The sequence below is a fragment of the Cupressus sempervirens genome, chromosome 5 (assembly GCF_028749045.1).
Source record: "Cupressus sempervirens isolate cs-2001-9-10 chromosome 5, ASM2874904v1, whole genome shotgun sequence".
Lineage (NCBI taxonomy): Eukaryota > Viridiplantae > Streptophyta > Pinopsida > Cupressales > Cupressaceae > Cupressus > Cupressus sempervirens.
Genome location: NC_143122.1, coordinates 202,588,765 through 202,732,943, shown reverse-complemented (window position 1 = coordinate 202,732,943; position 144,179 = coordinate 202,588,765). Strand labels below are relative to the sequence as shown.

The 144,179-nt window shown below is 36.0% G+C and overlaps 1 protein-coding gene and 1 long non-coding RNA gene across 2 annotated transcripts; both read right to left on the bottom strand.

Moving 5' to 3' along the window:
• Nucleotides 1–58,939: 58,939 nt before the first annotated feature.
• LOC149555119 (uncharacterized) lies at nucleotides 58,940–59,398 on the bottom strand. Its single transcript, XR_016364457.1, has 2 exons — nucleotides 59,258–59,398; nucleotides 58,940–59,136 (listed from the first exon to the last, which is right to left on the bottom strand). It is a non-coding gene; the product is annotated as an uncharacterized LOC149555119 (long non-coding RNA).
• A 6-nt stretch (nucleotides 59,399–59,404) lies between these two features.
• LOC149555118 (Mediator complex, subunit Med10) lies at nucleotides 59,405–120,601 on the bottom strand. The gene is made up of 5 exons (XM_089829138.1): nucleotides 120,387–120,601; nucleotides 74,076–74,156; nucleotides 73,857–73,959; nucleotides 59,797–59,886; nucleotides 59,405–59,688 (listed from the first exon to the last, which is right to left on the bottom strand). The coding sequence occupies exons 1-5, from the start codon at nucleotides 120,560–120,562 to the stop codon at nucleotides 59,617–59,619; spliced, it is 522 nt and encodes a 173-aa protein (XP_089685264.1). The 5' UTR covers nucleotides 120,563–120,601; the 3' UTR covers nucleotides 59,405–59,616.
• Between the last annotated feature and the right edge of the window lie 23,578 nt (nucleotides 120,602–144,179).

The window sequence follows — 144,179 nt, the reverse complement described above, 5'->3', positions numbered from 1 at the left end:
CACTATAGGATAACTATATAGGGAGTGTCATTACTTGTCTCAAGTAGCACAAGTAGCTTCGAGTCTTCATTCTGACTTCGTTAGGAGGCCAAAATCCAAATGTATCTTCATTCCAACTCCCTCAGGAGGTCAGAGATTGTGTCTTCATTTTAACTCCCTTGGGAGGCCAGACACCACACCTTCACTCCAACTCCCTTGGGAAGCCAAGTGTTTAACAAAATCTTATCTTTTCATTAAGTTTTATCACCCAAGTGTTTATTTGTTTATTAATTATTAACCCCCTCCACGTTACCTTATTGAGCACTTTCAAGCTAGTTTACCATGAGAATTGACTCCACACCTCTACCCTACATACCCTTCTCATCGTACAACGAGTTCCATAGGAAACACAAACTCCCAGCCCAACCCTCCAAATGAACAATCACTCAATTGGCCTATATCCAAGAGTTTGGGTCTTGCAAGATCTTGCCATATGTATGTGCATGTATTTATGGGTGGGCACAACCAAATCCACATAAAACCATGACAAAACTAATGCAAGGGTTAGATTCAAGAAACGTATGCAAAAGAATTAAGTATAAAAGTTCGTTCAACTGAGCATCTTGTTGGGACTACAGATTCACCAACGAATTCAAAATACACAATTCAAAACCATTGGATTAATGGAAACATGGAGGAAAATCCATTTCCACTATCTACACATACACGACAAAATCCCAAGAAACTATGTTTGACACACAAAATGAGGCAAAGATAATAGTGCCCAAAATTCTCACTTCTCATATTTTAAAGAAAATTAATACCCACTTTTAAAATATGGTCAAACTACCAAAAATCCAATAGAATAATATTCAATTTGAGTTCACATACAAAATCCTATAGCATAACATTACCAAGACTAACAAATTAAATCCCTAAAATACTCAAAACACTCATACCCATCCAACTAGGCTTTGTTTCTACTATGCGAGGATCTTTTGTGCCCTTTGTGTTAGTGACACCCTTCTCTATTAATGCCTTTACTGGGGTTGACGCTTCCTCAATTGTGTTGAGGTCTTCAGGGGTGAGGTATTTGGTTCCTAGCCTTAGTTTGGCATTGACTGTCCTTGCATGCCCTCCCTTGGGTCTTGTTTCCCAGGGAGGTCTATTAGATGTTATTGCCTTAGTTATTGTTTATGTTGGTGATGCAATGAAAGTTGCTATTTTTCAACTAAATGGGAGACTCTAGAGATGTTGCTATGGATTTGGTGGAAACCTCTTCTAGGTCTATTAAAGTGAACAAGGAATGTCCTTGTCCCAAAGGAAGTTATGTTGAGAAGGTCATGGTTGGAAGTGGCAGGGTGAAGGTTGTTCCTTTTCCAATTTTTTGGTCCATTTCTATTACATTGGAAGAGGGTATTGTGACTAACATTAATTAGATGGTCTCTGATTTGTCAACTCAAGTGATTATATGCAAATTTAGAGGTTTTTGACCCTCTCTCCCTAGTCTTCAGTAGTGGATTACTAAACACTGGAAGCCCCTGATTATGGACATCGTTTACATTTTTCCTTTAGTTAGGGTTTTTTTTGTTGTTGCCAAGTATCAAGAATATTTAGATAGACTAACCATTCTTTGTAGACAAATTTACACATTGAAAATTGTTTCCCTTCGATGATGAAGTGTTGGCATGAGGATTTCAACCCTGCTTTGGAATTCTTCTACAATATGCCTATTTGGGTTAGGCTTCCTTATCTTCTCCTTCATCTTTTGGTTGACTCTCCCCTCGAAGAAGTGGGTTATGATCTTAATTATTTTCTTATGGTAGATGAGGAGTCGTATAATATTCTCCATTCTACCTTTGCTTGCATTTTGTACATATTGATGCTTTTAAGGGGTTGTCAGTTGAAACCCAATGCAAGTCATCTAAATGTTCTTGAATTCAGTCTTTCAAATGTGACATAAATCCTTTCAAATATAGAAAATATTTCATGATAGGACATTTTGCTACAAAATTTGCGGTTGAGAAAATCAAACAGAAAAAGTCTTCTTTATGGTGGAAGAGGCCCTTTACTTATCATTATATAGTTTATAAGAGATCTCTAAATGACCAAGTTCGAAACCTATTATGGGTTCCTCTTCTTTAATCAATCTTGCTGGTTCCACTATTGCTAATGTTACATCTGGGAAGGTTGTCCCTATCCAAGTTCATTCAAATATTGTGATTGTTTCATTACGACCTATTTCACATATTGCTATTGGTGCTAAAGCTAAAAACAATGATGTTTCATATGTTGCTATTGTATCATAGGTTCCCATTGTCTGTGTTGGCGGAGGAAGTATTCCTTCACCTGGGGCAAGCCTTTCTACTATCCCTACTCCTTCAAAGCTCGTTGCCCCTGTCTTGGTGGGGTCTAGTTTTTTAGTAGACTTAGAAGCTTGGAAAAATGAGGTTGCCAAGATTGAAGAAGGATGGATTGAGGTCAAAGGAAAACACTCAAATAAGTCCTCTCCTTTTGACATGAACTTGAGATACCATAAGAAGGGATCAAAAGAGAAATAATTGGTTTTGCTGCTTCCTTGCTTTGGGCAGTCGATAGACCTTTTTGTTTCCTCTTTTTGAGACCGTTAGTTTTGTTTTGTTGAAGCAAGTATGTCTCATGTTCCCTTTTTATTGGCTTTGTCTTATCCTTTTTGTTTCTCGTTTCTTTTTGCAAAGTTTATTGCATATCTTTTGTAGTTGGGTTTCAGGTCCACTTGTCTAAAACTCGCTTTGTTTTGGGTTTTAGGATCCCTTCAAAACCTGTTGTCTCTTAATAAAAAATATTTCAATTAATAATTTTTGTGACAACTATGGAACCCTAAATAGACATACATGCTCACAGGTCTAATCACACAATGCATTATGAATATTTATTTATCAAAAATTGAAGGGTTAACAATAATAAATATACATATATGTCACCCATACATGGACAACATTGGCTTAACATAAATGGTCAAGGTCACTATCTCTTACTGCCAGTGCCTGGCATATAGGTACACACTAAGATCTTGAATTTAAGGTGAATGTACCTAGTACCTGTTCAATAAACAAAAAAAATCAAGTACAGGTGCTCAATATATAAATAGTTGAATCACATAAAGATAGAGTCACATGAAGGAGAATGATACACCTTATAGATCTCACAAGCAAGTGGCTATGACTATGTTACCACTTCGTACTAGCACCAAAAAGAAATCCATGCATAACAGTGGTGTAGTATATAATAAAACCAAATAATCACATGATGAAAAATTTAAATTAAATTATTTAAATAATCATTTTTCATAATTTGAGCATATATCTATCCAAGAATAAAATACATATATCCACAACATAGAATCATAGTACAATGAATCCAACAATATCCATCTGATAACATATAAATCAGAGTTCAATTCCAAATACAAAATAAATTAGGTATCATCATTCATGTCATGTCACTGGCATCATCATATAGATATGAGAAAACTGAATAGCAACATCATCTAACATCTATCAACTATGATATTGGTAATTAAAATAATTTATAGTATGAAAGCATCTCAATATGCAAATAAACATGTAAAATCCGTCAAATTATCTCTCAAGTAAAAATACCATTGAACATAATGAAAACACATAAGACACTATAGAAGCAATATAAGAATTGCGCAAACATGTACACGTTTAGTAAATATGTTTCTATCGCCGATAATTATAGGCTAGCTTGTATCAATTTTATGTTTGTAAATAAATATAGCCTAACTTCAAAAATGCTAGTGGCATCCCTTCTTCTTCACATGCATATGCAAGTACTCTCAACCATCCTAGGAGAGCAACATATGTAGAGTTTCTCTCAAAGAAAATATGTATAATTGAGGTAATAAAAAATTAAACTTTAGACTGACCAGAAAAAAATCATCCTTAGATTTCAATTATAATTCAATGTATATTGTTATTGATATTAATTTTCCAATTGTAAATTAGATAATATAACTAATCTCAATTATGGTTTGATTTTTTCTTGTGCAAGAACCTTATGAGCCAAAGAATGCTTTTAGGAGGCTTGATTTTGATGACCCACCAATAGTTTAAGATGTGCTTGTGACATAATTATCACTTGTGAAAAGCTTAGGATTCTTACATGACTAGATTTGATATTCACATTTTTTGAGATGGCATACATCACTTTTTGTAAATCTTTGTTTGAGTTGGCATTTATGCTATTTTTGTATACATACTTACAAAATTATTTGAGAATTTGATATATAGAAGTTGAGATTTGATATAATTTGTTCCTAATGTGTATGTCTTCATACACAATCCATGTTAAAGAGATAACATGAAAAGATTGGGAGGACATATAAAAGAAATAATAGTTCAAAATTTGAAAGCTTCATTGAACTCTATTGATAACACAAGTCAAGGAGTTGATTTAAGAGTTTCCTATTAAGCATTGATTACTATGATTTCTAATACATGCTTGTCATAGAGAAAACAAGTTCGATCAATTTTTGAATTACTCAATGTATCTAGAAAAATTGTTCAAAGATATATCAAGAGAAGAAATTTGGTAGATGATAACGTTAAAAAGAATTGGGGTTAATATTTGTAGGATTCCTCGATTTTTTTTTTTTTTGAAGATATAATGATGTAGGAGCATCTTGGGTTGCATTTCTATCTTACATGTTTGCCGAGTTTCTTAGTTGTTGCCAAGTTGCAATGTCTTGCATTGCCGAGTTCGCAGTTGCTGGCAAGTTATCATTTGGTTGTTGAGCACTGCCGAGTTCCTTTGGTTGTTGAGTGTTGTTGAGTTCCGTTGGTTTTTGAGTGTTGCCAAGTTTTTTCGAGTTCCTTTGGTTGACGAGCATTGTTGAGTTTGCCAAGTTGCAACATTTGTTTGGTCCTTCGTGTGCCGAGTTGTCTGTGTGTGGTTTCTTGTTGGAGCTAACCTTTACATTTAATTTTGTGATAGGTATTTTTTGAGAGCTGACTTGTGGCTTGATTTAACATTTAATATGATGATTTATATTGTTGTATTTGTAACAGGTCGACTTGTGGCTGTGCATGTATTTAAAGGAGTCTTGAGTAGAGTTTTAGGACAAAGAGAGATGGAAGTAGTGTAGGAAGAGTAGAAGCAAGCGAATGCAAAGTTTATCATTGTAGATTGATTTCGAGTTGTAATGTTGGTCGTAACCCAGAAGACCTCACAACTGGGCATGTATTTGTTACTTTGATGAATCTATAAAAGCATTTGTTCTTCTATCTCCTATGTCTGCTATCATTTGTGTTTGGTTTCCGCTGTGTTTACTCTCGCAAGTGGTTTGGAATAGCTAGGTGTGCCCTTGGCCTTAGTTATTTCATCTCTCCCTGCGTCATATAAGAATGAAGGTTGTTGAATATTGGATCGACCACTCTCATATTTCTTCCAATAGAAGGGATACTATACAAATGAAAAATGAAGTGACCAGTATGAAAATTGCACATCCTAAACAATTTGTAGATATAAGAAAAAGTGAACTATTTCAAGCTTTCAAGGAAGAAATTCCAAATGTGAAAATTTGTTAGAGAATGTTTGAGAGGTTGCACATGTATTTTATACATATGCATAAGGTACACAAAACTTTGTGTTGTCAAAATAATGTTGAATTCATCTATACACGAAATCATATAAAAAATAAATAACAACACTTAAGTTAGATATGGGCATCCTTGGAAGTATGACATAATTTGTAAAGTCTATTTTATGCGATAAATTAGAAGATTTAGATGAACTCAATGGAAAATGCATAAAAAGTGCATGCATTTATTGTAGAGATTTGCAAAAAAAATCAATATTAAATGGAGAATATTGATATTTTAATTTCAATTTTGTGAAAATATTTGAGTATGAGTCATATAGAACTAAGACACGAGATGAATCTGAAAAAATTGCATTGAAGGATAGGGAATTGGCATACCTTAAATATATAACCAAATTGTGTGCTATGATTTATCCATATATCCAACATTGTCATTGTGCAAAAGAGGACAACCTAAATAGTTTAGTGATTCAAAAACTTATTTTCCACCTGGATATATTCTATCAATTGTATATTTCTCTGAGAACTATACATTTTCTCACAACGCTATGCTTGGGAAGTAAAAGGTAAAATATTTTACACGATCGATTAAAAAAAAATCATCACGTGCATTCCACTTTTATCATATAACTATTGATCTAAAAATGTATAAATTTTATGTGTCACATTTGTAATAGATATTGATAGATTTAATCCTTACAATTGTCAATCAAATGTTGGTATTATAAGTTCGCATCAAGTAATGACTACATGACACCACAAGCCTCCATTGATTCAAGTGAAAGAGAAATGACGCTCTTGTGTTGACTATGTTCAGAACAATGTAATGAGTCAATGGGAGAATATTGCAAATGGATATGCTTCATAATGGGATATGAAAGAGTTAATCAAAATGTTTCATTATGAAGATGATGTAAGTGAAATAGATATTGATGATCTTATATATTCAATTGATTATGAACATGTTTCTGACTCAGTTGTTACAAGTGCATTCGTGTACATGTTGAACATTATTTAATTATTTAATTCAAATCACAAGTGATGCTAAAATTTAATTATTTATTTGTGAGATTCATTTGTATCTAGGTGATATTTATGTTGTGGTTGCAGACCCTAACAATGTGAAAGGTGTAGATTATTATATAATAAGATGCATGAAAGTGACATAAAAGTTTCCAGAAGGAACTATAGATGTTGGTTCAGTTGTTATTAAAGGTATCTCATTCCTTTAATTACTATTTGTTGTATTATTAATCATTAATTCTTGTCTAGATTATTACCATATTAATGACCCTAATATTATTGTCCACATACCTATTATTAACAAATGAAGATTAACCAAAATGGTGTTTAATTTATTGAATACTTAGGTGGCCAAAGACATCTACATTACAATCACTTGATTGTATCCACAAATATATAATTTGAGACATTACTAAAAAAGTGTTAATTTTTAGAGGATCGCTACAAATGTAATTGTAATGTATGTAAGTTATGTTCTTTTCTAAATGGCAGCCATCTCTCTTATATTAGATGAAATATGGTGTCATGCCCAGATTTTGAACAAGACACACAAAATACATACTATCAATTTGCTTAAATATTTAAAGGATTCATACAGATTCATTTTAAGATTTTTACTAGATCACAACTACATATTAAACACATTTTCAATTATTATCTGAATACAAGGAGAAAAAATCTTTAATAACTTTTGAAGAATTTTTCAAGAAATTATTCAGAGGAAAAATGCATATACAAGATTAGATTTTACTTCTAATATTACAATTACAACCATTAGGGTCAAAATATGATCTTTTACAATACAAAAGCTTTATAGGGACTCATCATATTTCATTTGGAAACATCGACATAGTAAGCAATCTACCAAACTTTCTCTTCAACACAAATCCATCATGAAACCTGTAGAAATAATAAAGGAACCATGGACAGCTCACCTCCCAACCTAAGCCTCTATGAGACCACCCACTAAGCTTGGAGAACTAAGACCAACTGGGTAACAATCAAACACAAACACATAATACAAAAATTATAGGATACAATATTTAACTCCCATTTTGAGCTTACACAACATGTTACCATAACAACCAATAGAATGGATGAAGGTGTGCCTAAACTGCAAGGAGAAACCAAATACATAAATTAGATTTGTCTTCACAAGACATACAAACAAATACCATATCTCACAAAAGTTCTCCCCTTATCTCCCCCAAAATGGAAAACATTGTAATGGCACATGAAGCCCATACTTTCACGCTTCTTCCTCTTCCTTCTAGGGATGAGACTCTCTATTCAAGGAAGGGCCCAACTAACCCCTTCACTAGAAGACCACGACTTCCCTTCCCAGAGTGAGTGATGTCTTTCCACACCCATGAACATCAAGTTTGCAAAAATCAAAATAGAAAAAAAAAAACAAAGCAAATCAAGCATACCCAATACCATATGACATGAATAGATTTTAAAATACATGTATGCATTCACATAGATCTCTTGTTACAATCACAAAATGAAAAAAACCAAATGCATGAGATTTCTTCCATGGAAAAATTCACCAACCTTGATCCAAAGCTATGGCAATGAACAACTTGAGAATAGCTATCCCTTTTCTTTGCTTGACAATCTCTCAATTCCACAAGATCTCTAAAACTAGAGAGTGGGTGAACAAACACTCTGATTTCAAATTCCACTCTAATAGGCATTTAAACTCCTATGTTTACTCTGCATTATATGACTCCTTAGAAATAAATTCCAACTAAGAGTAGAGAAGGTGGAAAGTTGGTTGAGATAACTCCAATTTTCACAGCACTTGGTAAATGGAATTTTAGAAGGGTCGTAAAAGTGAATTTTACATCAATATGGTCAAAATTAGAGCCCTAACTTATAGTACTAACATGTAGGTCACTCAATTTCACTAAAAGAACACCCTAGGACTCTAATAAAGCCCTCTAAAGTATTGTAAACTTGAAGTCCTAATTTAATCTAATTAAAACCTTCATATGACAACAATATGCAACATGATATAACTTAAACATTTCTAATTGGTTAAAATTAAGGTTGGGCATCTTTTGCCAATATCTCAATTTGATTTTCCAGTTATACACATAACATCAAAAGTGTCAAGTGACACTATAAAATATACACTTTACATTACATTCAGTGTTGTCCTTCTTCCCTTTGAGGAAGGATCCCTAAACCCTAATCTTGTTTGGGGTGACTCTTGCTCTCTTCTTCACCTTCTATTTTAGGTTTGTGCTTGATCTTTTGTCGGCATTGTTTGGTGTTCCATTTGGTGCTATCTTCTTGGTTGTAAGCTCCTAGTCCCATAGACTCGTGTTGTGGTCTCTTGTTGGACATTAATCTTATCTTATTATTCGTGACTAATCAATTTTCACAAAATGAGTCTAATCTAAAACACTCATTTACATTAAGTTCCCAAAGTAAAATACTCAACAACAAGGTTAAGGTCTCTTCATTTGATCTGACCTTGGCATTCTCAGTTAATACAAAGGTATAGTATTGGTTCTCCATTTTACAATGGTTATTTCCTGCGCACTCAAAACACATATCAATAGTCCAAGATAGATAAATCACACACATATATATACATCCTAAATCAATTCTGCATCCATAACTGAATTAACACATAACCTTTTCCAATAAATTTCAATAACATTTTCCATTTCTAAACCAATGTGGATCTTCACTAAACACGATATATTTCATCTAACATTTATAGTAAAACATGATTACATATCCATCAATAAAATAAGAAACCAGAAGCATGAATATAATTTAATCATCAAACATCACAAAAGGTCCTAATCAACATAAATAAGCATCATACAATAATCATCACATGGTATCCAATAATCTAAATAAATGTCCCAAATAAGTCTAAAGTATAGCAAGATCTCAAAAATATAAAGTATCTGAAATGCAACTAAACTTCTATGTTATGCTATGATGGGTGAGGGTGAGGTCTCACATCCTCATAGATTTCATCAATGAGGTATGGGTACTATGATCTCATTTGTGTTGCATCCTCCCATGAAGTCATGACCTCACCATAATAGTCCCACTGGACTCTTACTTGGTCTAGCTCTTTGCCTCAAAGAGAAAGGCTCTGTTGGCCCAAAAAGTGAATGAGCTTTAATGCTAGTTGTTCGTCCAACTCCACTTGTGCCCTCAAAGACCGTTGTTTGGTGTTGTGCTTGGTGGCCATCAACCACTGCAAAAATGCTGTGAGATCTATCCATGTCACCTACATTGAGCTCTGAAGCAGCCCATGTCTGAAAACCTTATGTTGGACCATGTGGGCAAATTCTAGCAATGCTCTAGTTTGAATCTGAACACCTTGTGACCTAGTTTATTGAGTACCTCTAGTCTTACTAGATCCATTAAAACCACCCATATTGGATTGTTGAGTCCTACTTGACTTTGAATAAGGGGTCTATGTCTTTTGATCCCATCTGGGACCCTTAAACTTCCATTGATTGGGATTAGAGTCTTTATCTCCCTGTGGTAATCTCTATCTAAATTATGTTGTTGAGGTTGTGGAACCTCAAAGGAACTAATTCTTATTCCCTTTCCAAAGGGGGCCTTTGATGTCCTGAAGGATGACCTAAGGAATTCTAGTTTTGAAAATGATTTTGTCCTCTCTTATGGATATCCTTTGCAACTAGGGTTGTCTCAACTGCCTCTCTAAAAGTAGTAGGAAAGGCTAGTCGAGCTAAATCTTGAAGTGGTACATTAAGACGCTTAATAAAATGATGAATACATAGTTTATCATCCTTCATGTACTCAACATAGGGAAGGATCTTGAGAAACCTACGCTCATATTGTGCTATTGTAAGATCTCTCTACTGAAGATCATAGCTGCCTTTGCCTAAAGTGCTATGAAAGGTACCTACTAAGAAAAGTGTCCCATGTGAGGGTGTCCAGATGAACCTTACACAAAGCCTCCTCTTCCTGCCACCATATAGAGGTTGAATCTCAAAGGAGATGTACTGTGGAGATGTACTGCAAGTCATGCCTTTAGATTGCTTCCATAAGGATGTAATCCAAAGCATTGTTGTAAAATTTGTAACCAAGCCTTTGTACCAACACCATTGGTATTCCCCTTGAATATGGACAAATAGAGTTGAATCAACTCTCTAATCTCATCTCATGTATCTCTAGGAGATCTCTCCACTATGTGTGCCACTGGGTCAATATGTGGCACAATCCGCTAAACTAGCTCAACCTCATGATCATCATGGTCCTCAATACAATTGGGTGGACGACTACTAGTCCTCTCCCTGAAAACTATATTATGGCTACCTGAAATCCTCTGCTATGACTGTGGAGGTATAGGTGATAAATGTTGTTGAACAGCTCCAATCAAGTTATGAAGTGCATCCAAAATGTCCTGATTAGGGTTCGAAGGTGGTTCATGTGGGTGTACATGATGCCCTCCCAAAACCTCACCCTCCTACTCTATCTCAACATTGGTTGAACAAGAAGCTCTAAGAGCTCTGCCTTGTTGACCACCTCGACCACCTCATCTAGCTCCATCAATTTGAGTAACAACTGGCATCCTACACAAAGGTTTTTAAGTTTAACGAAAATTGGAAAGTAGTAGGTTTAAGGCTCAAACACACCCAAAACACACCAACACTAAGGCTAGTTTGAAATATCCCCGACAGGATATTTGCCTCTTAAACACCAAAATACTTAAAACTTCAAAGGTTTGGCAGACATTTCGTCAAACAATTAACAATCGAGCTCTAATACCACTGAAATCCGTGAAAACAGTTATTTGGAAACTGAAACCGCACTATAAGACAATGCTCTACAAATTTACCAAACTTCAATGATTAAAAGATTAAGGAAATAATGACTCAATCGATTTGCCAAATGTAATGGTAATACAACCTGAAATTTCTTGACTCCGTGACCAAGAGCAATGATAATCCAACGGGTGCCTGAAATGACCGACCAGTAGTACTCGTAAAGTGGCAAGTTACTTATCCTTATTCAATGTAGTGTCTTGCAGGAAATTGAGCAATATGACTCTGCCAGACAAATAGAGCAATATGACTCTGCCAGACAGGAGAGTTTGCCAATCCTTTGGCTGATCTGGACGGGGGTCACTGGTTCTAGCATACCACCTTGCGTTCTTAAGCCTGCACTTGGGAACTTCTTAACTGAACTCTAATCTCTGCACGTATATTATGTAAAGCCTTTCCAGCTTTCAGACCTGCTCACGATATTTCCACATCGCATTCATTGCAAGTATGTTTCGACCCTGTCCTACTCTGCGCCGCGAGTCTTGGATGGATCAACCGCAAATCCTCCACTCTTTTGCATCGTTCGCTGCATGTCGCCTAGGGCATTTTCTCCTCCTAAGATCAAACTAAACAATCCCCAAGAAGTTTAAGAATACGACTGCTCACATAGCTGACGTCCCCCGTGCTCAGATCAATGATACTGGATGGAGATCGGATGCGTTCTTATTTGATAGAAAACGCCAATCTCTCGACCGAAATCCAAGTTCGAGTTTATAACTCTTTGCGTCTCCTGCAACTATTTACAATGATTTAACGCGGGTGACAGTAAGTCTACGGTTGCTGAAGGGAGTCATCCAATTTATAAATAATGAAGACACTTTCCTAGCTCGATCACTTTCCCCCAAATCTCCATTACGAGGGTTTTGCGGAAATGGACAGATCTGAAAACCCTCAATATGTTCCCTCTCCCGCGATCTGCCCTTCAATTCTTCGATGTAATCCTAAGCGGCGTCTTGTATGGAATCCGGCAGCCTAAAACGATCCAACACCTGAGTTTCCTTTGTCCGTCATGCAGCTAACGATTGTGAATGGTCCTGCCTTGCCCTCTCTGATGCTCCGTTCTCTTGGGACCAGATCGATACTACTTATCCTGTTGATGATTGAGCCGTCTGGGTTTAGGTAAGACCCGGTAACAATTTTGCATGTAATTTGACTAGGTATAGAAAGTTTCTGATTACAAATGTGCTTGCGTTTTCCCTTCGAACTCCTCCAATTCTGCAATAGTTAATTCCTGCTAACTGATCCTCCCATGGTCCATGAATCACAAAATTGGCCTTAAGCCACAGGTTAACGCCTTGATGAAATGACTGAATGTCACCTCCAATCTGCAATAATTCGGATGATATTTCACACCCTCAAAATTGCGAACCAATTGAGAGTTATCGTTCTCAATGGCCAACTGTGACGATTGTCGAAACCCTAGGTTCCACAATGCACCTGTGATTGAATCACAATCTGAAAATCAAAGAGAGATAACACAACCGCTTGATTCGAATGGAGCCCCGGGGTGCCTATTTATTCTTTTCCCTCCATCCTCTCCAGAGACTTCTAGAACTTTTTTGATCTTATCCCTCAAGTGACTTTATTAAATATTTCCAAGTCACTTTATTAAATACAAGGTCATCTTTTAATATTTATTTATTTAATTAAAATAACTAATTAGTCGTCCTTGGACAACCATTAATTAAATTAATTAAATCGAACTGTCACCAGAAAATTGGGGACATGACATAGTTTAAGATAGGTTAAGTGGTTACTTTTATTCATTTAAGTTTACTTATCATTCCCTAGTTCACGTTTGATTAAATTCATGCCTATATTGTAATTTACTAATGATCTAGGTGGATCCAGAGAACCTAAAAAATTCACAATCTTAGAAACTCACAGAATCAATATTAGTGACTAGAGCTTGCTGATATGATCGTTACGCATTTTGAATCATGTTGAAAGGAGGCAATAGTAAAAAATTATGCTTGGTCAAAGTTCAGGGCAAGCTGGCAAACCAGGGGTTGATGTAATTAAAAAAGGGTCAAATTTGACCATCTCAAAAATGGTCAAAAATTGATTTCAAATTGAAGAGCTCATCGAGATATTTCCAACGCATTTTGAATGAACAAAATCTGAGTTTTTATGCAAAAATTATGACTAAACAAATTTCTTGGATACAAAATAAAAAACAAAACAAAATAAATTAATGATGTCATCATGATATGGCAAAGAGGAAGTTGTCATAAATGTGACTGGTAGATCGGTCAAATAAAATGTGGTGTGAGATTTGAACTCCTCACCTCCTCGTCATTAGCTACTCCCTTCATCACGAACATGCACGTTTTCGTATTTAATGTGTAAAACGAGGTTTCGAGGGCAGCATGAAGGACAACCTAGCACAATGCATTTAAATTTGCCTTGATTTTCAGGATTTTCTTTGTCATTTGAATTTCCAGATTTTAAATCTCTCGTTAATTTTGGAATTTGTTTATAATGGAGGATTTGTTATTATTTATAAATTTGTGGCATCACAGACTCGACCCCAAGACATGAAGTTTGTTAAAAAAAAATCATCACTGAACCATACGGAAAATATTTGAAGGAGTTTTAAATTTTAAGCGAACCATACATCATAAGGTCGAAGTTGTATGATTATTCTCGGTGGAGACAATTTTTTAAAACTTGTGGCTTCCTTCAATTTTTTTATGTGCCATAAAATTCAAGACTAGAGTTGTCGTTGAGAAGGATACATATTGCAAGCCGTCTATAGTCTTGGTGATAAATTAAAAATGAATGTTGTTGAAGAGGAAATTGTTGTCATCTATTATGCTTATGTTCAAATTGATTTTTGTTTGTTTCTATTATCTTATTGGGCAGAATATAAATGTTAGAAAAACTTAAGTGTTGTGCGCTTCTTTAATTGACAATAGAAATATCTCATTGAGAAGTGTAATGTTGGGAGCAAACAGACTATATGCACCCAAAAAAATATTAAACTTTTTTGTAATGGCCAATTTTTATAGTCACAAAAATTGAAGGTTAATTTTACTGATCAAATCTTTGAGTATTGTGGTGAACGACCCTATCAATTGCCTTGGGCTAAAGAGATTAAGTGATTTCAAATTTCTAGTTGATACTCATTCGAGTCAGTATCAAAACAAACTACCCACCGTCAGTTATCTCCAACACTTGCATCATTTTCATTTGTTACTAGTTACAACCTTTAATTGAATAGATATTGTTAGTTTGTGACTGCAAACTGAATTGCATATTCTAACAGTTTTGAAAGAAATGTCACTAGTTCCCTTCGCTTTTGTTTGTGACATGGCAACAACATCAATTTTATATGCATATTATAAAAATGTTTTAGTACCATTCGAACCATTTACATATTCTTTTAACCAAATAATTCCATTAAATGGACTCCTTCAGACATGGTAAATGTTTGAACATTGGCTTGGAATATAAAAATCGACTCAATCATTAATTTGTACGTTTTCTTTCAAGGTTCGATAAAACTCGTGTCTTTATTATGCTTCGTCCCTGAAATCAATTAGGCGGCACTCTATAAATGGTAGGTATGCCAACTGTGCTCCAACCTGTCCTTATTCACAAGTGCAGATTGTATAATACTAGGGTTGGTAGGTATATTAATATGGATTGTGACTGGTTTTTCTTCTGTTTGTTTGCTTCGTGTTTTCCAGTTTGATTTGAATTGGTGATGTTTTGGTAAATAGATTTGTCACTTAGAAAATATGCGATTTAGTCTAATGGAGTGTGTGGCAAATCAATTTCTCCAACAGTTGGATAGACCTTTGATATCCCACCTTCCTTTGTGTTTAGAGGGGCAACTCCCTCGTAAGATAAAATTTTTGATTTTTCAATAAAGATGATTAGAACTTAGAATATAAAAAGGAAACCATTGATAGCGAATGCATTACACGACTTCAATGTTTCCATAAAATCAATGTAAACTATTAATGAAAACAATCAAGAGCTATGCTTGAGAGCTATCATTGACACAATGTTGATTTGATAATTCATGAGCATTTGCACAATACCATGAAAACACCCATTACAAAGAAAGAATCAACATTTCAACGTTACATATATGTAGAAAGAGAGGATGCAAAGTGTACTTTCTTTGTTTTTTAACACCAAGAACATATGAAATGATTAATTACAAGAACAACAATTCTATGCACTTTCCAAAAATTGCCTTGTTATCAAAACATAAGTGTTCTCTATCTTCAAGTCCAAAAAGTCCCTTATTACATTGAGGTTCATAAATTTATAGCTATTCTAGAATAACTAACTTTTCGGGTTTGTAACTACTCAAAAAGTTAGAGTTTGGACTACTCCAAAGATAGTTCGTAACCAACTCTAACTTTCAATGCTTAACAACAGTTAGAAAAAGTTAAGACATTGACCAAAACCAAAATTGATTCTAAAGTTGACCTCTTAACAAAATGTATAAACAAAAAACTGAGACAACTTTAGACATTTCCACTTCTAACTTTCAACGATGATCATTGATATTTACTGAGCTTGCTCTTTGATCTATAGGTGTTGTGAGTAGCTGAGTCAGGTCTGCCTTGTATACTCTAAATGATTTGATGACTTGTGCCAAAGCTTTTTTTGTAATAATGATTAAACTCTGCATTTTCAGCTTGCATAGATCATGTCTCTTTCTAACTTCATCCAACTCTAGGACGTAACTTGGTAAGGTTTGAATATAGGAGTCCAATGCCGCTGAGAGACTGCTCAAAATCGTCATAATGCTAGCATCTGAACTTTGTTTACTGCTAAGTTTAGTGCTGATTTTTACCTCTATGCATTCCAAAATGGAAGATATGTCTAGATCTTGAGTGTGTTCACTAATAGGGATACCTTCTACAATCATCGATATATTCCCCAAGGCCCTTCTTTTTCAGTAGCTTGCAGGAGTTTAAGAATTGTTCTCCTTCATCCAATTGTTGATTCATGCTATCATTCTTCCATTTGATGTTTTCCAACCATATGTCAATTTGCTCTTCTTCTCCACTGGTGATTAACCTCAGTGATTTGACTATATCACTGTCCATTCCTTTAATCTCTACTAAATTAGCATCAATTTATCTGCAGAATGTTTGTTGTTCCTTGACAGTTGTTAACTCTTTTTGAATGTTTTGTTGTATATGATCCACTTTAGCATATGTAACCTTAACCTCCTGAAATAGGCTTGATGCTCGTTCTTTCAAGCATTTTATCTATGCTTTCACCATCTTACCATAAGTTTGGCATTCTCCTATGTCTTGAATGGCTTCTTCATCAAAAATTTTCTTGGGATCTCCTGTGATTTTCATAGATGGGCTAGGATTCGGAAAGGTTTCACTGACCATCAATCGAATGCATGAAGAAAGAGCTCGAACTTGACACTTGAGTTGATTCTTAGCTTGTTTATCTCTCCTTGACTATTCCATCAGGACAGCAACCGACACTTGAAAATTGTGTTTTCTTACCTCACGGGTGGTCTAGCCTAGATCCACTTTAGTTATGCTAAAATCAACTTCGTTTGCCTCATTTATGTCTTTCTCTGCGATTGGCTCTGCAATTTCAACAAATAACTTTCCTAAGGTAGGATTCACTGCCAGTCTAGAATCTATTCAAGTCTTCTTTATCTTTGCACCTATATGCACTAAATCAACTACGACATCCAAATTTAGTGCTTCCAATTGGATCATCCTTTTCTTCTTCCTCTCCAAACTTTGTTTGTAACCAAGATGTTGAGGTATTGGCAGATGGGCTAATTACTAAAGGAACTTGTAGGACTGTAGATTATAAATCCAAGTTATGTACATTTTTTACAACTGGCACCTCTTGAGTTGCTTCCACACTTTCAGGAGACAATGAACATGTAGGGGATGTTATGGATTGAATAATCTCATCTACAAATGATGATGGTAAAGCGTTAATCTCGTGAGCTTCATCTATCATCCTTTGAATTGGTTTCAAAGTTTTTTCCTTGGGTTTTGATCTCCTCTTCCTGGTGACTGCGTTGAGTTCACATGCTAAAAATACATCAAATCCTTTATCCGGATCTTCACCATCATCTCCACCTTGTGTGCTATGTAAAGAACTAGAAGTAGGGATAGGAGATGGAATGGCTGAAACTGATGTACCTTCCTAGGAATTATTATTTTTCTTTGAGCTGCCTCTTCCTGTTGATTTAGTAGTCGTGGCTTCTTTAACTTTATTCTTTAACCAATTTTCAGTTCGTCAAATCACAAAGAAGGTTCTTTTCTTGAGGTCTTTCAATTTCAACAGAAACCAATTAATATACGACAATTCTGACAACTATATCCACTCGAAGAAGAAAGGATCAATTAAGGTTGATCCATCCTCTTTTATGCCTATCATGTCCCATCCCATGTTGTAATCAATAATTTGTTGTACTGTGAATCTCATCCAATCCCTTCTCCTCACTTCGAAGTCATTTTCATAGTTCGCCCAATAATCTTCCATTGTAGTGAAATGGAGATAGTCAAGTCCAAGTGCTAAGTTATTTTTAACATACCCACTGCCATCAAATGGGAAGCAACTCCAAAAAGAGTGCAAAGTTATGTTCACCATGGATCTCTCGATATTTTGAGCATTTGAAGAAGAAAGACAACTGTAGTGCCCAATATTGATTGGGAAAGGAATTGATCTTTTTACCTGACCAATTTGCCTGCAAACTTCTGAAAGCACCAATTTGTTGTCTACGAAGCGAGGCAACATGAGAGGACAATCTTGAAAACCTCCAATGCAAATGTAAGTGAATTGGGGGTACTGTATGAAGAAGCTACTAGAAGTACTAATGAGATTGGTTGCTTCAGGAGAAATTTGGAGTCCTATATCTCCCTGTAGGTCCCTGGCTATGAGCATAGAAAAAATATTGTTCACCCTGTGGAAGTGTGCATTGTTTTGTTTTAATTGCAACTGGGGCTATTAATTATAAATTTGCGTGGTTAAGTTATACTCCCTGTAAGGATTAAGACCAGGCCATGACTTCATACTAGCAATTGCGTACATTAGGTACGAGGACATGTAAAACCCTTGACTCATGGTTAATCCGGTTAGTTGGTGATGAAGGGCATCACTAATCATTTCTCTCCAATCTATAAATTGTTTTCCAGTGGTGATGGTACTAATGTACAAAAACATCCAATCTTGAAAATTTTCAATAGTTTGATTTCCCACTACCCTGTTGAGAAGAATTATCGTATCAGAAATGTCTTCATTAAAGATATTTCTACATAGCACTCTTGGTAATTGTGACCGTCCTCTTCTAGGTTGATCCAACCAACTCCTAGCAATGACATTCAGAAATGTTTTCTTATTCTGATGAAAGTATCCTTGAGCACCTTCTTTAGAGATTTATGTGAATTCTTCTCTTACTAGCAATTTGAATGTGATGTAGATAGACACTGGATCTAACCTCGCCACAATATTACCTCCTGAGGTCTTGATATCCTTAGAATTCTGATCTTGATATATTCCAAAACTAGTTTTGTACACTGAATTGCAAGTCAGAGTCCTCCTACATGGGCTAGACCACTTTCCAACGTTCGTTGCTCCAAAGGTGATTTATCTTCTCTGCTCATAGTCTTCCAAAAGTCTGCAATTTCCATATGTCCCATCTTTGTGTCTAATATCTTGGGAAGTGTGCTTGTTAATATCACAAGAGGCTCTTTGCCTTGGAACTTGTATTTCATTATTTGTGATAGGGAACATTAGTTTACTTCTGAACATAGGTGTATTTAGCAACCATTTTGGCGATTGGTAACATTTTGAAAGTAAGACAATCAATTTCTTCAACTCGTATAATTATCATTCTTATAAAAATATTTGAAGATTTTATGAAGTGCAGGCACATGAACTCCATTTATAAGATCCTACCCAAACTCTCATTGGTGTTTTTTAGTTTCTCTTGAGACTTAAGAAGTTGCTTATTTACCATTGAGACATTTTGCTACTTTCCAAATCTTCAAAATTTGCATTAATGATTAAGGAAAAATGTCGATAACCGCTTGCATTTAATTATTGCCTTTTCAAGATTGTGTGCTTATGGCATACAAAGACATCTATGTTGACTCCATTATTGTCAATTATGTTTCCTTAAATAAGTGAAACCTCTATAGCAGATCTATTTTGTGTATTAACTGTCGCATAATCTGCAAGCTTGAATGCATTTCAATTATGGTTATACCATAATTCATCCCATAGCCTTTGGGAATTCTATTGAATAGTTTAGCTCTTTAATTATGTTTTTGAATTCTGCTCACATCTCTTTCATGGCATTCTGTCAAACACTTAGCTGCACCGCTCCACCCACAACTTCTTAAGGTATTTGTTCAAACCATTGTTGTGTTCTTTGTGTTTCAACATCATCCATGGCTATCTATGAGAGATACGTCTATGCTAAGTATTGTGTTTCCTTCTTACCACTTGCAAGATGAATTGGGAGCATTTGCTCAAACACTTGGGCCGCAACCTCTGTTCTCCTAGTGGTTACGGATTAATCAAGGCTCTTGGTTAAACAATTCGCATCTCCCTTTCTTCTTTGGTCTATTTGGGAACCAATGTTTCATTGGGTACCGGATTCACAATTTTCATTTGGATTTGCACACTTGGTGCAATGCCAAATAGCTATCTTGGCTCCTCTTTTGTGTGATCTGACATCTGTATTTTCTTGAGAGAATTATGCCAAAAAATTCACGTGCCTAGTCTATGTTATGCCAAACCTGTGGATCTATGAGGAGGGCCTTTAATAAGATAGTTCACGTGCCTTGTCTATAGGTGCATTGGGTTTACACACATTGAGTGTTATTGGAGTATCCTCAATAGTCTATCTGGGCATATGCGCCGAGTTGTGGTGCCAAAAAGATGACAAGTTTTTTTTTCTTTCTAATTTTCAATAGTGCGTACACGCTATTCTGATGTCCAAAAAGTTATATGATGGGCTGCAAACTTGTGGCCCATCATTTTCATTTTGGTTTTGGCTCTCCAACAGTGCGTACACGGGTTTGACAGCAAAAATTCACCACCATTTGCCAAAATGCCTCCTCACCGACGAAATCCAAGACAACGAGCACACCCATGACGACGAAGTAAGTGATATAAACTTAACTTTGCATTGTTTAATATGTTTTCCATATTGTTTTATTGGTTTTTGATATTCTTTTGTAGGGTTTTTACAAATTTCATTTAAATTTGTTTATTTAGTTGGATTTCAATTGATTTTTTATCAGGAAATGTCCATAATCAACCGGAAAATCCACAAAACAGTCAAGAACCTCAAAATCAAAACCCTCCTCAAGAAGAACAACAAATTCCACAACCCGAACCAATTGCAAGACCTCTGCCAAGCACACAAGAAAATATAAGAAATGAAATACAGAGAGGCAAAATTGAATTAGAAAGACTCATTGCTCGGTTGAAAGAATCTGGACAAACCAATCCAATGAGGGCTCAATTGGTATCATCCCTCGAATCCATTAACACTCAGATAGCCTCAGTTAGTGATTAGTTAGATATTTGGCAGGCTAAGAGGGATGAACAAAAAAGATTTTATGCAAATAAATTGTCATATGAAGATGTTACAAAAAAAGAAATATCAAAAGGTAGTATATGTGCATTATTTAGAAAACCCGGTGAGCCAAATACTATTAGAGAGGGTACTAAACGATTCCCCATCCATTGGTGCATACACGATGCTATTAAAAATATTTTTTGGGATAGATGGTGGATGGTTTTTGATGCCCCTCCTTGCAACAATCACGAGGTCCCCATGTATTTTTTGAAGAAATTATATTGTGAGTTTGTCCTTGGGGAGATCCCCAATTATTTTGATATGTTAAACTCCTAGGGTAGAGGTGGGGGGTCATCATTTGAGAGGCCAGGAGCATGTCGTGACCCTAATGTAGTTAGGGCACCTGTGGTCCATCCATAGCACGAGCATGTGATTATTCATTCAGTTGTGAAGGAACATGTAGAGGCCAGCACTCTAGGGACCATTAATACTTTGACGCAGACCCTCATCCATTGCACGAGCCCAATAGTTGAGGGGGAGCCTTCAATGCATCGTGGTCACATGTGCACTTCATGCGAATCCCTATGCACATTTGGCACTCATGTCGGAGATGCTGCGGATGATGGGCTTGTCACCGATGAGTTCCTGAACGAGACATTTGGCATTGACACACAGGTAAATTACTAATTTGATCACATTTCATATGTATAGTGAATGATTAATTAATTAGCATTTATTGACATTGTTCAAAATTTAGGGTCAAAGTGTTGCTGGGCCTAGCAGCGATCCTCCAAGCCCATTTTTTGTCCCTTCGACGAGTCCTGAGGTATGTATCAATTTAATCATTTTAATTAATACATATATTTATTACGTAATCATATTAAGGATTGACAAAAAAAATTATGCATGTGCATCAGTTCTCCACAGGACCCTCAACCTTTACCACAGACACAGAGCAGAGACATCATACGAGCTTCACACAGGTATAGTTGTTTCATGTTAATTTAATTCATTTGATTATATTTATTCCATGTTTCATGTTAGATATAACGTGTATTGTATGACATGCAGCTCATGATGTCGGACACACCTCCTCATCTGCGACAGTCTGTTGATAGTGGAGTGGCCGCAGCTGTGGCTAGCTCACAGCCACTGACGAAGGTATGAAAGAATTTTCTTCGTTTTAGTTGTTGTTTATAATAGTTAATCTCAAAATTTCTAATGTTGTTTATAAGTGATTATATTTATTGAATTTTTGTAGGGTCTTGTCACGCCTGATCGTCCACGAGCATTTGAGGTGGACTTATAGAGTGACTATTTGTTGGTGGTAAGACAATAATTGATTTTGTGTGTACATATATTTGATTTCAACATATAATAAATATTGATTCATATCTACTTTCTTTGTATCAGTTGGACCTGGAGAAGAGCCTCAATAAGAGGTCAAGTGAGTGTGTCAGGAGCGCCCCGTCATCTCCACTGTCTCCCTCCACACGACAGCAGAGGACGTCGAGAGACTTGTTTCCTTCCCCATGTATATATATATATATATATGCATCAGAGAGACATATTCAACATACATTTGATGTACATATGACATTCTATATTTGATGTATGACATTTATTTGATGTATGACATTATTGGTTATCATAATATATTATGTGTTTGTTAATGTATATGACATTATTGGTTATCATTTTATATTATATGTTTGTTCATGTATGACGTTAAATTAGATATGTTCGTGTATGACATTAAATTAGATATGTGCATGTATGAAATTAAATTCAATTGCTAGAGAGTTGCCATTATGTCTACCAACTAGTAGATGTTATTTTTTGCTTTATTAGTATTTCTCAAAAACTGCAAAGAAGCTATTTCTGGTGAATAGTTGTAAACAATTGTGATCATCGACTTCATGTACTCATGGCTTTGGCTGCGAACACTCGTAACTTTGGCTATAAGTATCCATGGCTTTGGCTATGTGCACTAGTGGCTTTGGCTGTGAGCATTTATGGCTTTGGTTGTAGGCACAATATAGCCTTGGATGTAGGTTGTCTTTCTTGCTGCATGTCAAAGTTACCTTCAAGAGTATCATTAGTCTAAGATCATTACAATTAAAATACTATGACATAATACCTTGGAAATAATAGTCTTTAACCCATTGCTTTATTTGTTAAAACATCATGTAGTATCTACTATAGTGCTTCTACTCAAATATGTTTTCAAAAATACTTAGTATGGCAAAGAAATGTCTATGGAAAGCTTGTCAAATAGGATATTGAAGAACTAAATGTGGACAGTCATTAGTACCCATCAATAAGAACATGGACATCTTTCTCAAGCAAGCCATATGACATTAGCTTAATTTATAAATTTCCTTTGCAAATAACTAGAAGATGCTATGAATCTTAATACAAAGTTAATCGTGAACTCATTATTCCATCCAAGAAGCATATATCACCCTAAGCCAATTAACCGACAAGATAAAAATTAATTCAATTTCAACAAAATTTTGAGTATAACAAGCATCTTAGGGATTCTTATAAGAATTAACACGATGTTCACAAGAGCATTACAAGTTCTCGTAATGCTATTTCACATATTGTAATCATATTCAATTTTGAATGGCCATTTGTGTTACAAGCATAAATTTTCTTTAAGGTCTTTTAATTCTAGACATAAATTTTATTCTGAAGCTTTTCTATGACAACCCACTCAATGCATATATTGTTGTTCCAAATTATGCTAATTTGACTGTCATTGGTGGATTTGGGTCTAGACATGACGTTATTCACTACCTTTTTTATATATTATTTTTTTGTAGTGAGGTTCTAGCCTGAATGAATGTATTAATCATCGAAGTTGTGAACCTTGGTCGAGATCCTTACAAATATATTTTCAAATTGGACCTCAAATAGTTTTCTCAGTCACCCCCTGTACACAGATACTGAAATTGTAGTTAATTACAAAATTAATACTGAATTAACACAAGTTTAATTGAGAAGTATTATGTACTTCAATAGGCTAGATAATTATTGACCGGGAAGCTTTATCTTAGAGCAGTTGGTTTCCTAAATCTTTAGCGCAATGACACTCTTATGGAATGTGGAATTAGGTATGCTAGCTAAGGAACGTTCTTTAAAAGGCAGAGGAAACTCAAGACTCAAATGTTTCCAATCAATATAAATGTTTAAATCGCTTTTGTAATTTTTTCTATTTATGATCTTCTTAAAACTTAACTTTCTAAATGCATTGATGGGGAAATAAAGATCTTTTAAGAACTAAAGGCTAATCATGTTTAATACTTACAATTCTTTGTTTTTATCTAATAATTTAAAAAAGATTATACAAGTGTTTTCAAAGAGCAACACTTGTCACTAACATCATAAGAAGGAATATCCAAGGAGAATTACCACTGATCCCCCACCACCAAATTCAAGAGAAAACAAAAATCCACTACTAAAGAGATAGTAACAATGATCATCCCTAGTCTCTCCCTTATCACAAAATGATTACCATCAAAATTTGCATTTCCAATTGTGTCATGTGCGTTGAAGCAATAGTAAAATTTTCACTCTCTTACCTAATGTCTCCCATTTCTGAAACTCCTGGGGAAGGGCAAGGCCATCTTCTCAGTACTTCAAAATACAACGAGTTCCATTTTTTCCCATATTGATAATCGTTGACTTAAAGTATAGTCAAAGTATTGACAGCCCATAGGAACTCAACCTTTGAACATCCCATCTGTAAATGACCTCATAAAGAAATTTCAATAAACCTACATGAAATAGTGAAACAAAAGTTTCATACTTGTGAAGATGATCAAACTGCAGGTGATCAATATGTCTCAAATCTATATTCAGTTCTTTTACTATGCATATAAATGGTTTGTTATATAAAAGACTTATATCCACCAGATAAATAATCATTTTCTTACTATGATATCCTTATCCTTGGCTGATCTCTGGTCTCTGCAACATGGTCCTGTAGGAACAAGAATCTCATCCATATCTCGCACGAGCTCCAAGATATGCACAGTCAAAGATTGCAGCCCTGTAGGATTTAGTGACCCTTAGGGACATTCCAGTTCAGCGTGCCTGAGAACGTTCGAGCACTGAAGGGGACAAGATGAGGTTGGGTATAGGGTTTATCCGGCCACTCAGAGCTAATGGAGCAGACAGTTTGATCCCACGACGAAAGATGAGAGAGATTTGGCAGTTGGCAACTTTGTACTGGCCAACATTGCAAGTTTCAGCATCACCCGAGATGGCGGTGTAGAATGAAAACGGAATGTGATTTCCAAAAAGAGAGAGAGGTTAGTGTAGGTCTTTGCAACATGGTCTTGTAGGAACTGGAATCTCATCCATATCTCACACGAGCTCCGAGATATGCCCCGTCAAAGATTGCAGCCCTGTGGCATTTAGTGACCCTTAGGGACATTTCGGTTGAGCGTGCCTGAGAACGTTCGAGCACTGAAGGGGACAAGAAAACGTTGGGGATAGGGTTTACCGGCCACCCATAGCTAATGGAGCATACATTTTGATCCCACGATGAAAGATGAGAGAGATTTGGCAGTTGGCAACTTTGTACTGGCCAACACTCCAAGTTTCAGCATCACCCGAGATGGCATTGTAGAATGAAAACGGTATTGCGATCTCCAAAAAGTGAGGTTATTGTAGGTCTCTGCAACACGGTCCTATAGGAACTAGAATCTCATCCATATCTCGCACGAGCTCCGAGATATGCCCCGTCAAAGATTGCAGCCCTGTGGCATTTAGTGACCCTTAGGGACATTTCGGTTCAGCGTGCTTGAGAACGTTTGAGCACTGAAGGGGATAAGACGAGGTTGGGGATAGGGTTTACCTGGCCACCTAGAGCTAATAGAGCAGATAGTTTGATCCCACGACGAAAGATGAGAGAGATTTGGCAGTTGGCAACTTTGTATTGACCAACACTGCAAGTTTCAACATCACCCGAGATGGCATTGTAGAATGAAAACGGAATTTGATCTCCAAAAAGCGAGAGAGGTTATTGTAGGTCTCTACAACACGGTCTTGTAGGAACTAGAATCTCATCCATATCTCACACGAGCTCCGAGATATGCTTTGTCAAAGATTGCAGCCCTGTGGGATTTAGTGACCCTTAGGGACATTCCAGTTCAGCGTGCCTGAGAACTTTCAAGCACTGAAGGGGACAAGACGAGGTTTGGGATAGGGTTTACCCGACCACCTGGAGCTAATGGAGCAAACAGTTTGATCCCACGACGAAAGATGAGAGAGATTTGGCAGTTGGCAACTTTGTACTGGCCAACACTGCAAGTTTCAACATCACCCAAGATGGCATTATAGAATGAAAACAGAATGTGATCTCCAAAAAGTGAGAGAGGTTATTGTAGATCTTTGCAACACAGTCCTATAGGAACTAGAATCTCATCCATATCTCGCACGAGCTCCGAAATATGCCTCGTCAAAGATTGCAGCCTTGTGGGATTTAGTGACCCTTAGGGACATTCCAGTTCAGCGTGCTTGAGAACGTTCGAGCACTGAAGGGGACAAGACGAGGTTGGGGATAGGGTTTACCTGGCCACTCGGAGCTAATGGAGCAGACAGTTTGATCCCACGACGAAAGATGAGAGAGATTTGGCAGTTGGCAACTTTGTACTCGCTAACACTGCAAGTTTCAACATCACCCGAGATGGCGTTGTAGAATGAAAACGGAATGCGATCTCTAAAAAGTGAGAGAGGTTATTGTAGGTCTCTGCAACACGGTCCTATAGGAACTGGAACCTCATCCATATCTTGCATGAGCTCCAAGATATGCCCCGTCAAAGATATTTGAATTCTCAGTGTTTAATGAGAATATAGTTGAGGCTTGCTTTACTTTTCTATGTTAAGTTTGGCTTTCAATTTTGGTTTCCCTACTTATCTATGTGAAAGTTCCACTTTCATAAGTAACATGGATGCAATAATACTAAATTAAGTATAGGTCCATGGTTCTAGAAGCTTCACATAGCTTCTCTTCAACTATGGATCTTGTAAGCATTGTACCATGACTATTGGTGTTGTGAGAATATACAAAGCATATATATTGTTTGACCAAATGTCTTCAATGAACATGAATTATATGGAAGAAGAGAAGACATGTTGCAAAGTCTTTGAAAATTTTCTTCAAGAAATGTAAGGAGCCATGGGTGATTCATCCAAATTATTTGGTAAAATAAGAGGAGGAATGAATCAACCTTGATGATAGAGGTAAATGCTGAATAATATTTATTTAATCACATTGTTTGAAAAAACTTTAATGACCTTTAAATACAATTGAAAGAAATGGAATTGATCTCCCTTACTCATGTAGATGAATAAAATTGGAATTTAAAAAAGAGAGGGACATCCACCATAAAACCATGCAATCATGCACTTCTTGATGGGAGTATAATAAGTTCATTGTTAGATGGATATGCCAAATGTGGAAGAATTAAAAGGAAAATATGTTGATTGATTGAATACAAGCATCAAACCAACGTGATAACAAAAAATCGAAGTTGATTCCATAAGGTCTAGCAATATCATATAATTCATTTATCAATAATTTGAAACATCATAAGCATATGTCTAATAATGTCATACATGAAATATATGTAAAAAATGACATACATAGAAAAAAATATACAAAACATATGCCCAATAATGCCATATACGTGTAAAATGTACATCATTAGATATATACTCTTTCCAACTAGGGGAACAAAATAAATCCCTAATTGTCTTTAATTGCCAACAAGTGGGAGATGACCAGTGTATATAACGAGGTCTTCCTAACATGCTCACTAGTCCATTAGTCTAGAATCTTCCGTAACTCGACATGTTACAATCAAAATTATATATGAATAAATAACTATTTTATATAAAAAAAAAAATGTTTACACATAAAACTTAATATTTTCTTACAGCTAGCTGATAATTCCTCTGTATATACACCTCAGGGATACACTGATGGTTAGGAATAATAAGACCCTACAAAAACCATCAAAGTTACCACTCGATTGTGCCTATGAATTTTATATTGAATTTTAGTACTAATGAAATTTTACTGTAAACTCTTTCATACCTTAGTCATTGGCTTAGAACTAGTGAGTGCAATAAGGACTCGTTGATCAATACAATGATGAAGATGTAAAGGTATCTCTGATGTCAATAGCTGAAAATGATAATACATGAGACTCAAATGCAATTATGAGGAATACACATTTTCTTTTGTCTCCATATCAAATAAAATATTTTGGTACCTCTATGAATGTAGTATGACATCCTTCATTTTATAGTGTTGATCCCAAAGCTACAACACTTATTATTTATTACACATGTATGTAAATCTGTTAAGCATCAAATTCAACGCCTTTGTCTGCAAAATAATGTACTATATGTTAGAGTAATAAATTCATTTCCTTAGTAATTAAATTATATTGATATAATTACTAAGTTACTTATTATATTGATATAGTTTACTTATAATTCCTTTCGATTTACAACTAATTGAAATGGAGGGTCATGGGAAGGAGGGTCATGGGGGCAATGGATGCTAAAAACCTTAGTATTGACATAATTTAACCTTTGCAATTCCAGGCATAAGATGATTAGCATACAATGGTACTTGAACAAAGAACACTAATAAATATTGAGGATGTGAATTGATAATACCATTTTGCAGATGATTTTGGTATCTCGCCCTTTATCACTTGTGCGTCAACTTTATTAGCCCTCTTCTTTGGTAACCTACAAATGAAGAATTAGCACAATAACAAATCTAAGATAAGATTAAAAAAATGGGTCCTATTAAAGAATCTAATATAAATTCAAATAATGTATCTATATTCTAAACAAATTAAAACTAAATCTCATCACTTACACATCATAACAATACGGTCCACCTTAGTCATGTGATAGTCTTGGGGAAGAGGTTGTAACATTGTATTTGGATCCAATTGATCACTTTTTCTCTCTCTCCCAATTCAATCTAATGAGCCAACTGGATCTGCTCGACATTTTAATGTCTCAAATATTGCCTCATGGTCTGACTCGCAAAATTTTCAAAGAATCTTATTATGTGGTTTTCCACCATATTTTATCAAGTGGACATTTGATGCGACAACAAGGTTTGAATAATGAAGAATCTTCCTCTCTGTTTGCCAATCCTCGAATAACCACAAGTTAGGATTCTTCATAGGACATTGTCTAAGCCATGTGCTTGTTACAACCACCGCACCGACATGGTACTCTAAACCTTCACCATCTATAACCGAGTGATCCAATTTTTGTTTGGCTTCAACACAACAACACAAATAATAATCTGTCCCTTCTTCATTGTCTTCAAGTGCAATAACAACAAAAACATGGCCTGCAGTGACAAATGTACAAAATGCGGTCATTAATTCAAAAAATACTTGGGTAAAAGTTATAAAGTTACATATTGAAATTACAAAGATATATATATATATATATATATATATATATTACTAGGTTGCACTAATTCTGACAAGCGGTCAAAGTCAATAGATGAATCCATCTCTACCATTTCCAGTGCTTGTGGGGGACGATAGGTGTCAGTTGGATCCAAAACCCGTATATCCCATTTGTCCACCCATTCAGTTGACTCACAGTCATCCCAATTTTCCTCTGCACATGATGGACAATAGCATGCCATTTTTCATGTGTGGATACTCCATGAACCTGCATCGGAGCTTCTAAAAGAGTGTAACTCACTAGATCCTGTTAGTGTGCAACAATCTTGATATGGTGCAATGTTAGTATTATCTATCAACCAAAAAAATCTACGAACTGTAGACTCACCTTCCTTACCTAGACCCATTGTAGCATTACACCATTGGACGATGGATTTTGCATCTATCAATATTGCTCCATCTTTGTACTTTAGTTCTTCACAAGCCAAGGCTCTTTTAATGCATGCACCTGCACCATCGTGCTCTCCCTTACCATGACCAGCCTCTATGAAATACCACATATATTGAATTCTACACAACCTGTGCATCCTGCTCAACCAATAGAATTACATCTGTGCATTCTTGAATTGAGATGCACAATTGTCTGACCAAATAATGTGTTGACGATATGATATGCCCCTGTTAGCCAAATCTTCATAAAATAGTTGAAAACAACCATGTACAAACTCCGTAGGATGTGATCGATCATTGTTGATGTAAAAATGGTACTCCCTCAAAATCTTCCTGTCATCTTCTGTACTTGTAGGTGAATGCATGAATGTTATGTGAACAAATATAGAAACCTGTTGAGATGTATAATACTTTGCTTACACCTCATTTTGTGGTTGTAGTGTGTAGTTCTCTACAAAATCTACAACCGAAACAATGGTATCCAATGGAAACGTATCCTTGCACAACTTGAATTGCAAATCCAACCATCGAGCTCTATGGGTATGCCTTGCATACTTGTACATAATCTTTTCACGAAAAATCTTCATGAACTCATATATTGGAATCTTTTCAATAACTAGATCACATCTTTTACCATGTTTCCCATCTTTTAGAGCATATGTCACTGTCTTGAATTTTTCGTAATCTACTATTTCATTTCCAATTGCATGTGTACTATCCATATGTTGACAAGTTGATAAAAGTTGCAAAGAACCACAAAATAAGCACGTACCATCCAAGCATGATGTCTTGTAAAATTGTTGGCCATCCCCTATTTCACATAAAATGTTGGATATGAATTCCCTTGAAGATCTTGGTGGCTCTTTTATGTCACAATCCTGCAAAACAAACTGAGAATGCAAAACTACGCATATGTGCCTAAAAACATCAAAATGGTTAGAAAATTCAATATGTATCTTACAACAACAAGTTGTGCATGTGTGATTTATTTTCACATAAAAAGGTTTACCCATCCCAAAAAATCTTTGACTTATTCGAATTTGAGGATACATACCAATAAATTTTGCAAAAAATTGTGTCTAAGTTGAGTCCAAAAAATGTTTTGCATGTGGCTCGCAATTTCGGCTACCAATCCTCCTTCTTACAACATCTCTTTGATTAGGAGAAACACGTGTGTTATTTTTCCAAAAATCTTCGATCAATGATTTCAAGGCTTCACTAATTTCTTTATCCTTTCGCGGTAGTCTACCGCTAAATGTCCATAACTCATTTTTTGTTGGATCTTCTAATCTCTCATGCCTTAGCATGGCTCTCCTTAAGGTACCTCTACCAATTTTTAATGTTTTGCTTGTCTTTCTCATGAGTCGAGCTTTCTTCATTTGGCTACTTACTATTGTCGATGTGAGTACTCGTCTTGTGATATTACTATCTTTGGTGCGTGATTTAGAACCCACTTTGTCATAAGCACTCATTAGATTCTTTACAATATTTCTTTCATTTGAATCATCCATCGTTCTTAGCCCAAGAATCTTCATGATAGGCCTAAATTTCAAATTCCTCATCATTTCAACAAATAATTGGCATTGACCTGTAATATTTAATTCTTCAAAAAATAATCTCCACATATGATTAACTTTCCTTTGACAAGTACGCTTGCTAATCTTGTCAGGCATTGATTTCAAAATGTTAGTATCAATATCAATCAAATAATTTAGTTTTTTAAAACGAATTCTAGAAGATGTTCTAATCTCTTCAATTCTCTCAATATTTTGAACATCAATATAAGGTTGAGTGTATTGCATACCTTGAACTGAAGATGATGTGCCTTGGCAATAAGATGTAAAAGATGTAATATCACCTACTTGATGTGTTGATGTTGTGCTTTCAACATGACATGATAGAGTGTGTATATCGTTGGATCTATAAATCAGTGTCTCTTCAACATGAGAGGATGATATGACTTCAACATTGGAAGATGGTGTAGTGGATGATATGACTCCAACATTCAAAGATTGTGTAGAGGACGATATGGCTCCAACATTGGAGGATGGTGTAGCTTCACAATTCAATTGTCTTCTTGAGCGTAACAATCTCATTCATTCTCTTTGTCTTTCTAATTTTTTCTCGTTTCTTTGTACTGGTGGTTCTTGATCCTCTTCGAAAGTTAATTCTTCATCATTGCTTTGCAACTTTCTTTGTTCATGTAGTAATTTCATTTTATCTCTTTTAATCGTCAAATCTCTCTCCCTATCTGCATTTGTTTGAATCTTTGGTTTCTTCCTTGGCATAATGATGATTTCTACATGTCAAATTATTCAAACATCGAAATTACTTAAAATGTGTAAATTAAAAATTATTCAATTACATATAAAAATTATAATTATTTGAATGAATACACAATATATATCAAACGACTTGTCAAATTTCTAACCATTTTGAAATAACATTTCATTCAAACATACAATTTTTAATGAATTCACTATATATTACATAACATATCAAATTATAATCAAATTTGTATCTATATATTGACAAACAATATTTAAAATGGATTGCACTAACCTTTTCTATTAAAAGAATATTCAAAAATTCTTCAAATCATGTATCCAATGATTGAATTTGGTGTTTGCTAGCTTCCAAAAGTGTTGAAATAGTGTTTGCTAGATGTTGAAACCCGTGTTTTCTGTCGGAATAACAGAGAGCATAACAAACCAAAAGTTAAAAATGGATGAAATGGGGCCCAAGGTTGGTTTTTGACCATTTTTTGGTGATTTGAGATAGTGTGTATGCATTATAAAGCGCATACGCACTATCTCAAAATAGATCACTCCCCATCCTCCCTACTCTCTCTCCCATCCCCTCCCTCTCTCTCTTCCTACTCTCTCCCATCCTTTACTCTCTCTCACCCTCCCTCTCCCACCACCTACTCTCTCTACCTCTCTCACCCCCTCTCCTCTCCCATCCCCGACTCTTTAGATCTCTCACACACACTCTTATCCCCCCTATCTCTCTCCCTCTCCCTCTCCTACCACCTAATTTCTCTCCCACATCCCCTACTCTCCCTCTTCTCTCCCATCCCCTACTTTGTCTCTCTTACACACATTCCCATTCCCCCTCTCTCTCCCTCTCCTGCCGCCTACTTTCTCTCCCCCATCGTCGTACTCTCTCTACCACCCCCTACTCTCTCTCACCCTCACACTACTACTACCTACTATATCTCTCTCTCAAGTTCTCTCTCTCCCTTTCTACTCTCTCTCCCCCATCCTGTACAAGCTCTCTCTGCCTCTCCCACTCTCTCTCCCATCGCCTACTTTCTCTTCCCCATCCCCTGCTCTCTCTCTCTCTCTCTCGTCTCCCATCCCCTACTCTCTCACACTCTCACACTCTCCCCCATCCCCTAATCTCTTTCTTCTCTCCCATCCCCTACTCTATCTCTCTTACACATACACCCCCATCCCCCCCTCTCTCTTTCCCTCTCCCACTGCCTACTTTCTCTCCCCCATCGTCGTACTCTCTCTCTCTCTGCCACCCCCTACTCTCACACTCTCACACTCTATCCCATCCCCTGCTCTGTCTCTCTTACACACACACTCCCATCCCCCCTCTCTCTTTTCCTCTCCCACGACCTACTTTCTCTCCCTCGTCGTCGTACTCTCTCTCTACCACCCCCTACTTTCTCAAAACACATCACTCCCCATCCTCCCTACTCTCTCTCCCATCCCCTCCCTCTCTCTCTTCCTATACTCTCCCATCCTTTACTCTCTCTCACTCTCCCTCTCCCACCACCTACTCTCTCTACCTCTCTCACCCCCTCTCCTCTCCCATCCCCAACTCTTTAGATCTCTCACACACACTCTTATCCCCCCTATCTCTCTCCCTCTCCCTCTCCTACCACCTAATTTCTCTCCCCCATCCCCTACTCTCTCTCTTCTCTCCCATCCCCTACTTTTTCTCTCTTACACACATTCCCATTCCCCCTCTCTCTCCCTCTCCCGTCACCTACTTTCTCTCCCCCATCATCGCACTCTCTCTACCGCCCCCTACTCTCTCTCACCCTCACACTACTACTACCTACTATCTCTCTCTCTCAAGTTCTCTCTCTCCCTCTCTACTCTCTCTCCCCCATCTTGTACAAGCTCTCTCTGCCTCTCCCACTCTCTCTCCCATCGCCTACTTTCTCTCCCCCATCTCTTGCTCTCTCTCTCTCTCTCGTCTCCCATCCCCTACTCTCTCTCTTCTCTCCCATCCCCTACTCTCTCACACTCTCACTCTCTCCCATCCCCTACTCTATCTCTCTTACACATACACCCCCATCCACCCTCTCTCTTTCCCTCTTCCACCGCCTACTTTCTCTCCCCCATCGTCGTACTCTCTCTCTCTACCACCCCCTACACTCACACTCTCACACTCTGTCCCATCCCCTGCTCTGTCTCTCTTACACACACACTCCCATCCCCCCTCTCTCTTTTCCTCTCCCACCGCCTACTTTCTCTCCCCCATCGTCGTACTCTCTCTGCCACCCCCTACTTCTCAAAACACATCACTCTCCATCCTCCCTACTCTCTCTCCCATCCCCTCCCTCTCTCTCTTCCTACTCTCTCCCATCCTTTACTCTCTCTCACTCTCCCTCTCCCACCACCTACTCTCTCTACCTCTCTCACCCCCTCTCCTCTCCCATCCCCGGCTCTTTAGATCTCTCACACACACTCTTATCCCCCCTATCTCTCTCCCTCTCCTACCACCTAATTTCTCTCCCCCATCCTCTACTCTCTCTCTTCTCTTCCATCCCCTAATTTTTCACTCTTACACACATTCCCATTCCTTCTCTCTCTACCTCTCCCACTGCCTACTTTCTCTCCCCCATCGTCGTACTCTCTCTACCACCCCCTACTATCTCTCTCTCTCAAGTTCTCTCTCTCCCATCTTGTACAAGCTCTCTCTGCCTCTCCCACTCTCTCTCCCACCGCCTACTTTCTCTCCCCCATCCCTTGCTCTCTCTCTCTCGTCTCCCATCCCCTACTCTCTCACACTCTCACACTCTCACACTCTCCCCATCCCCTACTTTCTCTCTCCTCTCCCATCCCCTACTCTCTCACACTCTCACTCTCTCCCATCTCCTACTCTATCTCTCTTACACATACACCCCCATCCCCCCTTTCTCTTTCCCTCTCCCACCGCCTACTTTCTCTCCCCCATCATCGTACTCTCTCTCTCATCCACCCCCTACTCTCACACTCTCACACTCTCTCCCATCCCCTGCTCTATCTCTCTTACACACACACTCCCATCCCCCCTCTCTCTTTTCCTCTCCCATCGCCTACTTTCTCTCCCCCATTGTCGTACTCTCTCTCTGCCACCCCCTACTTTCACACTTTCACACTCTCTCCCATCCCCTACTCTCTCACTTTCATAGATACACACACTCTTATCCCCTCACTCTTCTTCTTCTCTCCCATCCCCTACTCTCTACATCTATCACACACACTCCCATCCCCCCTATTTCTCTCCCTCTCCCTCTCCCTCTCCCACTCCCTCTCCTACTGCCTACTGTCTATCTCTCTCAAGTTCTCTTTCTTCCTCTCTACTCTCTCTCTCTCTCTCTCTCTCTCTCTCTCTCCCCCATCCCTTACTCTCACTCTCTCTCCCATCCCTTACTACTTTCTCTCAAACTCTCACACTCTCTCCCATCCTTTACTCTATCTCTCTTATAAATAAATACACATTCCCATTCCCCCCCCCCCCCCTCTCTCTCTCTCGCAGTCCTTGTCCCACTGCCTACTCTCTCCCATCCCCTACTCTATCTCTCTTAAATGCTTCCATTCCACCTCTCTCTCCCTCCCACTCCCTCTCCCACCGCCTACTCTCTCTCTCTCTCTCTCTCTCTCTCTCTCTCTCTCTCTCTCTCCCATCCCTCTACCATTGCCTACTCTCTCTATCTCTCTCTCCCCTCTCTCATTCTTGACTCTCTCTCTCTTTGACACACACACACCCATCCCCCCTCTCTCCTCTTCCATCCCCTAATTTTTCTCTCACTTGCTCTCCCTCTCCCACTCCCTCTCCCACTGCCTACTCTCTCTCTCACTCACTCTTACTCTCTCCCTCTCCACTCTCTCTCTCTCTCTCTGCTACCCTCTAGTCTCTCTTAAATTTTCACAGTCTCTCCTATCCCCTACTCTCTCTCTCTCTCTCTCTCTCTCTCTCTCTCACACACACACACACACACACACACACATTTCTATTCCCCCCTGTCTCCCCCTCTCCCACTCCCTCTCCCGTCGCCTACTCTCTCTTCCATTCCCTACTCTCTCTTGAGCTACTTTGTCTTCCCCCTCTCCCATTCCATACTCTCTCTCTTTCACACACATGCACTCCCATCCTCCTCTCTCTCAAGTTCTTCCTCTCCCACTCTGTCTCCCATCACCTACTCTCTCTCTCCTCCATCCCCTACTCTTAATCTCTCTCTCTCCCACCCTGTACTCTCTCTCACACTTCCTCTCTCTCCCATCCCCTACTTTAAATCTCTTTCCCCCATCTCGCACTCTCTCTTTTCCACTCGTACTCTCTCTCACACTTCCTCTCTTTGCCACCCCTACTCTCTCTCTCTCTCTCTCTCTCTCTCTCACATCCTATACTCTCTTTGCCACCCCTACTCTTTCTCACTTTCTCTCTCCCATCCTGTACTCTCTCCCCTCTCCTATCCCCTACTTTCTCTCTATCTCTTTCATGCACACACATAGCCATTCCCCTATCCCCCCCCCACCTAGTTCTCTTTTGCAACTTACATCTTAATAGTGCGTGCACACTATAGTGCTTACGCCCTATAGCGCGCACGCGCTATTAAAAGCTGAGTTTTGAATAGCGCGTGCACGCTATAGGGCGCACGTGTTATTTAAACCTTAATCAAACCCAAGCCTAAGGCTTGGTTTTGCCTTGGAGATCCAACCCAAAGGTTTGCATGTGATGAATAGGCCTGAGACGTGTTTTCCAGCAAATATACAAAAATAATTGTTTTTTCTTCTGTGCTCCCCTTCAAGATTTCTCGTGGTTGGGTATCGATAAGATCAGGTTACATAGCATTATAGGTCTCTGTGTTAGCTATCTAACCATATAATTTATTTTTAATTTGAACTATTTCAAGCCTTTCATCTATAATTTCTTTTGAATGTATGTTCATTTTTTGTCAAAAACCACCACGTACTAATTGGGCTATAGATTTTAGCTTGTTCATTGAATTTTGTAACAACTTAGTTTTTTAGAAACTAGACTCCATTCTACAAACTTTGAAAAAAAAAAGTTTTGATTTTAGATTAGTTTTTAATTATTTCTAGGGGGAGCACACAGATATTTCACGTTTTTGGGATGTGTTTAGTTAAAAAATTCGTTAAAAAAAAATAGACATTATAAAATTACTCAAAAAATTTGGGATAAACTACATAGTGTTAAGTAACTTTTGACCAGAGCGATTAAAAAATTTCAAAAAAAAAGTTAAAATTTTAGGGGGGCCACACTTTGTACTGTGCTATGTTTTTTTTGGAATAAACAGTACCACTTTTTGTGGCCCCCTTTTTTGAGGACCTAAAACTAAACCATTTTGAAAAAAATTAGTAGTTTAGAAACTAGATTCAAAGGACTACGACTTTTTTTTTGTCATATCTGAAAATTTTGAGCGTAACTATCTTCAAATTCTTGTTGAAGTTCAAAATTTTTAGATTTCAGGAAAAAGGTGTCCACTTATACCCCCCTTTTGGCACCACAACTTTGTGCACTTACCCATCTAGTTACCACTATTTCCTCTATTACTGAGTTGAGTATTTTTGTTATGCTTGATTATGTAATGCTCTGATTCTTTCTATTGTATTCAATGATGATTTTAGCCTCCACCTTATCTGTATTCATGCAATCTCAAAAAGAGGGGCACTCGTGTACAAATTCCTTGACCCTTTGGAAGACTAATGCATGAGAGAGATTCCAGAACACTTGACTTCCTAGATGACTGGTCTCCAACAACAACAATGCTTGGTAGATCAATACCTTCTTCTATTACTCCAAGACCACGTAGAGTGTCCATAGCATCCAACAGGGGGCGAATGTGCTCATTGTAGCTTTCAATTAGAGATAGGGATTCCCCCGTCTCATATGTAGATTCTAAAGCATCAAAGACATTAACTCTTTCTTTTCAAAGGATCTTTGTGTCATTCTTTTTATTGTCCACCACCATTCTAAATACTGTGGCTATTGTTCACTTTTGATGCTCACCATTCTTACAAACCTACTTCTTGCACTCAGTGTTTGGTCTATGTTTTTGGATGGGTTGTGTGTGTTTGTATATGCCCTTCAACAATTCACACACCTCATCTAAGCTTACACTACTTAAAAGCTAGAGTTCATGTTCAACAATTTTAATTAGGATTAGGGCATAAAGTTTTAGTACGTAGAGAGAGATGATTTTAGTATGTAGAGAGAGAAAATTTTGTGTGGGAGAAAGCAATCCAAACTTGAACTTCTCTCTAGAAGTTTTAGTACGTAGAGAGAGGTAATATGAGAAGAGAGAAAAGTACGGGGAGAGAGAATATGTTTTGAAAAGAAGGAAAATAATATCTCTCTCTCTCTCTCTCTCTCTCTCTTCGCAATTAATTTAATTAACTCTCTCACAAAAATATCTGGTAACACGATGCCTTAGTCAATGACCTCAATGCTTCCCTGTTATGTTTGACTCCCAAGGTGGGTTAAAATCTATCTTCTCAAGGGCATTGAGTGTTATTATTTTCTCACTCCACTCTTACATTTGCAACTAGGCATTGATACCATGTTAATTTTTATAGGATCATTGTAAATTTGATTGCACTACCTATAAGGTATGTACTTTCAAAATGAAAGCCATCTCTTCTATTAGATGAAATATGGATAGACATGTCCCTTCATAAGACATGTCTATTCATTAGTATTTAATATAATTATTTGTTATTTAACACACACACACACACACACACACACACACACACACACACACACAAAAATGTCATGTGTGTGTATGTGTGTTTTGGTGAAAGTTATTTTGGTAAAAGTTGTTATTCCTGGATTTGGGATCTTTTCCAAATATTCATGTTGTAGCATTTGTTACGGATGAATATTAAATATTTATGACCTATAGATGGATTCATTTGAAATATTTGTGAATAAGATCTCATTGCCTTCTAGTTTGATTTGTTTTTATGTAGATTTCTAAAAGTTATGAACATTTTATTGAAAACTGGTTTTAAACTGTCTTCAATGAAGTGGCAGGGAAATATTTGTGATTATATATTGATATAACCATTGAAAAAGTTAATGGCTTACATATTCTAAAACTAGATTCATAAGGTTTACTATGATGTTGGTTTGGGAACATTTGGTTTTTTTTTGTGAAATATATTTGATGCCCTAGCAGGTAGAGCTTATGAATGTCTAAGTTTTGGAATAGTAAAATGGGTCTTGGGACAAAGACCATGACTGTAAATGAATAGTTGGATTGGGCTCAACTTTGGATATGTTTTAAAGGGTCTAGTTTGGACCAATTAGCCCCAAAGGGTTTATCACGAAAATATAAAGAACACAAGTTATGAATAACATAATCAAGTATAGAAATCAGGCAGTGTGAACAACGAATTGAAAAGTTGAGTAGTGAGTTTTTTTATTTGGCTAATCAATTATTTCTAATGGATTGGAAGGAGAGTGTTTTTAGTTTGTGATTTTGGAACCAATTATGTTTGTGTTGACATTGAAGATGCTAATTTGAGATCAATGTGTGATGGGTGTGATATTGGATGGATTAAGTGTAAGTTTCTGTTGTCTTAGTTTCCTAAATGTCAAGGTTCTCTGTTGAAACCTCTAAGATGTGCTTAGTTCCTCGAGGGTGTACCGACCTAATGTGAATCCACGAGTTGAACTAGGATTCCTTGGAGGTCACCACATAGGGCTCTGCATTATAGGGCTTAAAGGGTCTTTCTAAGTCATGTTAGGTTTTAATAAAGCTCATGGGGTTCTATTAGGTCTTATTAGTCACGTTAGGTCTTAATAGGTCATAAGGGGTCCTATTAGGTCTTATTAGTCATGTTAGGTCTTAAGAGGTTCTATTAGTTGATGTTGGGTCTTAGGGTCCTAATAGTTCTTATGGAGTCCTACTAGGTCATTAAGTTGAAAGTTAATGTGGTAGCTTTGCTCCCGAAATTATGTTTTTGGACGAAAATGTTGGAAGACCTTCTCAATTTTATAGTTTTTTTGATGATGTAAAAATATCTGGTTTCAAGAATTTAATTTTCCTTTAGGGCCCATTTGGTTGTTGGAATATAAATTAATCATTAGCATTTGTAATGTTGGCTTTGGGATTCTGGAATTTGGAATCCAGATTATGATTAGGGAATTCAATTTGGGACTGTTTGGTTGACCAAGAATTCATTGTCAAAATACAGATTTCCTCTATTTGGTTGCACATTGTGGAATTGGAATACTAGCCAAAATAAACATTATCTTTTTAATTCAGTTTTTTAACATGAATGAAATGTATTTTTAATATATCATTTTCACTTGATTGGAAATGTGATTTGAGTGTAAGTTATATTATATAATTTTTAAATTCATTAATTTATGTCATTAAAACCATGCTACACAACGAAAATACTAACTCATACAAAAAATACATTATATAAATTATCGTTACATTACAAATAATTTGCCTAACTTTTTTTTAATAGTTTTTTAACATGAATAAAATGTATTTTTAATATACCATTTTCGCTTGATTGAAAATGTGATTAAATGTAAGTTACATTACATGATTTTTAAATTCATTTAATTTATCATCATTAAAACCATGCTACATAACAATAATACCAATTCCATGCAAAAAGGTTTCATCATAGGACTATTACCTAGTGTAAATTATTTCTTTATAGGACTATTAAGTCTTAAGGTTTCATTATAGGTTTTTAGTGTTTTAGCCCTCAATTTCTAGCACTCTCGTGGGGCATATCCACTTATTTCCCCAAATTGTATCTATCAAATAAAAATTTGACTTGCACAAAATTCTACAATCATATATACAATGTATATCTTATGCTCATACATTGTATGCACATTCATACAAGTGATATGTTCTTTAATTGTACGTGCAGAGCCTCATCAGTGTGCTCCATCTCCTACTCGAGTTAATACATTCTTGAATAGACATAAAGGAATGTACCATTTTTTATCAATCTGGCAAAAACATTGTGAATTTTCCCATCATCGAAAGGGAAGGCTAATAAATCATCAACAATAACTTTATGAGTTACAGATCCACAAGATGAGTCACACTACTTCTTGGGTAAGTCAACAATGTCATATATAATGTTTGAGCTCTATGTCAGACATTTTTTTTTATTTTCTCATTTACAAATCTACAAAGTTTTTCTCTTCTATGTAAATCCAAATTGCAAGGTGTACATGCTTGAAAACTATGGGCCCGTTTGGTTGCTAGAATATAAATTAAGCATTGGCATTCAGAATGTTGGCTTTGGGATTCTGGAACTTGGAATCCAAATTATGATTAGGGAATCCAATTTGGGACTGTTTGGTTGACCAAGAATTAATTGTGAGAATACGGATTTCCTCCGTTTGGTTGCACATTGTGGAATTGGAATACTAGCCAAAATAACATGCAAAATATTATCATCTAGCTATAGCATTATCATCATGGAAAAAAATTCAATACTTATTTGGTTTGTTGAAGTCCAAACATTTTTAACAAGTATAAAAAGATTAAGTCATGTTGAAAGTAAACATTATCATAACAAATGAGGACGAGATTGTACTAATGGATACTAAAACTTTTATGACTCTTGCTCTATAAAAAAAATACCATTGATTTTAATTCACATAATTACTAATATGAAATATGTATATTGTTCAAGTCTCATTGAATGAATCCGAATCACAAGAATTGATGAAATAAGAGTCAGAAACATCCCATTAAAAAATATATATTTGTAGAGATCCAATAAAAAATTTAATCATCACAACATTCAAACTCACAGGTGCAAAGTCTAAATGTTTATATTAAAATTTTACGAAATCTTACCTAGAAACACTTTTACGCCAGAAAAAAATCAACAAAGTAGATTGTTTTTGTCCTGCATACGATTCATTTAACTGAGAAACAATGTATGTGAAAAAGTTATTTCACCAAACTTTTTTGCAATAACTACTGAGGCAGATCAAGCAGAAAAAGCCTCATAAATTACTCAACAGTGGCAAATATATGAGCAAGTAATAGTGGAAAATTTTCCCCCCATTTAAAAAAATTAAATTTCAAAAATTAATGCCAAAAAAAGTGCCCCCAAATGGGCATCCGGAAGTCAAACCCAATTAAATTTTACTTTAGTTGAAATCCTCATTTTCAAAAAATGGGAATTAAAACGGGAATTCCAAATAACAAGTATTTTGAAGGAATTTGGAATCCTTGTTTTGGGGGTCAAATGGGGATATCGGATTCCACCTTTTCCCAATTCCAATTCTGATTGTGTGGACCCAAACAATGGATTCAAATTTTTTTAGAATTTCAAATGCCAATTCCATTCTAATTCCAACTACCAAACGGGCCCTATGGTTAAATTGTCCTCTTTTTATGGATTATACAGTATTTGGAAAGTGCTCAGAAGATTTTTTTCCTAACATATTTATTTTTCTATGTTGTCTTACTCAAAGAAATATTTGCTCACAAGGTTAAGCTATTGCAAGGGAGGTCATGTTCAAACTTTTATTTATTTTGAGCAAGTGAGCGGGAAATAAAATAGGTCAGGCAGACCTCAACAAAAATTCATTTTTAATTATTCTGTAATTCTCAAGTTGGCCAAATTGGAATTAAAATGAGAATTACATCAATTCCACCTATTTAGGTGGAATACCAAATCAAGATTTTGGGGTTTAAATGGGCATACAAATTTCTATTTTTTTACAATTCCAATTTTGATTTGGCGGACCCAAACAATGGATTAATTTTTTTTCAAAATTTTGAATGCCAATTCTAATCTAATTTCGGCAAACAAACGGGCCCTTAGCATTGTCAATGCTACCAGAAAGTTTCTAATTGTTATTTCTTCTTGGAAAGTTTCTAATTTAATTTTAATGTCTCTTAACTATTTGTTTATATTTAAATTGTTAATTGGCTTCATGTCATAAGTTACGTTGTGATTTCTTTAGATTAGAAGTTGAACATTGTGAGCTCTTCTTCATTATTATTTCATAATCTTCATATAGAGGCTCAATATTTTCTTTTTGAGTAGCTAATGACTTGATTTTCTCATTATAATTTATTAAAGTTTTGCATATTAACTATCAGGGTTGCTGCATAGTAAAATGTTGGTGTGAGATGTAGTAGCCTTATGAGAAGTATTTTTGTAAATATAGGTGATGTTTTTTTAGATTAAAATTCAAACATTGTGAGATGTCGTTAATGGCTCACTAAATTTTGTATGATTGCATCTAGATTTGATAATTTTAGGGTCCCTAAAATGTTATTGGCCATGCATGTAACATTTTGTTTACACAATTTAAAGTGTACTAATATTGGTAATGGCCTTGTTAAAAGATTTGTGCATATATACTATTAGGGTTGTTGCACAGTGAAATATTGGTGTATGGTGTAATGATCTCTTGCACAAGTGCTTACTATTTTTATTTTTATTTTTTGATTATCGATAATTAAAGATGTTGAAATGGTTTTCAAAAAAAATTGTTCGATGATGTATTTAATCGAGTTAATTGATAATCTTGATAGGTTTTATTTGTAATCAACCTCTATATCATATGATATTGAAGTGGTTTTTGGCAAAGTATTTTGAAGTGATTTACTTTATCAAGCTCTTAATAAATATTATAGGCTTTTTTAAATTAGTCTCTGGATTAATTTTAATGTTTGGTTTGTCATTGTTTAAATATCAATTATCCATGTGATAAATCTAGCCAATCTTTTAAGATACAATTTTAACATTGATATGTAACTCATGGCTTGTGAATGGTTGCTACCAAATATTTTTGTTTTGTTCACTTTTTGTTAACCTTTTCGATATGATTATATGTAGGTATTTATTTATTTATTTATTGCATTAAAATTTGAATTAAAAATTATTGCAGAAACCTATTTGAAATTTTAATATTTTGAATTGAAGAGAACCAAAAAAAAAAAAAAAACCTATTGGCTCATTGTGCGCAATTGCTAGTATTAATCATATTTAGGTCTTAATAGGGTGTCATGAACCATCTTGTGATTTTCATTGTCTTATCTATGTGGCGATCATGTGGCAAACTTGTTGATTTTGACCTAGTGAAACTTTGATTTAAATGAATAATTAATCCATTGAAATATTATGGCGAGGTTATTAATGTTAAAGATGATTAGGCTTATAACGTTATTTTTATTTAGGATGTAATGGTTTTCTAAATAATGATGTAATAAGTTATGTTCAAGATGATGACGCACTGTGAATATTGATGCATGTGTTGTTACATTGATATTATTATGTTATCGATGTCAATTTAATTGTTTGTGATGAATATTGACTCAATTTTGTTTGCGAATGTCTGAGTGGATGCAGGATCGATAGGACGAGAGAGTGGTTGAGGTAGAGAGGGTTAGCCTCTCGAAAGGGGATGCATCAAATGGTCTCATAGCCACACACACATATACACTTAGTTTTTTTTTATGATGATTGATATTTTTGTGACATGCTATTTGTTAGAAGTTTCTTATGATAAGATGAGATGGAAGTAAAATCTAATTTATTATTTATGAAATATATAATTAGAATGAGAGTGCTAAAGGTATTTTTATTTTTCTATAGGTATATGATGTTCAATAATTAATTATGCAAATGTACTAACATATATAGAAGCATACTTCAACTTCTTTGATTGTTTTGTAAACATATCTTATATCTGTATATCTCTATTTCTTCCAGGGCATTGATTCTTTGATTTTTTTTATCAATAAATTATTAGCGGACTGAGTCGCAACGAATGGTCAAGGAGAAGAGGAGGAGAGAATTTATGAAGATGTTGGGGGGAAAACAGTTATTCGGAGAGAGTGGAAGGGAAAAATTAATAAATGTTCAACCGAATCTGAAAAGGGGGAGCAGGGGGAGAACAGATAGAGCAGCAGAGGGGAAGAGACGACAACAGTGGGAGGCTAGGAAGGAAGGGAAAAGGGTAGTAGGCAATACCTGGAGGAAACACAACGGTTGGAAGATATCACAACTAGATTCTACTCAGCGGTTGTCAGGTTCCTTATTCCTTAATAACCTCTAGTGTTTAAATAATTCCATAGATCTGAGTCATTTTGGAAGGATTGACTGTGAAGTGTGGTGTTTTACTCTTAGTTTGGTTTCGAATGAGTTTAGAAAATAAAGGTTTTATTTTCTTAGCCTGTCGCCTGAAGATGATTCCATTTCCTTCAACTGTGAACTTCCATGACACCCAATGTCTTCCTCTTACAGCTCACATACTTCCTCTTTGAACTGTGAGTTAAATTTGTTCCGTACTTATGGTTCTTATGCATCATGTTAAAACCAGTAAGGATTGGTATTTTTTTAAACATCTTTCTAGTTGTATATTAATCTTTCCCATATCGTGGATGTCAATTAATCCAAGGGCATGCGGTTTAGGAAGTGATTAAAATGATTAGTTTTCCTTAAATTAGTCATTCAATCAATAATGCTTCAGAAGTGTCAAGATTCATTTAACTTTTGTTTTCTTGAGAGCTTATCCAACATATAGATTTTTTTAAAGAATTAAGTAGAATCTGAGATTGAAATTGTATCCCACCTTGCTGCTTGCATGGCGTAAATTCTTATTGCTCAAATTCCTTTCTTGATTCTAAGAAAGATCAAACTATTTTCTACCCTTCTTGTATACGTCATATTCTCTTATATAGTTAACCAAGTGTTTTATTAAACATTCGTATGATGAACAGTCAACTATTGGTACCGTGGGTTGGATGTGAGCATATTAAATTTAATACAGATGCTTTATTGATATGGTAGACCAAGGCTATGTCTATATAGTTTTGAGATTTGTAAATATATATATATATATATATATATATATATATATATATATAATTTGCTTTAAATAAGAAATTTAAGTCTGTTGAACTCATTTAAATATATATTACTGTTATTCTTGTTTGAAGACCGAACATACTGTAGAAGAAATAAAAAATAAAAAATAAAAAAATATTTATCATACATTAAAATGGTGCGAATGGTGGTGTATTTAAAATTTCTGGATTTTTACTATTTTTACAATGCTGACTGGGTTTCATGAAGGATTTTAACTTTATATGATTTATATTTTCGTCAGTGTGTGCTGATTATATAAATGTACTGATTATTCAGTTGAATATTTTCATGTGCTGATTATTTTCATGTAGTTGAATATTTTCATATGTTTTTTTTTCATGAAAAAATATTAACTTCATTGTTGAGCAACTAAATGTTGTATATCTTGCAGACCAGTAATCAAACTTAAATAGAGTCAATCTTTATTATTCTATGATTGTACAATCTGAGTTCTTTGATATTTGTTTAAGTTTTCTCATAAATTTAGAGAAGTAGAAGTACTATCTTTATGTATAAGGCTGAATAAGCATATTTTTCCAACTTCACGTTAAAACTTAACCTAGTTGACCAACAAAGCTTATTGTATATGAACGAGTTAAGTCAGAGATAGTTAATTGATATTGGTCGATGGACTCAATGTTGTTTAACTCCTTATGGAAGGGTGTAATGTGGCAATAGGGAGGGTGGGGATGGATGCATTTTGTTGTGCTTCTCTCAACCTGTCGAATTTATGAAAAGTAGGATTCATTATGTTTGTCTCTCCTTTTTAGTGATGCTGTCAAATGTTGTGCTTGGCCAAGCCATTTTTATATTGCATATAAGTATGCTGATATCTGACATGTAGCATATGTGTGTGACTATGTTCAATTTATCTTGCATATGTGTAGATTTTCTTATTTAAAAGAAATGTACATGTGGGTAGATATGTTACAGTTTTTCTTTCACTGCATATGAGTAGAATGTGTAGTGTTCTTTTCTTTTCCCTACCACTTTCTGTGATTAGGTTGCTAGGCACATGGATTGCATATAGTATATTTCACAATTGCACCAAATCCATCTGATCCATCTTGTTCCAGGAAGCTAGGCTTCTTGTGCCAGGGTTGGGGCATTCTTCATGTCAAGGAGAATCCCGAAGGAGTAATCACTCTATGGTTGGTGAGGTAAAAGCACCTGGGCCACATTCCCATTTCAATTAGCAAATGGTCAACGTCCAAAGGCTTTGGAGACCGGATGTACTTTTAGAACACGTGCCAAGCTTTCAATACCTTTCTTATGGCCTTGTAACTTCATTTTAATGATGTTGTACTATACCGTTCTATTGATGTAATGTTGATTATCAGATATTATTAAACATTAAGTTGGTTATGTACTTATGTTCACACTCTTGATGGGCATGTGATGTATATGCATTCAATTTCAACACCATAGTTCTCATGATGCTTGTGGAATTGTTCATCAAAAAACGAGTGGAATTGTTCATTAATTAATTGTGTTCTCACGATTACGAACAACATTGTATTATGAGTTTGTACTTTGAGTTAACAACTTGTCTTGATTAATTTTTATATACAAAGATGCATGATTTATCCTATTTCAGCATTGTATGATGTGGTATTTTTATTTTTGAAATTTTAGCCTTATGTGCTTTGGAAATTTTGTTGCAAGGTTTGGTTCTTACATAGGTCTTAAGGGGTCCTATTAGGTGTTATTAGTCATGTTAGGTCATAATAGCTCATAAGGGGCCCTATTAGGACTTCTTAGTCATGTTAGATCTTAAGGAGCCCTATTAGGTCATGTTAGGTCTTATTGGTCACGTTGGGTCTTAAGGGGTCCTATCAGGACTTATTAATCATGTTGGGTCATAAGGGGTCATATTAGGTCTTAGAGGGTCCTATTAGATCTTATAAGTCATGTTAGGTCTTAATGGGTCTTATTAGGTCATGCTAGATCTTAATAGGTCATAAGGCACATATTAGGTCATGTTAGGTCTTAAAGAATCTTATTAGGTCTTATTAATCATGCTAGGTCTTGAGGGGTCCTATAAGGTCGTTGTGGTCTTTTGTTGGACATTAATAAATTTATCTTATCTTATCTTATCTTATTAGGTCTTAATAGTCATGTTAGGTTTTAATAAAGTGTCCTAGAACACAACATATACATAAAAAATTTAAGTTCTACAATACATATGTACATATATAGAATGTAATGATCAAGATAATGCAAAGCAAAGCATCATATATATAGAGTAAAACATAAAATCCATCATAATAAAGCATCCAACACATAAAGTAAAAATCATGTGACATGATCAACTTATACAAATGTTGTTCATCTAGAAATATTTTAAAGAGCATAATTAGTCCTAATTAGTCCAAATGGATCTTAAAGTTTTGCTAACATTTTGTCTATTATTTTTATAACATTTTTTTCATACTATTTTTTATCATTATTTCTAAGAAATTCTAATATGTTTTAACATTATCTATAATGTTTTCTACTGATTTGTAACATTTTTTTGCAATATTTTCTAAGATTTTGTGTAATGTTTTGTAATGTTTTTTCACATATTTTCTAACACTATTTCTAAAAAAATCTTTAAAAAATTATAGTGTTTTCTCATGAATTATAACATTTGTTTAGTGTTTTTTTTCCTATTTTATTAAAAATGACATAAAATTACATTTAAAATACTTTCAAACATTTAAAAATATTTTAATACATTTAAAAATATTTTTTAAAAATTTAAAACATTATAATTATTAAGTAAACTAAAATAAATAAACCCACTTAAATGGTCTAACCAAACAAGAATAACCCTTAATCGCTCCTCAAAACTTTGAATTGCTACAGTGAAAATGAGCCTTTTAGGGGTTTTTATATATTTAAAGTGGTTCGACTGAAAAGGGTTCGACCCAACTCCTTGGTTTCAATCGAACTACATCTGCCACTTGTACCTTGCATAGCATATAGTCAACCCCATGTTGGTCCATCCATATCGATTTCAGTTGAACTCCCTTTCAAGTACAACAATCAAATTAGCCTAATGGGTAACACAAGATTCTAACATTTACTCAATGACAATTCTGATATTGCCTTCCACCTTACCCAATCCAGCTAAATGTTGGTGAATTTTGTCATAATGACTACTAAGTGGGTTGTAGGATCATGATGGTATTATATCTTGAAGAGGCATCTACTTCCCATATTTAAGTGTCATTATTCATATTACAATTAGATTAAAATTTCGCATTCTAAATTTTAATTTGGTTGGTATTAATTACTCATTATGCCTTATTTTTATTTTTTTGGGGTGGGGGGTCGCTATGTTTTAGGTGAAGTCCTTATTTCTATTTGGTAATATCAAAAATATATAGAACATATTTTTCATTAATAAAGTAGTCAAACAAGGGACCTAACTCATTACAAAAGCAAGACCTAACAACACATTATGAGGCTAATACATAGTCAATACAAAGGGCGCTAACTAGGAAAACAACAAATACATAGAGCATAGACAATTTCATCCTAAAGAAAGAATGAATTCACACCAAATGAGGGCCAAAGTTCTTTCTACGACTTTGGACAATTGTCCAAGCGATACTATCTTTAGGCTCCAAAATAGAAGATGGGATTTTGCTAGGCGAGTTGTCAACACGACAACCAAAGTGTTGTAGAACTTGAGCATTGTGAACAAAACCATGGTGTAAAGTAGCATTAGAGGAAGAGGAGTTGAAGAGCCCTCCTAACCTAAGGACAAAAGGCAACCATCAGAGTTGGGGCATCAACAAGAGCTAACAACAAAAAAAGGACCAACTTTCTATAGTAGGAAAAAGCACAATTGTCATGATTAAAACAATGGAAGAAAGAAACACGTGAGGTCAACCATGATAAAATAATAGACGAGAAGAACGAAAATAATAAAGAATAGGTGTAGTCTCATGAAGGGGGTTTCACAATCTATTTTATGTAGTGAAGGTTCCATCAACTAAAACAAATATTGCTCAAGGATTAAATTGAATCTTCTCCAAAAAAAAAATACCAGCTCATACTTTTTAGAGCTTATAGATTGAAAAAGTGGGATGTCAAAACTTGTAACACCAACTTGGCTTTTTTCTACCTACTAATCATATAAAAAATTTAAATTGTTAAAATTAATTTTTTAATTTTTATTTTTTAATTTTGTAATATAGTAGAATCTTATCACTAGTTTCCATAAATTGTGGAGCTTAAATATTTAAGCATGAACTCAAATAGAAAATTCATGAGACCACCTTGTCTAAAAGAATCCTAAAATTTTCAACAACCAATATTTAAGCATGAACTGGAAATACACAAGACCTCGTCTAAAACAAGAGACACAAGCGTCATAGTTCCTATCATTTGAATTTTTAGTTTAAACAAAATAGAAGTAGCAATGTTCCCATTTAAGATATATTAAATGGTAACTTTCAAAAGAATTTCAGGTGCTCAAAAAGTACTGACTATCTAGAAGTCTAACATACATTACAACAGTACATATCTATAATTTATGCAGTCATAATCTTAATTCAAATATTTTGTCAATGACATTGATAAATTTTGTATGATACAATCTATGTTAAATCTTGACGTGAGTGACTTGCTACTGTTTGAACAATGTAAAACTAACTTACTTGCATGGGATACAAAGTCGTATTGCAATCATAATCCTAATTCAAATATATTGTTAATGCCAATGATAATTACATGAGACAATCTATGTTGAATCTTGATGTGAGTGACTTGCTATCGTTTGAACAGTGTAAAACTAGCTTATTTGCATTAGATAGAAAATCTTACTTCAGATAAGATGGTGCCCTGGTATATTAGCACCAAATTCACCTTATAATACAAGAAATATAAAAGATAAATGAGTTAAAAAATAATAATACAAGAATAGAGAAAAATAGACAATTCACATAGTCCATAAACAGTTGTAGGTGAATTAAAAGTCATCTTCAACATTCTTAATTACAAAATTTATTGTGTATGAATATAATGTGAGATTAATTAGATTATTCATTGTTAATGAGTACATAGAATGCTAAAACAGAAAAGATGTAAACCTTCTATTTTGTTCACCCTTACAATATAACTATAAAAAAAGAAAATAATCTAGAAAGTTAATAAATCATTCACTGTTTATTACTAAAAATAAAGAGATCATTTATTTACAAGTTCTTGTGGATAGTTTATAGAGTATAAAAATAGGGATGCAAAAGAAGAAGAGAGGAAGAGAAAAAGTTAAAAATTTATATAAAATTCAATGTTTAAGTAGAGATATTCCAAATCAATAAATGTAAAAGACATTTGGAAGAACTCTTTATACCTGGTCTGGTACTTGATCGAGCAGTGAGCCGTGGGTTTTCCAGAGATCGCATATCTAACCGAGTTGTCTTAACAACGTCTTCCATTGCATTTGGTACCTGATCGAGCAGTGAGCCATGGGTTTTCCAGAGATTGCATTGTTGCATTTTGTTATTTTCTTGCAGGTGTTAGGTGTTTGGTTTTGCAAGTGACTTGAAGCCGTGAGCAATGAGCCGTGGGTTTTCCATTGTGTCTAGTACCTGATCTGTTCGAGACCTGCGACCCTAGGGCACTCTGTGCGTTCGCGAGGGCTTTCTCGCGTGTGCAGTGTTCTTGGTGTTTTGGTACAGGGCTTTCCTCATTGTTTCCTCTTCTTTGAGCCGTGAGCTGAGGGCTTTCCCGCGTGAGCAGTGAGCCGTGGGTTTTCCAAAGATTGCATTGTTACATTGTTGTTATTTTCTTACAGGTGTTAGGTGTTTGGTAGGTGTTTGACTGAATGCTTTGCTAACTGGAAGTCTATACGGACTTCTACACACGGGCCCTTGTGTCTTTTATCTACCTGCATGGGAAGTGTTTGACAGAATGTCGAACCTTTATAGTTATCTGTATTGATCTCGAGTAGATCTATATTGCAGCGACGTGGTGGGTTTACTGTTTGACAGAATGGCAGACCCCCAACCCGACCCATTCACTGTCCAACAGCTACTTGACCGTATGAAGAAAATAGAGAGTGACAATGCAGCCCTAAAGGATATTGTTGTGGACGCATCCTCGCTCTCTCTTAAACTTTGTGACAGAGTGGTCAAGTTAGAAGCTGATAACATCTTATTGAGAGATTAGATTGGGACCTTGACGGCAGAACTCACTAATCTCAAACTGTCTACTGAATCGAATATTCAACATTTCTCAGATACTTTCATCTCCGAAACAGCAATGCTGAAATCCAATATTGAGGCAATTATAGAACAGCTTGTTGGACTGGATAAAATCAAGGATCAGCATACCGAAATGGTTGCGAAAACAGAACAGAAAGTCAAGACATGGGCCTCTCTTTGTAGTAACTCGGATTCTCAACCTCTAGCCAGCATTGATAAAATTGTACAAGGTAAGATTGTGGATGAGAGAGTACGACGGTCCAGCGAGCTTAACCTGCGGGTTCGAGGACTTCCCTCTACCCATGATCCTCTCACTGCAGGCCACTCTTTCCTTGGTGATCAGCTTGGTCTTTCCGAGATTAAGCTTGATAGGTGTTGGTTTGGACAGGGAGATGTCCTTTTCATCAGATTCTTTTCACTTGCAGACAGGCTTCAAGCTCTCCGTGCTAAGAGGAAGTTGTTCTCCCTTCCTTCAAAGATCTTCCTGGATGAAGATCTCACAAAGACATAGGTTGCAGAGCTTAAACATGCTCGTGGTATTGTCGCTAAAGCGAGACTTGATGGAAAATGGGCACTTATCAGAAATTTGAGAGCTGTGATTAGAGATTTTGCCCCAAGTGGTTGGGAAGACAGGCGGACCCCCAAGGCCATATGACTGTCTCAGCAGCAGTCAAACAAGAGGGAGGCCCCCACTTGCTCCCTTCTTGTTAACTGCTGGAATGGTAATGGATCCTTGGGGTCCTTACCTGGTCTTCTTCTTGATGCTTTGGGTTTCGCCGATATTCTGGTCATTTCTAAAACTCACGAGAGTCCAGTGCGTCCTCTGCCAGGTATCACAAGATATCAGTGGTTATCGATTTTTAGGGAAGAGGTTCGTACTTCGAGGGGTGTGCGGGGTTCAGGGGGTGTGGCCTGTTTGATTAAGGATGATATTTTTGGTAGCACTTCTATTGTACACTCTGATTCATTTGCCAGATTTATGTGGGTCCATATTGATCGTAAGGGTTACCATCAGAGGGATATCTACTTGGTTGCATGCTACTTTCCGCCAGCTATGTCTCACTATGCTATTCATGGTACCGAAGACAGTGATCCTTTTTTCGATCTTTGCGAGACTTTCTCTCAGTTCACTGCTTTAGGGGACATCATTATTCTTGGGGATTTCAATGCAAGAACCAAAGCGCTGCAGACTCCACTTTATGATTGTTGCTCAGACTCCATTTGCTCCACCGAGATTGATCCTACTTCTTTAGGGCTTCATAGACTTTCTGAGGATGCTCTTGGGTCGTTATCTGTGTATGGTAGACATTTGTTGCGGCTATGTGAGTCCTCTGATTTGGTCATCCTGAACGGCCTCTCCTGCTTCCCTAGTTCTGAGCTTTTCACATGTTGGCCTCATGGTGGTGGTGCTAATGTCGTGGATTATATTCTTGCCCATCCTTCCTTCATCTCTTGTATTCGCAGTTTCACTATCCGGCGCCTTCCCCTTGCGGATCACTCTCTTCTCAGCATGCATTGTAGCCTCTCCCCTCTCTCTGTGCCCTCACTCATGTCGCCTCTTCATTCTTCGATGACCGCTCTTTTGCCCATTCACTTCCATTTTATTGAGAGTGATTGCGTGCTCTTCTTTGCTCACCTTTCCAGACTCCTTAGCCCTTCATATTTCTCTGACTTGTCTGAGACCACCTCCATGTTTTACTTGCTCGCTTCGGCGATCATTGATCCGGCCACCCTTTCCATTCTTCACCGCCCTCCATTGCTCCTTCGCAGTAAACGACGTAATACTTGCCCCATGAACCAGTGGTTTGATTCATATTGCAAATCCCTTCATCGTGTAATGCGCTCTGCTTTTGAGGCTCACTCCACTAACTTTGCTAGCATTCGCTCGTCTTATCTGCGCTTACTTCAGAAGAAGCGTATTTTCACTACCTCTAAGTGTAAGTCTCTTTGCTCCACTCTGATTCGCAATCCCCAGCTCTTTTGGCGTACTCTTTTCCCCCACCATCCCCCTCTGCCTTCCACCCTTGACTTTCACTCCCTTGCATCGCATACCATGGCTCTTTACGATATTCCTGGGCAGCCCTCCATTCACCCCCTCTCACCTCCTTTCATCCGCCTTTTCACCGTTTCCCATATGTTTGAGGCTATCAGATCTATGAAGTGTAGTAGAGCTGCTGACGAGGAAGGTTTTCAGGCTGAGCTTTTCAAGTTTGGTTCCTCTGTTTTGGGTCCCTATCTCTCTATTCTTTTTAATAGAGTGATGCATACTGGGTTTCCGGATTCCTGGTCTAGGCACTTGATTCATCCCATTCATAAGACCGAGCCTGTTTTTGATCCGGGGAACTACAGAACCATCATGATCGGGCATACTTTTGCCAAACTTTATGCCACTGCTCTGAATAATATGTTATCTGCGGAACTTGACAAGATTGGTTGCGGAACTTGACAAGATTGGTTGTAGGGCTAGAGGACAGGTAGGCTTTCGGACAGATTATCAAACTATGGATCCTATCTTCACTTTACGAGCTATTATTGAGGAGGCTAGACACAGATCGAAAAAAGTCTATTGCTGCTTTATTGATTTTCGTAAAGCCTTTGATTCTGTTCCTAGGGTGGCTCTATTTGAGAGACTTAGGGAGATCGATATTTTTGAGATGCTACGTATTGCTATTATGAGACTGTATGAGACTGTGGTTGGCAGATTTCGAACTCCTAATGGCTTCTCAGATCCTATCCACAGTACTATTGGGGTTAAGCAGGGTTGTCCTCTCTCCCCGACTTTATTTGGGTTATATATTGATGAGCTTGAAGACTTCCTCTTGAAGTCTTCACTCTCGGGTGATGGTTGTTATCTTTATCAAGTTCTGATCTCAATCCTCCTCTTTGCCGATGATATTGTTCTCCTTGCATCCTCTCCTGACGAGTTACAGAGACTTCTTGATAGATTGGCTTTATTTTGTGATCAGAGACAGCTGGTCGTTAATTTGGGTAAGACTCGGGTCATGGTCTTTAATTGTTTAAAGACTTCTCATCTCTGCTTCATATTTCAGGGTCAGGAGATTGAGATTACTTCATCCTATTTATATCTGGGTGTTTTGTTTGCTGGACCGCGGTTCAATATGAGACCTGCTATTCAGCCCAGAGTTAATAAGGGTATGGGTTCTCTTGCTTTGCTTGAGAAACAGTGCTTCAAACATCACTTCCAAGATACCCCGTCTAAGCTATCTCTCCTTGATGCCCTTGTTCGACCGACTGTTCTTTATGGCTCTGTGGTTTGGGGCCCTTCTCTCCTTAGCTCAGATTGGGCATCGATTGAGCGAGTTCAGACTTTGTTTTTACGACGCATCATCAGATGTCATAGATCTACTCCCCACAATATCATTCTTGCTAAGTTTGGAGCTCATCCTTTCAAACTCGCAGCCATCTTTGACTTAGTATGGTTTCTTCATCGCCTTCGTGGGTTCGTTGATATGGCGGGTGATTGTGATCGTTACTCCTATTTAGCTTATTGCTCCTCGATTTCCACAACGGCTGCTGAGTCTGGTGCTCGGGCGCGGTGTTGGTATGCACAGGTTTCTTCTTTGCTGAGTTCAATTGGGATTGATATTGATTGTCTCCCTCCTTTTCAATTCTCTTTGGATGCCCCCGCTCATCTTCTTCCTTCTTGGCAGGAGTTGAATGAGCATGTTCGTCTTGATATTTATCGATGTTATATTACTACTACCTGGGTTAACCCTCCTGGTGGGTTACACCCACAGATGTCATTTTATGCGACACACTTTTTGGAGATCTCAGATGGGATTATTACCCGGCCCAGCTATCTCTCACGGCGTTGGTCTCATGCCCTACGGATTTCTTTAGGTTCTTTCAGAGTTGGTTCTCACCATCTTCGAGCTCAGTCGGATCATCAGATTGCCAAAGAGGAGCAGACTTGTGTGTTCTGTACTTCGAGGGAGGTGGAGAATGAAGCTCACTTTCTTTTCCGATGCCCTATTTACTATGAGATCAGAGGGAGGTTCTTTTGTTTGTTCAGAGAGTGTTTCTCTCTCTATGATTTCTTCAGCTACTATGATCAAAGATGCCTTGCATTGTATCTTTGTGAGGCTACTATGCTCCGAGATAGTATGATTCAGACTTTGCTTCTACACCCACACTCATCTACTCAGCTAATTACTGCCTTTTTTACACCTTTATCCCCCTTGCGTGGTGTGAAAAGGCCCTCTAGCTCTATTCGGCTTGATGAGCCTTCTAGACATGTCAGATCCCTTTTTGCTTATATGCACCAGCGACACTTTTCTAGGAATGGTCGGAGACAATATAATATTTCTATGCATCGGCACATGTTTCATGCTATGACTGATTTCTTTTTACCCATGAAAGCTTCATAGTGCTTTTTGTTGCATTTTGTTGCTTCTCTTCGAACACCTTTGCGTGCTCCTATTGGTTTCTGTCCTACTTTGCTGTAATCTTTCAGTCCCATAGACCTCTTTCTGGTCTTTTGTTGGACATTAATATTATTATCTTATCTTATCTTATCTTATCTTATCTTTATATAATCATTCTATATTCATAACAAAACATTTAAATTGTTGGTCTTTATATTGTTTAAAATTTACTACTATAATTTCAAATGTAAAAATTGCTAAATTTTTATTTTAATTTATTTGATTTTTTAAAATTTAAAAGTGTAATCCCTAAAGTTATTATAATATTCTTAAATAAACTTTAATAAATAAATAATTATAAATAAAATAAAATGTAATATATTTATATTAAATTATTGTGATTAAATATTTATATAAATATTCTAGCTCACAATCAATAATTTAAAAAGTAAAATAGAAAATTAACATAATAATCTAAAATACTAAAAATAAAATAAAACTGTATCAAAAAATATTAAGATTTAAGTTTTATTTCTTATATAAAGAAAATAGTCAACATGTCATGTCATTGATATAATTACTATTTGATCATTATGTTTGAAATAATTTTTAAAATGATTTTCCATGGTAAAAGAAGATTTCTAAAAGAGATGACATAAGATATAATTAATGCATAAAAAATATAGTAGAGTGTACAAAATATCTTTATTTTTTATAAAGAAAATTAATTTTACTCCTTACTATTATTGCTCTAAGTCAATCAGAAAGATAAATTATTTTGTTTAAATCATTTAAATAAATAAAAAACTTAAAACTATAGTTTATAGACATGTTTTAAAAATTCTTCACTTCAATTGCATCTATCTATTAGTCGCAATAGTATCCTCCCATGAAACTAATAATCCAAAAAAATTACTGAATCTTTTTTATAAGCCTTCTATGTGACCTCGCTCTCTTAATCGCTAGAAGAATTTAAAAAATAAGAACACTAAAAAGACAGAACAGCTGTCGATCAAACATTACTCCGGAAGGCTGCAGCAAATGTTCTGATAAAACCATACGATTAAAATCTTCTCTACTTACTGAAAAATCAAATTTCACGGGGACTTCGTTTATTTTATAGCAGGCAATAGGAAACGACGAAGCACATAGCTTCATAGCAATAACCGTACTGATTTATGCAATGCATCTCTAAACTCTCCCTGCAATTGGTTATCATGTTTGGTTTTGCCATGAGTTTCTATGTAGTCTCGGGATCTTTTTTCACACTAGCAGTCGGTAAGGAAAAAGTGGTTTGGAATAATCCCTGGATCTGCACGTGATTAGTATTATATTTAGGCTTTCAGTATCGATCATTTAAAAAATGCACCAATCACAAACCAAACAGATAGTGACTGATGTTATTTTATAAGGACAAATTTAGTGACTTTGATCTTTTCATCACATTAGTCGCTAACGTTTTTGCCGCCGGTTGAAAAAAGGATTTTGTTCATTGACCTCGTTTGTCTCGAAGCCTTTGGTTACATGTTTGATTTAGCCTTAGTACATCTTCCTGGCTAGCCAGTGTCTATGCTATTGGCAATCTCTATCTCTGTAGCTTGGTTTTGTGCTTCCTGAGCGAAATCAAATTGATATATTCCGTTCCAGAATAATGAATTGTCTTTTTACAAAATTGCAGATGTCATATAGCCATTAAATTTATTCCTTCACTGCACCTTACTATCCTTTCAGGTCTACTTGTTTGTAGATTACTTAATCTTTGGAAAGATGTAATAAGCAAGAAAACTAGGTTTTTGACTGTGCCGTTAGCCAATCAATTATACTATGCACCATCTTAACTGTGCCGTTCGCCAATAAATTATACTTTGCACCATCTTAATTTCTAACACACGCATGGAAACAGTACAAACAAATCTTATTGATGTTATGGCGATATTCTATGATAGCAATTGCAATATCATGTGGATTTTTTCAAACCTTTATCATGCTTCAAATTTTAAGAATGCACACCCAAATATACTGTCAATGGTTCGGGTTTGGGTTCAGTACATGGTTCAGCTAGACGATATTTTATGATAGCAACTGCAATATCATGTGGGTTTTCTTTTAACTTCTGTCATGTTCCTAATTTTAAGAGTGTATGTATAAATATACGGTGGCTGGTTGGGTTTGGGTTGTGGTTTCGCAGCATATAATACAATATATATATATATAGAGAGAGAGAGAGAGAGGATAAATATTTAAATAATCAAGCATTAAAAGCATTTCCTTAATAAATTAGTTATTAAATATTGTAATGAATTTATTCTAGTAACCACAGAATATAAACCCTTCAAAATTCAATAATAGTCCTTTCTTAATTTAAAACTTAACAAATTTATTTAAGGCTTCTAGTATACTTGTATTCCAAGGAAAGAAAGATTGCTTAATATATGCAGCACTAAGCAAGGAAAAAATTGAAGATGGCAGATGATGGGTGATGGCAGCGGAAAATCTCTTTTGTATAACTGCTATGCTCATTTGAGGAAGGCCGCCCTACAAGCAAAAGAAAACTAATAGTGGTGAGTGAATGGTCATAGGCAAAGCTTTTCTGCTTAGGTTCTGCTAGGTTCTTCATGGGATTTCATGGGACAAGCCCAGGGTCATGTCTACGCACCTTGACAGAATCCCCTTACAAATTTAAGCCCAGGGTCATCTCTACACACCTTGACAGAATCCCCTTACAAATTGACTACTGGGTACAAACCAGACCCAAATCAAAGCACAGCATGGGACGAACATTAAACAAAGATTCAACCACAACTCAGAAAAACATACACTATCTAATTTCAAACAATGGTCTATAAGTATTGTATTTACAAACAAAATGATTTCCAAGAAACTAATTGAACTTCTTGGAATTGTTGATGTCTTATATACAAAAAAGGGAATCAGAGATCATGGAACAAAAACGGAAGGTATGGAATTTATTATGTTGTCTGAAGATCACAACAAAGCATAAGATAGTCCAGATACCTAGTGCTCAATCTTCACCTTCACATCCCCATTCGGTAAGCTTGCCTGTGCTTGTGACTGCTTTTTCAATTCCTGCTAAGCAAAAAATCCACTACTTTAGCAACAATGAGTTAAGAGCTGAAGTCAAGGCACACTAGGGCAATGGAATCTTCTGCTTAAAAATAATATTAATGATCTTACAGCAGCAGACACTGTACGTAATTCCCGGTAAGCTTCAATTTCCTCAGGAAAAGTTTGTTCTAATTCCTCCAAAAGCTGCTTTCGAAAGTTCTAAAAACAGTAGACCACAAGTAAGAAATTTGTCCAAAAGAAATCAGATGCAACCAAAAATCATTTGCAAAGAAAGATTTCTAATTACACTAGAGGGTGTTTCTTAATACTTTAAGGTTTGGATAGACACTGTAGCAGAATATTGTCAAATATTGACACCACTTTTTAAACAAACATCAAACAAGTTAGAATCTGTAACCATTTATTGAATGGCCATCAAATTAAAAAAATTCTTCAGCATGGCTCTTTGCCATAGTTGGAAAAATCGCAGTTTAATCTGCGATTAGATACAAATCACCGAGTTTCTTTGCTGGGCGAGTTTTTCTCAGAAACAATCACGGATTCCATAAATTGGCTGGCCCCAAAAAGTCACCGAATAATCGCAGATCAGTGAGTTTCTGCAATTTTTCACTAAAAACTCGGCCACACGTGAGTTCCAGCAATATAGGCAAAAACATTGTTTTTTTCAACACCAATTTTGTTTTGTGTGCTTGGAGGCTTGAGGAGGGGAGAGAAAAAGGGTTCCAAGGCATTCTTAGGTGATTGCAATCTATTGAAGGCGGAATTGAGTGGATTTGTAGAGGATTCCAACTGCTTTTAGAAGAAAAATCTCTTTCACAATCACACAGCTCACGCCCAGTCCCAGTGCGGGGCACCTCTTCAAGGACTAGACTCCCTCTCGTTTCTGCTAGCAGAGCTGGAAAGAGAAAGATGTGATTGTATTGATGTATTTACTATTTGGTACTTACTTCTAGACTTTTAATTTGACAGAAACTATTTACTATTTTGCTTCTCGCCATCAACATTCCTCATAAGAATGCAATTTTGTACCCATTATGCATTTATATATATATATATAAACTCTGCTTGTTTCTTTTGTGCTCTCTTTAATTAACTCATTAAATGCATCTTCTCATTGAAATTTGCAAAAAAATGTATTTTGAATTAAATTTTAGCAGATTTTTTAGGTTCCCGAGTTTTTTCTTAAAAATGGCCGATTTTTCCTGATTAAACTTTTAGGGGGCTTGGCGAGTTGTTGCCGCGTCCAAGTTTTCCAACTATGCTCTTTGTTAATTATCAATTAATTTATTGGTGAGGATTTTGAGGGAATTCCTATGGTCTGATGGCTTTGGGTTCCAAAAGTAGACACTGTGTCAACTGGAAATGGTGTTGTACTCCTAAGAAATTGGGGGCTTGGGTCTTAGGGACCTTAAAACTCTGGGTTTGGCTTTGGCTGCCAAATGCATCATTAAAGCCCTGGTTGGCAATGAACCTTGGAAAGTACTTATCAGACAAAATATTGTGCAAGCTTCTATTAAGAAAGGCAAACACTGGAAGGGTGTTCCTCTACTAGACCTGATTCTAGGAGACTTTGAAATTAAAATAAGCGGGTCCCCTATTCTTAAGTCACTATGGAGGGCATGGTGCTCTGTGAGAAAATTTCTAGTTTGTAAAGAGGCTATTGGTACTTCTCTGCTTATGATGTCTTGGATAGATCCTTATGGTGGGGTGTTCCACTTAATTCTAAACCTCTTGCCCTTACCCAAATGCTGTTCTGCTAAATCATTGAATACTGCTGGACTCCCTTTGGTTAGGGATATCCCGATTGACAATCGTCTAGGATCTTGGAAGGAGATATGTCTCCAGTATGGTTTTCCAGTTTCTCAAAAGAAAACGTATACTTTGATCACCAAAGTAGTTAATACATTCTAACCTGGTAAGATAATGGATATTCAATCTTTTCTTTTACATTTAAAATGGAACAATGGTATCAAATTTAATGAGATATCTACCAAGCAGATTTACAGTTTGATGAAGCAGGAAGATGAAATTATCTTAGCAATTAACCAGAGATGGGGCCTGAATTGGCCGACTACCATATGGCAATTATTTCTTGATAACTTTGGGCATTCTTGTGTTAAACCTAAGAAGCTTTGTTTGAGATGGATTTTTACTTTGAAAAAACTTGCTATTGGGACTGTGATTACTGCTGTTGGGTTTGCACCGGTTGTCTGCCCAATGTGTAAGTGTCTTGAAACTACTGAACATGTGTCTTTTGAATGTACTTTTGCTAATCAGATTTGGGCCCTATTTTTTGGTAGTCTTAATGCAGGCAGTGGGCATTGGGTCTGTCTTGGAAAGAAGTCCTTGCTAGTCATGCATATAAATTGTGCTTAATTAGTTTTGGTCTGCTCTATCTATTGAAGTGCTTTGGTTTCTTTGGAAAAAGAGGAACGAGGAAGTCTTCCAAAACATCAAGAGGGAACTTACTGGGTTTATGCTTAAACTCACCATTTTACAATATCATCTCACAGGTTTCTGCAGTACTGGAGATCCTAAGGGACCATTTCATGATCCTGATTAGGGAGGGTGCAATGGTTATATACAGGGAGGATGTCCAGTCAGCCCATTTTTTTGACACTTAAACAGATATGTTAAATCAGGAAGAATGAGAAGCTCAAAAACAGTTCACCAAAGAAAGCAATTGATATCCAGAAAGAAAATGAAGCCATCCAACAACAGAAAAGAGACAAGGCAGGCCCAAGCTGGGATACTACCACCTACATCCCTCAAGGTGTTGATCCTCCCGTTGGTACATTTGACACAGACAAAGCAGACTGCAGCAACAATATTGTTGCTGCATGTGACTAGTTCTTATTGTGAAATGATATATTTTTGTTAATACTCTGTTATCAGCGAGTTGATATTTTGTATATGTTGAAAGTTGTAAACATGTCACTCTTTTTTGTGCTCGACTCATGTGGTTTCTGTTAAGAAGGTTAGCAATTAATAAATTGAAACATCTGATTTAGTTTATAACTAATATATATATATTGCATATCAGTGCAGTATTTGTGCTATTTGCTTAACCTTATACATTCGGATATGATTATATCTACTAACGATTCTCTGCAGATAAACTATGTCTGATTATATCGAGAGGCATTAAACCCAACGATATCAAATTAGATTGAGGCGCTTCTCCTTCACTCCAATCATAGTTTCAGGTGGTACTCATTGCACTTAGTATTCATAACTATCGGGTCTCACCTTATCGTAGCATATACTAAAGTTGTTATCATTAACTATTTGGTTATGAATCGGTGCCAGTACATTTACATGTTGAGGCATAACCACGTAGGGTCATGCCCCTATTCGGTCATGTTTCAACATGTACATGTATTGATTCCAATCTGTGTCTGCAGATCATGTCAATAACGTGGCATAAAGATCTCAGACCAGAATTGGATTCTACTACAATAAGAACAGATATTTAATCAGTAAAGAATTCTAGGATAGATAAGAAAGAGACCAATCTGCCATATCAAATAAATCAGACTGAAACTGACTAATAAGTCTCCACCAAAAAGATTCATTAAACTTTACATGGTATCAGAGCCTAATTGGTAGAGAGATTATTAAATCAAACATCTCTAACACCGTAAGAGTAGAAGACAGACTTGAAGGTGCTGTAAACTTCTTTTCATGGGAAGTTTGGATTACTACAACTCTTGAAGAACTAGAACTAGAATCTTTTATTGCATCTCATATTCAAATTCCTGAAGATGAAACTCAAAATGCCACTTGGAAAAGGTGTAACAATAAAGCCAAGAAAATCTTAGTAGACTCTGTAAAAGATCACACTCTCCCTTCCATATCAGATCTGAAGAGAAAGCCTTTGAACTATTCACCACAATAAAAAAAGCATTTGAAATCAACAACTCAAGCAAATTGATTACTTTGAAGAATCAACTGATGAATACTAAAATGAATAAGGGAGAAACAATCTCTTCGTATTTTGGAAGGATCTTTGAAATTAAAAATCATTTAAATTCTATTGGCAACAAGGTAGAAGATCAAGAACTCTTAATATTAGCACATAGAGGATTACCATTATCATGGGAAGCATTCATTCAAGTCGTTAGTAGACCCTCAATTCCATAATTTGATCAACTTAAGACTGATTGTATATCACAAGAGTCAAGATTAATCTCTAGAAGTATTGTATCAAATCAAGCGGGAGAAAATCAAGCACCTTTCTCTGCTCCTAATCATCAAGGTAAGAAGAGGAAATTTAAAGGAAAGAAACATGACTATAAGAAAAAGAATAATAAATTCAACAAAACTGATTTCTCAAAAGTCAAATGTTATGAGTGTGAGACATTTGGACATATCTTCAGTAAATGTCCTAAAAAGGCAAAAGTCTTAGCCTCCTTAGCCGAAAGTAAGAAAGATGAAAATCTGTTATTCTACACTACTTTATCAAGTGAAAGAAACTCTAATGTGAAAGTGTCTGGATAATAGATAGTGGTGCTTCCAGACATATAACTGGACTCAATGAAAAATTTGAAACACTTGAAAATTACAGATCTGAAGGAGTTATTGTAGGAAACAACTCCATTCATCCAGTCAAAGGTATTGGGACCTGTTCCATTCAACAAAGGACTAGAGAGCTACATTAAAACTGAAAGATGTTCGTACCTGGAATAAAAAGAAATCTCATTTCAATCTCTCGATTAGCTGATGAAGGATTTCAAGTTACATTCAACGAAGACAAAGTTTTGTACTGGCCTAAAAACTCAAATCTAAAAAATGTTATTACCATAGGAACCAGAGATGGGACCTTATACAAGCTATGCAACATTCAAAACTAAGCTCTTAATCATGAAATAACAAATTCAAATGAAATTTGGCATAGGAGACTTGGGCATATTGGTTTTAGTTTACTACCTAAGATAGAAAAAATCATCTCTGGTATACCAAACCTAAATTCTAAACACAAGTATATGTAAAGGATGTGCTCTAGGAAAGAACATAAAAAAACCTTCCCCTCCCAGCGAACACAAGTCCAAATCAATTCTGGAACTAATTCACTCTGATCTATGTGGTTCCATGCCAACTCTTTCTCTAGGAGGTTACTCATATTACATAACTTTCATTGATGATTACTCAAGGAAAACATGGATTTATTTCCTAAAAGTAAGAGTCAAATGAGGTGTTATCAAAATTCAAAAAAAATTCAAAGAATTGGTAGAAAATTAAAACTCTAAAATCTGACAATGGGGAAGAATACACTTATAAACTTTTCAAAGTTTTTTATGCATCTGTTGGGATTAAGAGGGAGTCTATTGTACCTTATAATCCTCAAAAGAATTGGGTAGCAGAGAGGAAAAATAGAACTATTGTTGACGCGGCAAAAACTATGCTCCATGATCAAAACCTCCACTCATTTTGGGCAGATGCCACAAGTACTGTTATACACATACAAAACACATGTCCTCACTCCATTCTAGAAAATACAACACTTGAAGAAGTCTTTACAAGTGTTAATGTTTGTTAGCTTCAGTCACTTAAACCTATAAATATACATATATATATTACGTATATAAGTGTGATATATATATAAAAGACATATTATACTTATTTGTTATTATATAATTATAATGGATAGACATGTCTCATGAGAAGACATGTCTCTCCATGTGTCATTTGCAATACCCATAAGAGGAGATTGATGCATTTGAAAAGCATATACCAATATTGGCAGTGCAAGTACATTTGCAGCGATCCAAGAAACTCAACATGGTATCAGAGCCAGGTTACTTACCAGCTTGTAACATTTAAGAAGAAAATCTAGAGCGCTTCTTAAAACTGTACGCAACGTCTTTGGAGTAGGGAGTTTGATCAAAATACTTTAAAATGTGATCGATGAGAGAAGAGTAGATGCAGTGGAGAAATTTGTGAAAAATTAAATAAGAATGCAAGAGTAAGAAACCAATGTATGGCTATGTAGGCAGTATGTTTGAGTTGGAGAATAAATTGACATATCTTCTATCCCACTTTGTACATACTCCTTTGCAGCAATTTGCACTCATCCTAAGCTTCCATTTCCATGGGTCTCCTGTAGAGGTTGAAACCCCCGATCTTCTACTCATCCTGATATTCTCAAGCACCTATTGCAGTCTTTGACAGAAGTCCAATCCCACTAGCATTGTAGTAGCCCATTTATGGTAGTCGTTGATCCAACAACATACTTTATAGGGGATTGGAGGGCATTTTCTGATAGACTACGGAAAAGCTCCCTTTGCTTGTCAATCTCATCTATGATCTTCAAAGCCTTTATCGATGATACTAATAACATCAAACTTCCATTCCACCCATGTGAACTTTCCATTATAGCAGCGACAACCGACTACAGACATAGTATTGAGTGGAAAATCAAACCAAAAACAATGTCAACTCAAGCATAAAGAAAAGATGAGTAAAACAAATCTGACACCACATGTCAGAAAGTGAAAATACAAAACAAATATTCTTTGTAGCCAGTTACATGCCACATTAAGGAAGGGTGGACCCACCACCAATAGAGAGAACGGACATTTTATCTGAGGAAGGAAAATGCTTTGAGATAATCATGATGTCGCACTGTCCTTGTTGGAAGAAGGAGATCTAATTAGTAAAACCATTTGAAAAAGATCATGTATCTCTAGTCAAAGGAATTTGAGCACATATAAGAAGATGGATTCAAACATAGAGAAAAGGAGGAAATTATAAAAAAAAGAACAAATTCAATTTTCCATCATGAGGAGCGCTTACCGAGAGTTGTAATCTAAACCAGTTATATTGTTTCTGCATTCAACCCACCGGGAAGGATGCTAAGTGCCAAATGGGATAAAATTTTCACGTGATTAGGAAAGTGGAGTCACAATGATGGGTTTTCATACATCATTGTAATCAACTTTTATATGTACTTGAACATCCCGCATGAATTTGGGAGGTACAAGCATCACAAACGTGGAGCAAATATCTTAAGAATAAAGATGAAATAAATTCAGTATTATCTACGTAGTTAACACATTGGTGATGATGAGGACAATCACAGATGTTGGTATTTTCTGATTATTATATCTTGAGAACTACCTTTACTCCCATTTTTGTAGTTAATTTCTTATTTGTATTTCTTTGTGTGTTATAAGAGTTGTGTTCCTTGATCTTTTCGTTTGAGAATGTTATTGCAGAAAGAGGGAGATTGAGATTTAGAGGGAGCCTGACATTTCATTAGAGGCAACCTTGAAAGAGAGGGAGTGAAATAGAGGATGTGATTTGGTCTACCTTCGTCGATCTCGGTTCTATTGACTCAGAGGGAGTAGATCATGTTGAGAAGAATTCTCCATGATCAATAAATTGTAAATAGTTAAGATGACTGTGATTTATGAATATTGTTCATAACTATTTGGGCCTACCCCCTATGTATATCATGAAGAAGTGACGACTTCCAAATGATTATCACTTGTATTTGCAGAAGTTATTGAAAGGTGACGATCTTTCAATAACTTAATCTATTATGATGGATATCTTACGATGTTTATTTAGATCATGATAAATTATACTTTGCATATGGATGTTCATATGGTAAGCATTATGAGAATGCTTATCCACATAACTTGTGAACATTTTGAGTACATGGTGAATGTTATGCAAATCGATGTTCAAGAGGCCATTACACAGAGTATTTGGTGACTATCAAATGAGTTGACATTCTTGAGATCATTACTCACAATACTTGGTGAATATCTTGCTACTCGACATTCAGGAGGCCATTATTCAAAGAGTACGTGGTAAATATCAATTGAGTTGACATTCAGGAGGCCATTACTCCCAATATCTATATATTTCATTGAGATAATATATGGTCATATGTTTATCCTCCCTAGCTAAGGACGAGTGTTAATGTTTGGTAGCTTCAGTCGATTAAACCTATATATATATATATATAAGTGTGATATATATATATATATATGACATATTATATATATTTGTTATTATATAATTATAATGGATAGACATGTCTCTCCATGTGTCATTTGCAATACCTATAAGAGGACATTGATGCATTTGAAAAGCATATACCAATACAGGCAATGCAAGTACATTTGCAGCGATCCAAGAAACTCAACAACAGGAAATAAACCTGACTTAAGTCATCTCAGGATTTTTGGTTGTCCTATGTATATACTATATACATATACCTAAAGAAAGAAGAACTAAATTAGAACCATCAAGAAAGAAAGGAATATTTGTTGGGTATAGTGAAAACTCGAAAGGATACAGAGTTTATGTTCTTGGACAAAAATCAGTGGAAGTTAGCAGAGATGTCATATTTAAGAACACTGCCTTAAAACTATCTACAAGTACAGACGATGAGCGTAACACAGACTTAGATGGAAGTCCTCTATCTAAAATTCAGAGGGAGAGTATATCAGAAGAAACTAGACCAAAACAAGATGCAGAAAATAGTAACTTTCCTAATGTCATGAAAAGACCTTTGTGGGCAAGAAAAATGCTCGAGGAAAATGACATTGAACCAGATGAAATTACTAAGGAAGTAAAGAAAACTAGAAACAAATCATGTTATATTGCACTAGTAACTAAGCTTACTAAATCTGAACCTACATCTGTTGAAGAAGCTCTAACTTGTCAAGCATGGAAAGATGCTATGGTTGAAGAATATCAATCAATACGACCAAATGATGTCTGGGATATCGTACCTAGACCTAAAGTCAAATTTGTTGTCTCTTCTAAATGGCTCTATAAAATCAAATATGCAGCAAATGGAAGCATTGAGAAACATAAAGCAAGATTTGTTGCTCGAGATTTTTCATAGAAGGCAGGTATTGATTATGAAGAAACTTTTGCTCCGGTTGCTCGTTTCACTTTAATCAGAGCAATTCTTGCATTAGCAATAGCGAATGAATGGAAGGTGCATCAAATGGATATGAAAACAGCATTCTTAAATGGGGTCATAAGTGAAGAAATTTATATTGAACAGCCTGAAGGTTTTGTGATAAAAAATGAAAACATTTTTGTATGCAAACTAAAGAAAGCTTTGTATGGCCTTAAACAAGCACCTCGGGCGTGGTATGAAAGAATTGACAGCTATCTCACCAAATTAGGATACTCTAAAAATGAAGCCAATTCTAACATTTATTTTAAAGTTTTTAATGGAGATATGATCATATTGGTTCTTTATGTTGATGGCTAAACGTAAACAAGATGAAGATCATCTTGTTGCTAAACGTAAACAAGATCTTGCTGCTGAATTTGACATGAAAGACCTAGGGTTATTCCATTACTTTTTGGGTCTAGAAATATGTCAAAAGGAAGATTACATATTCTTAAATCAAGGAAAACACACTTGGGATATTCTGAATAGATTTGAGATGATGGACAGTAAGCCACTTGCTATACCAATGGAAACTAATCTACACAAGCTAAAAGAGTACGCCGCACATTTAGAATCAATTGATCCTACTCTTTACAGGCAAAATATTGGGTCTCTTATGTTTTTGGTAAAAGCTAGGCCTGATATCTATTATTCCACAAATGTACTAAGTCATTTTATGTGTGAACCTAAGAAAATACACCTAATGGCTGCAAAACATGTTTTGAGATATCTATATGGCACTATTGGTCTTGGACTAAAATACAAAAATGTTGAAATCAAACTTGAAAGCTATACTGATTCTGATTAGGCTGGTTGTTCCTTAAATCATAAAAGTACCTCCAGATGTTGTTTCAATCTTGGATCAGCAATGATATCATGGTTTAGTAGAAAACAACCTATAGTTGCCTTGAGTTCCACTAAAGCTAAATATATGGCAGCCTCCATGGGAGCACGTGAAGCGGTTTTCTTAAGGAAGTTGTTATTTGGATTATTTGGAAAGAAGTTAGAGTCTAGTGTGATCCATTGTGACAATCAGAGTTGCATCAAACTCTCTGCAAATCCAGTGTTCCACAATCGGTCAAAGCACATTGAGACTCCTTACCACTATATCAGAGACATGGTTGACAGGAATGTGATCAAGCTGATCTATGTTAACACAAATGATTAAAATGCTCATATTTTCACTAAGCCTCTTGCAAGAGTGAAAATAGAGTATTTTAGAACTAAACTTGGTATGAGAAATTTGTAATTACATTTTTTGTAAATTTATTCATGAATATTATATTAAATTATATGGTTTGCAAACTTGTTAAATGAAAGGTGATGTTCTTTCATATATGTTTTAAGGTCTCTATTGTGAGGTGACGATCTTATCAATAGATGACCAACCTTCTAATACCAAAAGTATTTAAGGTTATTGGTGTCATTTGTTATTAGACCGGATTCTGCCGAACACATTGATATCCATCATAGTGCTGCTAAAAGATGGAACAAAATTGGGAGTGTTGCTAAAAGAAGAGCTAAATTCAGATGAGTATAAAAGCCATCTTGGGCTGAGACATTTCACTATCCATTTAGATGATGTCCCATCTTGAGCTAAGACATATTTCACTAACCATCTTGGGCTGAGATTTATTTCACTACCCATGTAAATGTTGTCCCATCTTGGGCTGAGACTTATTTCACTATCCGTGTAAATGTTGTCTCATCTTGAGTTGAGATTTGATTTCCTACCCATGTTAATTTTGTCTCATCTTAGAGCCCAGCCTTTTTACTTGACTCTAATTTTGTGTCTCATCTTGAACTGAGCCTCCTTTTGCTACCCATGAATTTTGTCTCATCTAAAAGCAAGAGTAGGAAACATCATCTCATCTCAAACCTTGGAGTTGCAACCCAATCTTAGAGCAATGATCCTTGAACCTTAAAATGGGTAGTTGAGCCAAGAAGTTTGTTGCAAATGCAGATGGCCTTTTTATAAATGACATTGGGCCCAACATTCGAGGCAAAACAACCTTACAAAATAATGTATGAGCATGGGGATTAAAATTCAAATTTAGGATTAACTATTTCTAACGGCATTAATCGAGGTGGAAATTAATTTCAAATTGAGATAAGATCCATTTTGTAAAATTTGCTCTTACAAAAAAAAGACGAGAGAAAATGACAAATTAGAAATAAAATAAAATGAAAATGGATTTAAGATGAGATTTAAATTTACCTCGATTTTGCAAATATAGATTGCTTTTAAAAAATGAATTAATTAATTCATCCATTGTTGCATTGAAATTATCCAAATGGCATCAATTTTAACAAATGGAAAAGTAAACTAATGGAAAATAAATCATAAATGGTAGTAAATTAAATGATTTCCAATCAAATTTGCATTACCTCATCAAATTATTTTTTATTGAAAATTAAAATGGTAAGTTTGTGATGATTTTCTAAGTCTTACTACAATTATCATTTAAAATTTTACAATTATTCATAAGTGGTGGTTTGCTTTGGAGATTAAGATGATAAGGTGGCATAATGGTCTTTATTCAATGGGTTTGTGGTTTCTTTTGATTTTCCTATTGATTTGCAAGGTGGTGGCTTTGCCTATATATACGCTCTCTTCTCATTTGTCCAAGAATCGTTGATCCTTATCAAGTTAGTATGGATTCGAATTTTCTCATCGGCCCATGAAGGCAATGTAATTTTTTCATTGGCCCACAACGTGGTGCTTATTGTAATTGAATGAGCATTTCATGCTTGTAGCAGGTGGTTATGAAACCTTAAATAGGGCTTATGTGAATTAATTTGGGCCTTGATTTCAAATCAATTTTGGTCGTCCGTTGTATTTGAGCTCCCTATATAAGGACTGCTCCCCTCATTTGTAAAAGAGAGGTTGGAGAATTGTTGTTAATATAATGCCAAATTTGCTCTACTTTTCATTGTTGTGTCTTGCATGGTGAATTGTTATCATCAAGTTTGCATTATTGCATGGTGATCTATATTCCCTAACTCAGTTTAGGATTTCATTTCATGTTGTTTAGAAATAGTTAAGTTGGATGAAATAATTGTGGGTGTTTACTTGCTTGACTTGAGCAAATCTGGCCACTAGCCTCTTGCTGATAGTAGGAGTGCCTTGTGTGGTAAGTTGATGATTGAGAATACTTAACCTCAATTTATATTTAATCTTTGGTTTGCATCCATATGATTGGATTTAAGAGGAGATATTGATGTGAAAATTGTTAGTGTTCCTTAGAAGCTTGCACTAGGTGAGTGGAGTCGTTGGCAAGATTACATCTAGTAGAGTCCAAGTCATCCATGATTCGTTTCATTCCTAATTAGATATAGAAGTAGCAATAAGTTTAAGTTGGAGTTCATGTGAAAACGTTGAACCATATTTTTATTGCACATCGTAAAGCCAAATCTTTAGAAGTGTAAGAGTTAATATCCATTGGATGAATAGCGTAAGTCCCTTTGTGATAACCAGCGTATCCCATCATAAAACTAAGTGAAGTCCACAATTAAGAAGGAACCTTAGATTCATTTCATGATCTTACTTTGCATTCTTAGCATGACAGATGACCATATATCAAGAGAGGATTAAATGTTTGGTGTTTCATCTTGAAACATTGAGTACTTGATTCTGCATGTTGTAGTGGAACAAAACTCACATCAACACATTGCTTTTGTCCACACTCAAAATTCCCTAAGCCCCTCATTAGCCTACAAGAATCTCGTGAATAGGCTAATGGTCTCTACATGCCAAACTGACTTAGAAAGGGGATATTATAGAAAGGGTGCCTAAATGGCTTACCCAAACTTTGCACCGGACATAAGAACATGTAGGAGCACCAAAATCTTCCTTCAAAGTGAGGCCTCCACTTAAGAAGCTTAAAAATTGTTCATTTGTTTGTCCGTAGGCACCCATATCTGGGCTAGAAGGTAGGACCCTCTACATGGGTCTTACACGAGATGATATATAACCAGCATATCACATCATAAAACTGAGTGAAGTCCACAATTAAGAAGGAACCTTAGAGTCGTTTCATGATCTTACTTTGCATTCTTAGCATGACAAATGACCATATATCAAGAGAGGATTAAATGTTTGGTGTTTCATCTTGAAACATTTAGTACTTGATTCTGCATGTTGTAGTGGAACAAAACTCACATCAACACATTGCTTTTGTCCACACTCAAAATTCCTTAAGCCCCTCATTAGCCTACAAGAATCTCATGAATAGGCTAATGGTCTCTACATGCCAAACTGACTTAGAAAGGGGATATTATAGAAAGGGCACCTAAATGGCTTACCCAAACTTTGCACCGGACATGAGAACATGTATGAGCACCAAAATCTTCCTTCAAAGTGAGGCCTCCACTTAAGAAGCTTAAAAATTGTTCATTTGTTTATTCGTAGGCACCCATATCTGGGCTAGAAAGTAGGCCCCTCTACATGGGTCTTACACAAGACAATATATGCATACATGCTCTACACCTCTACTTTTGTATATGCCATACTTTGGGCTGAACAAAGGCCATCTTGGTCCATATTTGACCCAAACAATACACCACATACCTGTGCCAGACACAGTAAATTATACTTTCAATAATTCACGCTCATTCAATACACATGAACTTCATTATTATGCTTCCTATATAACAAATAAAAAACACATTTCAAGTATTGTTTCCTCATTAAAAGTTGTCATCACTTACTCCAAAATGTTTGTTTTTTAATTTAATAATAAATCTTTGTAACAGGTAATTAACACAAGCATTTAAGATTATATAGAATATTAGGAAGCATGCACTTTTGCAAATAATTGACTAAATGTTTCTTCCCTTTCAGCTCATTATTTGTCTATTTAAAATAAGTTTTTTAACTTTCAACTTGAATATCACGAGTTTTGTTGTGTTATATTTGTAGAACAGTCTTCACTCCAAAATCATCAACTGGGATTTCATTCCCCATTTACTTTACAATGTATTCAATATACATTCCTTGAAAGAACAAATTTCACATTTTAAATGATACTAAATAGAAACTTATTTCTTTTCACAGGAAAATGTTGCTCCATTTAAAGAAAAAATCTGGCCTATAACAATGCAGTAAAATAAAATGGAAAAAGAGATACCTAAAACTAATAAGATAAAAATACATCTTCTGATACTCAAATCCCCATATTATCTGTTTCGCAACTCTCATTCCACTTGAAGGGTACTGAAATTAAAGAATAAAGAGTTTACTCACCTTAAAAGCTTCTGATTTGCCCTTGGTAATTTGATTCTTTTGAATACATTTATTTATAATATCCTTTGTGTATTCATCAGGATTCCTTCCATCATCAATAAGCCTAATACAAGAAAACCACAAATTTAGGCCAAGAACTTTTTGAAACAAATCTTACATGCAAAAAAGTGCTATAAAGCATATAGCACGAATGGATATTAAACTTAAATTAATACTCACTTGATCACCTCAAGGGGCACCTGAATATCACAGTTTTGAGCAGCCTTTTGCATTTGATCAAGCTCAGCCACCAAAGAATTTCTGCATTGCACCATAAAGCCCAGTAATCAATGAGTTAAAGAGTTCTTACAAGGCCACAAACTTCATGAAATAATGCAAAAAAATTTACTTGAGGCATGAGATGTAATGTCCTACCTTGTTTAGCCGCATTGATTTAATTAAATAAATAATGCTAGCCTAGTACTTTTTCCTTTGGCAAAGCATTTTCCTATTTTTCAGCATGAAGGGGACCCAACTTTAGTGGCAATGTTGAGTGGCGAATCATGGGTTTATTTTTCTCTTGTTGTCGCAAAGATAGGAGTTGTTTTATGACAAGGCAGATCTGTCACTAAGGTCAGGATAAGGTGAGGTGGAATGGAAAGATAGGAAGTTCTCTTTGCAGTTGGCTAAAATCATTTTAGAAAGAAAGACAAATATTTGGGCAAAGGACGTGTTTACTGATATCATTTATGTTTTGTTCTGCAAATTAGTTCTGGGCAAGTTCAGAATGCAAAACCCTGAGGCTTGTGCTTCGGACGTTCCTCCAAAGCTCTCAGCTATTTAGTATTTGTCTCAGTTGCAGCTACCAGTACTTTTTTCAGGTGCATACACCAATAGTCTCTATTTCTCAGTCTGATAATCTGCAGCCACAAAAACAGTAGATTGGGTCTATTTTCCATCGTACAAGGACAACAAGCAGTTCTGAATTGTTTCCTAATAAGGGAGAAGTTACTCTAGGATACACAATAACAGCAGACAAGTCTTTCTAGTTATGTAATAACCCAGATAGACAAACATATATGTTATAAATTTTTGGATATGCGAATAAAGTTTGAACCCTGCAAGTGCTTTCTTTGGCAACAAAAGCATATTTCTGCAGTTGCAAGCTAATCAAGGTTTGCAAGGTTTCCCTGTGTAGTCTTCAATACAAATGGAAATACTCTTGCAATTCAAGGTTTACATATTTGTTTCAAATGTGTGTTTTCTAATAACCCTTCATTAGATAAAATTTTGTACTTGAAATTTAGCAATTGTAAGAAGAATGGATATTTCAGTGGGTATCAAAACCACAAACCCTGCCAACCTGTGGTGGTTTCAATCGCAGGTTTGCTTGTTGAAGTGCATGTCACAGATTTCCCATTGCATTATTGTGATGTGGAGCCTAATCAGACTAGGAGGTTAATTTTTCCAAATTTATCCGGCGCGGTTTCCCCCCAAATTTTACTACGGAGGTTTGGGGTCTAGGGGTCAAGGGGCAAGGCCCCTTGTGGGTTCATAGGGCAGCATCCATTGCAGGGTCCTGGGGTCAGCAGCCCTGTGCGCGCTCCCCTTGCGGTTTCCTAGGGTAGCACCCGTTGCAAGTTCCTACGGCAGTGCTCGTTGCGGAGTCTTGGGGTCAGCGACCTTGGGCGCGCTCCCAAAGCCAAAAATGAATTTACTATTGTAAAAAGTGTCATGAGTTATATTTTTCTATTTGTCGGCTTATTCTAACCCTAATTTTGTAAGCGGCAAAAAGCTTGTATAAAATGGCTTAGGGTTAGGGATTTGTGATGATGATGAGATTGTAGCTTCTTATGGCAGTATTGAGTTGTAAAGGATTTCAAATTGTAATCAAGTTGTAATCATTAGATGATAAGATTATCGGACTCATTGTTAGTGGATGTAGCCTAGGGATTGGGTGAACCACATTAAATCTTACTATCTTGTGTTCTCTTTTGTGTGCTTTATTATTTTCTAATATTGGTTATATTTGCATGTAATTGTTATTTCTATCTCTTTACTCCTAACATGCATGTCAGGATGGAAGTTGCTTTTTGGCACCTAACCCAATGCATGCTGCTATCAAGTGGTTCTATGTATTCTAGAGGGTTTGAACCGCACAGATATTACACAAGAAGTAAGTCGGGGCAACAAGAAGACACGGAAGTTAACCCACTTGAAATTGGGATGGTAGAGAGAAGAGATGGCAGCCTGCATAGGGAATTAAATAATCAACTTAATGATTTCCTGACAATTTTTCCCCAACAAGAGTAGCAGGAGCTACAGATGCAACAGCAGCAGCAAATGTTGCAACAAGTCCAGAATCATATGACCACGGCAATGGGACAATTAAGAGTTGGGTGTTCAAGGTTAAGAAGTACCAGTAGTCGGCGCAGCAAAAGTGATGTCGGGCATGAGAACTAACACAAAGCAGCCTCTAATGTTGTAAGAACAGTTGAGAAAAGGTCTGATCGACCATTGCATTCCACTTTTTTATCTCATCTAGTTGAAAGAACCAATTCCTACAATTGATGTAGGAGAGGCACACATCACAAATGATATTGTGGAGGCTCGAAATGAATGCATGCAGCTTTCAGCCGATGTAAGGCAGCTGGTGAATTTAAATCAGTTTATGATTAGTCGCTTTGACTGGAAAGACAAAGAAGTCTATTAAAGAGAATTGGCATATCTCAAGCAAGGACATCTAAAGTCTTACATCAATAAATCCCAAAAAAAAATTATAACGGTCCCTGATATGCTTCACAAAGGGTAATAGTGCTCTTCTTCAAAGCTCTATGTGAAGAATTAAAGGTTTGGTTAAGGCTCATAAAGACCTAGTTCATTGGATGATGCTATTGGGTTAGCCGTGGACTTAGAAGATGTCCCTTCCGCTAAAGGTGTCCTTAAAGGATAAAGAATGGTATGTGTAGTGGATAGAAAAGCTACACACAAATAGATGAAGGTTTGGTGAGCAAGCATAGACTACAACCTGAGGAATTCCCTGTTAAGAATGTAGCTTCATTCAGATTGAAGCATGTAATACATCATTATTAAATTGATATATATATGTGTGTGTGTGTGTGTGTGTGTGTGTGTGTGTGTGTGTGTGTGTATTTGTGAAATGTAATTATGAATTATAAATACATACATTCATATATATATATATTGAATGGACAATTTAATATTAACATATACTTGTCTGCGTAACAGAAGAATGATTACACTCTTATGAGATTACCCTTATCAGGTTTCATAACTATTTCAGTGATACTGTAATATATATCATGCACAATAACAATCATACAATAACAGGCACAATTAGTATGAGTGCTTTTGGGACATTCATTAGTTAGCACAACATTTGGTTAAGGCCACGAAGGGCCATGACTCCTCATGGCATAAACCACGATGGGAGTCATGTCTCTTCATGGACTTAACCCCTTGCAATGTATATATTATGAATGTCAATGCCTGCTGGGAAAACAATATCAATAAAAGTGGTAATACTGTTATCTACAGCAGTCATTCGATATACTATACTTCATTACTATTCAAGGCAATACATTGTGATCATTCAAGTCAGAGATTAAGAAGATATTCTTGGTACAGTTCAGAATAAATATATTCACAATCATTATAATTATATATATATATATATAATCTCAGTCAAGTCTGAGATATATATAATACAAAGTCTGATCATATGTATATATCATATTCAAGGAAGAATATCAATATATAAATCTGAGATAATCTATTATTACAAGACTATTAAAATTATCTATCACAGATCCATATTCCTTAACATGGTATAAGAGCCTAGTTGGTAGATAGAGATTAAAATATATTTTGAAAACTCCTTCAAAAGTTCCTGAATTATTTAATCTACTCAAAAGAGCAATTATGGTGAACGGAGTCAAGTTAGAAGACAGAGTTGATGGAGCTCCAAACTTGTTATCCTGGAGAATACGAATCATGATCATTCTTAGAGAACTCGAATTAGAGCAATATGTGGAAGAGAACAAATCCATGCCAGAATATGAGCTTGACAAAACTGTATGGAAAAGACACAACAACAAAGCCATGACAGTTATTCTGTAAAAGATCACATTCTTCCATATATAACAAAATCATCAACCACATATGAAATGTTTATGACAATTCAAAACTCATACGAAATCAAATCAATAACACCAATAGATTGCTTATTCTAAAAACTCAACTCCTTCACATCAAGATGAACAAACGAGAAACTGTCACATCATACTTCTTGAGGATATCATAATTAAGAGACCATCTTTCTACTCTCGGAAATATTGTAAACGGTGAAGAATTATCTTTGATAGCTCTTAAAGGGCTAACTACTACATGGGAATCCTTCATTCAAGGGGTTAGTGCTCGTCCTACTCTAACTAAATTTGATCAACTCAAGAATGATTGTACTCAGGAGTAGTCACACTTAAATACAAGAGGAATCATACCAAACAAAGAAGAGGAAGTTCAAGCCTTACAAGTTAAGTCAAACAATAAAAGGAAGAGACATTTTAAGAAAAGAGATTTCTCAAAAGTTTAATGTTTCAAATGTGACAAATTTGGACATACACACAGGTATTGTCCAGAAAGAAAGAAAGCCCTAGTCAACGTAGCTAAAGTCAAGGAACCTAAAAACTCACTATTCTTCCTTGCCTTATCAAGTGAGCTAAACTCCAAAAAGAATGATTGGATAATTGACATCGGAGCATCTAGACACATAATAGGATTTAGAAATCAATTTGAAACCTTTAAAGGACACTCCACTGAAGAAGTCACAATCGGGGATAACTCCACTTACCCTATGAAAGGAATTGGTACCTACTCAGTGCAACTGAAAAATGGAGTTACCTTAAATTTAAAAGATGTCCTATATGTACCAGCTATCAAGAGAAACCTAGTCTCTATCTTAGGCTTAGCAAATCAAGGGTATCACATTGCCTTCCAACAAGATAAGGTCCTATCTTGGCCTAAAAATTCAAACAGTAAAAATGCAATCTTTATTGGATTCAGAGACAAAATTTAACCTTAAATCATGAAGTCATAAAGAACAATGAGATATAGCACAGAAGACTAGGTCACTTACACATCCAAGCTCTACCTTCCATAGAAAAAATTGTGAAAGGTATATTAACCCTCAAATCTGAACATGAAGGAACATGTAAAGGCTGTGCATTAGGAAAGAACTCCAAAACATATTTTCCTGATAGTGAACACAAATCTAAGATTGTACTTGAACTCATTCATACTGACTTATGTTGACCTGTGTCAGTACCTTCCCTGGGAGGATACTTGTATTATATCATTTTTGTTGATGATTATTCCAGAAAAACCTGGATCTACTTCCTAAAACTAAAAGAGTCAAATGAAGTTCTATCTAAATTCAAAGAGTTCAAAGCCTTAGTCAAAAGTCAAACAAGGAAGAAAATTAAAACCCTAAGATCTGACAATGGAGGAGAATATATTTTTGAAAACTTCAAAGAATTATGCATATCTGTTGGGATTAAGAGGACCATATAATCCTCAACATAATGGAATAGGCAAAAGAAAGAACAAAACTATTATTGAAGCAGCTAAGGCTATGATGCATGACCAAAATCTTCATTTAACATTTTGGACTGAAGCTTCTAATTACTGCAATATACATTCAAAACAAATATCCTCATTCATTTCTAGAAAATGTAACACCTAAAGAAGTCTTCTCATGAATCAAACCTGATCTAAGTCACTTAAGAAACTTTGGGTGCCCTGTATACATTCATATACCTAAAGAGAAAAGGGCTGAACTAGAGCCCTCAGGGAAGAAAGCTATATTTGTTGGCTATAGTGAGTCTTCAAAAGCTTACAGAGCATACATACCACGGTCAAGGACAATTAAAATCAGTAGAAATGTTAAGTTTGACGAAGATGTTGCATATAAACACTCCAAAAATATAGAAGAATCAAATGATGAACCCATCCCAAACTTAGATGAAAGTTCTATGATTGAGAGGAAGAGTTGTACAAAAGATAAATGATAGTTCTATAATTGAGAGGGAGACTATGATTGAGAAGAAGAGTTGTACAAAAGATAATGGACCCACAATCTCTAATCCTAAGTATGACTCAATTGAAAGTTCTATGATTGAGAGGAAGAGTTGTACAAAAGATAAATGATAGTTCTATGATTGAGAGGGAGACTATGATTGAGAAGAAGAGTTGTACAAAAGATAATGGACCCACAATCTCTAATCCTAAGTATGACTCAATTCCACTCAACAAGAAACGACCATTATGAGCAAGTAAAATGATTGAAGAAAATAATGTGGCTCCTGATGAAATCTTTAAAGAAAATAAGAAAACAAGAAGTCACTCATGTTATGTCACTCATATATATGAGCCCACTCAATCAGAACACTCGGATGTTGAAGAAGCCTTAAACTCTCTCACTTAGAAAGATGCAATGATTGAGTAATATCAATCTATGTTAAAACAAATGTTTGGGACATAGTACCGAAACCCAAAGACGAATCCGTTGTCTCCTCAAAGTGGCTATTTAAAATTAAACAAGCACCTAATGACAATATTGAAAAACATAAAGCTAGATTTGTGGCAAGAGGATTCTCCCAAAAGGCTGGAATTGATTATGAGGAAACATTTGCTCTTGTTGCTCAATATAAATCTGTCAAAACCATCATTGCAATTGCTGCTTCCAAAGGGTGCAAGATACATCAGATGGATGTAAAGACAGCATTTCTAAATGGTACCTAGAACAACCAGGAGGGTTTGTTATTCATGTCAGGAACACACATGTATAAAAATTAAAGAAAGCTCTTTATGGTCTTAAACAAGCCCCTAGGACATAGTATAAGAGAATTCACAATTATCCTATCAAATTAGGGTACTCAAGAAATGAAGCTGACCCTCATATATACTTCACAGAATCAAAGGATTATATGATAATACTTGTTCTTTATGTTGATGATCTTCTAATAACAAGTGAAGATCACCTTATTGGGAAGCATAAACAAGATCTTACATCTGAATTTAAAATGAAAGGTTTAGGTCTACTTCACAACTTTTTGGGGTTAAAAGTATGGCAAAAGGAAAACTATATCTTCCTGAATCAAGGCAACTATGTTAAGTAACATGGATCAGTTTCTGCAAATGTAATTACATTGCCATTGTTAAAGGTGTGTTCCAAATGCAGATCCCAATCTCTTATAAATATAAGAGTAGGAGACATATCATAGTTACAATACGCTGCAAAACGGGGGGACAACGAGCCGAGGGGACAAGTTTCCGAGATGGGAGGACAAAGGGGCCTTGATTTGGGGACGGCGAGGGGACAATGGCGGGGGATGAGGGATGGCAGGGGGAGCAGGAGTGTATATACTATACATATGGTACTCAAAATGCTAGTTATGAAAATATGTACTACAATTATACAATATAACTTGATATAATCATATAAAGATGTTAAAAACATTAAACTTAAACAATAAAGAATTAAAATTAAACATTGCATTGAAGTATTGAACTGGAACATCATGATTCATGATCAAATGACAAACAAACAATGAACATTGACATTGAACATCAGCGAATATTAGTCTATATATCAGTCTTCAGATCAATAGTATGAGTATCTAGATTCTACTATCTAAAAGTAATCAATGATCATATGAGTCATGACATAAAGATGATTACAACAAGTATCATGTGCCATGAATCATGATATCAAAATAAGTATATAATATTATAATGCAAACAAAAACTACAAGTCTCCTCGCACCCACAATAAAGGAGACTCCGTCGGGTCCCTCCCGCAATAAAGGAGACTCTGTCGTGTCCCCCCACAATAAAAGAGACTTCGTCGCATCCCCCCGCACCCACACAGAAGACGTCTCGCCGTCTTCGGCAGAGGTAGCACTCTAAGTGGCGCTGCCCAAAACGTTGAGACGCCATCCTCCCATCCTAATGTCCCCTTCTCCGAGACGGCCCTATTTTTCTTTTTTTTCTTTTCACTGATATATGTATATATCTAATATTATAATTGCAATTAGATAATAGTGCAATGTTTTTCTTTATTAAATGCATAACGTTATACATTCGGATATATCAATATGGATTATATCTACAAACAATTCTCTGTCGATAATCATATTCTGATTGTAACGAAAGGCTATAACTTGATGATAGCAAAATCATTGAAGCCCTTTTCCTTCACTCCGATTATATTATCGGGTAATATTCATTGCACTTTAGTATTCGTATTTCACAGCTATCGTGTCTCGCCTTATTGTAGCGTATACTAAAATTATTATTGGTTAACTAATTGGTTGTGAATTGGTACCAGTGCATGTACATGTTGAGGCATGACCGTGTAGGGTCATGCCCCCATTTAGTCATGTTTCAACATGTATATGTATTGGTTCCAATCTGTGTCTACAGACCATATCAATAAAGTGGCATAAAGATCTCAGACTAGAATTGGATTCTACTACAATAAGAACAGATATATAAAGGATTCTAGGATATATAAGAAAGACACCAGTTTGCAATACCATATAAATCAAACTAAAACTGATTAATAAGTCTCCGCCAACTAAAATTTTGTAAACTTTACATGCTCAAGTGCACATCCTCCACATCACCTATGTTCCACATATTGTATGGTCCTTTCTATCCCTCTACGTGGATAGTAAAATATGTTCTCCCAAATGCTATTATTCCAAACGACTACTTATTGTACTCTTTGATGAGTGTCTTCCTCCATAGCATTCTCATCAAACTTTAGAAGCTTTCCTTGTCTCAATGATTCAAAGATATTTATTCACCTCCATCCATAGTCATTAGCCAAGACGATATCCTCTGCAATAATAATAGTTAATATCTCAAAGCACTGGGTATGAAAAATTTGGTATGACTTGGCCATTCTATTATCTACTACTTTCTTGTGTAGTTCACCAATGTTTATTTCTTTCACATGTATATCTATCATGGCATCTGTGAACTAACACCCCCTAGAAATGCTGCAACATATTTTCTGGACCTTGTTCATGGTGCATGTTTCTTTTAGTGAGACATTGAATACACTCGGTGACAAAAAAAATCTAAGACATTTTGATGAGCAATTCACATACTTTCTCTAATCTCCAAAACACCCTATACAGTGTTGTAGCGTCCACATCTCGGTATCTGCCAGTTATATTGCCTGGAGGTTTATAAAGACTTTTCAACAAATGGATTTGTGCATAAACCACGATTGCACTTGTTCAAAATCCGCAATTAATTTGGTATTTTCTACCATTGTGTTCTATAGGATGCAAAAGAACATAAGAGTGGATGTTTGATGAATGCATTTTTTGCATTTATCTATAAGCCTCATGTAATCGATATCTTCAACTATACTTTGTGACAGGCAAGTCAAATGCATGCAAAAGTCGTTTAAGTCTACGTGTTTCATCTTCTTTTCTATTTTTGCAACTAGGCTCTGATACAATGTTGAGTAACATAGATCGGTTTTTGCAAATGTAATTACACTACCATTGTTATAGGTGTGTTCTAAATGCAGATCCCAATCTCTTATAAATATAAGAGTAGGAGACATGTCTCTATGATTAATCATTATTAATTAATATATATATTAACAATATAAATCATAATATAACATATGTATTATATATAATATATTATATGTATATATAATATTATATCAACATTGTATCTTATGATTAAATCAATCCAATTGTAGCTATGATCTTAACATACTATTGATATATTAAACAAATTTGGTATGATGGATTGTAAACCATTGTCCACACCAATGGATACAAATCTTCTTAAGCTCAAGAGTGAAGCGTCTGAATCTAAAGTTGTTGATCCTACATACTATAGACAGATTATTGGATCTCTAATGTACGTGGTGAATATTCATCCTGATATTTGTTATGCTACAAACGCACTAAAATATGACCATGTTGAGCTACAGCTTTTTAAATTTTATGATTATGACTGGAACAGGAGTTCTACTAATTGGAAAAGCACTATATGATGTCGTTTTGGTCTTGGATCTGCAATAGTATCTTGGTTTAGCAGGAAGCAATCTGCAGTTGCTCAGAGTTCTACAGAAGCAGAATACATAGTAGCATCTATGGGAGCTCGAAAAGCAGTGTGATTATGAAAGTTATTGGTCAGATTATTTGGGAAACCCCTGAACCCACAATTATCCATTGTGATAATCAAAGTTGCATTAAACTCTTTATGAATCCAGTCTTCCATAACAAGTCCAAGCATATAGAAATTCCCTACCAATACATAAGGGATATGGTGGACAAGAATGTCATCAAGTTGCCATGTATCAACACAGAAGAGCTTATTGTCGACATATTTACCAAACCTTTTGCAAAATTAAAAGTGGAATATTTTCGAGGTAAACTTGGTATGGCTAAGATATAAATGTAACTCCTGGTATTAAAACTCAGTTTTGTTATATATATATATATATATATTGTGATTACTTTTGTGCACGTGTGTATTGTGAAAGATTTTGATCTTTCTTTTGAGTGTAAGGTCTCTATAGTAAGGTAACAAACTTCAAAATAGATTGACTTGTTATCATATGACTTCATTAAGTTGTTGTCCTAGATTGTGTTGATTATTATGATAACAAAAGCATCATGGTCGAATTCATTGGGTTGTTGTCCCGGAATGAGCCGGAAATCATGATGCTACTTGTGTTGTTTCTTTTGAGATCTTGATTTATTACCATGACAAACTACATTAAATTGTTGTCCTGAAATCTGTTGGAGGTCATGATAACTTTTGTATCAAGATGGACAATATGTCAAAGATTGTGATACCTATGATATTGAATACTTTGTTGTCATCCTAAGATCAAGGTTGTTATTTGATAGACTTCATTTCAATGTTGTCTAGGAGTGCTGGAAATCTGATAACTCGTTACTTTCATTGATAGCACTACAAGTTGGTGTCAATGTATCTTCGAGATATTTTTCATCGTGAAATACTTTTGACTATTCAATCCTCTTTTGTAAAGAGGGAGTGTTAAGAATGTAGCTTCATTTGGATTGAAGCATGTAATACATCATTATAAATTTGACATATATATATGTATGTATGTGTGCATGTATTTGTGAAATGTAATTATAAATTATAAATATATATAATTACAAATATATAAATATATATATATATATATATTGAATGAACAATTTAATAGTAACATATACTTGTCTGTATAACAGCGGAATGATTAACACTCTTATGAGATTACCCTAATCGGGCTTCATAACTATTTCAATGATACCGTAATATATTATCATGCACGATAACAATGATACAATAACAAGCACAATTAGTATTGGTGCTTTTGGGATATTGCAAAACATTTGGTTATGGCCACGAAGGACCATGACTCCTTGTGGCATAAGCCACGGGTGGAGTCATGTCTTTTCATGGACTTAACCCCTTGCGATGTATATATTATGAATATCGATGACTGCTGGGAAAACAATATCAATAAAAGTGGTGATACTGTTATCTACAGCAGTCATTTGATATACCATACTTCATTATTATTCAAGGCAATACATTGTGATCATTCAAGTCAGAGATTAAGAAGATATTCTTGGTACAGTTCGGAATAAATATATTGACAATCACAATATATATATATAATCTCAGTAAAGTCTGAGATATATATAATACAATGTCTGATTATATATGTGTATATTATATTCAAGGAAGAATATCAATATATAAATATGAGATAATCTGATATTACAAGACTACTAATATTCTCTATCACTGATCCATATTCCTTAACATTCCCTGGACTTAGCGTTATTGTTGCAAATGGTTTTCCATTAAGTTGCAACCAAGTTGTAATGTCCCCTTTCTAGCATTCATAGCATGATGTTGTCGTTAGCCTATTTCCTCACGGTCCCGTAGGCTAACCAAGACATTAAAGGGACTTAGAGGCCATTTGGTCTAGACAGTTTCAGTTGCAGGTCTTTCTGAGGGGTTTTAAGGCAACTTTGGGCATACTTACTATTTATAGTAAGTCATCTTGGATATGGTCGGACATCCAGTGGCAGCGATATGTTGGTGGTAATTGTTTAAAATCGTCACGAAGACTTGTTTATTATTGATAAGATTTGTTTTGCATTGATAAAGCTATTTCATAAAGTTAAATTTAAATATTTAACTTTATTAATACATAGACTATAGTTTGTGGAAAATATTTAAATTAAAAGAGTACCTTTTATTTTATAACACATTGGAGACATAAGTTACATAAAGGGAGTTATGTTTTATCCCACATTGAGAAAACGAAGGATGGAGCTCTTGTGAGAACACTATAAAAGAAATGGAAAAGCTTCTTTTAAGCATGGTTGGAAATATCAAAGAAATTGGAGAATTTTCTGGAGGTTATGTCTCAATAGTTTGAAGGACGAAATCCCTTCAAGCTGAAAATCTTGACGCCATTGAAAGATATGGTCTTGAGATTCAACAGGGTAGCAATCCGAAAAAGTAGAAACGAAAAAGCAGTCTGAAAAAGCGGAACCGAAAAAGCAGGCGGAAAAAGCGGAATCAAAAAAGCAAGCGGAAAAAGCGGAACTGAAAAAGCAGGCGAAAAAAGCGGAATCAAAAAAGCAAGCGGAAAAAGCGGAACCGAAAAAGCAGGCCGAAAAAGCAGTTCGAAAAAGTAAAGCAGAAGGGGCAGCATTGAAAGAAAATTATTACAGCCATCTACAACCAGGTTCCCTTGTTAGTATTGTTTTTTTAGGGTATTATAAGTTTCAGCTGTAAGTGTGCATTATACCAACATTGTCATTTTGGTAATCCATGTAAATGCCAAAGTCTTGGCCATATTTCATGAGCATTGTATTAGAAATTTGATTGCAATCAAAAAGATAATAGTTGCTGGTGTCATTTAAGCAATTCAATCTCATTATTTATCAGCTAGTTAGTTTGCATACCAACTGTTTGTAAAAATGCCAGTTGGCTGTAGGTGTTCATTTCTCATGCTTAGATCATATATATGCACTGAATATTGTCAAAATTAGTAGCACACTCATGTTAGGTCATTGTGTAGTCCATTGTAGTCTTCTAGCACAAGATTCTCATTGATGCAAATTGTAAAAAAAGTCATTTGAAGCTAGCTGAAATACTATATCAGTCATACGTCCCTTGCATGTGAATTGTTTGATGAAATTCCTTGAGCTTTCATCAGCATTTTTTTTTAGGGCATATTTGAGGGGGGTTATTACAGTGGTATCAGAGCTTGCTTGCAAAGTGTTTGACAAAATGTCAAACAACTGAAGTATAAAGATTTTTGGTGTTTGAAGAAGTTATAACCTATTGGGGTTATTACAGTGGTATCAGAGCTATAAGTCCTGCCATCCTATGGAGGTCTTATAGGGAATTTGGATTAGCCAGAGAGAAAAAAATGTTTGACAAAATGAATGCCGGTCCAGATCAGGGAAAGGAAAGATTCTTACAATTATTAGACACCTTAGCACAGGGACAGCGATCAGCAGAGCAAAGAGCACAGGAACAGAGTCAGAGATTTGAGCTTATGATGCAGGTGATGGCTCGTCAAATGGGGTTGAATGCTAATGTGGTTGGAGGAAATAATCAGAATGGTAATAATCAGAATGGTAATAATCAGGATGGGGCACATAATGGAGGCGAACAAGTTGAGAACAATTTCGGTCATGCACCCCAGCAAACTAGGACAGTGAGTTCGAGGCCCATGGTTTCAACATTTCCTCCTAGAGCTCTAGAGCAGCCCGTACCAGAGGCCCAGATCACTGATATACAGGACCAGCTAAGGAGAGATTGGGAAGCCGGAGGTCCAGATTTTATAGCTGCAATTACCTTTAGGGAGTATATAGATGTGTGGATGAAGCATATGCCACGTGGACATGACAAGAACCAGAGCTATGAGCTACGGAAGAAAGTAGGGAAACTTCAGTTACCATATTATGATGGCTCAGGGAAGTCTACAGCAAGAGCTTGGGTTCAAAAACTTGACACATATTTTCAAATGAACCCTATGCCTGAGGAAGAAGCTATTAAGTATGCAGCAATTCACCTGGATGGGTTAGCACACAAGTGGTGGCATCATGGTATGGTCACTATGGGTCATGCACACATTACCTCCTATGTGGAGTTTAAGGAGAGACTGATTGAACGTTTTGATAGGCCTAAGGATCGTACCTTCCCTATGACAGGCAGAAATTTGTATGAGAAGTTTAACAGACATGCTGATTCAATACAGGGAGAAATTAGCACATCTTCAAGTAATGGTTTATTTGCATCATCTTCACAGGTAGAAGGGGTTACAGACGTTGTGCAGGTTGAGCCAGAAGGTGATATCACAGGCACACCGGATTGTGCGATTGACACAGATAGTGATTCCAGTACAGTTGGGCTAGATGAAGTTACAGCAGTTGAGGATACTATCATGTTTGAGGATAGTACAGTTGATCAGAAAGTGAGCATTCAGGACTTTGCAGAAAATGAGTATCAAGCACAGTTGGATGCTTCTTCACATGAGATAGAGGAGAGACAGAAAGGAGTCACAATAGGTTCTTCTTGTGACGACTTACAACAGATCAAGGAAGATGCAGTGAAGGAGGAGGAGGTTGACTGGCTTTTTCATGAGCTAGAGGATACTAGAAATTCCTTGGTGTGTACTCGGTTGGCTCTCCAGGATTCTGAGAGACACTTGGTCGAGCTTTGTCTTGAGGTGATTTCAGTTCGGGAGTTAGCGCGTATAGCAGGGACTCAATTTTCTTTTACAATGGAGCCACATGATGATCATATGAGTATGTCTAGCATTCACACTCGGATTCAAAGATTGTAAACAGGTGCATGAAGTCAATTGGTATTGTTCACATTACTCAGGTGAGAAGTTTACTTGAATTGCCAGCTGGTTTCCGTTCATGGATTAGATGTTGGGATCCTTATCTTAGTACTTGGGACCGTTTTGACCAGAGATATCTATCATTCCTTGGTAGTAGTATCTATTGCACCATCATGGACTTGATTAGTAGTTTGCCAGGTGTAGTTCTCATCCATGTCAGCAACTTGTTTGATGCTAGATTTAGTTTTTACACACCTATGTTGGGCATTGTTCATATATCTAGTCGACCATTCTTGTTGGAATGGGTTGATGATCTCTCAGATATGATAGAGTCTATAGAAGAGTCCCAAGATCTGAGTATTACAGATGATAGCTATCCCGAGGTTACTCCTTTGGACAGTGTACCAGGGATAGAGTATAGAAGTTCGACCAGTCGACACAATCATGTGTCTAGTCAGCTGAGAGTTGGCGAGCGAAACATTTCTATCACTTGCGAGCATTTCGATGTTGCTCGTCAGTTGTTAGCAATTTATGGATGGGGTTCTCCTACTAGTGATGAGCTGGGAGGCAATTATCTTTTCTTGACAGAGATCCACTCTTTATGGGAGGCTATCCGGATTCTGAGACAAAATTATATGCAGTTGGTAGCCGACAGAGATTATCTTATGGAGTGGGGGAGTACAGCATACGATGCATTATTGGCCAAGGAAGATGAGGTGAGTGAGCTTAATCAGCAGTTCGAGGTGACTTCTAAGATTCTTGAGAGTACACAGTTGGCTTTCAAGGAGTCACAGTTTCATTTGGCTAAGGTGACCATGGAGTTAGAGCGACTTCAGTCTTTACCAAATTTTGTACAATCACGGACTGTGGTGTCTAGTGATCCGCGGATGTCCATGGTCGAGGTTGATAGAGGTAGTGGAGATGAGGATATACCTGTCCACGACACTACTATTAGCATATTTGGTCCATTTCCACTGGAGGCAGGTTCAACTGAGTTGGGCGCTGCAGCTGAGCATTGTGAAATGTTTGACTTGGAGGGCACAGAGACTAGTGATGTTGTTGTTGATTCTGCACTCTTGGCTATGTCATCCTCTAACTTAGTTGATGATCAGTCACAGTTGGTCATATCACGTCTGCAAGATGAGTCTTTGACTAAGATTGGTTCTTTTTACTGGCATTATACTAAAGGATATGTTCATTGGTTTGCTTTTGATCCATGTGTTGAGGAGTTGATGGCAGACAGGTTTGGACTGGGCTCTCATTTTTGCTATCTACTGTGTAATGACTATTCACCATCAGCAGTGCATGGGTGTTATGGTTATGAGACAGTGGCCGGTAATCTGCAGAGTTGTGTTAACTGCAGCAAATGTACACTGTGTGGATTCTCTGTATTTGGTGCAGTTTCATGTGGGAGTGGTCACTATTGTAGCAGAGTTGGAGTGTGCATTCCACGTTGGAGTGTGCATTCCACATAACACGATGGGTTGTGTGGATGGTGTTTATTATGTTGATAGTTTGGGTGATCTACTCTACTTGGGTTTTGATATTTCGAGAGCTTGTTTCTCATGGGTTCCTGACTTTGGAGTTTGGGTGAGTTGTATTTGCCAATTTGATTATGGATTCCTCTTGGTTAATTTTCAGAGGTTGTTGCAGGAGCCTATGTTGACTAACAGCAGTATAGTTCATGACTACATTTGGGATCAAGGTGGATTGATTGGGTTGTTGTTCGACCATTGCTTGGGGACAAGCAATTTTGGGAAGGGCGGACTGTAATGTCCCCTTTCTAGCATTCATAGCATGATGTTGTCGTTAGCCTATTTCCCCAGGGTCCCGTAAGCTAACCAGGACATTAAAGGGACTTAGAGGCCATTTGGTCTAGACAGTTTCAGTTGCAAGTCTTTCTGAGGGGTTTTGAGGCAACTTTGGGGCATACTTACTATTTATAGTAAGTCATCTTGGATATGGTCGGACATCCAGTGGCAGCGGTATGTCGGTAGTAATTGTTTAAAATCGGCACGAAGACTTGTTTATTATTGATAAGATTTGTTTTGCATTGATAAAGCTATTTTATAAAGTTAAATTTAAATATTTAACTTTATTAATACATAGACTATAGTTTGTGGGAAATATTTAAATTAAAAGAGTCCCTTCTATTTTATAACACATTGGAGACATAAGTTACATAAAGGGAGTTATGTTTTATCCCACATTGAGAAAACGAAGGATGGAGCTCTTGTGAGAACACTATAAAAGAAATGGAAGAGCTTCTTTTAAGCATGGTTGGAAATATCAAAGAAATTGGAGAATTTTCTGGAGGTTATGTCTCAATAGTTTGAAAGACGAAATCCCTTCAAGCTGAAAATCTTGACGCCATTGAAAGATATGGTCTTTAGATTCAACAGGGTAGCAATCCGAAAAAGTAAAAATGAAAAAGCGGAACCGAAAAAACAGGCGGAAAAAACGAAATCGAAAAAGCAAGCGGAAAAAGCGGAACTGAAAAAGCAGGCGGGAAAAGCGGAATCGAAAAAGCAAGCGGAAAAAGCGGAACCGAAAAAGCAATATGAAAAAGTAAAGCAGAAGGGGCAGCATTGAAGGAAAATTATTACAGCCATCTACAACCAGGTTCCCTTGTTAGTATTGTTTTTTTAGGGTATTATAAGTTTCAGCTATAAGTGTGCATTATACCAACATTGTCATTTTGGTAATCCATGTAAATGCCAAAGTCTTGGCCATATTTCATGAGCATTGTATTAGAAATTTGATTGCAATAAAAAAGATAATAGTTGCTGGTGTCATTTAAGCAATTCAATCTCATTATTTATCAGCTAGTTAGTTTGCATACCAACTGTTTGTAAAAATGCCAGTTGGCTGTAGGTGTTCATTTCTCGTGCTTAGATCATATATATGCACTGAATATTGTCAAAATTAGTAGCACACTCATGTTAGGTCATCGTGTAGTCCATTGTAGTCTTCTAACACAAGATTCTCATTGATGCAAATTGTAAAAAAAGTCATTTGAAGCTAGCTGAAATACTATATCAGTCATACGTCCCTTGCATGTGAATTGTTTGATGAAATTCCTTAAGCTTTCATCAGCATTTTTTTTTAGGGCAAATTTGAGGGGGGTTATTACAGTGGTATCAGAGCTTGCTTGCAAAGTGTTTGACAAAATGTCAAACAACTTAAGTATAAAGATTTTTGGTGTTTGAAGAAGTTATAACCTATTGGGGTTATTACACAAGTTGTGCCACAACTGAAAATACGAATGGGTAAGTACACATTGATAGATGATTACTATGTGCTCAAGTTGAGTAATGTGGACTTTATTTTAGGAGCGCAGTGATTGGAGTCACTTTAACATTATGTTTGGAACTTTAAAAAGATGTAGTTGGAATCATGGTTAATGGAAAGAAAACAGTACTTGTAATGTCCCTTTTTTCTGGGACATTATATTTCTGTGTGGCCAGCTCACTTCGCCTAGGTCTCGGAGGTGAAAAGGTTCTTTACAAGGTTCAATTCGAGATTTGGCCTAGACATTTCCAGTTCCAGACCCATCAGAGCAGTTATGACAGGTTGTCCAGATGCTTACTATTTTTAGTAAGTAAATAGAGCTCAGTATTCTTGATATCCCAGTGTTGATTTGGAAGCGTCTCGCCAAGAGCTTTCCAACGAGCTATTGCACATGCTTATCCGAGTTCGTTTGATCAGTTATTTTAATGTCTGATGATTATGTGGGTTTTGACTAAGTGACTATTAAAGTTCATTTAATGTGTCACTTTATTTTAAAAAGGTACTATGTCACTTAAGTGACTAAAGGACAAAAAAAGTGTTTTATCCCACATTGCGTACAAGAACGTGCATCACATTGGGAAAAGTGATAAAAGGTACAACAAGCTTCACATGAGGAGATATATGAAGATTATATTATTCAAAGCAAATATTAATCTGGGAGCTGGAAACAGTTGCTGGTTATTTCTTTGAGGACGCAAACCTAGCCTTCTTACAGGTTTTATCTGCATTTGCCAATCTGACTGTCTTTACTGTCTGTAAGATTGGATCATTTGGTTATTTCCATGTTATTGTATTGCTGATGTAAAATACAGTAACGTATTTGATGGTTATCTGAGTTAGTTCCTGATTTATGTATGTATATCTGAATATTGGAGGAAATAAACGAGCTTTTTCTGAATTTATTGTATTCAAATCTGCTGGTTATAAATATATTAAAGTTCTAGAAATTGTATCAAGTTTTGGTTTACTGTTTGGATTTAAATCTGCAAGTACATATTCGGGTTTTTGGTAAAATATCTGGAAAGGGATACTACAGTACTGAAGGCTATGGTTGATGGTGGGCCACAGGTGGTTCCTGCAAAAAAGTATGGAAGCTCTTGTTAGGCATGATAACGTGGAATGGGCAACTAAATGTTTGGTTTCCAACAAATCTTCCACTTGCAGTGAGTCATCATATTGATATTCAGACTGTATTAGATAAGCATAGTACAGTATTTGGAGATATCCCTCTTACCCTTCCACCTAACAGGGGGTTTGAGCATGTGATTGAGATGGAAGAGGCTTCAAAGCCTATTATCACAACACCTTACAGGCATACCTGCCATTTTAAAGAAGAAATTGCAAAAACAATCAAAGAGCTGCTGAAAATGGGTCACATTCATCCAAGTTCCAGCCCTTTTGCTTCTTTTATTGTGCTAGTCAAGGAGGAGGACGGAACAATACGCATGTGCATAGACTATGGGGCACTAAACAAGAGACCCATTAAGAACAGATACCCCATCCCCAAGATTGATGAGCTTCTAGATGAGTTACACGGTTGTATTCTTCTATAAAGTTGAGTTGCGCTCAGGCTATCACTTGATTAGTGTATGGGAAGAAGACATACAAAAGACTGCATTCCATTGTCACTATAGGCATTTAATCATGCCCTTTGGACTCATAAATGCTCCTACAACAGTTTAGTTCTCCATATCACACTTTTAGGAGCGTTTGCATAAGTTTGTTCTAGTATTTGTTAATGACATTTTGATATACAACAAGACATGGAATGAACATTTGCAGCATTTGGATGAAGTGTTGGGCATCATGGAAGCACAGTCATTATTTGCAAAGGCCTCCAAATGTGAATTTAGGATTACAGAGATTTTCTACTTAGGATATGTGATCGGTGCTGGTGTAAAAGTGCACCAAGAGAAAATTCAAGTAATCATAAACTGGCCACCACTGAGAAATATATCTGAACCGAGAGGATTCTTGGGGTTGTGCTGCTACAACAGGAGATTTCTGTAAGGGTTCTCACAGTTGGCATCACCCTTGACTGATCTCACTGAGAAGAGGGCATTCTAGTGGTCTAGAGAGGCAAAGTCACATTTGACAAACTCAAGAAAGTTATGAGCACATGCACAACATTAGCATTATCTGACTTCATTCGGGCATTTGTTGTTGACTGTGATGCATCGGGACAAGGGATAGGTGTAGTACTAATGCAGAATAGGCATCCCATTGCATTTGAGAGCAAGAAACTCAGGAATCTTGAGAGGCTGTACTCCACATATGATAAGGAGATGCTAGCAATTAAGCGTCCGCTAGCTAAGTTCAAACAATACCTGGTGGGATCCAAATTTGTGGTCTGAATAGATCACAAGTCTCAAGTACTTTTTGGAGCAGAAAGATCTAAATGAGAGGCACCAAAAGTCAGTAAGCAAGATTCAGGCTTATGTCTTTGATGGTGAGCATATGAAGTGTAAGAAAAATGTGGTTGTTGATGATTTGTCTAGGAAACCAACACTTTGCTCTCTCGCTGAAATTTCAGTCAACTGGAAATTTCAACTCTTGACCAAATATGTTAAGAATACAATTGCTTCTAATTTGATTGATGACAGGCTACAAGATGAGAGGTATCCCATAATGGATGGTGTTATATATTTAATATTATAAGGACAAAATTTATCTTGTACCAAATTCCAAGTTAAAGGCCAAGATTTTGAGGGCATTACACGATGCAACTTAGGATACCCATGTTTCTTCAAGCCAGATTCATGAGAGGTTTACCTGGAAGGGGTTGAAAGATGATGTATTACAGCATGTTAGAGAGTGTCTAACTTGCCAACAGAGTAAGTCAAAATACACATTCCTTGTAGGGCTTAGACAGCCCCTTCCGATACTTGAGCAGAAGTGAGAAGGTACATCTATGGATTTTATCACGGGTCTACCCCGACTGCAACGGAAAGATTGTATCTTCGTAGTGGTGGATAGGTTAACAATATATTCCCATTTCTTTGTCATTGCTACCGATTTTTCAGCATCCCAGGTTGCTGAATTATTTTTCAGGGAGGTTTTCAAGCTGCACGGTCTACCTCATTGTGAGTGATTGGGACAGCAGATTCATTAGTATGTTTTGGAAGGAGTGGTTCTGACTGGTAGGTACAGAATTGACTCCAAGCATCAATTACCATCCTCAAAGGGATGGACAGACAAATACTGTAAACAAATAGGTAAAGGGCTACCTTAGAAACTATGTTTCAAGAAAGCAACATGCTTGGGTAAGATGGCTTCATTTAGGTTTGTATTGTTATAATACCACCTATCATATGTCAATTGGAATGTCTCCATTCTGGCATTTTATGGGTACGACATTTTATCATTCATAGACCCGATCTTTGATGATAGTATGATTCCTAGTGCAAAGGAGACAAGGCATTGAAAGATAACATCCAACAGGCCCAAAATCAACAAATAAAGTATGCATAGAGTGAAGAGAACAATTCAGGTTGGGCACTTGGTTTTCTTGTGTCTACAACCATACAAGCACTTTTCATTGAAGAGCAGTGGGGTAGAAAAATTGAAGCCACGATTTTATGGGCCTTACAAAATCCTTAAGAAGATTGGTGAGGTTGTGTATGAATTGAAACTTACTGAGGAAGTAGGATCCATAACGTTTACCATGTTTCTTATCTAAAGAAAGCAATGGGTCAGCATATAGTTGCATCTCTCAAGCTGCCACCTTTGGACGATGAAGGAATTTGGTATTAGTGTCTGAGGGTATCGCTGATTGAAGAGAAATGATGTTGATGAATAAGATGTTCCAAGGGTATCTAATAAAATGGAAGGAGTTGCCTATTAAGGATGCTACCTGGGAATGCAAACAAATCCTACAACGTCCTAATTTGTGATTGCTTGTGGACCAGCAATCACAAGAAGGGAGGACTGTAATGTCCCACCTTGTTTAGCCACCTTGATTTAGTTAACTAAATAACGCTAACCTAGTACTTTTTCTTAGATGAAGCAATTGTTGATGTATGCTTTATGACCCACCAAATAGTAGAACAGAACACCGAAATATCTTATCCTTTCTTTAACGAAGTCTTGTGTATGCTAAGATTGCAAGAAGATCATATGGTGACTCCAAGGTTCCTTCAACATCGGATCTTGATTGTGGGTGAGCTCGGTGGTTGAGGTGATTTGTTGATGATCGCAAGGGGCTATCTAAAGGTTTTGCAATGAAGTACTTTTTTAGGGTTTCAATGAAATATGTGAAAATGAAATCGGATAAGATTTAGGAATTCTACTCTAATTCTGAGGGCAATGATGACAACGAATGGTGTTCTGGTAAACAAATTCCTTAATTTACCAAGCTCCGCTTCGCCAAGTTATACTACAACTACACCTAAAGCGGTGCAATCTTCAAGGGTTATGCAAAAGATTTTCATACCACCACATACACTATCATAAAGAACAATGTATATGAAAGATAGAGGTTAAACATATGCGCGAAAGGGGTTCAGGCTAACTTTGCACAATGATTTAGAATCACTAAAACATAAAAAGAATGAACCAAAGGACTTCATCAAAACACCATCGCATTCTCCATTGCAAGTACAACACTTTAACTAAACTAAATCTAAATGAGGGGTCTTAAGAGAACAAGCAAGCACCAAGACACATTAAGTATTCACCAAGCTTCAATGAAAACGCTATTGTCTCAATAGCTCATAGCAACAATCTCAGAAAATCCTCCCTTTTACAATTGAGAAGTGAGGCCTTTATATAGGTTCTCGATTAAAACAAGTGGCCCGGATGATCACAATAACCGATGGCCCAGTTCCTACCACATTAGCCTTAATTTGGTTAGGGAAATGAACAGGAATCTAAATTAATGCAATAAGGAATCCACTACTGTAGTGGGTAATAAATGCCTACTATGCATGCTTGCATATAAAGAGAGTGGAGCGCAATAAATATCCACTATGCATGTCCATTACTCTATAAATGCTTACTCTTCCTTGAATAGATATGTATTCTTGATTCCATTCCTTGAATTCAGATAAGTTTGACTTGGAGAACTTAACTCATCAGCAAAGATAACTGGGTGCCGTGAAATCATGACGGTGGCCACGTAAGCTCAAGTCCTTTCCAATCACGTCATTTTGTGACTGAGTTCCAACTTTGACTAACTTTTCTGAAGATCTATCCTCAAACATTCCCATCTTCCATGTACCTCCTTGGAAACTTAATCTCCCTGAATGGATTGCAATCCCTTGTTGATGATTATGCCACCCTAGAATTTCCTCATATAGAACTTCCTTCACCACATTCTTGGATTTTTGGATTTGAACTTTGATCTTTGAACTTTGAATGCATAGGACCGGATCACTTGGTACTTAGATGTCTTTATTGCTAGGACTAGAATTTGGGATTTGAGCATCTTTCTTGAATTTCTAGAATTGGAGCTTTCCCCTACATCCTCTTCAAATACTTTAAATTCGCTTTGTTACACCTTTTCTAATGTTTTTTAGGAATTCCCCTTTCTTTGTTTATCATCGTCAATTATTTCTCTAGTTGTGGGTGCACACTTAAAGAGGGTCAAATTTTGAGATATGGAGGAGACATTTTCCAACACGACAGTTCTTCTTCCATGAAGGAGAACTTTTCAACACCAAGCCATTTTTCCTTCCATGATGGAGAAATTTTCCAATACTTGGCCCTCTTTTCCTCCATGAAGGAGAAATTTCAACACTTAGCCATTTTTTCTTCCATGAAGGAGAAAGCGCTTTCTTTTCATGAAAGATAAAGTTTTCAACACTACAACTATTTTTTTCTTCCATAAAGGAGAAATTTCCAACACTTCACCATTTTTTCCACGATTTCTAGTTCTCCTGTAGGTGGAAATTTTGAGTGGTCATGGATTTTGTCCATGATGAAAGAATTCAGCAACGACCATTTTTCTCCAAGGCAGGATCTCTTGAGTGGTCATGGATTTTGTCCATGATGGAAAAGTTTTGCGACAACCACTTTTCTCCGAGGCGGGATTTTTTGAGAGGTCATGGATTTTGTCCATGATGGAAGAATTCTGCAACAACTATTTTTCTCCAAGGAGGGATTTTTTTGAGTGGTCATGTATTTTGTCCATAATGGAAGAATTCCTCGACAACCATTTTTTCCCGATGTTTTCACACCTTTCCACTTTTGGATATTTCAAAGGTGATTCTAGACTTAACCTTTTTTTTATTGATTGTCTTTCTTGCTCATTATTTAGGATATAGAAATAGATACCCTTTTGTCTCTTTATCAGCGAGAGCTCACTTAATCCAAAGTAGTCCTGCCAAAAATAGACTTTCTAAAAATAGTAAGTTGTCCCAAAGTCAATATAAGGTCAATCCAAGAGGCAATGAAATTTACTAAAAATAGACTTTCTAAGAATATTAAGTTCTCCCAAAGTCAAAATTAGGCCAATCCAGGAGGCGATGAAATTTACTAAAAATAGTAAGTTCTTCCAAAGTCAAAATAAGGTCAGTCTAGGAGGAAGTGAAATTTACTAAAAATAGACTGTATGTCGACACATTCAATTCTCAGACAAGCAAACAATTTCCACTCTAGGAGCCACATGGACAACACTTTGCAGACTTCGCCAATTTTACCAATTCTCATTTGAAAGAGGGAAAACTCAGAGAACCAAGCCCAAAACTACCAAGAAAAGGACAAGACCAAGAGAAAAAAAGGGGGTCCCAATTTGCAATGGGGTGATGGTGTAGAAACTCCACAACACCATTCATTAAATTAAAGGGACTAAGACATTTCCTTTTTTTCAGTCATGAAGGGAACCCAACTTAAGTGGCAATGTTGAGTCGTGGGCTATGGGTTTGTTTTTGTCTTGTTATCGCCAAGATGAGAGTTGAGCTGTTTTAAGACAAGGCAAATCTGTCACCAAGGACATGTTAAGGTGAGGTAGGATGGAGAAATAGAAAGTTTCCTTTGTCGTTGGCCAAAATCATTTTAGAAAGAAAGTTTTGTTGTCTTAATTACTAAAGGACTTATATTGGATCGCAAGAAAGGCAAAAGAACATGTTTATTGATATCATATATGTTTTGTTTTGCAGATAAGTTCTAGCCAAGTTCAAGATGCCAAACCTTGAAGCTTGTGCTTGGTACGTTCCTCCAAAGCTCTTAGCTATTTACTAATTTTATTTGCGGCTGCCAGTAGTTTCTTCAAGCACATACACCAACAGTCTCTATTTCTCAATCTGGTAATTTGCAACCACATAGACAGCACATTGTGTCTATTTTCCATCGTACAAGAACAATGGAAGCTCTGGATTGTTTCCTAATTAGAGAGAAGTTGAACTTCAAACTTCACAAACACAAACAAACAAATTGAAATCATTAAATAGTATATCCCTCAAGTTCAAGATTCCAATGCAATTTGAATTACAAAATCAAAACTTAGTTCATGATTCAATGTTGATAAATCAAGAGTCTTGACTATCTCACATCCTACAAATGATCCTCTTCGAAAATAATGACCTTGCTTTCAAAATGTTGAAATGAAGTGAGAAGAGAGACATACTGCAAACAAAATGAGAAGAATAAATGATGAATAGCCTCCTTTAGGGTAGTTTTAAGGTTTAAGAGCAAAGAATAAATTAATAAAGCACATGCAAAAACAACATTTTTGTCATTGTTGGCACAGGAAAAGCATCTATGCCCATGGATGCTCTCAAATGGACTAGACGCACCCACGAAGCTCATTCCAGGCCTATGGAAGCTTGTGGAGGCATTGTAAGCACCTCCACAGGCATCCACAAGCTCAAAATGAGCTTCCTTGGGTGCACCAAGCAGCATTCAAAAACACTTGCGCACCAGAACGCATTAGCATCAACATCTGATGATCTTGGGAGAGAATCGATATCTGAGGGTTAAAGCATCAACTCAGGGCTCATCAAACTTATTCCAAAAGATGGGGATAAAACCCTTAATTAAAAACTGGAGGTCCATTACCGTTTTAAACGTCTCATACAAAATACTAGTTAAGATACTAGCCTTGAGGATTGAGAAAATTTTGCCTCAAGTTATTAGCCCTAAATAAACAGGGTTTGTAAAGGGAGATATATATTGGAAAACCTTTTTACCTATTGGGAGGCTTTAGACTGGGCTAAGGGTTTTAATCAAAAAGTTTGCAGGATGCTTCTAGATTATGAAAAGGCGTCTGATAGGATTGAGTGGAAGTTTATTTTGATGGTGCTAAAAAGCTTGGGTTTTCCAAAGTATTTCTGCCAAATGATCCTTACCCAAATGAATGATGCAAATGTAGCAATAGAAGTCAATGGTAATAGATCCTTTCAGTTCAACCTCACAAGGTCAATCAGACAGGGTTGTCCCCTTGCACAAGCGTTGTTTGTCACGGTAGTTGATGCTTTATGTTATCTAGTTAGGGGTGATTCCATTTCCCCTAAAGTCAAAGGTGTGATCCTACCCAATCGAGAAGAACTTGCAAACATTCAATTTGTTGATGCAACAATTGTCATAGTTAAAATGGAGGAAGATAACATGTCACATCATGAACAAGCTTGATAATATTTGCTATGCCTCCAGAAGCAAGGTTTCCTTACCAAAAGTCCATCATGCTAGTCTAGGAGGAATCACCCCCTAGTTGGTGTAATAGGTTCTCTTTGGCCTGGGGAGGGTCCACCCCCATTGTTGGATGCCTGGGAATCCCCTTCTTTGTCAATCCAAATCGAAAGGAAATGTAGGATTGGATCAAACAGAAAATAGATAAAAAGTTGGATAAATGGAACCACCAATAACTCTCTCTTGCAAGCAGATTTCCAATCTGCCAGAAAATTCTCTCCTCATATACTATCTACTATGCCTCAACATGGCTATATTACAAAGTAATTGGTAAATATTTTTTTGATATTAACAAAGACCAAGAGGTCAATATATGCAAAAGAATAAAACGATTTTTCCATAGGAAACGGTCATAAAGAATAGAAACATTCTATTCTAGCTAAAAGAAAGCTACAGAAAGCGAACAGATAACTGTAGACTAACTAATATTAGAAACATTCTAATATTTACAATAGATTACAAAGAGATAACTATTAACTAATAATAGAAGCTTATCTATTATCGTAATACCCTCCCTTAATGGTTAATCTATCTGCACACGAAGTTGTCCTCTGAATTTAACAAACTTATCAAGACCAAGAGGCTTGGTGAGAAAGTTTGTAGTCTGATCCATTGTAGGAAAATACTGCAAGTCTATTGTCTTGTCTTCAACCAGCCGTCATATGTAGTGACAGTGAACATCCACATACTTGGTTTGTTCATAGAAGACTGGATTATGTGCTAATTTAATAACGCCTTCATTATCAACAAATAAAGTGAGTCGGTCATGTTAGTGACATCTGCATATCCCTAAGCATCTGACAAAGCCAAACAGCTCCACAACCTGTCTTGATTGTCCCTCTGTGTTTGGCCTCTGTAAAGGAGAGAGAAATTGCCTGCTACTTCACATATCCAAAAGTTGACTTTTTATCATCAACAGAGCTTGCCCAATCTAAATTTGTGAACCCACTCAATCTAGGATAAGAATTCCGAGAGTAAAAACAAGTCTATAATCTGAAATGCCCTTCACATAATGAAGCACACAGTTTGCTGCCATCCAATGATCAACCTTAGAAGCTGTCATAAAACATAAGATGTAGCTGACTACGAAGCTGATATCAAGCCTAGTAGCGGAGAGGTAGATGAGGCTGCCTACTAGTTGCCTATATGTCATATCATCAACAAGAGGAGAATTAGATTTGGCTGATAACTTGAGACCTTTCTTCATGGGTGTAGATGCAAGCTTGCAAATCCTACATACAGAATCTGTCTAACAAAGCTCTGGCATATTTGGACTAAGAGATGAATATACCAGAAGATTGTTGCCAAACATCAACACCTAGGCAATAGTGCATGTGCCCAAGGTCGATCATATCAAAAGACTAGCATAAACTCTATTTGATTCCCTACATCAAAAATGTCGAACTGTCGGTGATGATCAAATCATCTACATAAATAACCAGAAGGATGATGTCACTATCAGTAGTCTTGATGTACAAATTTGAGTCTGAATAACTCCTCTGCAAGCCTTGATCACTGACATAATTATCAATTTTCATCTACCAAGCCCTAGGAGCCCGCTTCAAGCCATAGAGAGCTTTCACTAATCTGAGAACCTAATATTCTTTACCGAAAACCTTAAAACGAGAAGGTTGCGCCATGTAGACCTCTTCGTGGAGATCAACATTTAGGAAAGCACTCTTGACGTCCATCTGATGGACCTTCCAGCCAAACTGTGCTGCCATGGCTAGAACTAATTTGATTGTGTTCATCTTTGCAATAGGGACAAAGGTCTCCTCATAATCAATACCTTGACGCTGAGAAAAAGCCCTTTGCAACTAAACAACTTTTATACTTATCCAAAGTACCATCAAATTTGTATTTGATTTTGTAAACCCATTTGCAGCCAATAGGTTTTTTCCCTAGTGGAAGATCAAAAAGGACCCAGGTGTTATTCTTCAACAGGATCTGGTATTCAGATGTCACGGCTTGTTCCCACTCTGGAATTCCTTTAGCCTCAGAATATGTTTGAGTTTCAAACACATTGTGAATGTTGGCCATGAGAGCAAAGTTAACAAACTCTATAGGTTTGCTCTTTTTTCGAGCAGTTCTCCCATCAATGAGCTCATCACCATGAACATCAGCAAGTGTCTTAGCCCACCACTTAGGCCAGAGAGGAGAATGACCAACATTAGTATCAGGAGATGCTCTATGTTGTGATTAGTTATCTGGATTTGATTGTGTGAACAATTTTTTTACATCAACGTTTCGGATCACACTCCGTGATCCATCATCAGGATGCATACAAGAGAAGAGAAGGAGAAAAGAGATAGGTAGTAGACCAAACTTCCAATAAAAAGGTAGGGGGTTGGGGGGAGAGGAGGAAGACTGCACACAAAACGAGGACAACAACCAAATAAAGGAAACCCAAAAATCAAACAAGCCAACATATAAAGGAAAAGAGCTGAGAGGAGAAAGGCACAAAGCAAAGACCCTAGTCAACAACTTAAAGACCCCGAATAAAATAAAATAAAAATAATTGAGAATTAAAAATTAAAAATTAATTAGATAATGGATTAAATGATAGATATATCTTTAATTATTAAAAAAGTTATAGAGTAATTAATTAATTAATTAATTGATTGATTAATCAAATGAATTAATTAACTTAGTTAATTAGTTGATTGATTAATGTTTAGATAATTGATGAATAATACGTTAAAGAATTAATTAATAGATTAGTTAATAAAATAATTAGTAAATTGAAAAAAAATTAGCAAATAATTAGTACATAAAGGGACAAAGAGAGAGAAAAGAAGAAGGAATTAATAAAGGGGGTTGAGGAAAAATGAAAAATTAAAATTGAAAAAAGGCCAAACTAAGAAAAAGAATTAAAGATTTGAAAATGAAATAAGAATAAAATAAAATAAAATGAGAAAAAATAAAAATATTTAATAAAAATATATAATAAAATTATATATATATAAAGGGGGTAAAAAGAAAAGAAAAAATTAAATGTAAACTAAGAAGAAAGATAAGAAGTGGGAAAAACACAAAAACAATGGAAAAATAATAATGTATAAATATATATAAATAAGTATCTAAATATATATAACCACATACACCTACAACTATGAGGTGTGAGAAAAGAGGGTAAACGAAAGAGATGAGAGAGTAATGAAATGACCAAAAAGGCAAAAAAATAAATAAGTAAAAATAAAAATAAAAATTATAATAATGAAAAGAAAACCAATAATAATAAAAATGGAAAAAAAGAAGAAATAAGACAAACAAGGATACGAGAGTACAGGTAGAACGAGTAAGAAGAAAGATAAAAGCATGGAAGAGAGCATGAGAGAGACTAACCATGAATAAGAGTCTAACCAAATACAAAAGAGCCAGAACCTGAAGGTGCAAACCTAAACATATATACAAACACAAACGTGCCTACAAGCACGAGAATGGACAAAAAATAAGAAAGCCAACGTGTGTGTGTGTATATATAGACACACACACACACACACACGTGCATACAAATATATATGCAAAGTTACAAAGGGCTAACACCCATAAGCCAACAGACATAAAAACAAAGAACCCAACAAACACGCTGTGGAAAGGGGGTAAGAATGTGGGCGAGAATGAAGACCCACAACCTGAGCCCCAAAACTGACACAGAAGAGAGAAAAAGATAAAGGACACCAAAGTAGAAGAGGTCAACAAGGGGGAGGCGAAAAAAAGGTTGAAGGAACAAGAAGGAAGACACAAGAAAAAAGGAAAAACCCAAGAGGAAATAGAGCGAGAGAGGGGACAAGATCAAGGGAGGAAGGGAAAGAGAGCCCCATGGGGTGAGAGAGAGAGCGAGAAAACCAAGGAGGGGGAGGGGAAGAAACCGGGGAGACAAGGAACAGTCAAGACAAGGTGGGGCTAGAATGCTGAAGGGACGACAACAAGGGACGATATGCACGGAACTAAATTGTTAAGGTGGTTGTGAAATTCCTCCAATCTATCAAGACCATGGGGCCAACAAACATTGGTGTCATCTACATATCGCTTCCACCACTTGGGTTTGAGGGGGGCTGAGCGCAAGGCAATATCCTCAAAATGCTCCATGTAAAGGTTGGCTATTATTGGAGAAAGGGGTGAGCCCATGGCTACTCCATCAACCTGCTTGTAAATGACACCTTGGAAGGAAAAGAAAGTGGAGCACAAGCATTGCTCTACAAGAGAGGCAACCTCAACATTAAATTTGCGCCTGACTAACTCCACTGAATCAGGAATGGGGACCTTAGTGAAGAGGGACACCACGTCAAAGCTGACCAAAATGTCATCTCTATCATGTCTCGCCTCCTTGATGAATTGGACAAAGTGGTTGGAGTCTTTGACGAAGGAGTCTGAATTACTACCAAGGGAGGACAAGAGCTTGGCAAGGAAGGAGGCTAAATTATAGGTAGGGGAATCAATGGTGTCCACAATGGGCTAAGAGGACTATCGCTTTTGTGGATTTTAGGGACCCCGTAAATCCGAGGAGTGACCTCTTTGGTGGGCAACAGACTTTTTTTAATATTAGCCTCAAAGTAAGAGTTAGAAATAGTTGCTTTAACCTTTTTAAGGATGTTGGCACACGGGTTATAGGGAGCAACCTTGTAGCTTTTGGTGTCCGAAAGAAGGTTAAGCATCTTGGAAATGTATTTTGCCTTGTCAAGAATGACAGTCGCATTGCCCTTGTCAGCTTTAACAATAACCACAAGCTTTTTGAAGGCTAAGAGTTTAGCCTTAGGTATGTTGCACTTGGGAGGATTAGCATGACGGAGAGCAATAGCACAATCTTGTCTAACTTCCTCAACAATGATTGAAGGAAGAGATTGAATCGCATTCTCAATGCTAATGAGGAAGTCAACATGAGGAATCAAGCGCGGGGACAAGGAAAAGTTGAGACCCCATTTGAGAAAGTTAAACGATAAGGGGTCAAGAGTGGCATGAGATAAGTTGACCACCAATTTAGAATCCCAACTCATCACAAAAGAGGATGAAGGCGCAAGAGAGGACAGAGGAGGAGATATGGCCGGCTGACAAAGGGTAGACGGTGGTGGAGAAGGCCCAAGGGGTGACAACTTGATAACCTCAGCAGGTCAAGAGTGTGAGGAGTAGCGCAAGTATGGTCGGATCCCGATGTGGGCAGACCACAAACCAAAGGAGGAGGAGAATAAGGACGAGGCACCCTGTCCAACTCGATGGTATTATGAATGGTCAGGGGCACAAACAGGGGAGGGGCTCGAGGCAAAGAGGGAGAAGGGGACGACGCAACAAAGAAGACGACTTCCACCGCACGCAAGAGCTTGTCAACGGAGACAGCTCAAAAGGCTCAGAGCAATAAATGAAACCAGTAGAAAGAACAGGTTGAGAAAGAGATTGCGTACCTGGGTTAGCAGGGGAGCCGTTGGAAGATGAACGTTGGGCCTGCTCCATGTGCGGGCGATTGCTGCTACAGCTCAAAGCACCAACTCCAGTCTTGGCGTTCATGCCAGAAGGTAGAACATCCCGACACAAGCAGGGTGGAAGTCTAATGCCCAAAACTGGAGAAGGGGGTGTATGGATGGAGCTAGAGGGGGGTAGAGGAATCAACGTGGCCGGGGGGAGAGGTTGTGGCGAAGACTGGCAAATGCTTATCTGCTCCACGTCGACCATAGAAGAGCTACAGGCCAAAAAGCAAAGGTTCTCCGCAGTGGAGATAGGGGGTGCAGGGGTGAGTGGAGAACGATTGGAGGATGAGGGAAGACTATGATCAAGTTCCTCATCTAAAGAATCTGGATCAAACTTAGGTGAAGCATCTATAAACCCGCATGATCCTGCAGGAGAAGTTGGAGTTGTTTGTACAGTGATCACTAGTATAACTAGAGTTGCAGCAGCTACTAGAGCCCTCCCATCAAGTGGACTTACTGGAAATCTAACTCCCAAATCATCAGCCTTCATAGGCTGGTCTACTGGATCAAGAACAAGAGAAACATGCATGAATGGTCCCCGCTACTCATCAAAGACTACATCACAACTATACAAGAGATGAGATGTCTCAGTGTCAATCAAGCGATAGGCTTTGTGAAGACTACTGTATCTAGCAAGCATGAGTATCTGACTCTTGGCATCCAACTTGGTACGTGAAGCATCAAGGATCCAAACAAAAGCAAGTGAACCAAAACCTTTCAAGTGACTGATTTTAAGCTTACAACCTAACCAGGCCTCTTCCAGAGTCTTACCTTTGACCGCTACTGTGGGGGACCGGTTCAAAAGATAAACTGCTTTTGTCAAGAACTTCTTTAGAATATGTCTGTATTTGAGCATGGATCAAGCCATCTTAGCGATTGTTTTGTTCCAGTGTTCAACTACATTGTTTTGTTGTGGTGTGTGGGGTGTGGTTAATTGACGTTTAACGCCATGATTATCACAAAAGCTAGAGAATTCATTAGAACAAAATCCCCCCCCCAGATTGTCTGACCTAAGAGTAATAATAGATTTTTCAGACTCTTTTTCAACTAAAGGTTTAAACTTTTAAAGACAGGAAATGCATCTTCTTCTTTTTAAGAAAATATACCCACATTTTTATACTAAAATCATCAACAAAAAACAAAAAATACTTGGACCCAAGAACAAGAGTGGCCATAGGGCCACAGATATCGACATGACCAAGCTAAAGTACTTGAGAAGCTCAAAATGAATCGCTATTGGTGAAAGGTGTGTGATCTTGCTTCCTAGCCTGGCATGAATCACAAACTCCAAGCTACTAAGTTTGAATCTCTAGCAAACCAAGGACAAACTCTCCCAGAGCAAGCTGAGAGATAATACACATTTAAGTGCCCATCTTGTTGATGCCGAAGTGTGCTAACAGAAAATTGCCGAGCAGCCATAGCTAAGTCCCGAGAATCAGCAGAATTTGTAAGTCGAGAAAGACCATGATCCTCAAGACCCACTACAACAATAGATTGAGTCACCCTATCAGTGATGGTACATTGATGTGAACTGAAGGTGACATCCAACTGTGGAGAATGTCGTAACAACTAACTAACTGAGAGTAGATTTAGTTCCATCTTGGGAATGTAGTACACATCGACAAAAATGAGATTCCTCCTAGCAGACTAAATCTGAATATTTCCTTTGCCGACAACGGTGTACTCTTCTTAGCCACCAAAAATAACAAAATCAAAGTAAGGCTGGTAATTAGTGAATCAGTCTCAGTGGTGGGTGAAACGACGAGAGGCACCTGAATAAATGTACTAGGCAGACAACTTCACATGATCTGTTGGACTTTTAGCCATTAAGGCGTAAAAAGAAGATTTCATCTGCTTAGTGTGCTTTGCACTATTCGCTTTGGGTTGTGAACCTGATTGCTTAGATTGGGCAGCCAAGTGTTTCTGATATTCAACCTTCATGTGACCAAACTTGTGGCAATAGTTGCCTTGAATGTTCTTCTTTTGGGAGCCTTATAAAGGTGGAGCAAAAGAATTCTACTGAGAAGACTATTGAGACTTGCTTTTATCCTTTTGAAAGGATTTAGAAGCAAAGGCTTGCTTTGTGGAAGTAGAGCTGGAACTGCTACCGAACTGTTGTTTCCACCGATCTTGCTGAAGCAGGAGTGCAGAGATTTGTGAATTTCATATCAACACCAGAAGAAGTAATGTTGAGAGTCTCGATAAAATGCTCATAGGACTAAGAGTGATGACCACAATGTCCTCTTCCTTCATCTTGCGACCAATGGCAAGCAACTGATCACGAATTTCCTAAATCCTCTATTCAAGTGAGCCTAGAGCGATGTTTACTCATCCATGCTAACAAAAAACAGAGTGTTCTTCAAGAAGAAAGCTTTGCTTTTGTCAAAAGTCTCATGAAGATTTTTGAGATGTGCCCATATCTCGGCAGCTGTCTTGCCAGATGGAATCTGAGAGAGTTGATCATCAACTACAGATAATTTGAGAAGCATCACCGCCTCCCGATTATTCAAATCCCATGTATCTTGATCAGTATCAGGGTTAGTCAGACGCTTTGTAACACCAGAACAATCTGATTAGTATTCAATACTCAAAAATTGGTATTATCTATTGCTTCCAAGTGCCACAATTCCGACCATTGAATTTCAATTGCTCTCAAGCAGAATATTAGTCAAAGATGTCATAGTATGTTTTTCAATGAAAAGCGTGAAAATTTGTGAAGGCACGCATACTTTGAGGCAAAACAACAGAAGACGCAAAAAATTTGAAGGGGTACCCAAAAGAGAGCTCGAAAAAACGCAAAAAGAATGTTGTCAGTTTCTCGATTCGTTGGCTCAAAAATCGAGGCGCCCAGAAAAACAAACGACAACCTAGTTGAGATCTCGAAAAACCCACCAAGAATCTGTGAAACAAATTGATTCAGCACAGAAAATTAGGATTTTGTACAAAAACGGCCTTGCTGCAAAAAAAAACACAAAAAATAGCAGAAATGTGCAGAAAAAACAAATAGCGGTTGTAAAAAAATGGTCGTAAGAAGCATATATGACAGAAAATAATTTCGAAAAATATTGCTCAGAGAATTTCAAATAGGAAATTATTATATTTTTTGGAAAAATTAAAAGAATTGACTCTGACACAATATTACTTAGTAATTGGTAAATATTTGCTTGATATTAATAGAGACTAAGAGGCCAATATATACAAAAGAATAAAACAATGTTTCCTTAGGAAACGACCGTAAAGAATAGAAACATTCTATTCTAGCTAAAAGAAAGCTAAAGAAAGCTAACAGATAATGACAAAGTAACTAATATTAGAAACATTCTAATATTTACAATAGATTACAAATAGATAACCATTAACTAATAATAGAAGTTTACCTATTATCGCAATAGGCTATTCAAATTGGCTCAAATTAATGAAGCGCAAAAGAAGATTAGAGACTTCTTTTTGTCTGATGGGAAAGGCAACAAGAAGAGACATGCAATGAAATGAAGCTGGTGCGCCATCGCAAAGGAGATAAATGGTTTGGTGCTGAAGGATCTTAGAATTCATAGAGCCTCTCTAGCTCTTAAATGGATTGTGAAAGCCACTCTAGGTGAAAAATCATGGAAGGTATTAATGAGAAACATTGCAAGGGCTACTCCTCTAAGAACTAGTTCATGGAACGGCTTTTACATTAATGATTTACTTTCTGGTAACATGGAAATTAGAGTTGCTGGTTCTAACATCTTTAAATCGATATGGAGGAGTTGGGATGGAACTAGACACCTAATTACTAATAATTTAATAGTAGACAACAATAAAAGAAGCTGTCCTGAAAGATCTATATGGTGGAATTTTTACTATGGAGATAAACCACTTACCTTGATCCAAGGCTCTTCTGCAAGGAAGTGGGCTCTCAAAAGTATAAGGAGATTTGCAGATATCATTCAGAATGGGGAGCTTATCAGCTGGCAGCAGTTACAGAACAACTTTGACTTACCTCAGACCCATTGGAAGACCTGTACCATGATTAGGGAGGCATGCAATTCTTTAAATCTGCCAAGACAATGTGGTGAGAAGATGAGCAGAATTGACGGGTATAAATTGCCAGGTGGCACCTTGCTGTCCTCCACTAAAACCAAATATATCTACAAGCTTATCACAAACTCTTGAGGATACTTTGAACCATTTCAACTCTGTCTGGAACATTAATCTGGACACCCGCCTCCCCCCTACATGGACCAAACAGCTGTTAAACCAGTGGCAAAGTCCCATTGAGCCCAAAGTCACTTGCTGCATATGGTGTTTTCTCCTACACAGGTGTCACTATCTGTCGAAAACCCGGATGGGGAACCCAATATTTGTAACTTCTTTAGATGTTGTGAATCCTTATCTCATATTTTCTAGTGCAGTTTTACTTCTGAACTGTGGGGATTGTTTGGCCTCCATCTAAACTATAACTTTACCATTTACCATGTTTTATCTGGATATATCTTGGGCCCTAATAAAAACAATAATTTCTTTTGGTCTGTCCTTACTATTTATATTCTGTGGAACATTTGGAAATTGAGGAATGATGATACATTCAATGGTAAATCTAGAAGGCTTACTGAATCTCTGTGAAGACTCATTTATCATGCTGTTGCCATGCAGGTCACAGTGATTCTCAAGTTCAAAGAAGATAACTTCCTGAAACTTAAAAATGAAGGTGCAGCTGAGATCCAAAAGAAAGAAATTGTATATTGGTTAATCTCCACCAAACCAGCTGATGATGAGTTTGAAATTACCATAAGCCAATTTATTGACCAGCTGAAAGAGAACAGAGAAAGGAAAGGCAAAGTAACAGGAACCCTGAGCAGAACCCTGAGTAGCCAGTCCAAGCAGTGCCTGTAGCAGCTTTCCCACCTGTGGCAGATCTCCCCAATGCAGCTGACATGGCACATCCTTTCACTCTTTTCATCAGGAATGGCGAAGTTCTGAAATGGTCAGAAGGGCCACCAAAGTGGACTGCTTGGTTCTAGTTTATTGATATATATGTAATGTAATTTTTATATTTTGCCCATTGTTGGACTCGGTACTCTATGTATTCTACGTATATGTCACTACTGACAATGCTCCTAGCTGTTCTTGTATAGGGCTCCGATTCATATCAGGACTGTTGATCTTACCATAAACTATATGCTGTAATGGTTTTTTACCTCTTATTAGAAAAAATGCCTTTTTTATATATTAAAAAAAAATTAGGACTTTTTTAGGTCTAGCGTGAATGTGTTCCTCTGCAAATGTTTTTACAGTGCTTTTGATGTCAAATGATGTGAATAAGCATATCCATTGCAGATCAGGATGGAGATGCTTTAAAAGCTTTTCAATGTCAAAAGGCATAAATGAGCATATTATGGGGAACAAAACCTCATACTCGAGCTGACTGAAACCTTTAGAAGTAAAATTAGTAATACGGAGACATAATCATAGATTGAAGCAAGTGTACAAATTTTGTGTTGTGTAATCAGAGAAGGGTCACTCCTTTAATGAGAAATATTTAGACTTAAGTTTTGTTTTTATTTTAAACTTTTGTTATCTTTTAAACCCTGTGGAATTGTTATTTAATTTGTTGTTATTAAATATATAAAATTCTAAAATTTTAAATATTTAAGTTATACAGATAGTGAAAGGAGTTTGGAAAATGTAATGGCCAAAGAGCAAGCAGAAAAATGAAGGACAATTTCAATCTATGGGTGAAGGAACACCAAGACGCATTCGAAGGCAAAATTTCTAATGAATGACTAAGATATAAGTGTAATGTTCCCGTTATAAAATAAATAATAAATCTAACTTTTGTAACGGACCGATTGATTTAATGTATCTTGGGCCCATTTTTATTTTTGTTTCCGTAGTTTGTGTCGCCATCGGCTATCTTTGTACACCCTCAGAAAGTTTCCCGATGGGTATATAAGCACAGCTTGTAGGTAGTCTATATTACAAGGTAATTGGTAAATACTTGCATGTTATTAACAGAGACCAAGAGGTCAATTTATACAAAAGAATAAAGCGGAAAGAATAGAAATATTCTATTCTAACAAATAAAACTAAAAAAACGAAAGCTAACTAAAGCTAACTAAATATTTACAATAGATAACCATTAACTAATAATAGACGTCTTATCTATTATTGTAATACCCTCCCTTAATGGTTAGTCTATCTAACACACCAAGCTGTCCTCTAAATTTGACAAACTTATCAGGACCAAGAGGCTTGGTGAGAATGTCTGCAGTCTGATCTGTGGTAGGAACATACTGCAGATCTATAGTCCCGTCTTCAACCAGTTGTCGTATGTAATAACAATGAACATCCACATGCTTGGTTCGTTCATGGAAGACTGGATTCCATGCTAACTTGATAACGCCTTCGTTATCAACAAACAGAGTAGTCGGTCCTGCTGGTGACATCTGCACATCCCCAAGCATCCGACGAAGCCAGACAGCTTCACATCCTGCCTTAACAGTCCCTCTGTATTTAGCCTCTATAGAAGAGAGAAAAACTGCCTGCTGCTTCTTGCTAGTCCATGTGATTGCACCGGATCCCAAACTGAACACATATCCAGATGTTGACTTTTTATCATCAACAGAGCCTGCCCAATCTGAATTTGTGAACCCACTGAGTTTAGGATTAGAACTCCGAGAATACAGAAGTCCATAATCAGAAGTGCCCTTCACATAACGAAGCACACGCTTTGCTGCCATCCAATGATCAGCCTTAGGAGCTGTCATAAAGCGTGAGATATAGCTGACTGCGAAGCTGATATCAGGCCTAGTAGCAGATAGGTAGATGAGGCTGACTACTAGTTGCCTATACGTAGTATCATCAACGGAAGGAGAATCAGACTTGGCTGATAACTTGAGACCTTTCTCCATAGGTGTAGATGCAAGTTTGCAATCCTGCATTCGGAATTTGTCTAACAGGGCCCTGGCACATTTGGACTGAGAGATGAATATACCAGAAGACTATTGCCAAACTTCAACACCTAAGCAATAATGCATGAGCCCAAGGTCAGTCATATCAAAAGACTAGCATAAGTGTTGTTTGATTCCCTGAATCAAAGATGCCGAACTGCCAGTGATGATCAGATCATCCACATAGATAACCAGAAGGATGATGTCACTGTCAATAGTCTTGATGTACAGATTTGAGTCTGAAGAACTCCTCTTGAAGCCTTAATCACTGAGGTACGTATCAATCTTGATGTACCATGCCCGAGGGACCTGCTTCAAACCATAGAGAGCTTTTACCAATCTGAGAACCTGATGGTCTTTACCAGAAACCTTGAAACCAGGAGGCTACGTCATGTAGACCTCTTCATGGAGATCACCATTCAAGAAAGCACTCTTTACGTCCATCTGACCTTCCAGCCAAACTGTGCTGCCATGGCTAGGACTAATCTGATGGTGCTCATCTTTGCAGTAGGAGCAAAGGTCTCCTCATAATCAATGCCCTGATGCTAAGAAAAGCCCTTTGCCACTAAACGAGCTTTGTACTTATCCAAAGTACCATCTGATTTGTATTTGATTTTGTAGACCCATTTGCAGCCAATGGGTTTCTTCCCTAGGGGAAGATCAGAAAAGACCCAAGTGTTGTTCTTCAGCAGACTCTGGTGTTTAGATGTCATGGCCTGTTCCCACTCTGGAATTCCTTTAGCCTCGGAATATGTTTGAGGTTCAAACACACTATGAATGTTGGCCATAAGAGCAAAGTTAACAGAATCTGTAGTTTTGCTCTTTTTTCGAGCAGTTCTCCCATCAATGAGCTCATCATCATGAAGATCAGCAAGTGTCTTAGCCCACCACTTAGGCCGGAGAGGAGAATGACCAACAGTAGTACTAGGAGATGCTTGATCAGCAGGATCCTCATCAGAAGAATCTGGATCAAACTCAGGTGAAGCATCTTCAAAACGAGGTGATCCTGCAAGAGAAGCCGGAGCTGTCTGTACAGGTATCACTGGCATGACTGGAGCTGCTGGAGCTACTGGAGCCCTCCCATCAGGTGGACCTAATGGAAGCCTAACTCCCAAATCATGAACCTGCATAGGCTGGTCTGCTGGATCAGGAACAGGAGAAACAGGCATGAATGGTCCTCGCTGCTCATCAAAGACTACATTGCGGCTGTATATGAGACGAGATGTCTCAACATCAATAAGGCGGTAGGCTTTGTGAAGACTGCTATATCCAGCAAGCATCAGTTTCTGACTCTTGGCATCCAACTTGGTGCGTGAAGCATCAGGGATCCAAACAAAAGCAAGAGAGCCAAAAACTTTCAGGTGACTGATTCTGGGCTTGCGACCTGACCAGGCCTCTTTCGGAGTTTTACCTTTGACTGCCACTGTGGGTGACTGGTTCAACAGATAAACTGCAGTGTTAACTGCTTCTGCCCAAAACTACTTCGGAACATGTCTGTGTTCGAGCATGGAACGAGCCATCTCGGTGATTGTCATGTTCCGACGTTCAACTACATTGTTCTGTTGTGGCATGTGGGATGTGGTGAACTGGCGTTGGATGCCATGTGTATCCAAGAAGCTGGAGAAAACATTAGAACAAAATTCCCCCCCATTGTCTGATCTAAGAGTAATAATAGATTTCCCAGACTCTTTTTCAACTAAGGGTTTAAACTTCTGAAATACAGTAAATGCATCGGATTTCTTTTTAAGGAAATACACCCACATTTTTCTACTGAAATCATCTACAAACAACAGAAAATACCTATACCCAAGAACAGAAGGAGTGGCCATAGGGCCGCAGATATCAGCATGAACAAGCTGAAGTACTTGAGAAGCTCGCCAAGAATCGCCACTGGGGAAAGGTGTGCGATGTTGCTTCCCAGCATGACATGCGTCACAAACTCCAAGGTGTTGAGTTTGAATCTTTGGCAAACCAAGAACAAGCTCATCCCGAACAAGTTGTGAGAGATAATGCACATTTAAGTGCCCATATCGCTGATGCCAAAGTGTGCTAATGGAAGATCGCCGAGCAGCCATAGCTAAGTCCTGAGAATCACCAGAATCAATAAGTCTGAAAAGACCATGATCCTCGAGACCAACTGCAACAGTAGACTTAGTCGCCCGATCAGTGATGGTGCACTGATGTGAACTGAAGGTGACTACCAAGTGTGGAGAATGTCGCAGCAACTGACTGACCAAGAGTAGATTTAGTTACATCCCTGGAACATAGTACACATCGAGGAATATGAGATTCCTCCCAATAGACTGAATTTGAATGTTGCCTTTACCAACAACCGTGTACTCTTCTCCACCACCAAAAATAACAGAATCTGAATAAGGCTAGTAGTTAGTAAACCAGTCTCTGCGGTGAGTGAAATGTCAAGAGGCACCTGAATCAATATACCAAGCAGATGACTTCACATGATCTGCGGGTCTTTTAGCCATGAAGGCGTAAAAGGCAGATTCTGCCTGCTCAGTGTGCTCTACACTGTTCGCTTTGAGTTGCGAAACTGATTGCATAGACTGGGCAGCTAAGCGTTTCCGACATTCAACCTTCATATGACCAAACTTGTGACAGTAGTTGCATTGAATGTTCTTCTTTTCGGATGCTGGAGCAGAAGACTTCTGCTGAGATGGTTGCTGAAACTTGCCCTTATCCTTCTGAAAGGATTTCGCAGCAAAGGCTTGCTCAGTGGAGGTGGAACTGGAGCTGCTACCAAACTGTTGTTTCTACCGATCTTGCTGAAGCAGCAAGGTGCAGAGATCAGTGAACTTTAGATCAACACCAGTAGATGTGATGTTGAGAGTCTCGATAAAATGCTCATAGGATTTTGGTAAACTCCGAAGAGTGATTACCACAATATCCTCTTCCTCCATCTTGCGACCGATGGCAAGTAACTGATCACGGATTTCCTGAATCCGATTCAGGTGTGCCTGGAGCGAGGTGCGCTCATCCATGACAATAGAAAACAAAGTGTTTTTCAGAAAGAAGGCTCTGCTCTTGTCAGAAGTCTCATGAAGACCTTTTAGATGTGTCCAGATTTCGGCAGCTATCTTGCCGGATGGAATCTAAGAAAGCTGGTCATCAGCTACGGATAGTTTGAGAAGCATTACTGCCTCTCGATTATTCAGATCCCATGTATCTTGATCAGGACCCGGAGAAGTTGAACGCTGTGTAACACCCAGAACAAGTTGATCGGTGTTTCGATATTCGAAGATTGCGATGATGCGCTGCTTCCAGGTTCCATAATTGCGACCATTGAATTTGGAATTATGCTCGAGCAAAATATTTGTCAGAAATGCCATGGCACGTTTTTCAATGAAAAACGATGAAAATTTGTAAAGGCACGTTCTTCAAAGCAAAAATATGAAAGACCCAGAAGAATCAGAGAATGACCCAGAAGAGAGCTCGAAAAACCTAGAAGGAATCTACTGTCGTTTTCTGGATCCGCTGGCTCGAAAATCGAGGCACCCAGAAAAAATGGACGACAACCCAGTTGAGTTCTCGAAAAACCCACCAAGAATCTGCAAACAAAATATTTTTTCAACCCCAAAAATTAGGGTTTCGAAAAAAACGGCCCTAGCTGAAAAAAGCTTGAAAAAACTTCAAATTTCTTGATAAAAAATCGCAAATTTTTCTTCAAGGATCGATGTGCATGGACGAATGGGGCTAGAGTGTGCTGAACAAACACAGGCAGACCCGAGTTCAGGAATTTCTCTACGTTGAAACCCTAAGTGGGTTTTAGAGAAATTCAACAGAAATAATTTTGAAAAAATTTAAACAAATAATTTCACGAAGAAATTATAATTTTTTTCGAAAAAATTGAAGTAATAGCTCTGATACCATATTACGAGGTAATTGGTAAATACTTGCATGTTATTAACAAAGACCAAGAGGTCAATTTATACAAAAGAATAAAGCGGAAAGAAAGAAAAATATTCTATTCTAACAAATAAAACTAAAAAAACGAAAGCTAACTAAAGCTAACTAAATATTTACAATAGATAACCATTAACTAATAATAGACGTCTTATCTATTATTGTAATAGTCTATAGGCACACTTTTAGGATTATTTTCTCTGTACTGCGAATTTCTGTTGGAGTTCTGGATTGTTCGCCATTTCGAAAGTGAAAGATCTTCCCTATCTGGCTCATGCGGTTTCGGTGGGATTCAGCCCTCACCCTATTCCGTTGTTGCATACAATACTTCGCTCGGATCTGGCAAATCGGAGCATTATCTTTTGGCAATTATTCTTCGCATTCAAGTCTCTATTATTGTGTGGATTTCATCAACATTTTCTATGTTTCTGTATGAACAAGATTGTGTTTCGTATCGGTCTCAAATATCTAACTGTGTGTTCTCTTGTGCTGCTCATTCCTCACCCGTATGGCCCTCATCCATCCAGCCGTTCACACTCATTATCTAACTTTCATTGTACGGCAGGTGTATTCTATCTACCATATGACCTTCCAACTCAATCGTACGGCTTTTATGCGCATCGTACCACCCCCTCGTTTCCCTATACCACCTGCACAATACATTGTTCTGTCTCCATTACAGCATCCATCCTCATCGTACGGCTTGACAATCTCCACCATACGGCCTAACTATCTTTCACCATACGGCTAACTGGTCTGCACCATACAGCTACCCAATTGCCAATGTACGGCTTGCAATTGTCCACTGTACGGGCCTTCCAACTCAGTCGTACAGCTTTTATGCCCATCGTACCACCCCCTTCGTTTCCCTGTACCACCTGCACAATACATTGTTCAGTCTCCATTACGGCATCCATCCTCATCGTACGGCTTGACAATCTCCACCATACGGCCTAACTATCTTTCACCATACGGCTAACTGGTCTGCACCATACGGCTACCCAATTGCCACTATACGGCTTGCAATTGTCCACTTTATCTCCAGCCGTACGGTCTCCTGCAATCATTCGCACTTCTCTCAGCCCACATTGCCATACGGCCCTAGTTCTGGTGTATCCATACTCCATTGTTTCACACACGACAGAGATCAGGGACCCTATTCTTGTTATTATCGCATCAAGAACATTACAATAAGGAGGTAATTTTGTTGTGGGAAAACATTTTTGGATACATGTTACTTTGTTTGATGCTTCAATGTATAAAATGTAATTGGACCAAGCCCATAAGGGTTTTTGTATACTAATTAGGTAGTAGCAGAGAACATTCAAAAGCAATAATTTAGTATAATTGCAGTAACGGCTCTATCTGCATATCAGCAAAACAATAAATAGGATTTTTTTGGAGTTTTATAGAGAGACAGTAGAAAAGTTGCTACAAAATCATGTAAATCAATGTAATAAAAATTCATGAATGAATACAATTGGTCCAATCCCGTAGTTTGATATTTCATATCAAAAAAATTATATTTTATTTATAATATATTTATTTTTCAAACAAAAATTAGATTTTAAATGTTTTTATTTTATGTTCAAAATCACTTATATTTGTTATTTAATATGCTTTTTTGATACATGAATGGGGTGTTCAAGTTTTGTAGCTGCAGAAAGATATCTGCTTCCGTGTAATGGTTGAATTAGGATAAAGATTGTGATCATTCTGTGTTTATGTGATATCATTATCTCTGCTGTTGTCTATTCTAATCTTTGCTTATGATCAGGCATAGTTAGACTGTGAAGAGTTTCAGTGCTGAATTATTTTTTCTATGAAATACTATGTTACTTGAAGACTGTGAAGAGTCTTCAGCAGATGAAAGTCTATGTGACTGTGGCAACGGGGCAACAAAGCGTTTGAGGCTTGCATAACTGTTGGTGGTATTCATTAAAGGCAATGAAGTGTTTCATCTACAGCTCCAGCTCATTATTGGTAACCACTGCCAACTCATTTGCCACAGTGATTATGGATTGGTTCATGCAGTCTGCATCCAAGCATTTTCCTAAGCATTGGTCTCCACTATGGAATTTGAAGCAGCGATCACCGCCATGCAATGAACATTATCCTATAAATTGTTTTGAGTGTATCTTACTGTCATGCATTGCCAGATGTTTTTTTGCTGAGTATCATAGGTTATGCTGCAGTCATCCGATTCTGTTGATTGCATTTGTTGTCTTTCATTGAGTATGGTATATTATCAGCTGTATAAATATCTGAAATCTGATTTCTCGTATCAGGTTGATCGCTCAGATCAATCTCCTTTGTCAAATGGAATTCTTCTGCACAGTCTGCTCTCAAAATCTGAATAATACTCTTTTTATTGTTGCTTAAATATATTACTCCGATTCTGACATTACTGACATCTTTCTAATCAATCTCAGTCTGCTCTCAAAATCTGAATAATACTTTATATTGTTGCATAAATATGATACTCCAATCATTTTGACATTAATGCCAATTTTCCTAATCAATCTCAGCCAGCACCTTTGGCTTCAATGACAACATTTCCAACAAGCCCTCCCTGGTGTGGATCGCTATGAGCCTACGACCAATAGGGAAGAGAGGCGTGTAGAACCTAATTTCGGCTGGGAGTCTTTGAAAGACTACCTACGCACACGAGAGAGGGAGCAGAAGAAGATGATGGCGGAAGAGGCGAAGGTGGTTTTCGGGCCTGAAGACTGTTGGCTCAATAGAACAATGGAAAAGCCGAGGAAGGTGTAAATGAAGGTGGTAACCTCGGTCCTGCATGTTTTTTGATTTCCAGTTAATACTATATATTGAGGATTGTAATACTATCAGGGCAGAGCCCATTTCTTATGGATTTGTAAGGTTCTCGTATAGGCCGGGATGGTGCTCAAGTTGAGCTTTTTTGTGTAATGAGGCAGGATACATAGTTTGCGTTTATGCATAGTTTGTGCAGCAACTGTTGATCGGATTGATTGATGAATGTGGTTAGTTATAGAATGGTGATCAAAGAGCAGTCTAAAGTACTCATCAGAACAGAGCCCTCGTTTGTATACTCTTGTTTAAAAATTGTTAATGATTAAATACTTTTTTACCAGTCGAAATTTTTTTTGCTACAATCCCTAAAATTAGGAAGTTATACATATGCTTTCCTGAAGCAAGTGCCTCAGAACCCAAAAATAAACCAACATATAGACTTAAACCCTGGTTACAAACTCGTCAATGTAACACTAAAACGTTTATTTTTCGAGAATTTTCTGCATAACGCGTACAAAACAACTCATAAATATAGCTACGAACCCCAAGGAAATGAACTGCAGCCAAACGTATTTCAAGCAAATATATACATAATTGCACTTACACGCGCTCCAGTAGAATGAGCTGGGAATTTATATTAAAAGATGAAACGGTGCAATGGAGCTGATGAAGAATGCCCAGTGATTTCTGAATAGATTTCGAAACAGGGTCTACTGTGTGCTTAAAATCTGTAGGAGTGCTTCCATTTCCAGCAGATCCGCCGGTATTTTGAGAATCCATGGTTTCGATCGCGCACCCGTCTGCAGGTCTGAGAAGTATGCGCGATAAAAATACTCCAATTAAAGAAAATATGGGTCCATGATATTCCACGTAATCAAAATTACATAAAAAATAATAATAGTCAAAAATATATATATATATTATTAAATTAATTCAGTTGAAAGGCGTTTGTGTGTTTCCTCCTAATCTCCTATAAAAATGAACAAGTGTAGGGGCACGTACTTGCCTTTAAATTAATTGAATGAATGTGTATTATATATAATTAGAAAAGATAAAACACAAAATTATTCAATTAGCTAAGTTTTAAATAAAAATTGAATTATTTAAAAAAATAAAGTAACCAAATCATGAACAAATATCAAAGCAAATAGTTTAATATAGTAATGAAATATTCGAAAATACATATTAAATGTGATAGTTTAATGTTGCAAATAGTTTAATGTAGTAAAGTGACTGAAATATTAGAAATATTAGAAAGATATGTAATAGTTTATTGTTAACTAAAACAAAAATTGAATATTAAAAAAATAAATAGGTCTCAACTAAACATTAAAAGCTACACTTTTCTAACTTCGTTGATTAATTTAGAATATTTTTCAAAAATAAATAATATTAATATATTTAATGTTCATATTTTTAATTAAATCACATCTTTCAATTCATTATTCCAAATTATTAAAGAAAGCTTGCTTTTTTTACATGAATATGAAAGAAGTAGGACGATGTTAGCATTGAATAATCAATGTCTAAATTTATTGATCTTCTTTCATATTTTTAAAAAGTAATTATAAAATAGATATAACTAGGGATGAATAATAATTTATTAGCTTAAAACAAATAACTATGTTGAAAGTAATTCTTGAAAAGTTTAATATTGTCTGAATTTTGTTTTATATAATCTATAATTTTAAATATTTATTTTTCAAAATCTTATACCTCATTGTTCCATGGTTTGTTTATTAAAAAATGAAATGGATTAATAAGTCAATACATGTGCATAATACAATTGAGCTAAGATGATCTCCGAAAATCTTGTTGATTGAAATGCAATATGGATAGAGCTCTGAAAAAAGGGATCCTATAAGATCAAACAAATTGAACCAATTATAATCGAAATAATTCATTTTTTGTTAGAATTCTTTAGAATAACTGAGAGGGGGGGTGAATCAGTTATTCAAGGTCTAAATGCCCTAATAATACTTTTTCTCAAATTATAGTGAGCCCATAAACTTTTCATCCATCCAAGCTTAAATCAATCATCTTAGCAAGTTACAACAAATCAACATGCAGGAATAAAACATGCAAGATCAACTCATGACACAGTGATTTATGTGGAAACCCAATTTGGAAAAAACCACCAATAACATGCTACTTAATTCTCACTCTTCTAAAGTGATGCCCTGTTAAAAGCCTGCCCTGTTAAAGGCTTGCAACACACTGTTAAATGTGACCTTGTTAGAGGATTTCACCATACTGTTAGGAATGGGCCTAGTCAAAGGACTTTAGAACATTCACTTGGAAGTCACCCTGTTAAAGGATTTACAACATGGCTATTAAACCAACCTAAGTCCATAAGATTTTAAACTAACTGTTACAATTGCTAGAGAGTAACAATAATGGCTTTTTGATCTAATACAACTTACAACATATTTTGCAGATTACAGATCACACTTTAGTTCAATCATTTGCTTGGCTTTTAATCACTTCAGCTCTTCAATCATTTGCTTGGCTTTTAATCACTTCAGCTCTGATAGCTTGTCATCTCAAGCTTCGTCTCCTTGAGTCTTCTTACTCATCATACCAATGCAACCATATCTGTGGTCATTTGTTGAAGCAGAGTAACTGTGCTCTCTTACTCCTTAGCACCTCCTTCAGTACTCTATGCTTTCATGCTTTTCCTCCTCTCTTTTTTTTTTTTTGGTGACCTTATGACTCCTTAAATAGAAATTTGGAGTCCCTTTCCCGCTTGATTCTTTCTTTCCAATTTTAGGGTTTCATGTAGATTAGGTAGGATACAATGTATCTACCCCATCTCTTGCTCTTATCTAGAAACTTCGTCTAAAGTCTAGTTGTATTCTCCCAAAAAAAATGTTCTACATGGTGTTCTGTGCCACCAGCTCATCACTCTTATCTTCTATTTGATTCACAGAATTCTAGATAACAACCTTGTCGGTTCAGATCTGGCGAATCTTCGATCTTTGAAATAATGCAGCAACTCGACATTATTGGTTTACTGATGCTCGGCACCTTCTGTGTTACTCGGCACTTGTATCTGCTCGGCACCTGATCTTCACTCGGCACTTGATATTCACTTGGCACATACTGAAGTTGAACTTGCTCGGCTTCAACTAGGAATCTATTTGGCACTGACTAGCTTGTTCGGCTCTCTCTCTAATAATCTTAGTTAGGCTTTACAAATGGCTTAGCTAAAACCTTACATCTTTGATATGTTCCAGTGCGCCCATTTTCAGTGTCTTAGAGTATGTCATCAATACATTATTTCATTAATGGCTTAGCTAATCCTTGTACTTCATTGCAACATCATAACTTCAACCTTTCTCTAGGTGTTCTAGTTACATCTTATTGATTGCCTCCTCTTTGTCAATCAACCAATTGATAGTATTTGGATCACTAAAGCAGTTGTCATTCCTGCAAGTAGCAAGTTTGACATCAATGACAAAACAATGATTGAGAACATTCTTTACCAGTTCCATTACTTGTTCCAACAATCTCCCTCATGATCTTTTCAATCATTAAGTTGAACAATCTCCCTCTTTGGCATTGATGGCAAACCAAACTGATCAATTGATCAACTTAGTTACCACCAAAATTATATACATTTTCTGTTTCTTTCTTGACTGCTGCATCTTTACTACTGATCTCATATATCTCCCTCTTTCATATACATCTCCCTCTTACTTTGTATTGATCAGCTTCTGCATATATCTCCCTCTTTGACATAAATGCCAAAGATGTAGCATCTTTATCATGCAAAATATAAGCTTTGGCTCTGATGTTTTCTCCTTTTTTCACCATGCTTGTGACTAATTTGAAGTTTCTACTCCTATTGTCATCCTCTACATCATTCTTCTGATATTTCAATGATTTGTTCCTGTTGATGCAAGGCAGCTTCCTTATTGCTTTAAACTGCTTGAGTTAGGGGCATTACCCCCAACTTGCCTCTAAGATATTCATAAGCACCCTTGGGCAATGGTTTGGTGAAGATATCTGCAGTTTGTTCCTTTGTGTAAATGTACTCCAACTTTACTTGTTTGTCTTCTACCAATTCTCTAACATAGTGATACTTGATTGCAATATGCTTGGTTTTTGCATGCATAACTGGATTCTTGGATATGTTTATAACACTTGTATTATCACAATACAATATCACAGGTTTGGTTACCTCTTCTTTCATTCCTTTCAATAGATGTGTGAGCCACACAATGTTTGTGTAATTGACTGTTGTTGCCACATATTCTGATTCTGTAGTGGACTAGGATGTGCATGTTTGTTTCTTGCTAGTCCAAGTAACTAGCCTTTTACCTAAAAATAATGCACCTCCACTTGTGCTTTTTCTGTCATTAATGTTGCCTCCCCAATCTGCATCTATATATGCATTGAGCTCAAACTTCTCATTCTTTTTGTAATATAGACCAAAGTTATCAGTTCCTTTAAGATACCTCATTATTCTTTTTACTGCTATGAGATGATTTTATTTGGGATTAGCAGAGAATCTAGCCACTATTCCAACTACTAATGCTATGTTTGGTCTGCTATGTACAACATATTGTAGTTTTCCAATCATAGATCTGTACATTGTTTGATTGACTTCAGTTGATACATCATTTTTTGATAGCTTATTTCCTGTTGCCATTAGTGTGTTGATTGGTTTGGATTCCTCCAATCCAAACGTTTTAAGTATCTCTTTGATGTACTTTGATTGTGTCACGAATATACCATGTTTTAGTTGATGTACTTGCAAACCAACAAAAAAATTGATCTCTCCAAACATAGACATTTCAAACTCATGTTTCATTTTGTTAGCAAAACCTTTGCAAAGCACTTCCTTTCCTCCAAAAACTATTTCATCCACAAAGATTTCAGATACAATAATATCCTTACCTTCTTCTGATTTGATGTACATATTGTTGCTATCATCAGTTCTTTCAAATCTTATTTGCACTAGATACTTGTGAAGTCTTTCATACCATGCTCTGGGTGCTTGTTTCAGACCATAGAGTGTATTATGTAATTTACAAACCATATCCCTATTGTTCTCATCAACAAATCTCTCTAGTTGTTCAATATAGACTTCCTCTTCCAATATTCCATTTAGAAAAGCAGATTTTACATCCATCTAGTAGACTTTAAAACTTTTATATGCAGCACATGCAAGTAAAGTTCTTACTCCTTCCATTCTAGCAACAGGGGTGAATGTTTCCCCATAATCTAATCCTTCTTCTTGAGCATAACCCTTGCATACTAGTCTAGCTTTATTTCTAGTAACCTCACCATTCTCATCTAGCTTGTTTCTGAATACCCACTTGGTGCCAATCACATTTTTGTCAACTGGTCTGGGAACCAAACTCTAGGTTTTATTCTTCTTTATTTGATCAATCTCTTCTTCCATAGCTTTATACCAGTCATCATCTTGTAATGCACCGTATACTGTCTTAGGTTCAAATTTGCTAATCAGACATGATTCATGTCTTAGTCTATTCCTTGTCATTGGTCTTGCATTTTTGTCACCAATTATCTGTTTAGCAGGGTGATGTCTTTTTACATATTGGGATAATCTTGGTTCTGTCCTTGTTTCCATGTTTGACCTTTCAGATTCAGGGTCACTATGCACTGAGTTGTCAGGTTGTTCTTCATCTCTTTCATGTATACTGACTTCAAAATCAGATTGTGCATTTTCTTCATTCTGCAACTCGGCTTCTGAATGTAACTCAGCATTCACTGGTTGTGATTCGGCTGAAATTGAAATTTGTTGTTGAATCCTAATTTGATTGACAGCATCTTCGTCAACAGGCATTCATTCATAAGAATGCACAAAGGTTCTGTATTCATCTATTCTCTTTGGTTCTTCAACTTGGACTTATGTATGCTCATCAAAGTTTACATTTGTACTTTCCACAATTTTGTTAGTGTTGGTATTCAAACACTTATATGCTTTACTTCTAGTGGAGTAACCAAGGAATATGCCTTCATCACTTTTTGCATCAAATTTTCCATTTCTAGCATCTTTAAGGATAAAGCATTTGCAACCAAATACTTTGAAATGTTTTACATTTGGTGAGTGACCATACCATAATTCAAAAGGTGTTGTATTTGTAACTTTCTTGACTTGTACTCGGTTCAGTGTATGAATGGCTACACTTACAGCTTCTCTCCAGTATTTTAAAGCAATTGTCTTTTCCATCATTAATGTTCTGGCACAATCAATCACAGATCTATTTCTTCTTTCAGCAATTTCATTATGTGGGGGAGTTCTAGGAGCTGACGTTTGTCTCTTGATTCCTTTGTCATTACAAAATATCTTAAATTTTTTTGATGTGAATTCACCACCTGTGTATGATCTCAGGCATTTCAAACTCTTTCCTGTTTCCTTTTCAACTCTAGCCACATATCACTTAAACATTTGAAAAGCATCAGATTTTTGCTTTAAGAACATAACAGTCATCATCATGGAGTAGCTATCAACAAACAACATTATATATTTGTCTCTTTTGTAGCTTTGTACTTCCATTGGACCACATAAGTCAGTATGGACTAACTCAAGTACTTCTTTAGATGTATAGTTTTTACTTTTGAAACTTGACTTTGTCATCTTTCCTAGCTGACATTGTTTGCACATGATATTGTCAAACTTCTTCAGTTTAGGTAAACCTCTGACTTTTTTCATTTTACTGATATTGACAAGATTGTCAAAGTTGACATGACATGGCCTTCTATGCCATAACCATTCATCATCAAATTTTGCAACAAAACAAGAGACATCATCCATATCAAGGTAAAACAGATTACTTCTTGTTTGATCTCCTTTTCCTATCAATTTACCATCAGTATCATAGATTTTTGCAGTTTTGTTTCCAAATTCTACTTTGCATCCTACATTGCCTAACTGTGAGACACTCAAGAAATTGTAGTTTAATCCTTCAACATAGTATGCATTATCACATGAAATTTTCTCTGTAAGCTTAATGGAGCCTTTTCCTTTTATTTGACATGGAGCATCATTACCAAATCTAACACTATTTCCATCATACTGAGTAAAGTTAACAAACTTACTTTTGTCCCCTATCATGTGATGTGAGCATCCACTGTCTATGATCCATCTGTCATTCTTGTTCATACCTGTTACCAATGCTATAGGTTCTTCTTCATCAGATTGGTCCTTCATGGCTACATAAACAATTTCATTATCATTATCATCAAAATTCTCTTCAATAATATAGCACTTCTTGCCTTTGTCTTTGTAATTTCTCTTATCATCTTCTCTTTTGAATTTGTACTTGTTGCCTTCCTTGTAATCTTTTTTCTGTGTACACCTTGCAGCAATATGTCCTACTTCATTGCAATTGAAACAAATGATAGGCATCTTACCTTTGAATTTCCCTTTGCCTCTGTGAAATCTTCTAGCTAGCAATGCTTCCAATTGTTCCACATCTTCCTCATCAGTGCTACTGTCACTGGATACATATTTCATTTTTCTTCCTTTCTTTGATTTCACCTATTCAGCATCTTTCAGTGATAGCTTGGCGTTGAAAGTAGGTTGAACATTCTCAGGTCTATAGTTGTCAAAGTTAGATAACTCAAATGCAGTGAATCTACCCACTATACCTTCAAAACTTAGATTATTTCCTGGTACACATCTTAGTTCTTGTATTGTTGACACTCTAATAGCATACATAGGGAGCAAGGTTCTTAAGAACTTACTATTAACAGTATCTTCATCCAATTGACCATTCAAACATCTTATTGCACTTACCACTTCCTTTATTCTAGCGCCATACTCAGCAGCATTCTCACTTTCCTCCATTTTCATATCATCAAACTTTCCTCTGAGGCTTTCTCTTTTTGCTCTTTGGACATTCTAATCTCCTCCATAGATGTCTGATAGGGCTTTCCACATTTTGAATGCAGTGTCACATCCTTTGATATCATTGAATTCAACATAGTTGAGTACCGAAGAAATTTCCAGCATTGTTTGATTGTGTTCCTGTTTGTTTTTCAAATCTTCTGCAGTAAGAGTGCCAGTTGGATCAACGTGTTTAGTAACAATTGAATTTTGGGCATAATCTCCTATGCATCCAAGACGTAGCTTCATCAAACTTTTCCATGCAACAAAATTGTCTTTGTTGAGCTTGGGGACCTCTCTTAGGCATTTTGATCTTTTCGGCTTCTAGCCCCTTTAAACTAAGTCAACAGCAAGGTTCTGATACCAATTGTTAGAATTCTTTAGAATAACTGAGAGGGAGGGTGAATTAGTTATTCAAGGTCTAAATGCCCTAATAATACTTTTTCTCAAATTATAGTGAGCCCATAAACTTTTCATCCATCCAAGCTTAAATCAATCATCTTAGCAAGTTACAACAAATCAACATGCAGGAATAAAACATGCAAGATCAACTCATGACACAGTGATTTACGTGGAAACCCAATTTGAGAAAAACCACCAGTAACATGCTACTTAATTCTCACTCTTCTAAAGTGATGCCCTGTTAAAAGCCTGCCCTGTTAAAGGCTTACAACACACTGTTAAATGTGACCTTGTTAGAGGATTTCACCATACTGTTAAGAATGGGCCTGGTCAAAGGACTTTAGAACATTCACTTGGAATGTCACCCTATTAAAGGATTTACAACATGGCTATTAAACCAACCTAAATCCATAGGATTTTAAACTAACTGTTACAATTGCTAGAGAGTAACAGTAATGCCTTTTTGATCTGATACAACTTACAACATATTTTGCAGATTACATATCACACTTTAGTTCAATCCTTTGCTTGGCTTTTAATCACTTCAGTTCTGATAGCTTGTCATCTCAAGCTTCGTCTCCTTGAGTCTTCTTACTTATCATACCAATGCAACCATATCTGTGGTCATTTGTTGAAGCAGAGTAACTGTGCTCTCTTACTCTTTAGCACCTCCTTCAGTACTCTATGCTTTCATGCTTTTCCTCCTCTCTTTTTTTTTTTTTTTTTTCCGTGACCTTATGACTCCTTAAATAGAAATCTGGAGTCCCTTTCCCACTTGATTCTTTCTTTCCAATTTTAGGGTTTCAAGTAGATTAAGTAGGATACAATGTATCTACCCCATATCTTGCTCTTATCTAGAAACTTCGTCTAAAGTCCAGTTGTATTCTCAAAAAAAAAATGTTCTACATGGTGTTCTGTGCCACCAGCTCATCACTCTTATCTTCTATTTGATTCACAGAATTCTAGATAACAACCTTGTCGGTTCAGATTTGGCGAATCTTTGATCTTTGAAATAATGCAGCAACTCAGCATTATTGGTTTACTAATGCTCAACACCTTTTGTGTTACTCGACACTTGTATCTGCTCGGCACCTGATCTTCACTCGACACTTGTTATCTTGACTCGACACTTGAAGATCACTCGACATTTGTTCTTTACTCGGCATCTGAAGATCACTTGGCAGTTGATATTCACTCGACACATACTGAAGTTGAACTTGCTCAGCTTCAACTAGGAATTTGTTCGGCACTGATTAGCTTGCTCGGCTCTCTCTCTAATAATCTTAGTTAGGCTTTACAAATGGCATAGCTAAAACCTTACATCTTTGATATGTTTCAGTGTGCCCATTTTTTGTGTCTTAGAGTATGTCATCAATACATTATTTCATTAATGGCTTAGCTAATCCTTGTACTTCATTGCAACATCATAACTTTAACCTTTCTCTAGGTGTTCTAGTTACATCTTATTGATTGCCTCCTCCTTGTTAATCAACCAATTGATAGTATTTGGATCACTAAAGTGGTTGTCATTCCTGCAAGTAGCAAGTTTGACATCAATGACAAAACAATGATTGAGAACATCCTTTACCAGTTCCATTACTTGTTCCAACAATCGCCCTCATGATCTTTTCAATCATTAAGTTGAACATTTTTATAATAAATATGTAAACCTTAGTTTTATTGAAATGAGGTTAAAGTACTTGAATAGAATTGGTTGATTTGTGCAAAATTAATTCACTAATAGTACAAAGTGAATGCAATAGTACTAGCTTGTGGCAAGTACAATAATAATAAATCATGACCGTTAACTACATAAAATGTTCAATAATAACAAGTGCCACGTAGTGGCTTGTGTTTGTCGTAGATTATAATAGTTTTAATTAATTAGAATAATTAAATAAAAATTTGATAATATCAAATATAATTTTATTACTAATTGATTAATATTTGATATATATTTTAGATAAAACTTTAATATAAAAATCTAACTTTCACATAAATGCAATAATACTATTATAACTACTTAATTGAATTTTAGTATATTGATATATTAATACATTAATAAAAAAATTTACTATAGATAACTAAACATTTATAAAATAAATAGTATTAAGATGTAGAGATTTTGACCCTAGATAATCATAAAATAATTGTACTAGATTTTAGTATTTTAAGAAATATATAATTATTTACATTATATTTTTACATTTTCATTTATTATTATACCCTTTTTCACAAATACTATATTTTAATATATACATTAGCATTTAAAATTTAATATAATCAAATACTAGAATGACCGGTGATAAAATTAATATTTACAAAGCCACAGCTATTTATTTCCATACAATGTTATTTTTTTTAAGTGAATGTTAATATTTACAAACCCACAACTATTTATTTCCATACAATGTTATATTTTAAAGTGAATGCTAAAATTTCTGGTAGTGCTTCCAGAAAAATCGCTCTTATAAGAGCCAATCAAGTTCAAGTAAAATATTTTAAAGAAATTTAGATGTTAAAAAATTCATATATAAACAATCCAAAAATCAAAACTTAAAATTAGAAGGAAAAATAATTAGATCTAATTGGTTGAGATGTAAAAAATTAATCACTAGATATGTTGAACTGATTACAATAGTATGAGCCTACAACAAATACAATAATACGAAATTGTGAGCCTTATTCCATTAAAAGAAAAAATGTTTATTGGGAAAATAATTGAGGACGATAAAGAATTGAGTTAAACTACTACAAAATTGACTAATGACTTTGCAAAGGTATAGCATTTAATCATTTTTCGGCATCCAAAAGAGGTGCAAGAGGTTTGCCGATATGTATTTGATTTGAAAGCATTTAACTAAAACTTTACATAGTAAAACAAAAGTACATAAAAGTGTCTATCTACACTAAACATGTATCATTATGACATCGAAATAATGTTTTATTTTTGTGTAGGTCTTCAAAAAGCATAACACTTAATGCATGATAAGACATAGAACATTGTACTAGTTCTTACTACAAATCTTCTATATTTCTTTAGAACTTATGGAAGTAAACTGTTATAAATCATAAATAACAATAGTTGTTGAAGTTGATGAAAGATGAACCCCACAACTCTCAATAATTACTTGCATGCAAACCCCTATTGGAAAAAGAGAGAAGCAAAAGCTATGGAGATTGGAATTTCCAAATCCATAGATGAGACATTCTTGACGAGCAAAAAGAGAAATTGTTATTATCAAAAGTGAATGAATTATTACAAAGAGAGATCAATCCTTGTAAAGAAGATCAAAACCCTAACATGAATCTAACCTAGGTTGCATTATAATAATTAATAAATGAAATAATTAGTAAATGTTTAAAGTTTAGCTTAAGTAGAATATAGTTAATTAGAAAATATCTAATTATTCTAACAATTGTTTTCATGAATTGATAAAATAAAGTAATTTAAAATGTAGTATTTAAAAAGTGGGTGTAAAAGTAACTTATATAGACTTATTGCAAAAACAATTGTAAAAACAACCTTTTTATTTTTAATAAAGATAAGCAAGTAAGCTAGTAACAAAAACCTACAAAATTAGCAAACAAGTGCAACTGTAATATTTAAGATATCTTGGTGTCTCAATATGACAAAAATATTTTAAATAAAAAATACAAAATCAATATAGCATTGAAATTAGATATTGTGTACCAAAATTGATTGTTAAAACGTGCAAAACATAAATTGAGTTCATAAAGCAATTTCTTTCAAGAGTTAAAAATAAATATCATTTGATTTATCTCAAATTCTACAATTTTCTCCAACATGCAAATTTCCATTGCAAATGTGTCAATGAATAACCTTGAGAGTCTAGCCTATCATACAATTTTTTTTTGAAAAAGTAATATTGAATAATATGTAGCAAAAAAATATTATTTCCTCAACAAGAAAATTTCCAAGGAAAATTCCACCAAAATTGTGATGCACATGTAACATGAGCATATGAAACTACATAGAATATGCAAAATGACAAAACCCCATTATTTCAACCGAAAAAAGACATGAAACAAAATAAAAAGAACAAAAAAATTGTAATCCTAATGATTAATTGGTATAGTCAAATCGAATCAAACTTGATCGCAATAAACTAGAAGGTAAATTTCTCCATCTAATAAAATATTTTATTTGAATATTTTATTGGTTAATACCTTAGTGAATACTTCTTTGGATCAATTAATTTCTTTAATGGGGGGAATTAAATTATATTATTCACAAATTAGTTTTGTGTCAAAGTTTTTTAGGCATACAGCTAAGGGTTGAAAAGCCAAGAGGGGTAACAATAGCTCATGACAAATGTGTCTTTGTCCATCTTACTAAATTGAAAAATGACTTTGTTCTAAACAATCTGTGCAATAGTGTGTGAAGGGTTGACAATGAAAAAAGTTAAAAGTTTTTTAAAATTTAAATTTATTTTAACATTGTAGAGTTTGTTATAGAATTGTTAAAATCTATTGTAAGAACAGAAATATCCACACAGTGCCACTTAAGGAAAATTAACCCAAAAACGCGGAGTAAAGTTGGAAAAGTCAAGACAACAATATATTGCAAAATATATTCCATTTAAATTAAAGTTTGAAACATACATAACGATACTCAGCTGAATTAAAAACTAGGATCACATGTCGTCATTACATAAGCACCAAAATTTTCCTATTCAATTGATATTACATTGTTGACTACATGTTAGTTTCAAATATAAACAAATGACATAAAGTCTACACATCAAATAGGTATCAAAACTATGTTGACCTACACGTCGAACATAAAGAATCATGAGTACATCAAATGAGATAAATGTACGATAACATAAAACACGCAAAATAACATGCCATTGGACATGTGAGCCCATCTGCATGTAGTCCAATCTCCAAGCCATCGGAGCGTTGTCCATCTACTATTGTGAGATGGAAGAGTGACTTAGGTGCTTTTATTGCCCAATTATGGAGTGGTTAGCTCCATGGGATTCTTTAATTAAGAAGAACTACCCAACCTTGGCATCAAAAGGCTAGCAACTCAACACAATTGGATTGGAAAGATCTGGTGTAGCCATGTGATCTAGTCTAATTACACATATCTCTAGTAGAAACATACACAAGGATGTGGAAGAGGGAAAAATAAATAATTAACCTTTCATTTTAAACATATGCATAATTATTTTACCGAGCTTTGCCACACATCAAAACTAGTACAATGTAAAAGATTGGCACGTAGAAAATGAGGAAAAACATCACAGGTTTTCCTATTAAATCTATGCCCATATTCAACACCCCTCCATTTCAACATAAAATTAAATGAATAATAAATAAAGAAAAAAACTTAATACTTTTATATTTCTCTACATTCAGAATTATGATTCAATTTAAATGAGTTTAATCACAAATTATCAAGTTTCCTATGTCACTATTGTCTCAATAGGACTGAAATTTTATACAAAGTAAGTAGATGCAATTATAGTTTGATAAACATAAAATCATTTTCTTAGAGTAACCTATTTTCCTTAAAGCATTGTTTAAACTCTTAAGCATATAGTTCATAATTAAGATCTTAAAAACTCAAATAAACAAGATTTGGAATGATCAAAAGATCTCATATAGAACTAACCTTCACAAACAAGATAAATGATGTTTTATGTTTATTAGGAAAGAAAATAAAAACAATTATGGATCTGTTCCACATATCTTAACTTATTCAAAACAAAATATTTTTAAACCCATTTCATATGATTGCCCAACCATGTTTAAACTACTATGGAAAAAAAAAATTGCTCTTAAATATTGAGTTTTTGAATCACAAAAATATTTCCTCTTGACTCTAAATAACCTATCTTTCTCTTAATTTCCTCGATGATCATTGTAGTTGTTGTAGGTGAAAGATTTTGATTAAAAAGAATTTATGTTGCCTGCATAGTATTAATTTATAGCATTTCTCATTGTTTTTGTTGGAGTTATTGTTTTCTCCACAAGCACACAGGACTCCCATAGAGATGCTATGGTTCATTTATCTAAGAGTTCTTAATTTACTAACTCTTGCCTGGGTAAGATGTTTTAAGGTCAAGAACATTGGATTTGCTCTAGTCCTCAAATCTAGTTATGAACAATGCTACGGAGTAGAAAGAGCTTTTTAAAAAATACATTTTACTAAATCAAAATTCAAATATTAATCAACAACAATCCCCAATCCAATTCCCTATTTCTCGGATAATGCATGGAGATAGAGCTAAATTTCATCCTTCTTATCAAATCAATAAAAGTTTTATTTGAACAATCTAAAACTCAAAAAATGCATATTGTGAGTTAAGCTAGTCAAAAGAAAACACGGCAGGAAAGAATAAGTTGGACACACAAATATCACCAATAATTTTAGATTTTCTCTAATGAGAAATTGCATGTAGGAAAAAGATAGAGTTTATAGTTATAATAAAATATTCTCCTATAAACAATCACTATTGTATAAGTTTAACGATGGAAGAAGAAAAATAAAATAAAAATTCCATCTCAGAAGCTACCGTATGAACTGTAGAAATAGTCCCAGTTTTGTTAATAAATGTTGACTAGAGTCATCACTAAATAACAGAAGGAAACAAGACTAAGAAACTCAGGAAATTATTTATTTATTTTAGTTAATGATCTCTCTATAGAAATTTTTAATTAAGGTATCGATAATTTTCAGAAGGTACTGAAGGGGAAATGCTATTAAAAGTCATCATTCATGATTAACTAATCTGTAATGATCCCATCTTTTGGCCTTCACGTTCTCCAAAGTCTAAGTGGAGGATAAGAAGAAATTAAATTAATTTCTTATAAAGTCATTCAATTAAAATTAAAAGGTGACTTTGTATTTAATTAATTTAATTATTAATTACAAGGGAGTAGCTTCCAGGGTATGTATTAATTATTGGAAGGACGGAAGCCTCTCGTGATTTAATTAATGATTGCCACAGGGAGAAATTTCTAGAGAACACATTAATTATTGGAAGGAGGAAGCTTCTAGCTCTTGCAATTAATTAATGTTTTAGTTCCTTCTAGAAAGATGAAGAAAAGGATAAATAGGGCTGAAAGTCTCATTGCTGATCATCAAATTATTGTATCGGATGATTATGACTTGCATTTGATAAGAGCTTGGATGTGTGAATCACACTCCTTTCTTTTGGCAATAGAGGACGTTCATTCTCTATTGTAACATTCTAGACGTCATTCCCTTAGGGTTTGGCCTTTGGAATACATCTCTTTGTAATTGATTGCAACATTCTCAGCATTAATATAATTTCAGCCTTGGTTCAGCTTTTGGGCATTCCTAGGTGTCCATTACATAATCAAAGGCTTAATGATGCAATAATTTTAAAATAAAACTAAGCTATTTTCCTACTTTTTCTTAGTAATGATTTACATAATTGTGACATCTTTTAAGATAAATCTTTCATATAGATTTGAAGAAATAGAGATCTAATGCTTAGTTCTCTATTGTTATAAGTGCATATCCACAGAGAAGAATGCATAAATACTAATGTCAGTGACAAGTCAAAATCCATGGTCGGTGTCATTTTTTAACATAATCTACTAATGATTCCTAAGGCAGAGTTGTCTATTAGTATCAAATATTTATTCATTCGCAAGGCAGGATTGGTTGGTCATCACTATGACCGAGCCATCCTATATAGGTTGATTCATGTATTAAAGACTTGTATATATGTCAAGATAAGTGTCAAGCAATACTTATTGTTGAGCAAGCTAGAGGTCACTGAGTACTCTAATGATTCTCGAGTTTTTAGGGAAAGCAATAGAAGTCGAATGATGCAGAGGCTGAGAAATTTAGTATATGTCAAGTACACTTAAGGTTGAGGGACAACAGGAAGAAATAATTTATGCCGAGCATTAGTATGGTATTAGTGCTGAGCAAGACAGTTTTGCATATTTGTTTGGAATGACACAAAATATTATATAAACTATTTTTGTTGAAATGGAAGCGTGTTTTATAGATCGAGAAGCTAATCAAGGAGTTAATTACGTGTCCAATAGAGGTCCATTAATCCCTATGTGAGGCAATCCACCAATCAAAATTTTGCAATAGTTAAGCGGCAAAATAAATGAATCTAGATCATTGATTGGGATCTAGAAGGATTGCCCAGATAATTATTTAAGAAGGGTTTATGACCTTGTTCATGTGTGTGTGAGCTTATCTCGAGCATATGTGATTAAGAGTTTGGTTGAATGTGAAGTAGAGAGTTGAATCAAGCAAAGCAACCAAGTAGTGCAATGTATAGTTTTGAGTAGAGATAAAGAAGATAAATCACAGTAAGGTGACAATACATTGCATAGAGGAGATCTGATATCAACATTGAAGTGTAAACTGAAGGATCGATACTAATACATTCTAATAGGTATTTTAATGTTTAAATCTCCTAATATAGTGGATTTAACAGGCCTTTGTGAATCTCCTAATAGAGTGCTCATTAAGCTATGATGTAAAATCCTTTAATCAAGGTAGGACTTTCCAATCTTTTAAGCTTTTAATAAAGCAAACCCCTCATAGGGTAGATCATCATAAGTGATCAAATTTTTTAGTCTTAACGGGCACAACTTTATTATTGCAGTAGTGAAGATTTTGTGAGTGTCATCCCCACCCCAGTTCTACCTTCACCTTGGAGGCTTTCTATGTTTCCAAATCTTTGTGTTAATGTGATGTATGTTTGTGAGTTTTCATTCATGCAGTTAGAAGTTAGATCCGATGTTAAATGTTGAACTGAATGATTACATTGGTATGGCATTAATGTTCAAATGAGGGTTTATGTGAAGAAAACAAATATGTTTCACATTTGAAGTGTTAAAAGTTTCATAGATCATGATTCACCCCCCACCCCCACCTCAATATCCTACTTTCCATATTAGATTTCCAACATCTACTACTCAATTGTTAGCTTTTGTGCATGCACTTCTTGCAATCAGTTGCACTGTCAGCATGCATCATCACTAATGTATGACATTGTCAATATGGGACCATAGTCAATGACCCTCATACATATGCTCCAAGGTCTCGTTTTCATGTGCATCACAAAACTTTGATTAGTTGAATAAATTCCCTTTTAGGATCAAATGTTGGTGTCTCCACAAGCTGTAAGTTTTTCCATCATCTACACATATATAAAAATAGAAAAGTGTATTTAAATTAGTGACATAATCACATCTCCTCAACTGTACATAAATTAAACCATGAAAAAATTCCACATCATTCTCTTGATGTGGGGATAAATTGGTAGTATTATTTTCTAATTTATCTTTCATGTTTTGCTTCTTCCATAACATATTCATCCTGTTAACTTTAGTTGGTATTCTATAATGATTATGTCCATAAAGTAATGTAAACATTTGATTCATTCAATTTATGAGCTTTGATATGCTAGGTGTTGAAAATAATTGATCAATTATATATTGTCTTTGATGTTACACAAAATTTCATATCTTTGCCAGTTAGTGTATGTCGAGCTCACTCAAGTGATGAAGACAGTTTCCTATGTCTATCGAGCATTCCAGTGTTTGCCAAGTTTAGAAGATAGTGTCTATTGAGTTCACTTGAGGGTCAAAGAGAATTTTGTAGAAGTCGAGTGTTAACCGAGCTCACTTAGTTAACAAAGGAAAGTTGGATGGAACCAGTGTTAACCGAGCTCACTCGATTACCAAAGGAAGTTTGTGAATATGCAATGTTAATTGAGTTCACTTGGTTAACATAGGAAAATCATTTCAGTGTTAGTGTCTCTCGAGTAGGGTTGGCTAACAAAGGATTTTCTTGTTCTGGCATATTGAGTTTAATGGATTTGTTTGTTGGTTCTAATAGACTGAAGAGATGAAGTATTATTGTTTTAAGTTGTACTCAAACCAAGTTCACAATGTATATGATATAAGTATAAGGTCAAGTTGACAATTGAATGTAATTAAGAATGTGTGGAAGATAAGAAGATTCTTAGAGGAAGTGAATTGAAAGGATAAGAGAATATCCTTGTTGGGCGGTAAGTATAAGGTCAAGTTGACAATTGAATGTAAATAAGAATGTGTGGAAGATAAGAAGATGCTTAGAGGAAATGAATTGAAAGGATAAGAGAATATCCTTGTTGGGCGGTAAGTATAAGGTCAACTTGACAATTGAATGTAATTAAGAATGTGTAGAAGATAAGAAGATGCTTAGAGGAAGTGAATTGAAAGGATAAGAGAATATCCTTGTTGGGCGGCAAAGATTAATCTAATTAGGAAGGATCAAGTATTCGAGCTAGAATTGAGATTTGAAATCAGCAATACAATTGCATCAACAATCAAGTAATTTCATTGTTACTTTCTAACTATTGTAGCAGTGAATCAAATCTCCCAATAGAGTTAGCCTAGCAATTATTTACCAAATCTTCTAACAAGGTGACATTTCTAGATTGAAGTGTCTAAAGGCCTCTAACAAGGCCACTCTTAACAAGGTGATTAAATCCTTTAATAGGGTTACACCTAAAAGTGTGTTTTGTAACCTTTAACACGGTTGGATCCTAACAAGGCTCACTTTAGAACAGTGAAAAATAGTAACAAGTTGCAATTGGTGGTTTTTCTCAATTTGGATTTCCACGTTAAATCTTGGTGTCACTTGCGTTCATGCTATTTATTTTATGTGTATGCAACTAATTTAATTAAGTTTTAGCACACTTAATATCTCAAGATCTTCATGTTTAGTATTTGTCGAGTAACAGTTGATATTATAGTGTTTGTCGAGTTACAACATATTGTATGTGTTAACTAAGTGCATGTGCGTTAACTGAGTAACAACAGTTTTAGCAGAGTTTGTGTTTTGTATTAACATCTAAGGGTTCTAGGATTTATTTTTGTAGTAATTGATTCACCCATCCCATCTTAGTTACTCCTCTTATATTTATAACAATTGGTATCAAATATTTTGGTGCTTACAAAGAAGGTTTCAAGGACCTAAGCTAAAGATCAAGATGTCTTAGAAAAGAGAGATTCCCAAGTTGAATAGAGATAACTCTAAGGCATAATAGGAACTTATGAAGCTACATTTGGAAACCATCAGTGATTCAGGTTTGAAAATTTTGAATACTTAGAATAAGGCTCCTCCTGGAACATTGACTATGGAGGAGATTATTGAAAAGAAGAATCCTAACATTATGATGATTGATATTGCATCTACTCTTAACTCTGTTTAATTTGATGAGTCAAAGGGTGTGCTACTATTCATGAGATGTGGACCAAATTGAAGGATATCTATGGAGGTGATGATAATGCAAGGAGAGCTAAGGAAAAAAGCTTGAGAGGTCAGTTTGATCAACTGAAGATGAAAACATTGCAAAATATGTTGAGAGGTTCAAAGCTAGTGTAAGTGGAATCAAAACCTTTGGAGGGAAAATTGATGATGTGGCAGTGGTTAGAAAGGTACTCAAAACCCTTTTTCCTATCTATGGAATTAAAGTGTTAGCCATTCAAGAGATTAAACATGATCCAAATAATAAGATAACTTTGGATGCTCTAGTGGGAAGATTGACATCATTTGCACTAGATATGATAATTATGTTCCTAGTTCTAGCAATCTTCAGTCTGCATTCGAAGCCAAGTTGTCACTAAAGAAGAAAGCTACAAAGTTTAAAGGAAAAATCTGAAAGTGAAGAGGAAGACAGTTCTAACAATGATCTTGGAGCCATTGAAGCAGTGCTTGGAAGAGGATATCCCAAAGGCAAAAGAAAGTACAAAGGTAAAATTTATCCAATCTATTTTTCTTGTGAAGAAGTTGGTCACATTGCTTCAAGATGTCTAATAAGAGAAGACAAGGATAAAAAGAAGAATATCAAGTATAAAGGCAAGAAGGATTTCAAAACTACAAAGACTACAAGGATAAAGGTAAGAAGTCCTATTTATGGCTAAAGATTTTGATAGTAGTGATGATGATGAAATGGTTTACATTGTTGTAAAAGATGAATCAGATGATGAAGAAGATAAAATGACACTTATTTCTCATGTTATCAAAAATGATGCATGGATTATTAATAGTGGTTGTTCTCATCATATGATTGGTGATAAAATAAAATTTGAACATATGGAACACCATGATGGTGGAAGTGTAAGATTTGGAAACAATGAACCATGTTGCATAAAAGGAAAAGGTTGTATTTCTCCAACCAATGAACTCAGATGTGAGAATACTTATTGGGTTGAAGGACTAAAACATAATCTATTGAGTGTGGCACAGTTGAATAACATTGGATTCAAGGTAGAATTCATGAATGGGAAGGCCACGATATTAGATAGAAAAAGAAATTTACTTGGGTTTGGTAATCAAATAAAAGGTAACTTATTCTACCTAGATCTTAGTGAAAGTTCATACATTTCATTTCTCAAGTAGAAGAAAGTTGGTTATGGCATTAAAGGTTGTGTCACTTGAACTTTGATAATCTGATCAAGACAAGAAAAAATAAAAGAGTAAGAGGTATTCATAGTCTGAGGAAACCTGATATGGGCCTATGCAAGAATTCTCAAATTGGTAAGATGGGTAAGAAGTTTCAAGAGCAAGAACTATCATTCCGAAGAAGTCTTGGAGCTAGTTCATATAGACCTTTTGTGGACCTACTGGCATAGAGAGCTACAATGGAGATAAGTATTTCATTTTATTTTTTGATGATTGTTCTAGGATGATGACAATAATGTCTCTAAAAGATAAGTATGAATCTTTTTAAAAGTTCAAGTGGTACCTAGCTAGAGTAAAGAAGGAAACAGGAAAGAAGTTGAAATGTTTGAGATCAGATAGAGGAGTAGAATTCATTTCTAATGAATTATATGAATTATGAACTAAAAGAGGAATCAAATGACAAGTATCAACCCTTGGTACACCTTAGCAGAATAACACAGTAGAAAGAATGAACAAATCAATCATGGATTGTGCGAGAACCCTGATGATAGAAAAAAAAATGTTGCACTCAAATACTAGAAGAAAGTAATCAGTACAACAGTTCATACCTTAAATAGAGTACAACTAAAGAAAGACTCAAATCAAACTCCTTGTGAACAATGGTATGACTATAAACCTAATGTAAGTTACTTTAAAGTATTTGGTAGCAAATGTTATATCTTGAAAGGGACCAAGAAAGGTAAATTTGATGTCAAAAGTGATAAAGGCATATTCCTAGGATACTCCAGCAGAAGTAAAGCATACAAATGTTTGAATTTAACCACTTGTAAGATCATAGGAAGTGCACATGTGAAGATTGACGAGTCTGTAGAAAAATGAAGAAGAAAGCAGCAAAGAACTCGAAGACTACAAAAAAATTATCTACTTTAAACCTAATACATTGCCTAATCTATTTGGAAGTCAATAGGATTCACCTCCTGAGTCCCAGTCTAAAGGACCCAAGTCACAGTCTAAAGGACCTGAGTCACAGTCAGAGGCTATCGAGTTACAACTAGTGCAACCTGAGTTTGAGTCTAAAAGGCCTGAGTCATAGACAGTGGGACTCAAACATGATGCAGAAGATCATGATGAGGCAAGTGGAACAAGTTCTAAATCGAAAGTGACTATATTAGCAAGATATGTCAGAAGGCACCATGCACTTGTGTAGATCATTGAAGACAAAAAAAAAAGGTATAATGACAAGGAAAAATTTGAAAGGTACATGTTTGTTTACTAAATTTGAACCTAGAATAGTTAAGGATGCTTTGGATAATGAAAGTTGAATTGAAGCAATGAATGAAGAGATAGAACATATACAAAGGAATAAGGCCCGGACTCTTGTTCCTAGACCCAAGGATAAGAATGTAATTGGCACAAAGTGGGTTTTCAGAAATAAGCTAAATAAAGATGGAGAAGTTTTAAGAAACAAAGCAAGGTAAGTATGAAAAGGTTATTCTCAAGAGAAAGGTATTGATTATGGTGAAACTTTTACTCCTATTGCAGGATACTTGCTTATGTTGCATATAAAGGATTTAAAGTATATCAGATGGATGTAAAATCTGCATTCTTGAATGAAATTCTTCAAGAAGTCTACATAGAACAACCTGAAGGTTTTGTAGATCCGAGCAAAAAGGATGTGCTTTGTAAATTGTACAAATAATTGTATGGTCTCAAGCAAGCTCCTAGAGCTTGGTATGAAAGACTTCATAATTATTTGATCAAGATTGGTTTTCAAAGGACATATGATAACAACAACCTATACATCAAAGAAGGACTAGATAAGAAGATTGCATTGGCGGACATCTTTATGGACGATACATTGTTTACTGGAAATGATGATCTGTGCATATCTTTTTCAAAGGAAATGAATAAGGAATTTGAGATGTCAATGTTTGGAGAAATCAAATTCTTTGTTGGCTTGCAGATTCAATAGAAGAAAGATGGTATCTACATTACTCAATCTAAGTATATCAAGGAGATACTAAAGAAGTTTGGAATGGAGGATTCAAGACTAGTTGGAGGATTCAAGACCATGTCTACTAGACATAAGCTTTCCAAAAATGATGATTCCATGGGGGTAGATCAGACTTCATACAGATCAATGATTGGAAAATTTCAATATGTTGTACATAGTAGGCTTGATATTGCTCTTGTAGTTGGTATGGTGGCAAGATTTTTAGCTAATCTTAAAGAAAGTCATATGACAACAATAAATAGAATCATGAGGTATATAAAGGGTATTGAAGATTATGGATTAAGGTACAAGAAAGGAGGTAACTTTGATTTGAAAGCCTTCACTAATGTTGATTGGGCAAGAAATGTTGATGACAGGAAGAGCACCAGTGGTGGAGCATTCTTTCTTGGTAAGAGACTAGTGTCTTGGATAAGTAAGAAGCAAAACTGCGTCTCTCAGTCTACAACAGAGGCAAAGTATGTTGCAACAGTAGTCAATTGTTCGATTATTGTTTGGTTCAAACAACTAATTGTAGGTATGAAGGTAGAGATCAAGGATCTAGTGGTTATCTTCTATGATAACACTGGTGCAATCAATATATCAAATAATCCTGTGATGCATACCAAGACCAAGCACATTGCAATAAAATATCATTTTCTAAGAGAATTGGTGCAAGACAAAGAGGTGAGATAGGAATATGTGAAAACCAAAGAACAAATTACAAAAAATTACCAAACCATTACCTAAGGATGCATTTTTGTATCGAAGAGGTAAGCTAGGGGTTATTCCCCCATCTGAAGCTCACTAAATGAAGTTTAGTGATGCATCAACCAAAGCATGTTGAAGATCATTCAAGTTGATGCAATAATGAAAGGGCAAAGTGCATATGAATCGTACATTAGGTACATTGGAAATTCACTGTATACTATCTTTGGCATAAGATGTCAAAGAAGGAGAGTTTTTTTGTGTCATATCACATAAATTTTCTAAAGAGGGAGAGTATACTGTCATATCACATCTCACTGAAATTTTGTTTGAAGATGTCAAAGAGGAGAACTTGTGAAAGATGTCAAAGAAGGAAGAACTTGGTCTAATATCAAAGAGGGAGAATTTTCTATTAGAAGAAGATGTTGAAGACAGAATAAACTTGGAGAGTTTGCAAATAGAGGGAGAAACTGAAGTCAAAGGGAGTTCACACTGATAGAGGGAGTTCTCATAGATGAGAACCAAAATGAAACTAAGGATATTAAATCCTTTAATACCCTGGTAGGGTGATTAAATCCTTTAATAGGGTCACACCTAACAGTGTTTTTTGTAAACTTTAATAGGGTTGGCTCCTAACAGGGCTCACTTCAGAAGATTGAAAAATAATAACTAGTTGCAATTGGTATTTTTTCACAAATTGGATTTCCACATTAAGTCTTGGTGTCACTTATGTTCGTGTTATTTCTTTTATGTGTATGCTAATTAAGGTTTATGACACTTAATATCTCAAGATCTGCATGTTTAGTATTTGTCAAGTAACAATTGATATTATAGTGCTTGCCGAGTTACAACATATTGTTAGTGTTAATCGAGTGCTTGTGTGTTAACTGAGTAACAACAATTTTAGCAAAGTTTATGTTTTGTATTGACATCTAACGAATCTAGGATTTATTTTTGTAGTGATTGATTCACCCCTCCCCTCTCAGTTACTCCTCTTATATTTCAAACACTG

What these genes read in the sequence shown, in the direction of transcription:
- LOC149555118 (XM_089829138.1), bottom strand. Translation starts at nt 120,562, where the DNA reads ATGGATTCTCAAAATACCGGCGGATCTGCTGGAAATGGAAGCACTCCT. An exon ending in CTCATTCTACTGGAGCGCGT is followed by an intron (nt 74,157 to 120,386) that starts GTAAGTGCAATT and finishes GGTGCAATGCAG; the next exon opens with AAATTCTTTGGTGGCTGAGC. An exon ending in TACGTACAGTGTCTGCTGCT is followed by an intron (nt 59,689 to 59,796) that starts GTAAGATCATTA and finishes TTTGCTTAGCAG; the next exon opens with GAATTGAAAAAGCAGTCACA.